Below are 144,179 nucleotides of genomic sequence, written 5' to 3' on the forward strand. Positions count from 1 at the left end.
TTTCTTTTAATTTTAGATATTTATATATGTATTTGTATATATAGACAGACTGATCTAGTCAGTAAAGAAGTTCTAAGCAGGTGTGGTGCTGGGCACCTATAATCCCTGCATGCAGGAGACTGAAGCAAGAGAATTGCTTTGAGTGCAAAACCAGCCTGGACTACATAGTACCAGACCAGCCAGAGCTACGTAAGAATTTTTCTTAGAAAAAAAAAAAAAAAAAGGATTAAAGAATCTGGATAGCATTCTGTATTAATTGTACTTATTTGCAGAAGGAAAGACACCAAATTGTCAAAACAGTGTTTATTCAAAGTGAATTAAGGACATAGAAAACTTTAGACTTCTTAGTTTCCTATAGTTGCGATGAACATATGTAACTGCTCGGGGAACTTCCCTACCAATAAAAAAAAACTGTAATTCTTAAGACTGGTTTATAGGCCACCCACAGACTCTCAACCTCACAGTCCCCAAACCCATAAAGTGCTGGTGGTACACTGGGAATGCAGCTGCCTTCCAAAACCCATAAATCCTAAACAAAACAAAACCACCAAAAAAACCTAAACACGTGTTTGTGTCTGTTACCAATTTATTCCTTCAGCTTGAATATTCACTTCAAAAGAGGCTCTGTGAAAAAAAAAAGTCATGAAACTGTTCTTGTTTAGTGAAAAGTGAGCATGGAGTTAGTTGCGCTTTCTCAGAAAGAGGCTCCCTGCAGTCTCCAGGAAGGCACCGTGGCTGGTTGTACGGTCATCTTAACTATGGAGTGGAGTCAGCTCTGGACACAGGCCCGGAATTTGGTCCTGCTGTGACCGTGAAGGTTTACCCTTTCTTCAACCCCCTGGATTGAGAAACCAGAGCTTGGGGAGGCCTGCATACAGTTGTGGGTGGCCGGGGGGGGGGGGGGGGGGGTGTCACACAGTGACCTTCTCGCCTCTTTCCTCCCTTCCTAGTGCTCTTGTCCTAGGTGCTGTGGGAATCACCCCTACTTCTCAGACTCCACCCTCGTGTACCTTCACAATGTGGTGACTGCCCCCCACACCACCCATCCATAGACACACACACACACACACACACACACACACACACACACACACTCACACCATGTTCTGGGGGTTGCCTGTCTGCCCAGCGACTGCACACCATCCCACACTTGCCATGCCAGCAAACAGATCTGCCTTCTCATAGACAAGAACAGCCCTCCTCAAGGAGACAGATAGGGACCAGTTTCAAGTCTGTACTTCCTTGGGTCCTCTCCTCCAGCCTAGATGCATACAGAGTATGTATGTCTCTCTTTTGTAGTTACTACTGTCCATTCCACATCTGCCTAATCTGTGATTGTCTCCTGATTATTTGGGGCTGTGTGTACAAACGGGGTGCTGAGACAGGGCCTCACATAGCCCACACTGGCTACCACCCGAGCGTTAGAATTACAGGCGTACATCAACATACCTAGATTTTTGAACTGAACTAGCAGGCTCCACCAGTTAATAGGTGTGTGCCCTTGAGCAGTTACTTCTCCACCACCCTATTCCCTGTGCCTCAGTTTCACATCTGTAAAATCAAGTTAACAATGCTATTATCTAAATAGGTCTGCTACAAGGATTGAGTCTGGGTATATAAAGCACTTAGTAATTGTTGGTTACACTGAGTCCTTAGGGCTTAGGTGCCCCTAAAAACAATCCGGACACTCTGATGTTCAGGCCAAATACAACGGCTTTACCAATTTTCCCCGCTATAAGTAGTTACTGGCACATAATCACATAAATCACAGTTATTTGAAGTATAGTCCTCCCATTGAGACTTCAAGACTTAACCATATCCCTTCCTGATGGTTCCATTTCAAAGGAATGGTTCTCGGGTCCTTCAAAGAGAATTCTGAATTGCCAAAGATACACATTGACAATTATAAGATTTTTTTTTTTTTTTTTGGTTCGGGGGCAGGGGGGTGGTTTCAAGACATGGTTTCTCTGTGTAGCTTTGGAGCCTTTCCTGCAACTGGCTCTGTAGACCAGGCTAGCCTCGAACTCACAGGGATCCACCTGCCTCTGCCTCCCAAATGCTGGGATCAAAGGTGTGTGCCACCGCCATCCAGCTTAAGATCTTTTTAGTAGATGTTCTGGTAGGGGGAAGGTCAGGGCCTGTCCTAAGTGTTGCCAAGAACAAACAGTAAAACTTCTTAGCAGTGCTTAGCTTTCCTAAGCCCTCACTTTAATGGGGGGGGGGCGGTTTCGGGGGAGGAGGAAGAAGGGAGGTGTGAATCCATCTTCCTGACACGGCTGTGAGGAACTGTTTATGTTTCCTTAAGTCAATTACAGCTAGAGTTTCTGTGTTGGTACCATGTGACTGAGTACCCTATACAAAGCACTGCATCACTTTGAAATTGTCATCATTCTCATATCTCTCTGAGCAAAGGCTAAGCATTAGGACTGGCATAAATCCTTTTTAATTAGGATGCAGGTGGCGGGAGATGTAGCACTCAAGGGATGGAAAGCAGCAGTGTTATAGATGGGTATCAGGGTCCAACAGATGCCCGCTAGGATTTACAGTTTCTTCTACCTCAGAACAAAGAATTGGGCCAGGGACATGGGGATAACAGTAAAAAGAGAAAACAAAGTGTTTATGAAGAAAGAGAGTGTCACTGGGCCTCAGTGGTGCACGCCTTTAATCCCGGCACCAGGGCTACACAAAGAAGCCAGGTCTTGCAAAGCAAAAAAGAAAAGAAAGAAGAAAAGAAAAGAAAGAGAGTACCTCTAATCAAAATGGGCCAGAGCTGGAAAGGTCAGAAGCTCGATGATATCTGTTCCTATCAAAGTGGGATATTTATACATCACTTGTTTTGAAAGGCTTTTTTTTTAATGCCAAATGGCCTTTCTGTCAATCAAGAATGTCAAAGATTTACTTGCTACCTGGACAGCTATCCTGGGCTACTCCAATGTGATCTTGATGATGCCTTCGTTTGCGGCAGATCCTCGGTCTCTCACCACCCAGAGTGGCAGCGTTAAGTCTTTCAGAGGAATTTTGGGGACCAGAACTACTTTCCCCAGGCAGAGTAGAGCAGTCAACCAGTGTCCACAGTTTGGACATCGGTGCCGGGTGGGGTGAAGCATGGGGCGGGTTTTGCCAGGTGGTCAGAGTAACTACACTTGAAGCAGGTTCGGGTGGAGTCTGTTGCTGCCCATCTTCTTTGGGGAGAGCCTCAGGGCTGCTACCAGAAGCTGGTCTTTTTGTCAGTTGGAGGAAGCATTTTTCATTAAACACCTTAAATGCCATATTCAGCAGATCTCTTTGAGGGCCATTATCTAATCTCTTAAGGATTCCTGATTTTAAAATTAAAACAAAACCTGTTTTCAGTTACTTGCTTTAGGTTTAACCTTGACATATACAGAAGGCTAAAGTTTTGTCTCTTTAGATGAATTACAATGGTACTTAGGCTACAAACATTAAAGAATTCGGTCATTTATAAGGTGACTGACCATTAACTTATATGGCTTATCCTTAACAGTTTACACAAAGTTTTTTTTTTTTTTTTTTTTTTTATAAGATTAGGATTTTACAGTTCTATCCCTGGTATGTACTGTATGACTCCGGCTTATCCCAATAGCTATGGTCAGCACTTTTAACTCTTTAAGGACCCCTAGGTTTTTCTTTCTTTCCGGTAGTTAATTTATTGTCCTTCGTTCATCAACAAAAACCTCTTCAGTCCCAAAGTCAAACCTGTCAAAGGCAAAGTGCTTGAAGCGGTTTAAGGACTTTTTTTGTGTGTGTGCGTTTGAAGCCTGGATGGCGGGAAGCAGCCGGCAGGTGGCCAAAGGGGGCCCCCTCCGCATCACGCGCCAAAATTCCAAACAAGACGCTGCACCGCTCGCTTCCGTCTCCCTCCACTCCAAGGCGGTGAGCCGGAACTATAGAAGGAAGAAAGAAGTCGCAAGTTCCTGTTAGGTCCTCGCCACTCTCCGCTGGCGCCCCAGCTCCCGTCGGCATAGGCTCCCGCGCTCTTCAGAGGGGAGGGAAGAGTCTCCGGTTTGTCGGTCCGGGGTGGCGGCGGGGGCGGGGCCGGCGGGAGCGGGGGCGGGGCCGGCGGCGGAGGGCGGGGCCGGCGGCGGCGGCGGAGGGATCCCGCGCGCGCGCGCGCTGAGGCCGCTGGGCGCGCAGTTTGTGGCGCCAGAATTCAGAGCGCGGCAGCGCCTGCGAGGCAAACCTCCGGGGCTCCGGGCGGCCGTCGCCTCACAACGGGTTCCGGCTCCTGCAGCGCGACACGATGGTGGTTCTCCGCAGCAGCCTGGAGCTGCACAGTCGCTCCACCGACTCTTTGGACCTGTCCAGCGAGTTCCTCAGCCTGCAGGACAGCGGCCGGAGGCGGTCCGGCTCGACCCGAGGCGCGGAGAAATCTCTGGTCCCCACGGCGGCGGCGGCGGCGGGCGTGAGTACCGGCCTGGGCCCGGCACCCTTGGGGGCCCTTGGGGTAGGAGCCGCGCCGAGGGCACCGGCGGCCTGAGACGGGGGGAACCGCGCGCCGCGCAGCGGTGGTGGGGCGTCGCGGACCGGCCGAGGTGCTGGAAGCGGGCTGAGCAGTTAGTCGCCACCTCGGTCTACGCCAGAGGAAGCCGAGGCCCCGGGCGCCAGAGCTGAAGCGCCGCGTCCGGCCGAGCCGAGGTGGTTGGGGGCCGCTCCCCTCCCCATTTCTCCGTCCCCGGGGTCGCGTCCCGGGTCAGGGGAGTGCGGCCCCCCGAGGGTGATGACCGCTCCAGCGCAGGCACGGGGACGTTTTGTGGGGTGTGCGAGCACAGGACGGGAACTCAGCCTCCACTGACCTCCATTGACGGTCCAGGGAGGTTCCATAACAAGACCTCGGCGAAGTACAACATCAGGTTGCATAATGTGGAGGCCCGAACACCAACGTCTCGGGTAGACTTCCCTCCAGTCTCCCGACAAGCCTCCGAGGGTCGGTAGTGAAGACATCCGTGTGACAGATAAAGACATGGGGCCCCAGAAAGAGAAACAGAAAAGGGGTAGAAAAAGTTCTCCTCCCGGGTCTTTTCCTGTTCGGGTACTGCATGCTGTAGTTACAGTATCTACAGGGGATGTTGCAAAGGATAGAGAGCTCGCAACAAATGCTTCTGGCCTAGCTCAAGGACCAGTGCGATTTTTGAAGGACAGTGTCCAGAGGGAAAGACATCTCCCCACTTGGGCAGTGGTGGAAGGGAACAGCGTTCCCCAAGAAGGTTGAGCTTAAGGAAGCCACACTAAAGTTACCCCGCAGGTAGTGATGGCCTGGTTGCTGCGAGGATCGGTATGGGAGTAGGAAAAAGTGGACGGGAGAAGCTGGTCAGGAGCCTGGAAGTCAGAGAGGCTGGGAGGAAGTGCTGGGGGGTCGAGAGTGACACAGAAGTTTCCATTTAGTTGAGACAATGTTAATCTTGCATTCCTGTCCTCGTAGATTTCTGTGATTTCCGTGGGGACTGGGATGAAGCTATAGTCTTTTTTTTTTAAGCTCTGAAATCGTTGCTTCTAAATTGAAAATCTTGACTTCAGGATTTGTTTCTCAGGTGCAGGAATGGGCGGAGATCTGGGTAGGGTCAACATTTCAAAGCAGTACTCCTTACGTGATCTTTTATTCTGTCCCCTGTTCTAGCGATTACAACCTTCTAGGATATCTATCATCTTGCAACTTTTCTTATTTATATTTCTCCCTAAATCAAATGTAACTCCATAGGGGCTTATATATATATTTTTTTCTGTTGGCACTGTATTCTAGGACAGAACATGGCACATAGTAGGTGCAGCATTTGGTTTGGGTTGTCATTATTCATAAAGAAGTTAGCTAGGCATGATGTACATGCCATACATACCATATGGAGGTTGAGCCCTTGAAGTACATACAGCAGCCTGTTGTAGGGGGAGATGATAGTATCTGGGCCAGACTTGACTGTACACATCTTATCTTGTTTTTTTTTGAGACAGGGTTTATTTGTGTAGCTCTGGCTATCTTGGAACTCATGTAGACCAGGCTGTCCTTGAACTCAGAGATATGCCTGTGGAGTGCTGGGATTAAAGGTGTGCACCACCACCACCACCACCACCACCTGGCCACATTTTATCTTTTTGAAGTCAAGTATCCCTTCTGTAAATTACCAAGAATAAAGTAGCTTTGTATTTGAAAAGTTTTCTAATATGGGGGCTTTAAATCCCTCCTTTAAATCAAATGTGTTTCAAAGACTTAACTGGTATTTGAAAATTTCCTAATTCCTGGTCTCATATTTAACAACAGATGGTAGAGATGGTACTTTTTCAGGTGGTTAAATTGATTCATTATAATTCATTAATTTGATTTTTTTCTGTTTTAATATTGGAGACTGACCTTTAAATTCTGAAGGTACTGAGAGTGACCCATAACTACATCATACTTTTTTTTTTTTTTTTTAGGCAGTTCTGTAATTTTATTTAACTTTCAGCAGGTTCTCATCTGCATTGACTGTAGATTTTTTTTTAGTGTGGTAGCAGACATTAAGTTATCAATGTGTAGAGTTTGAGTCCTTACCCTCATTACATTTTCTGGACAAATATGGATATGATATGGAGCTTCCCCCCCCCCCCTTTTTTTTGGTTTTTGGTTTTTGTTTTCTTCGAGACAGGGGTTTCTCTGTGTAGCTTTGGAGCCTGTTCAGGAACTCGCTCTGTAGACCAGGCTGGCCTTGAACTCACAGAGATCCACCTGTCTCTGCCTCCCCAGTGCTGGGACTAAAGGCGTGGGCCAACCCCCTACCCCACCCCACCCCCTGGCACTTCCTTATTTTTGAATCTGTTATCAGTGTGCACATCTGGAGTCCCCATCTCCTTCATGCCAAATTTCCAGATTTCTTTGAGTGCCTGGGGGACACATTTCTTGAGATCCATTCTGCGCAGCCCAAGCTAGAAATAGGTTTGTTTTTGAGATAGCATTACTGCAGCCCTCCATGCCCAGCTACTTTGACATTTTGAATGTTATCTCTGTTAAGATTTGTGTCTTGGTTTTTCTTAACTTGTATGAGTTCACTGAATAGTATGGTACTGTTTAACTGAATTTTTTAAACTTTTATTTTCATGAGTTGGATGCATTTTCTGTGGTTTCCTTTTCCTCTTAGAGTCAGACTAGCCATTATCTATTTCTGAACTTTGACAAGTCTGTAACTCTTTGATTTCTGTAAACTTGGGGTCTTTTATTCTGAAGAGTCAGTTAAGGATGGGTAGTAGAACATGTGTGTATGGGGGTGGTTGTACATGAAGTTTGGGTTGTGTTCACCTACACTTTTGTAGGGTTTTGAGTAAGCTAGGCAAGCACTCCAGCACCAAACTCAATCTCACAGTCCGTATGTTTTGAGACAGGGTCTTACTATGTAGCCTTGTCTAGCTAAGAATTCCCTATGTAGACCAGGCTGGCCTGGAACTCATAGATGTTCACCTGCCCCTGCCACCCTAGTGCTAGGATTAAAGGCATGTGCTACCCACACTCAGCTGTTTGTTTTTTGAGACAGGGTTTTATTGATACTGCAGTATGTAGAGGTGTGTGTGTGTGTGTGCTTTTTTTTTTAATTTTGTTTATTTAAACATCTGGACTATGAACCAAAGGCTGAGGGGCCCCCAGCTGGATCAGGCCCTCTGAATAGGTGAGACAGTTGATTGGCTTGATCAGTTTGGGAGGCAACTAGGCAGTGGGACTGAGTCCTGTGCTCAGTGCATGAGTTAGCTGTTTGAAACCTGGAGCTTATGCAGGGACACTTGGCTCAATCTGGGAGGAGGGGACTGGACCTGCCTGGACTGAGTCTACCAGGTTGATCGCAGTCCTTGGGTGAGGCTTTGCCCTGGAGGAGGTGGGAATGGGGGGTGGGCTGGAGGTAAGAGGAGGGAGTGGGAGGGGGGAGAACAGGGAAACCCGTGGCTGTTATGTAGAACTGAATGGTATTGTAAAATAAAATAAAAGGAAAAAAAAAAACATCTGGGAAAACACTCCATACTCAATACATACGGAAAATTTGTTTTTAATTATATTAAGAGCCTGGTATAGTGGTGTATACCTATGCCTAACAGGTAGAGGCCAGAAGATTAAAAGTTCAAATTCATCCTCTGCTCCATATCAAGGCCAGCTTGGGTTACTTGAGACTTTTTTAGTAAATAAGAGTAAAAAGCATATAGTTTTGATGAGGTGCTAAAAGTGTGAGTAGGGAGATTTTGACATGGAATGGTGAGTGGCACTTTGTGAAGTTGGGTAACATGATACAAGTCTTCATGGAGTTTGAGCCAGAAAGGGCTCTTAATTTTAGGTTTAGAAGTTACAATATTAGGAAGCCCTAAAGAGTTAGAATAGGGATTTCATGAGATTAGTTAGATTATAGTCAGCAAATCCAGAATTTGGATGACGAGTTAAAGGTTATAGTACTAATAGCTTGCTTGTGTATCTGTGTACCACATGTATGCCTGCTGTCTGTTGAAAGAAGAGAGTATCAGATCTCCTGGAACTGTTAACAGTTGTGAGCCACCATATGGATGTTGGGAATCAATCCGGGTCCTGAGGAAGAGTGAACAGTTGCTCTTATTTGTTGAGCCATCTCTCTAAACTTTCATTCCTTTTAAAGGCATGATAATATTCTATTGCATTTTACATTATTTTTTGTTGGGGAGGCAGGTCAGTCACTTTTCATCTTTTACAGTGTGGGCCCTGAGGATTGAACTCAGGTAATCAGGTTTCATGGCAAGTGCCTTCCTAAGCCATCTTGACAGCCCCACACTGTGTTCATCTACTCTTCTGTGAATGGATGGTTGGCTGGACCCCACTTTTTGGCTGTGTTGTGAACATGGATGTGTAGGGTCTGCCTGGGCCCCTGCTTTCATTTCCTTGGATGTCTACCCAGAAGTGGTATCTTTTAAAACCTGGGTTATATAGTAATTCTCTGATTAGTAAGGAGCCACCATACCATTTAGTCTCACAAGCAATGTATATGTTCCTATTTTGATACCATTTTTCAAATTCTTTTTTGTTTGTTTTTCTTGACAGGGTTTTTTGTATACCCCTGGCTGTCCTGGACCAAGCTGACCTTGTACTCAGGGATATGCTTGTTTCTGTCTCCAGTGGGTTGGGATTAAAGATGTGTACCACCACCATACCTAGCTTTGGGGGGGGGGGGGAGGGTTGTGGGAGGAATAAATATTCTTTTTTTTTTTTTTAAAGATTTATTTATTTCTTATGTATACAGTGTTCTGTCTGCATGTACCCCTGCAGGCCAGAAGAGGGCACCAGATCTCATTATAGATGGTTGTGAGCACCATGTGGTTGCTGGGAATTGAACTCAGGACCTTTGGAAGAGCAGTCAGTGCTCTTAACCTCTGAGCCATCTCTCCAGCCCCCAGGAATAAATATTCTAATAAGAGTAAGATGATATATCATCATGGCTTTAATTTAATTCATGTTAACCATATTTCCATATATTGGCTATCTTCTGTATTTCCTTTGGAGAAATATCTACTGCATTCCTTTGCTCATAAAAATTTTATTGTTAGCCGGGCGGTGGTGGTGCACGCCTTTAATCCCAGCATTCGGGAGGCGGAGGCAGGCGGATCTCTGAGTTCGAGGCCAGCCTGGGATACAGAGCAAGTTCCAGGACAGGCTCCAAAGCTACACAGAGAGAAACCCTGTCTCAAAAAAAAAAAAAAAAATTATTGTTGAAATATTAGTAGTTTAGGTCAGCGGTTTAGAGCAGTTGTTGCTCTTGTAGAGGACCTGGGTTAAATTCCCAGCACCCACATGATGGCTCACAACTCTCTGTAAATCTAGTTCCAGGAGAGCTAACCCCCTCTTCTGACCTCCACAGGTACCAGGCACATGCAGGCAAGAATAATAAATTTATTTTATTTATTTTTGGTTTTTCGAGACAGGGTGTCTCTATGTAACAGCCCTGACTGGCATATAGACCAGGCTGGCTTCTGCCTCTCAAGTGCTGGGATTAGAAATGTGTGCCATCACTGCCCAGCCAGCTCAATAAATCTTATAAAAAGAAATATTAGTTGTTTGTGTATAGTAGATGTATTTTCTCCCATTCAATGGGTTGCCTTTTCACTCTATTGGTAGTACCTTTTGATATATACATATACATTTTAATTTAGGTGTGTAGGGGTGTGTGTGTGTGTGTGTGTGTGTGTGTGTGTGTACACATGAGGAAATCAGGACAACTTGCAAGAGTCTGTTCTCTCCTTCCACAATATGGGTCCTAGGATTTTTAATTCAGGTCTTCAGACTTGGAAGCAAATTCCTTTAACACTGCACCATCTAGCTGACCTTATAGATTCTTTTGTATGGGTGTCCCTGCTCAGCCTCACACTCTGTAACTGAGGATGGCTGAACTTGTGAGCCTACTGCCTCCCATCTCCCATCATCCCAAGTCCTGGGATTGCAGGCATTCTCCACCCACCGTGCCTGGCCGTAAATCCTACATTTGCAGTTTCATAGCCTTTACTGTTCCTTGTAATGAAAACATTGTTTATTTTGATTTATTGTTTCTTGGGAAGGTGTAAAAAAATCACCCTGCACTAGAAGCAATCATTATTAACTTGTAATCAGAGAAAATTCTTAGGACTTAAAGTTGGTCTTAACTAAAGTAAAATTTATAACGGCATTCTTACTTTTTCTTAAAGGATGGATCCTCAGTTAAAGGAGTTGAAATCTACCACCATACGCATTCTTTAAGATCTTTGAGGAAAAAAGCACAGATTTCTTCCGATTCTAGTTTTGATAAGAATATGGAAAGAACAGAGAAACATACTAATGGCAGACATTTCACAAGGTAATGCAAGATGTGTGACCACTAATTCAAAATGGCTTTAAAATACTAATTTTTTTTAAAAAGCTTGCTTTATTTTTCACTTTACTTTCTATATGTATTTAGTGCTTTACATGTGTTGTACTTGCATCTGAAAGATCAGATAATCAATGTTGTTGGAAAATGTAGAAAGTTTGAGTAGCCATCCAATAATGGTGGATCTATATATTTCTTTGATCATGATGCTCTTGATTAGGGTCCAGAGTTCACACCAGTGATCTGCAGGGAATACATGAGACTTGTGAAATAATGTTTTAACTTGTATGTGCAATTTTCTAGGCAGAAAAGATTAATGGCTTTACTCAGATTCACAGGAGTTGAAGTCTAGCCACCTGGTTTTACAAATTTCATTGGCACACAACTCTAAACATTCATACTATCTATGGCTGCTTTCATGCTACAGTGTCTAGTAGATTTGATAGGCACAGAATGGCTGATAATAATATATTGGCTATCTAGCAGCTTCACAAAAAAAGTTATTTCTGTAAAATTAAAAGCCCGTCTGGTCCAGTACAATAACAACAAAAAAGAAAATTACTACTTTAATTACTTTATTTGAAGTATTTTACATAGTTTGATGGGTAGAGCTCCTTGAAAAGAAAAAAATGATGAGCCTAAAAACTAACTCTTCAATGAAGTGCTCAAACCTCTTTTTTTCTTTATGCTTATTGATTGAGTGAGGGTGTGTACATGCAGAGGTCAACTGTCAGGAATTTTTCCTTCTGCTATGTTGATTCCAGGGATAAAAATGAGGTCAACAGCCTCGGTGGCAGGTGCTTTTCCCCACTGAGCCATCTTGTTGGCCCTGCTTTAAATTAAAAGCCTTTATTTTCCCTTTGGTTCTTACCTGTGTCCCAAGAAAGGTAAGGAATTGATGCTACTTAACAATCTTCAAAGGACGTATCCGTGAATCATTTTGGAAAGTTTCCTTTTATTTTTTTAACTTTTATGTTTGTGTGGTATGAGTTCAGGTTTGGGTATATGCATATGTGTGTAGGAGTATGCGTACATTTTTGTACGCCCGAGGTACATATCAGGTGTCTTCTTCCGTAACTGTCTACCTTATTTTCAGGTAGGAATTCTCAGTGAGCCTGAAGCTCATCATTTCAGCTAGTCTAGCTGGCCAGTAACCTCTGGAGATCTGCCTGTTTTAGCCCACCTCCACCCACATTTCTTCCCCCCACATCCCATCCCCCGGTGCTGGTATTATTAGAGCTGTGCTGCTATTCCCACTGTTTAGATGGGTACTGGGAATCCAAACTCAGGATGCTCGTGCAGCAGGCACTGTGTCAAATGGAAAAATTTTCTAAATTATTTATTTATTTATTTATATGCTGAAAATAGATCCCAAGATATTAGACACAACTAGGAAGTGCCTTACCACTGAACTGTATTGCTAGTCCTTGTTTCATTTTAAAGAGTAGAGTAATATCTGTTCTTATTGAGAACAGTGTCAATAAATTTAAGTTAATAATATATATGTTTTGAAAGATGATGAAATCCTGTTTTTCAGGCTTGGATTTTTTTTTTTTCTCCAATTCAGTAGATTCTCTGTATCATTTTTGGGTGTGGAGAGGATGTTTAGTTTCAGACAATTCTTTACCTGAGCCTAGTCTTGAATTTTTTGTGCATTCAAAGCTGGCCTTGGACTCATGGTTAGCCCTTTGTATTTATTTGTTTGTTTGTTTACTTATTGAGACAGAGTCTCCTTGTAAAAACCTGGCTGACCTGCAGCTTCGTACATAGACCAGGCTGACCTTGAACCCAGGGATCTGTGTGTCTTTGCTTAGTTTTTGAGCACTCCATGGTGATCCTCTTGGCCCAGTTTCTCAAATGCTGGGATTAGTTTCAAGCAAGCAACTGTTCATAGAAAACAATTAACATATCTTAAGGGCCATTAATTCTCTTTAGAATTCCAAATTCCTCAAGGTTATGAGATTGCTATGTTTCTTTCAACTGTACTTAAAGACTTAGTCCCAGAATTTCACTTCTCACTTCAAGTGAGATACTTTGACATGATTTTTCTGCTTGGCTAAGAGGTAATAGCCGGTGTGATGGTTCACAGCTGTAACCCCAGCACTTAGAATGCTGAGTCGGGACGGGGCTGGAGAGATTGCTCAGCAGCTAACAGTGCTTCCTGCTCTTGGGTGGACCCAGATTTCGTTCCCAGCAGCTCTGTCAGGTGTCACAGTAGTCTGTATCTTCACCTCCAGAGTACCCGACACCTTCTGGACTCCACATGCACAAACACATAATTAAAGAAATAAAAATGAAGGCTAAGGCCGGAGTATTGCCATTATTTCACATCTGGCCTGGGCTACAATGTGAGACCCCGTCTTAAAAAACCAAAAATAAATGGATTAGTCATTGAATTTAAAACAAACTTTTGTTTCATTTTCAAGTGTCTAAGTTTCTTACTTTCTTGACTTCCCACATTAGTTTGTTATATAGAATGTAGGCTTTTAAACGTCTTGTCAATTTTATTTTCAGTTCATTTAATATATTTTTCATATAGGCAATTGGCTCGACAGCAGGCTGATAAAAAAGAAGAGTGCAAAGAAGGTAAGTTGTGCTAATAGTGTTTCAGCTTTTTTTTTAATTTTTAATTTTTTTATTTTATTTTTATTTATTTATTTATTTATTTATTTTTGGTTTTTCAAGAGGGGGTTTCTCTGTGTAGCCCCAGCTATCCTGTAGGCCAGGCTGGCCTCGAACTCACAGAGATCCACCTGCCTCCCAAGTGCTGGGATTAAAAGTGTGCACCACCACACTTTTAATCAGCCCAAGCATCTCAGCTTTTTTTTTTTTTTTTTTTAAAGATTTATTTATTTATTATGTATACAGAAGAGGGCACCAGATCTCATTACAGATGGTTGTGAGCCACAATGTGGTTGCTGGGAATTGAACTCAGGACCTCTGGAAGAGCAGTCGGTGCTCTTAACCTCTGAGCCATCTCTCCAGCCCCGCATCTCAGCTTTTTAAAACATGTGATTCATAATGTTTATAGGTTTATTGAAGCACATATATTACCTGTGCATAAAATGTATACTTTGTTAGATTTGACATAGTATGTAAAAGAAGCCATCATGTACTAATAGAGTAAAAATAACCTTTACCTCTAAAAGTTTCTTCAAAATACTGTGGTGGTTTGAATAAGAGTGGCCCCTATAGGCTCATATCATGCTAAATCAGCAGGGGGTGGAACTCTGATAGGATTAGGAGGTGTGGCCTTAATTGAAGGAGGTGTGACAGGAGGCTTTGAGGTTTCAGAAGTCCAAGCCTGCCTAGTGTCTACCTCTCTCCGCCTACTGAACGGGATGATGCTCTTAGCTACTGCTTCAGCAACTGCCTGCAGGCCATCATGCTGCAGGCCATGATGATAATGGTGTAAGAGTTGCCTTGGTTGTGGTGTCTCATCTCAGCAATAGAACAGTGACTAGGACACTCATGTAATCTGTCTTAGCTCTCCCAGTTTCTGCCTTTCCCTTAGATTCCCAAGTACTCACCAGTCTTCTTCCCACCCCACCCCTAACCCCCAAGACAGGGTTTCTCTGTGTAGTCCTGGCTGTCCTGGTACTCTCTCTGTAGACCAGGCTGGCCTGGAACTCACAGAGATCCACCTTCCTCTGCCTCCTGAGTGCTAGGATTAAAGGTGTGCACCACCACCAGCAGGCTTGTTTTCTGTTGCTGTAGATTAGTTCGCATTATCCAGAGATTTATGTAAGTGAAATCATACAGGATATTTTATATCATTTCTTTCACTCAGCAAAATTACCTTTAAGTATTTGTCCTGTAGCTAGGTAGGATTCTGTTGTATGACTATACCATGATTTATTACCCAGGTTGATCTTTTAAAAACTCAGGACTTCCTGAGTTTCTTGATGGTGGGGATTGCAGGTATGCTCTGCTACACCTGGCTGTACCTCATCCTCTTAATAGATGTGAGTTGTTTTCAGTTTGGAGCTATTACAAACTACTTTAAACTTTCTGATACAAGTCTTTATATGACATCTTCTCTGAAGTGGGGTAGATCATACTATAGGTATATGTTATAACTTAAAATTTTTTCTAGAAGAACAAGTTTAAGATGGTATAATTTTGCTACATGAAAGTAGCTGTCCTGTGCATTTTCAAGTTGTTTTGCTAATACTTATTTGAAATCTTTTCCTGTACATATCTGTGAAGACAAAGCTATTCCAATTACTCACTCATTGAGGAATAGAAACATTGCTCAAAGTACAGAACATTTGCATGAACAGAATGGAGATGTTGAAGTTCGAAGAAGTTGTAGGATTAGAAGTCGTTACAGTACTGTGAACCAGTCTGTGCTGTTTGACAAGCTTATAACGAAGTAAGTGAAAATGCTTAAGATCAAAACTATGTATCTGGAACAAACTCTACTAGAGAAAGATTGTGAATTTTTACTATTACCGCCCCCGCCCCCGCCCCCACACACAACTATGTAGCTGGCTGACCTTGGACTCAGAGATCTGCCTGCCTCTGCCTCCTACTAGGACCAAAGGTGTGTGCCATCTCCATGGCCTCCTCCTCCCTTTCTGTCTCTAGATTTTAGGGATTGAATATCTATTTTGTGTATGCCAGGGAAGTGCACTACCATTGAGCTACACCCCTGACACTATCCTGAACATTGTAATCTATTTGATTTATGTGAAACATACAAGAGAATGGCTATTGGTAACCTTTATTCTCTATGTGTGTGTTTAAATTAATGGAAAGAAGTGTTTGAATATTTTACCAAGTAAGTCAGGGCTTCTTACTGAAATATTTTTTTTTAAGATTTATTTTTATTTATTATGTATACAGTATTCTGCCTGCATGTGTCCCTGCAGGCCAGAAGAGGGCACCAGATCTCATTACAAGTGGTTGTGAGCCACCATGTGGTTGCTGGGAATTGAACTCAGGACCTCTAGAAGAGCAGTTGGTGCTCTTAACCACTGAGCCATCTCTCCAGCCCACTGAAATATTTTTATTAATATTTTTAAAGCACTGCTGAAGCTGTACTTCAAAAGATGGACGACATGAAAAAGATGCGTAGACAGCGAATGAAAAAACTTGAAGGCTTGGGAGTATTTAATGAACCAGAAGAGGTAAAAATATTTTTCATTAGGTGGTGGGTGACTCAGTCTCCCATTTAATGCATTCATTTATGGGTAGTAATTATCATTTTGTCCAGCATTTGTTAGATTTTTTATGTTACTACTAGAATTATAAATCTATAGTTATGTCTTCATTTTAAGAATAATGAGAGGGTTTTAATTTTGGTGTGAACATACACTAAATGTTAATGGCTTTTGTTTAAACATTTGTAGAGCAATCTTAGTATGTACACGAGAGGAAAACGAAAGGCTATTCAACAAGCTGATGAAGAAACAACTGATAACCAAGACGGCAGTGTGGGTTAGTTTGTTTTCAATCTTCTGTTTTCTGGCTTCAAATTTAAGCATTTTTAACTTACTAAGAAATAGCTTTCTTATTCAGTTTCTGTGACATTTATTGTAATTTGCAGTGGTTATAATTTAAGAGAGGTATAGACCAGGAAAAGTTCAAAACAGGATAGTGTGTTTTGTTAGAGAAAGTAACTGAAATCAACAGTGTTAAGGTAAAAAAAAATTGGTTTGCTTGTATAATAAAACTATAGATAGTTTATCATATATCACTATTTTAATTAAAATGACTAAAGTTATTAATTTATTCTTTTTTGTTGTTGTTTGGGTTTGGTTTGGTTTGGTTTTGGTTTTGGCTTTTTGAGACAGGGTTTTTCTCTGTAACCCTGGCTGTCCTGGAACTCACTCTGTAGACCAGACTGGCTTTAGACTCAGAGATCTTCCTGCCTCTGCCTCCAGAGTGCTGAGATTAAACTCACGCACCACCACCATCCAACAATTAAAGTTAATTTTACTACTACATTTGAGATTTAATAACTTATTTTTTTTTCTTGATTTAAAACAGTTTTCAGAAATATATTTTAAAAATTGGTGGAAGCTATCTCACCCTTGTCATAAATGTATTTGTTAGACTTATGTAATTCCCATAGCCAAAGAATTAAGTTTTAAAAGGCAAATCTTTGTTTCTGAGGGTATTAAATAAAACCTATCAGTATTCGACATTAACTTGAAAGTTTTAGGTAAAATTGGCTTATATTGAGATTTCTGAGAGCATTGTAAACTTTAATGTGGTATTTACGAGCAATGTTTTTCAAACTTCTTGTCTTCCTTTTTTTGTTTTTTGTTTTTGAGACAATGTCTCACTTTGTGCCTTGGCTGGCTTGGTACTTGCTGTGTAGACAAGGGTGGAGTGCCTCAAACTCAGACAGAACTGCTGGCCTCTGCCTCCTGAATACTGAATTAAAGGCATGTGCTTCCACACCGAGCTTCTAAGTTTTAATTCTATAATTTTTACTTCAATTTTGAAAAATTCTTAATGTTGAAATTCTTTCTATGAATAATAAAAAAGTAGATAAAGTTTTAAAAGATCCCTTTCTCTACCAACTCCTTGTGTTTAAAAAAAAATGTCAGCCTTTTGGTGAGTGTATTGGATGTATCTCTTTTTTTAAAAATTTTTTATTTATTTATTTTATTTTTATTTTATTTTATTTTTGGTTTTTCGAGACAGGGTTTCTCTTGTGTAGCTTTGCGCCTTTCCTGGAACTCACTTGGTAGCCCAGGCTGGCCTCGAACTCACAGAGATCCGCCTGCCTCTGCCTCCCGAGTGCTGGGATTAAAGGCGTGCGCCGCCGCCGCCGCCACCACCCGGCCTAAAAAATTTTTTATTACGTTTATTTTGGGTGGAGGTGGTGAGTGTGTGTGGAGTGGAGGTCAGAGGACAATTTGCAGGACTCGGTTCTCTGACTTTGTGAGTCCTGGGCATGGAGCTCAGTTTGTTAGTTTGGTGGCAGTTACCCTGACCTATATATTCTTAATTGTAGAGTCATCTGAAGAGGGTGAAGAGCAAGAGGATGATGAGGATGAGGATGGTGAAGATGAAGAAGATGATGAAGATGAAGATGATGAAGATGGAGAAGAAGATAATCAAAAACGATACTATCTTAGGCAGAGAAAAGCAACTGTGTACTACCAAGCACCTTTGGAAAGTAAGTACTACAAATGGTCTTTCAGGAGAAAGATTTGTAGGGGTGTGTGTGTGTGTGTGTGTGTGTGTGTGTGTGTGTGTGTGTGTGTGTGTGTGTATGTGCGCGCGCGCGCGCGCCTGCCCCACATGGCACATGGGGGTGCAATCAGTTATCTCAGCTGTGTGGGTATTGGGGATCATACGTCATCAGTCTTTGTAACAAGTGCCCTTACCTGCTGATTCATTTCACCAGCCCTGGTTTGTTTGTTATTGTTACCGATTCTAAATTAGATGTCAAAGGGTAGTTTATCCCATTGTCATTTATAAAGAGTTAAATGTTGCCTTGAACAAAACAAATAACTGAGCTATTTTGAGACTTTTGTCTTATCTTTTTAAATCTTCTGTTTATAAAGATAGGATGATTTCTGTTAACACCATACCTCAAAAAGCTCAACTTGTGAGCTTTTATGCTCAGGAAGACAATATCTGTTATACATGTATAATCATAATGATTGTATGTAGCTAGTGTGTATTTTAGTTGGTTGTCCTGTACATACTTTATACTTGTTTGTGTGCAGCACCTGCACGGAAGTGTTCATGGAGGCCAAAAAGGGTGTTGGATCCCTGTAATTGAAGTTACAGGTGGTGGTTATAAGTCTCTCAGTGTGGTTCCTGAGAATGGAACTCAGGTCTTCTCAAAGCAAGTGCTCTTTACTGCTGAGCTGTCCCCAGCCCCCATTACATATTTTTAATATCAACCCTATAGATAAATGACATTAGTAAAATACTCTTTAGATGCTTACTAGCACTTTCATGGAAGGCAGCACCTTTGTAAGTATTTAAAGGACAAAATTTTTTTATATATATTTTACATTATGTATGCTCATTTCTTTTTCCAGAACCTCGACACCAAAGAAAGCCCAACATATTTTATAGTGGCCCAGCTTCTCCTGCAAGACCAAGATACCGATTATCTTCTACAGGACCAAGAAGTCCATATTGTAAACGAATGAACAGGTTAGGTTCTGAAATAGTGATTGATCTGTGATAACATAATTGGATATGTTATGACAAGATTCTAGAGTCTTTGGATTGAGTGTATTAGGATGGAATTCTGGAATTCCATACATGGGAGAGCTCTGCTCTGCATTTAGTGCTCTAGTTCCCATTGCCAGTGACTGTTTTTGATTTTGCTTTCATTAATAGAAAGTATTAGTAACTACTTGGTAAGATAGTTTATTCCATTGTACCACATTGAATAATAGATGTACTTTGACTTAGTATATATTGTAGTTTAGGCTCTGTTAAGTATTTTACAAAGATGATTTCATTTAAATTTCACATTTAGATTGTAGCCTTTCTTTATATACTGCCACAAGCATAATCTCCCACCACGTTAAATATTCTAAGTTATATAACTTCTAGGCTTGATCATGATACTGGCCACCTTTTTCTAGATGTTTTATAGTTTGTTTCTCTTATGTTTTAGAGGGAAAAAAAAAGTTATTTTTTTTTTACTAGAGGATTTCTTTCTTTCTATATCCCAACAGTTGTTTTCTTTTAGATTGAAGTTTACAGAGGTAACTTACACTTCTTTTCCCATCCTAGTAGTAATAAGGTTTTCTGATAAATTGGATAACCAAAGTTTGGGCACTATTATGTGACTGGTAAATAGGAAAGACAAGAATGATGTGGGTATGTAAAATAACTTGAAAATATTATTTTTCGGAAATATGACTGAAATCAAAGTTTTTCAGCTATTTAAACAATTCTCAGAGAATCTGTAAAGGATCTGGTCATGTATTGGTCATGGAAAGCAGAAACTTTTAAGTGTTGAAGAGTCGTTTCTTTTAGGAAAAATAAGTATACCTGTGTCCTTAGGCCTTCTTATTTGTCAGAATCAGAAGTAGACATTCTGAGGTTCTTCTTATATCATCCTGATTTTCAGTATTCTCATGAACTCTTTAGAGTGTTGTTAAAAGCTGGACCTAGTGGTTTGGACCTCTAATCTCAGCTCGATACTGACAGTTTAAGACCTGTCTGGGCTACAGAGCAAGTTCAAGGCTAGCCTAGTCAACTTAGCAAGACCATGTTTCTTTCTCTCTCTCTTTTCTTGGTAGGAGGGAGCCTGTCCTGAAACTCTCTCTAGATCAGGTTGGCCTCGAACTCACAGAGATCCACCACCTCCCTCTGCCTCCCAAGTGCTGGGATTAAAGGCATGCTCGACCACCGCCCAGCAAAGACTCTGTTTCCAAAAAAAAAAAAAAAAAAGATACATTCTTCAAAGACATTCCTATTTCCTCAATCTCGGCTCCACCCCCTCCAAAGATTTATTTGTTTATTTTGTGTGCAGCATGTATGACTGCAGGCCAGAAGAGGGTATCAGATCTCATCACAGATGGTTGTGAGCCACCATGTGGTTCCTGGGAATTGAACGTCATTGATTTATTCTGATATTTTGAGCCAATTGAACCTCACTGACCCTGACTGTAAAATGAGCCTATTAATAATGTATGTTGTCCAGAATTTTAGTTAAGAATAAATGAGGGGGCTGGAGAGATGGCTCAGAGGTTAAGAGCACTGCTTGTTCTTTCAAAGGTCCTGAGTTCAATTCCCAGCAACCACATGGTGGCTCACAACCATCTGTAGTGAGATCTGGTGCCCTCTTCTGGCCTGCAGAGGTGTGTGCAGACAGAACACTGTATACATAATAAATAAATAAATCTTTAAAAAAAAAAAAAGAAGAATAAATGAGAGGGCGGTGGTGGTGCACGCCTTTAATCCCAGCACTCGGGAGGCAGAGGCAGGCGTATCTCTGTGAGTTCGAGGCCTGCATGGTCTACAGAGCGAGATCCGGAACAGGCACCAAAACTACAGAGAAACCCTGTCTCGAAAGAAAAAAAAAGAATAAATGAGAAGGCTGGTTGGTGTATCTCAGTGGTAGCACATTTGCTTGACACATGTAAGGCTCTGGGTTCAACACTCACTAGTTGGCAGTAGGTGGTAGGAAATAAATAATATGTCATGTTGGGTATATGGGAAACAGTCAGTAAATATAGACATTTCTTCAAATTGTGAAATGTGTCTTGATTCTATTACTATATAGTAAGTTTACACATAGTGGGAATATTTTAGAGTGTTGATGGTAATACTAAGTATGCAGGCTTGTACTATGTAATTTTGGCTGCACGATGATCATAGAAATGATCTTGGGTATATAGATCAGTAGAGGGTTGTTTTCTCGTTTATTCTGGCTTTACCAACCCTTACTCAAAACCCTAGAAACCATTTGTGTTTGAAATTTCAGATTTTATTTGGAGCTGTTTGCAAGGGATTTTTCATGCAACCATCTCCAGCTACCTGAGCCAGCACTGCGTAGTCCAAGATGTTAGCATTCCTCTTATAAAATCTATGAACAATCATAGTGAGTGGTGTAGAGAACATAAATTGCTCTGTGCTATTTCAGGTCGCGTTTCCTTTGCTGAGTAGTTATAACTAGTTCATAGAGGTTTATTTATTTGATGTGTATGGGTGTTTTGCCTGAACGGATATCTGTTCACCTTTTGTGCAATGCCTGTGGAAAACAGAGGGTGTCGGATCCCCTGGGACTTAGTTTAGACAGTTTTGAACCACTATGTGAGCACTGAGAATTGACCCCAGGTCCTCTGGAAGAGCAACAAGTGCTCTTAACCTCTTAAGGCACTCCAGCCCAAGTTTTTTGTTGTAGTTGGTTGGTTGGTTGGTTGGTTTTTCGAGACAGGGTTTCTCTGTGTAGCTTTGTGCCTTTCCTGGAACTCACTCAGAGAGATCTGCCTGCCTCTGCCTTCCGAGCCAGCCCAAGTTTTTAAAGATAAAGTCTAGATCTGGATTGTATAGATACTTTTTTGGTTTTTCGAGACAGGGTTTCTCTGTGTAGTTTTGGTGCCTGTCCTGGATCTTGCTCTGTAGACCAGGCTGGCCTCTAACTCAGAGATCCGCCTTGCTCTGCCTCCCAAGTTCTGGGACTAAAGGCGTGTGCCCCTGCTGCCCAGCTGTATAGATACTTTTATAAAAGATTGTGAACCTTTTGTGTCTTTGAAAATACGTGCTTAGTGATTATATTCTAACTCAAGAGAACATTGTAGCTCCTAAGCCAATAGACTCTTTAAAGTTTTCTCAGCCAGATTTTCTTTGTTATTGTTTTTCTTTCTGTGAGTTTGTGCAACTGTCCAAAGGCATTCTTCCTGTGTATTTGTAGTCTTGACCCATTGTTATTGACTAAGAACTTAATCACATTCTTAATATTTTGTAAGTAACTGGAGTTTCATACTATGCTTAACAGTTGATAAAGTTGACAATGCACTATAAATAAAAGGTCACCTTAATTCTTTTTTTGTTTTTTATGTTTTGAAGACAGGATCTCACTGTGTGGCTCTGATTGTCCTGGAACTCACTATGTAGACCAGGCTGGCCTTGAACTCACAAATATCAGCCTTCCTCTGTCTCCCAAGTGCCTGGGTTAAAGGTGTGCTCCACTATGCTTGGCACCATCTTATTCTTTTATTTCTCACGGCTTCATGTGAGAAAAGTAAATATCCTACTACTAAGGTATACTCTTAGACCTCACAGCATTTAAAAACATTTAGTATATTTATTTAGTATGTGCCAGTGTATGTTTATGCACATATGAAGGTCAGGACAATTTGAGGAAGTCATTTCTCTCATTTTATGAGTCCCAGGAATTAAAACTCAGGGAGTCAGCCTTGGTGATGGGCACCCTTACACAGTGCGCAATCTTATTTACCTTTCTTTCTTGGTAGCTTTTTCTTTCATTACAGATTATCTTTTCTTAAAAAAAAATTACTTGTCATTTCAAAAACAGGTAATTTCTCATGTAAAACTTTATATAATATTGAATATGCATGTTCAGCCAGGCATGTTGCCACATGCCTTTACTCCCAGCACTTGGGAAACATAGGCAGGTTGATCTCTGCCTTTCTGGCCCACCTGGTCCACATAGTGAGCTTCATCTCAGTCAGGACTACACAGAGACCCTGTCTCAAGACTTAAAAAGTCACTGTCTACATTATCTTTAATCTTAATGAACATTTGACAGTCAGCTCTAACAACTTCTTGTTTTCCTTCCCTTTCTCTTGGCTGTATCTTTTACCTCTTAAAGATTCAACCAACAAAGCTTACTTCATTGTTTTAGAAGAATATGTTGTTTATATGTCTTTTTAGATCATTAGATATTTCTGATCCTTATGTCCTCTTCCCTTTTTCTGTTTCCCTCATCATGATTTCTATCTCTCTGTTTAGGCGAAGGCATGCAATCCACAGTAGTGACTCTACTTCCTCTTCCTCTTCTGAAGATGAGCACTTCGAGAGGAGAAGAAAAAGGAACCGAAATAGAGCTATTAACAGGTGAGCTCTGACCCTGGTGTGGTGGCTCACACCTTTAATTTCAGCACTTTGGGGCTTAAGAGTTCTAGGGCCAGCCTGGGCTATGTGGTAAGCAAACAAAAAATTGGGAGGAGAAGAGGTGTGATAGATGAGTTTTAAAACTACCAAATACATTTTGAAAATAATTTTTCCTTACAATTATGCTTGTATCATTGGCGGGACACCTGCCTGCCCTGGTGTGCCTGTGGAGGTTAAAGGAGTTGATTTAGTTGGTTTCTCCTTCCACTTGTGTGGGTTCCAGAAATTAAACACAAGTTGTCAGGCTTGACATAACTCATAAGCCATGTTGCCAGTCCTCAGACACCTTTTTATGGGTGATGAGAAAGAACAATAAGTTAGGAATAAGTACAGTTTAGCTGATTAAAGGGTTGCACCAGAGATTAACACAAAGCAAACTTTTGCCTTACTAGAAATCTCTGTAGTTGAAACAAATGGTAGGCTAGAACATACGGCTATAGTTTTTTCTGGACCAGTCTATTAGGCTTTTTTATTTTTTTGCCCCAAAAGCACAAATTCACATTTACTTACATACTTTTTATAAGTTTAAATATTAGTTTAAATCTGTGAGGGTACAGCACCACACAAAAGCTGTGTCCACTGGCCTTTGCAAGAAGGTTGCTTCAGAATTTGGCAGGAATCATGCCGCTGTGTTTACATAAGCCCAAGTTACCTTACCCAAGATTTGACTCCAGGACTTGCTGTGTTTTTTGCTTTATACACGTTAGCACATCTCTTGCCTAAGTAGAAATTCAGTTTCATCTCAGGCATAAACACCTTCAATTTTAAAAAGAGCCATGTGTTCTTTTTGGTTCTGGAGCCCTTGCTTACAGCCAACCAAAATGGTCTTGTACCACAGCCCTTTAGAAGTCCTGTTCCTAGCATGCCTCTACAGACACCAAGATGGTAAAAGGGATTGTAATAGACTTTATTTAATGTTGGCTTGGTGAACATTGGCTTGAGGGAATGACTTTTTTTTTTTTTCATTTTAAATGTATTTTTTTAACTTATTGGAAAATTCTACATTGAAATTGAAATATTTGGTTATTTTCAATTGTAGTTTTAGTCCACATGCTAGCCAATTCAAGATTGTTGTTCTCATTTATAGCTAACTGGGTAGGAATGAATACAATATTGGATTCTAATAATAAAGTATTTTCAGAGCAGAAAATAATGTTTGAAACAGGAAGGTTGGGCTAGTTGGTTGATTGATTGGTTGATTATTGTTCTTGAGACAAGGCCTGACATAGCTCAGGCTGGTGTAGAACTTGCTCTGTGTAGTTTAGGATCTTGAACTCCTGGTTTTCCAAGTGCTGGGATTGCAGGCACCTACCACCAAGCCCTGTAGCAACCCCGTGATGGCTCACAAGTGTTCTGTAACTCCAGTTCCTTGTGTTCATTAGAATCCGAAGGTTGACACTGGGTGTGTTGCCTAGTCACTCTCCACTTTGAGGCAGCGTCTCTCACTGAACAGGGGCTCAGTCGTGGGACTAGTCTGGCTAACTAGCCCCAGGATTCCTTATCTCTACTTCTAGGACCCCAAGATTACATTTGTCCTGCTATTTCTACCCAGATTTTATGTATTTGGGAGATTGCTAGCTCTTGTCCTCCACATTGGCAGCAAGAACTTTACCCACTGAGCCATTTCCCCTAACCCCAAACCTGTTAGTTAGTTAGTTAGTTAGTTAGTTAGTTAGTTTGTTTTCGAGACAGGGTTTCTCCGTGTGCTTTTGGTGCCTGTCCTGGAACTTGCTCTGTAGATCAGGCTGGCCTCAAACTCACAGAGATCCACCTGGCTCTGCCTCCCAAGTGCTGGGACTAAAGATGTGGGCCACCAACGCCCGGCCAAACATTTTTTAATAAGAAAAATAATATTGTAATATAGAATTTAGGGAGGAGGGTGATTTGATGTGTGGCTTTATATATTTGTGTGTGTGCGCGCACACATGAGTTTTTTTTTAAATAGGTGCCTTCCACTAAATTTTCGGAAAGATGAAATAAGAGGGATTTATAAAGATCGAATGAAAATTGGAGCAAACCTTGCTGATGTTGATCCAATGCAACTAGATTCTTCAGTGAGTATTTTAAAGATTGTGCTTTACCTGAAGTGTAATTTCGTTCACTTTACTTTTGTTTTAAGTTAAAAGAAAAAAACTGATTTTTTTTTTTTTTTTATCGGAAACTTAAATCTTTGTATACATTTTAAAAACAAAAATCTTTGGGGAGTTGGAGAGATGGCTCAGCCTTCAGAGCATTGTTGCTCTTGCAGAGGACCTGAATTTGATTCCCAGAATCCACATGGTGACTCATAGAAAATAAACATTAAAAAAAATCTTGGGAATACTATAAGTCTTAATCAGTTGATTGTGGGATAATGTTATGAAGATACAGGGCGGTGTTTTAATTTTAACTCAGACCTGTGTCCTGTTTCATTCCAGGTACGATTTGATAGTGTTGGTGGCCTCTCCAGTCATATTGCAGCACTAAAAGAGATGGTAGTCTTTCCCTTACTTTATCCAGAAGTCTTTGAAAAGTTTAAAATTCAACCCCCAAGGTAACCTAAATCTGTCTTTACTGTAATGTGTGCTGTGCTTCTGTTGCCTCTCTGGCTTCTTAGAGCTTTACATTTTTACTTAAATTATGTATGTGTGAGAGATGTGTGTGAGCGAGTGGGTGTGTGGGTGCGGGTGCACGTGCGAGCATGTGGAGGCTGGAGGCAGGTGTCAGGTGTCTGCTGTCATACTTGCCACCTTATTCTCTTGAGACTACCTCTCACTGAATCTGGAGCTAGGAGCTAGGCTGCCAGCCAGAAGCTGCAGCAGTCCTTGTATCCCATCCCCCACAGCGCTGGGATTGCAGGTGTCCACAGAACCACAACCAGCTTTTTGCATGTGTTCTGGGGATTTGAACCAAGATGCTCAAGCTCATGTAGCCAGTGCTTTTACTTGCTAAGCCATTTCCCGTCCTCTTAAACTTTTTGCTGACTAACTCCTTTTAAAGTGCTAGTTGCTGGTTCCTTTATTAACATTATTCTCTGTTTATGTGCATGTGTGAGTGTGTGCCACCTGTGTGGGGTGTCTGTGGAGGCTAGAAGTCATTCAATCACGAGCTGGAGTTACAGACTGCTTGTGATCCACCAGGCTTGGATGCTGGGAACCAAACTCTGGTATTCTGGAAGAGCATCAAGTGCTCTTAATCACAAGCCTGGCAACCTAAGTTTGATCCCTAAAACCATTGTAAAGGTGGAAGGAGAGAACCAGCTCTATAGAGTTATCCTCTTCTCACACATGTAATTACTAGTAATTTTTTAAGCCAATACACACCAGTTTTCTGTAAATTCCTCCTTGAAATACTATCCCCTCCACATAAAAATCAAAAGAGAATTATATGATTGTATTATATGATTACATATGCATGGTAATATATACATATGTGTATGATCTAGTAGTGAAGGACAATGTTTCAAATAAAGGGATTTATTTAGTTTCTGTATTAATTATATTGTATTGGTATTAACTTCCAGAGTTTAAACCTATACTTTGTATAATGAAACTATTTCAGTGGTTTAATATTTTTAATTAACTAATTAAAGTGGTTATGAAATTGGTTCTTAATTTTTGTTTCAGTATCTACCCTTTAATTTAATACTAAAAATGTTTAACATGTTTTACAGAGGTTGTTTGTTTTATGGTCCACCTGGAACTGGAAAAACATTGGTTGCTAGAGCACTTGCCAATGAGTGCAGTCAAGGGGATAAAAGAGTGGCCTTTTTCATGAGGAAAGGTGCTGATTGTCTGAGTAAATGGGTTGGAGAATCTGAAAGGCAGCTACGATTGCTATTTGATCAGGTATGATATTAAAATTTACCTATATAGATTTTAATCTGCAGATTCAAATGTATAAGGATTAATTTAATTTTATTTTTTTAATGGATGAAGGTTTATTTGGGCTTACGGTTCTCAAGGGATAAGAGTCCATCTTGGTGGGGAGGCACAGCAGCAGGTGGCAGGCAAGGTGGCAGAGACAGGAAGCTGGGAGTTCACATCTTGAAAATTCTCTCTTGGACTGATCCCACTCCTTGTATGCAGTACACAGCTCTGATTTTTTTTTAAGTTTGGCATTTTATTGAGTAATATTTTTCTATTTAACACTGTCCTCTATTTGTTTCCATGGTCAATAATGAAATTTTTCTCTGTGTCCAGTAACTATACTACTGGAATATTTTGGATGTTTTCAGTTGAAAATGCAAATAAAATTATGTTAATATAATGAATGTATGTATGTATAGTTCTAAAAACAGTTTTTGGAATTTATATTTGTCTTATAAGTAGTTATAAATGGCAAATTGTGGTAAGCAAGGTTGAATGAAAATAGATTGAAAAGGCATATATTCCAATTTATAAACTATATTCATAACAAATTTGAATGAAAATAGATTAAAATGCTTTGTATTAAATCTATTTGAAGCTCTTTGTGATAACTCAGGACTGCTGAACCCTCTTTCAGGCTTATCAAATGCGCCCAGCAATTATTTTCTTTGATGAAATCGATGGTCTGGCTCCAGTACGATCTAGCAGGCAAGATCAGATTCACAGGTAAAACTTGATTGAGTTGTGTTGATGTTATACAAAGATAAGTATTAAATGGTGAAAGAAACCCAAATACATATATATGTGTTTTAAAAAGTGGACTTGTTCTGAGAATCAGGTTACTATCAGTAGTTTTAAGATCTTGGTTACAGCTGGAGAGATGGCTCAGAGGTTAAGAGCACCGACTGCTCTTCCAGAGGTCCTGAGTTCAATTCCCAGCAACCACATGGTGGCTCACAGCCATCTGTAATGAGATCTGGCGCCCTCTTCTGTATACATAATAAATAAATAAATCTTAAAAAAAAAAAAAAAAAAGATCTTGGTTACAGAAGATTTAACTTATGATCCAAACATATATTCACAGGCCATTGATCAGAACAAGGCTGTGGTATAGAATGTGGCTGACATAACCAGTTATCTGTAGTTCTAGCTTGTCTATAACTGAGACCTAAGAATTAGTTTTTTCTTTCTCAAGTTTTATGCTTGATATTTAAATATATCTTAAATGTTGCCAACTAATTCTTCTAGAGTGATTCTACTGGTTTAAGATAAGAATACCAAACCTCATTTTAAAGATAAGGAAAAAAACTGAGCTGCATATGGTAGTGTACACCTTTAATCCCAGCACTCAAGAGGCACAGACAGGTGGGTCTCTGATTTCGAGGCCAGCCTGGTCTGCAGAGTAAGTTCCAGGACAGCCAGGGCTACTGGGGTCTCGGTATTGGTTTACAAGAGAAGATGAAAAATAAAAGACTAGTTGAAATGACCCCATCAGCAAGCAGTCAGCCCAATCCAGAACATAGGAAGCAAATTTTAGGTCACAAATGACTTCATTTTTCAACAAATAAATGGTGTGGCGGAGGAGAATGTACAATGGGAACTATTATGTATGGATTTGAGGTACAGATGAGGTGTGTGGATCTTACAGATCTTATGTTGAACAAGTCAAGTATGAAATATTCTTTTAGGGGTTTGGGGTATAGCTCAGTGATGTGGAGCTTGCCTAACATTCACAAGGTAAGAGGCTTGATTCTCACTACAGCAAAAGATGTGGGGGAACTGAAAAATATTGAGTATTAGATAATACAGGAGTATTGTTACTTTGGGGTAAAGTGGAAGTTACTTTCATGAAGTACTTAAATGGAATGATGTGTCAGAGGCTGTACTTATTCTGTATTGCCTGCGCTTTTAGGAGACACTACCACTGAGCTACACCAACAGCTTCCTATGCTTTTCAATAATCAATTCCTTGTTAGAACCAAGTCATTATCTGTATTGATAATGCTTTAAACTGTCTTGAATATCAAATTATCTGGATTTTGTTTTTCTTTTGGGGAGGGTTTGAGACCTGGTTTCTCTGTTTAACAGTCCAGGCTGTCCTAGAACTCGCTCTGTAGACCAGGCTGGCCTCAAACTCACAGAGACTGGCCTGCCTCTGCCTCCTGAGTGTTAGAATTAAAGGCATGTGCTACCACCACCCAAATGATTGATGATTATTTTAAATAATTTTCAAGTGTTTCTTGTATATTTGTGTGTATGTGTCTATGTACATGTGTGTATGTATAGTCTACTTGGTTTGCCAATGTACACGTGAGTATGTTTTATAATTTTTAGGTAATTTGTCCTCTATAAAAGTACTAATTTTTTTTCATGTTATAGTGTTTGATTTGGAACTTTCAAGTTTCCTTGTGAAATATGCTATATAAATTACATATATATATATGCTATATAAATCTGGGGTCCATTTGTGGCTCTGAAGATTATTTATATTGTCAGTTGATTTCAGTCCCACCCCGACCCCCACCCCTCCACCCCCCACCCCCGGTCCTGAGGATTGAACACAGCCTTGCACATATTTGGTAAACACTGCACACCCGAACAGCACACACACCATCCCTTGATTTCAGTGTATTTGTTTTTATTTTTAAAATTGGTGTATGTGAGCACATGGGTGCTTGTGTGCACTCATGTTGAGTTATTCCTCCTTCACTTTCCATTTCACAGTTTTTATATTTTGTTTTACGTGTTTGCACGTGTGTGCTCAAGTAAGTGCATGTGTGTAGACAAGCTGTTTGGGGATGCATATGGAAGTTTGAAGTTAATGTTGCAAATCATCTTGAATGCTTTTCCTTTCACCTTATTTATTGAAGCAAGGTCATTTTAACCTAGACCTCACCAGTTTGGCTAGTTACTAACCAATTTGTGGTGATCTCATGTCTTAACCTTATGAGACAGAAATTATAGGCAAGTTTGCTACACTCAGCTTGGCAATTAAAGTGTGTTCTGGGGATCTAAACTCCAACTTTGTTCTTGCAAAGCAAGCACTTTAACTACTGAGCCATCTCCTCACCCATTAGTTTTGAGACAGGTCCTCTCACTGAACCTGAAGCTCACTGCTTGGTTAGGCTGACTGGTGAGCCAGTGAACTTTGGTGATTTATTTGTCTTTTGCTTCACCATGCTGAGGTAGTAAACATACTCAGTGGTACTTGGCTTTTATATGGGTGCTGGAGAATTGGAACTCAGATCCTCTTTCTCAGCAAGGGTTCTTAACCCCTTGAGCCATCTCTCCAGTTTCCCTGTTGTGGTACTTTCTCCCCAGGGTACTCCTGAGGAGTGAGGGATAAGAGATTTAGATAGAAGGATAGAGGGGAGAGAAACAGATAGAAACACAGAAGAGCCTCAGGAGGGCCTGGATCCTTATCCACTGGTCCCTTCTGTCTCTTCCAATGGCTTTTTTTTTTTTTTTTTTTTTTTTTTTTTAATTAAGGAACACCAAGGGGCAGGGCAAAAGACCTCTCCTTGCTAGATCAAAGCATACCACACATCCAAGTGCAGACCCTTCCAAAATACCTGGTAACCCACACATGGTCAAGCAGTCCTCTAGTGCAGCTCTGCTGGGTAAAGCAAGCTCAGATCTCACTAGGAAACCTTTGTGGACCTCCACACCCTGTGTTTTGATTCTTTTTCCATTGAAAAATAGCTAGGTTCTATAAGAAAATTCATTTGCACGTTTATACATTAAATCTTTTCAAAAAATATTACTGAGTGATAGACTCTTTGTTCATAGTACTACTAATTTATTTTCTTATTTTTATGTTTAGTTCTATTGTTTCAACACTGTTAGCTCTTATGGATGGTTTGGACAGCAGAGGAGAAATTGTGGTCATTGGTGCTACGAACAGACTAGATTCCATAGACCCTGCTTTACGAAGGCCTGGTCGATTTGACAGAGAATTCCTTTTCAGTCTACCTGATAAAGATGTAAGGAAATTTTAAATACTTTTTATTTTTAACAGTTTTGTACAATTACATCCCTTTATATGGCAGGGGTAGGGGGATAGGCAGGGAGTGTTTGTGCCACAGTGCAGGTGTAGAGGTCAGAAAACAACTTAGAGTCAGTTTTCTCCCTGTGCTTTGTGGGTCTGGTGGGTAGAACTCAGCTCATCAAGTTTGATTACAAGTGCCTTGATCCACTGAGCTGTTTTCCACTCCCAATAACAAGTTCTGATAGAATAAAAAGTTGAAGACTTTCGTTTTTGTATCACGATTGTTCAAAAGAAGTCAATAGAGGTAATCTATTTAAGCATGTCTCCCTCCCCAACTGCTCTTAAAATTGTTATAAATAATTTTATAATATAATAAAATTGATATTGTATATCCTTGATGTTGTCAGTTAAACTTCAGTAACTTAATGAGTCCCTAGCTAGCCCGTTAGCTTTGTCTTCTTCCTGAACACCATTGTACTGCAGTTAGGCTAAAGGCACTTAATGTAATGCTTTTGAGAAGTATGTAATAAAATATGAATAGAGCTGGCTGGAGGGATGGCTCAGGGTTAAGAATGCTTACTTACATCTTTGTTAGAGGACCCAAGTTAGGTCGGGACCACCTGTAACTCCAGCTGGGGAATCCAACACCCTCTTCTTGAATCCAAAAGCAACTGTACTCAGGTGCACATACCCACTCACAGATATAATTAAATTAAAAAATATGTATTAACAATGAAACTGAATAGAGCTGTCAGTACTCTTAATTCTTTTTTTTTTTTTAAAGATTTATTTATTATGAATACAGAAGAGGGCGCCAGATCTCACTACAGATGGTTGTGAGCCACCATGTGGTTGCTGGGAATTGAACTCAGGACCTCTGGAAGAGCAGTCGGTGCCCTTAACCTCTAAGCCATCTCTCCAGCCCAGTACTCTTAATTCTTAATGTGCTCCAGGATGAACATACTTCTTAATTTTTAAATTTACTTAAAGTGATGAATATAACTTGGGCACATTAAATGGAAATCTGCTTAATTTTGTTAAATGCCTACAGGTGCATCTTTCTCCTCGTTTTCACGGCCTCATACTTCTATTTATATTAAGTTTTGGTTACTTTAAAATTTTAAATAATTAAAAGTAATTTAAATTGAAGCATTTCTTATTGGAGTAACTTGATTATAGATGTAAAAAATTAAAATTGAAGGTTTTATTCCACCACCACCACTCCCCCCACAGGCTCGAAAAGAGATTCTGAAGATTCATACAAGAGATTGGAATCCAAAACCACTGGACATATTCTTAGAAGAACTAGCAGAAAACTGTGTTGGTAAATATTATTTTGAACACAGGTGAAAAATGTTGTGTTCATTTCAAAGATGGAACAAGTTGGGTATTGCCTTAAAGTTTAGATTTAAAAGGCTGGTGAGATGGCCTAGTGGATAAAGTTGCTTGCAGCTCAAGCCTGGTGACCTGGGTTCAGTCCCTGGAGCATACCTGAAGATGGGAGAGAATAACTTGGCTCCACAAAGTTATCCTCTGACCTCTACATATCCATATTCACACGCAACAAAGCAACAGATTTAGCTAGATGCTGGTTCACACACATGCAGTGATAGCAGTGGGAGGTGAAGGTATCCTGCAAGTTTATAGTCATCCTTGACTGCACAGGAAGGAAGGAAGCTGATCTGTAGAGAGCATGGTTCATTTGTTTTTATCTCCTTTGTGGCATGTGTTAACCTCCAAGATCCTAGACATTAAAGTACGGATAGTTGTCCAAGTGTAGCAACATAGCCCTGTATCCCTAGCACTTGGGAGACTGAGGCAAGGTTGGCTTGAGTTTAAGGCCATCTTAAGTATAGTGAGTGTCAGGTCAGCTATGTGTATGTAATGGTACTTTGTCTCAAAAAATTAAAATATAAAGATGAGAAAATTGAGGGCTAGAGAAATAGCTCAGTTGGTACAAGTACATACTACTCTTTCAGAGGTCTCTAGTTTTATTTCCAGAACCTTAGTCAGGTGGCTCACTCTATAGCTCCAGCTCCAAGGACTATAACACCCCTTTCTGGCCTCCATGGGCATCTGCACTCATATAAATGCACACACCTTTCACATAATTAAATAGACATATTAAAATAAATCTTTTTAAAAATGAACAAATTGATCATTGAAGGAATTTGAAAGCAGATTAGACATGAAAATAGTGACAGCCCTGTGAATTAGACAGTATTGTTATTTGACAGATGAAGAATCCCCTGCAGAGCATAAGTGAGTCTTGAAAGATCACACAGTAAATGACAAATTAGAATCTGAGCTTCCTCTGATTTTGGCCAGATGTGGTGGCACACATCTTTAATCCCATCATTCCCGATACAAAGGCAGGTAGATCTCTGTGAGTTTGAGGCCAGCTTGGTCCTACATGGAGAGTTCAGACCAACCAAAACTACAGTGAGATCCTGTCTCAAACAAAGAAAAACAACAGAATTCTTGCTTTTAACCTTTATCCCATATTTAGTGCTTGCATGTTTCATTCACAAGTTACTAATATGGTGAAGCCATTTAAGTTCACTTTATAGAAATTTTAGTTCCTTGTAAATATTTTACTAATATAAGACTTAATTTTTAAATTTTTCTTGAGAGTTTTGCTTTTTTCCCCCCGCTTGGTTGATTGGGATAGGATACTGTGGTGCAGATATTAAGTCAATATGTGCCGAAGCTGCTTTATGTGCCCTGCGTCGACGGTACCCACAGATCTATACCACCAGTGAGAAGCTACAGTTGGACCTCTCTTCAATTAATATCTCAGCTAAGGATTTTGAGACTGCTATGCAGAAGATAATACCAGCTTCCCAGAGAGCTGTGACATCACCTGGACAGGCACTGTCTGCCATTGTGAAACCACTGCTGCAAAATACTGTTCATATGATCTTAGAAGCCTTACAGAAAGTATTTCCCCATGTAGAAGTTGGAACCAGCAAACTTTTAAATTCAGGTATAAAACTTGATTGACCATTGAAAGAAAGAAAGTATGACAAAGAAATATTACTAATGGACTATTATTATTATTATTATTATTATTATTATTATTATTATTATTATTATTTTGTAGATGTTTCTTGCCCTTTGCTAGAAAGTGATTTGGCATACAGTGATGATGATATACCATCGGTGTATGAAAATGGACTTTCTCAAAAACCCTTTAATCAGGCAAAAGAAAATTTAAATTTTCTTCATTTAAATAGGTATGTTTTCCCTGCAAATGAATGTTTTGGTATGTAAATTCCATAAAAATAAGTGAAATTTGTTTGACAAGGTAAAAAATGCTAGCCAATCAGCTTTTTATTTAAGTTAAAATCAGAGCTAGCAAGAGGGTTCAGTTGGTTAAATGCTTGCATTTTGAACATGAAAACCTACTGTAGAGAATGGTGGCGTGTCCTTGTAATTCCAGTACTGGGGAGCCAGGTTCCCTGGGACTCACTAGCCACCTAGGCTAACCTAATTGCTGAACTCCAGACCAGTAAGAGAGAGACTCAGTCTCACTGGAGGTAGTTAGTGTTCCTGAGGATGGCACCTGAGGGTGTCCTCTAGCCTGTACCACGCATGTGCACACATTAAAGAATATCAAATTTTGATAGATGATGAAGAGATGGCTAAGCAGTTAAGAGCACTGGCCGCTCTTCCAGAGGACCTAGGTTCAATTCCCAGCACTCACATAGCAGCTCATAACCATCTGTAATTTCAGTTCCAGGGGACACAACATCTTCTGGCCTCCGCTGTATCCAAGTGGTGCAAACATGCATTCAGTACTCATGCACATAAATTTTTTTAAATAACAAATTTGACTAGGTGTGGTGACATACACCTTTAATCCCACGCTTGGGAGACAGGGTTAGATGGATTTCTTAATAGTTTGAGTCCAGCTTCATCTGTATTATCGAGTTCTAGGACAGCTAGAGCTATATAGTGAAACCCTGTCTTAAAAAAAGAAGAAAATTCAAAATGTGTTGTAGCTGTCGTTATGATGTAAAAGAATTCTTAAATTTGGCACAGTCATTGTGAGAAACCCAGCCATGTTATAATCAGCTAGCCAAATGAGCAAGGCTTCTGAAGACTTGAAATTTTCAATTTAAGGGAAACATTTACATTTTTCCCCAAAATACAGCTTATTAATTTTTTTCAGAAATGCCTGTTACCAACCTATGTCTTTTCGACCAAGATTATTAATAGTGGGAGAACCAGGATTTGGACAGAGTTCTCACTTGGCACCAGCTGTCATCCATGCTTTGGAAAAATTTACTGTATATACATTAGACATTCCTGTTCTTTTTGGCATCAGTACTACATCTCCTGAAGAGACATGTTCCCAGGTAAGTTGTTTTCCAGTCAACAAGTTATAAAGCAGTCATTCAGAGATAAAGTTCAGAGTTGACTCCGGTTTTTAACTTCAACTTAAAAAAAAAAAAACAAAAAAAAAAACTGACTTAAAGCTTACAAAATAGAACTGTATAATTGGTTAGTTATTAAATAGTATATATTTTATTTCTCACATCCTTGGGTGAGTTATTAGATTTCTCTACTTCATTTTTTCCTGTTTGCAAGGTGTGATATAATTTGGCTGTTGTGAGAATTGAAGTTCTTACGACAATGACTGTTCCTTAGTCAGTCCACAAATATTCTATTTGTTTATCAAGTGTTTCTGTTGTTGATATGTTTAATTTAATTGGTAAATTTAAAACTATTTTATATTTGTATACTTGTTTAACCTTGGTTATACAGCAGAATAGTCTTGTAGTTTTCTTGGCCTGTTTCTTAGGTGCTTGAATAAATTGTTTTCCCCGAAATGACCTTTTATTAAACATTTTTAAAGAGTTGTGAGAGCTTTTCGAAAGAAGCATTCGAGAAATTTGAAGGTTTTATGTGAAAATTCTGGGAAGTTGTTTGGGCACTAGTATTACTAATATGCTGACTTTAAAACCAAGTATTTTTTGTTTTATTAGACGATTCGTGAAGCTAAGAGAACAGCACCCAGCATAGTCTATGTCCCACATATCCACTTGTGGTGGGAAGTAGTTGGACCGACACTCAAAGCCACATTTATGACATTATTACAGAATATACCTTCATTTGCTCCAGTGTTACTACTTGCCACTTCTGACAAACCATATTCTGCTTTGCCTGAAGAGGTAATTTATGGGGGGGGGGGGGGGATTTGCTATTCTTTAAGTTTTCTTATGCCAAAATAAAAACACTGTAAAATTTCTAGTGCTACTGAAGTAAATGAAACATAAGAAATAGTCTTATCAGACACACCATTGTTAGCTATTTGTGTTGTGTGCTCACTGTTAAGAATGAACATGTCTGGTAAGGAGATACATATTTTTTCTATTACAGAAATAGTATTATATGACAAACTGTTCTGCTATATTTATGTTCCAACGTGCTTTTTCTTTCTTTTCTTTTTTTTTTTTTTTAAGATTTACTTATTTATTATGTATACAGTGTTCTGTTTGCAATTATTCCTGCAAACCAGAAGCGGGCAACAGATCTCATTACAGATGGTTGTGACCCACCATGTGGTTGCTGGGAATTGAACTTAGGACCTCTGGAAGAGCAGCCAGTGTTCTTAACCACTGAGCCATTTCTCCAGCACCCCCCTACCCCCGCCCCCCCGTGTCTTTTTTTTTTTTTTTTTTTAAGATTTATTATGTATACAATATGCCTGTATGCCAGAAGAGGGCACCAGATCTCATTATTGATGGTTGTGAGCCACCATGTGGTTGCTGAGAATTGAACTTAGGACCTCTGGAAGAGCAGCCAGTGCTCTTAACCTCTGAGTCATCTCTCCAGCCCCTCTGTGTCTTCTTTTTTTGTTATTGTTTTTCAAGATGGTTATTTTGCATAACCCTGGCTGGCTTGGAACTCACAGAGATCCACATGCCTCTGCCTTCCAAGTGTTGAGATTAAAGGCATGTGCCACCACCACTGTCCTTCAATGTGTCTTCTGAATTAAATCAGTATTTAACTAATCTTCCTTTATGAGTTGCATGTTCTTGTTCGTTATCTTGTAATGAGTTATAAGTTCAATCCCTGGTGATAGGTTGGCTATTTTGGTTGTTGTTTTTTTTTCTGTTTTTCTTTCTCTTTCTTTCTTTTCTTTCTTTCTTTTTTTTTTTTTGGGAGACAGTGTCTCCCTTTGTAGTCCTGGCTGTCTTAGAACTGTAGACCAGGCTCGTTTTGAACTCAGAAATCTGCCTGTTTCTGTCTCTTGGTGAGAAGCATTGAAGTTAATGAAATTACACTTTTGGCAACAAGTATGAATTTGGGTTTTGTTTTTTTTTGTTCTTGTTGTTCTGTTTTTTTTCCCTTGCGGGGAGGGTGTGCCAGACATCAAATAGAGTGCCTAGTACATGCTAACCACATACTCTACCACTGAGCTATAGTTCTAGCAAAAAGTTTTTGGGTTTTTTTTTTTTAACTATTTCTTATTCTTTGAAAGTTTCATGCATTTATACAATGTATATTGATGATATCCACCTACTATTACCTGCCACCTACCTCATCTACTTCTCAATTTCATGACTTGACCCTCTAAGCCTAATTATTGCTGTTCATGTATACATGGGTGTGTGACCATCCACTAAGGCATGAGCAGCTTTCCAGTGGCCTTCTTCTCAAAAGAAGATGACCCTCAACAGCCATCCAATGCTAATAGTTTATCCAATAGGGAGAGCCTCAGAGGTACCTCCCTCATTCTTGCTGGAATTTCGATGAGCAGGTGACCACATCTATTTGAGTTGTTGTGTGCAACTGCTATATCATGCCCCAAAATAGCATTTCATAGTTCTCCCCATATGCAGGCTCTTTGCACTTCCTCTTCTTTCCGGTTCCCTGAGCATTGAATGATGACCCATCTGTAGCTGAATACTCAGTTGCTTACACTCAGCACTTGGACTAGGTATGAATCTGTGCATTAAGCTCTACCCACCGTATAAAGCTTCTCTGACTGAAGTTGAGAGCTGTATAAATCTATAGGTATAGACATGAATGTTTAGAATGCAGTTTGACAACATAGCTGTTTAGCAAAACAATAGTAAGTTCCCCACTAAGGCCTATGATCTTTTCAATTCTAGGCTTTTGATCAGGTTTACAATACCAGACACTAAATCTCTTCTGTAGAGCAGATCTTCTCTCCACTCAGATATTATTGGGTTAACCCCATAACCATCATGTCACTATTGTGTCAGTGGGTACATCTTGCTATCAGGTCAGTGTTGTAGTGGGTCCAGTGCTGGATAAGAAGACTATTTATGGTTTTCTCCCTTAGCTGCCTATATAGCACCTTCTGGCACTATGTAAGATAGCCAGTAAGTAGAGTTTCCTAAGAGTGTTCAGGTTGTTGTCTTTTGACATTGATGTCTTATGTTTACTTAATTGAGTGATGTCTTCAGCAGTAGAGTCTTATCATCTAGTTATGGTACACAAACCAAGAGCAATGGCCATGGTTTGTGGGGTTTTGTTTGTTTTGTTTTTGTTCCTTTGAGGCCTCTCTGACCAATAATTTGTAGGGAGATATTGTGTGTCTGGCACTGAGATTTTCATTTTACTGCTTTATCTTCTGGGAGCAGTATTATTGTTCACTCATAGAGGGTACTTCTGTTCAAACTCCCATTTTTGTGTCGTAAATTCAGTGAAATATATTTCAGTACATTTTGTAAGGGTGTGGCACAGAATGAGGAATTGTTTTGTGTTTTTTCTGTTTTTTTCTTTTTTCAAGGCAAGGTTTCTCTTGTGTAGCCCTGGCTGTTCTGGTACTTGCTCTGTAGATCAGGCTGGCCTGGAACTTAAGAGACCACCTGTCTTCTGGGTGCTGGAATTGAAGGCATGTGATGCCACCACCTGGCAAAATTGTTTATTTGTAAATGAATAATTTGTATGGGTATAAATAAATCATTCAGCTTTGAACTTTCTTGTTCATTGATTCATATGATTAGACCATAATGTGTATAAGGATAGTGTTTCATTTTTTACCCTTGGTGGTGTAAGTGCTGGGCTTATCTGTGATAGAGCACTTGAATACAACATACCCAAGTCCCTGGCTTCAATCCCTATGACCTGAAAAAGAGAAAAGTGCTCACAAGTAGGATAGCTATGTCATACATGAACACTATTGGATTCTCATAACTCATCATGGACTGCAAATAATGTCATCAGTGAAATAGAAAATTTTATGAATCCCCAAATGACACTGCAGTGGGATTAGGCTGATAAAGGTAATAATTAAATTTGTACGTGAATTTGAAAGATGGAAATGATGTGCTCTGAATTAGTGCCAAGAAGAACTGGAAGGAACTCTTGGACAATTCTAGAACCATTGGCTTTCTTACTAGGCAGCCCTAGCTGGGCTGGAATTCCTATGTAGACCAAGCTGTTCTTGAGCTGATTCACAGAGTACTAGGATCAAAGACACATACCACCACACCTAGTGACATTTCTATTGTCTACAAATTGGCTTTTGTGAATAATGCTATCAGTTACTGGTGTATAGATATCTTTACATTGTCCCTTTCATTTCTTTTGAATGTATACCTAGAAGTGGAATTGTTTGATCACATAGTAACTTTTTGTAAAACCATGTTGTTTCCCACAATTGTTGAACCATTTTTCATTCCTCCACTTTTCAGCAATACTTGTTTTTGAGTCAGTATTCTTTTAGAACATTGATTCCCTTTTCATGTCTTAACATCTTACTTTAGGTTGTGAGAGTTAATTGAGTAACCTCAGTAAGCCATTTACATAAATTATAACAACAGTTAATATATTCTAGTTGGATTCTTGAATTCTAAAGATGATCTGATGTTTAGTTACTAATCTAGCACATGTATATCCGTACTTAATTCTGTATGTATGCGTGCCCTGCCTGCTTGCATGTTTGTGTGCCACATGTGTGCAGTGCCTATAGAGGCCAGGAGAGGGCATTGGGTCCCTTGGAACTGGAGGTACAGATGGTTGTGAGCTGCCATGGTGATGCTGGGAATCAGACCTGGGTCCTCAGGAAGAGCTGCAATTGCTCTTAACTACTGAGCCATCTCTCGGGCCTCTCTCCTTTAAAAGACTTATATTTCATTTTTTTATTAGAAATATGTGTTTAACATACTGTTGGATTAAGTGTAGTAATGTACATTGTGTGTTTGCATATATGTATATTATGTATGTGTTACATTTTTTTTAAGGTACAAGAATTGTTTACCCATGATTATGGAGAAATTTTTAATGTCCAGTTGCCAGATAAAGAAGAACGGACCAAATTTTTTGAAGACTTAATTTTAAAACAAGCTGCAAAGCCTCCTGTGTCAAAAAAGAAAGCAGGTTAGTTATCTTAGCTAATAGACAATAATTTTAAGAAAATGGAACTAAATAATAGCTAATATAATTGACATCTACTTGATAGCACAAACTCAAACCCTCAGTTATGAGGGTGACATGTTTATTATTTCTTCCTGGTAAAATGGACTAAAACTTAAGGCACATAAGATGTTTCATAGAATAGCCCCAACCTGTCCTTCCAGGCTCATTTTGGGAACTGTTTTCTCTTTTAAAGATTTATTTTTAATTGTCTGGAGGTATACACACATGAGAGCTGGTGCCAGTGAAGGCCAAAATAGGATGGTTGAATCCCTTGGAGCTGGAGTTTTAAGCAGTTTGAGCTGCCTGATTTGAGTTCTAGGAACTGAGTGCAGATCCCCTGTGAGATCAGGATGTGGTCTTAACCACTGAGCCACCTCTCCACCTCTAGTACTGTGTTCTTCCCTGTACTACCACCATCTCTCTGTTAAAACAAAACAAAAACTATCCTTAAAATACACACAGCATTGCAGTTTCACTTCTGGTTCTTGTAAAGCTTCTATCTTTATCCCTCATTGCTGCTTAAAGAGCTACTTAACTTGGGACTAGAGTTACGGATATCAGTGCTGACAGTGAACCCAGTCCTCTGCAGGATCGACAGATGCTCTTAACTGCTGAGCTCTTAAGAAAGGGCTCCCCTCATTTCTCCTCTTCCTCCTCTTCCTCTTTTCTTTTTTGGTTTCTCAAGACAGCCTTTATCTGTGTGGCCTTGACTGTCCTAGAACTCATTCTGTAGACCAGGCTGGCCTCAAACTCATGGAGATCTGCCTGCCTCTGCTCCTGAATGCTAGGATTAAAGCATGGGCTACCACTGCCCGGCTTAATTTATTTTTTATTTGTTTATTGTGTGTGTGCATGCATAGGTCACTCCTGGAACTCAGGTCATGGGGCCACCTCCAGTCCCCTTTCTTATTTCTTTTAATCCTGTGTATTCATTGTCTTACTTCCTTAAAGGAAATTAAAATTTGATATATTTGGAGCATCACATATTTTTTTATTAGTCCATAAACTAAAGACTTTGTAGTTACAATATTCTTGTTTTAGGAATAATTTATTTTCAAGTTTGCAAATTTTTCTGGAGTGCATGTAGGGATAGAGATTGTGGCAGTGTTTTTCTAAATGTTTGGTTTCCTATCAATTGTAAGGAAAATAACCCTCAGGCCTTGTTCTGTTTGCATTGAGTCACTTGTTTCCCCCCATTTTTGGGGAGGCTGTTAACTAAACTCTTCCATCCTTGTGAAGTTTTGCAGGCCTTGGAGGTGCTCCCAGTGGCACCACCACCCGAACCAAGACCGCTGACAGCAGAAGAAGTTAAACAGCTGGAGGAACAAGAAGAAGACACGTTTAGAGAACTCAGGATTTTCTTAAGAAATGTCACACATAGGCTTGCTATTGATAAGCGATTCCGAGTCTTTACCAAGCCTGTTGACCCTGATGAGGTACTAATTTCCTCTTTGGATGAAATATGTTTAAGCCGTAATGATAGAAAAGCAGAAAGTTTGAATAGTTCATGTAGGTGTCCTGCTGTCCTGAACTTGTTTTCTCTATATGGACATATGAACTAATGTCCTGAGTACGTATAGACTTTAAGAACTGTCTAATATATTTCCTTTGTTGCAGAGAATTAACAGTTAGCTTTTATATGCAGCTAGACAAAAGGAATTTGAGAATGTTTTAATTCCACATGGTATTACCATTATTTATAGAATGAAAATTGAGCTTAGAGTCAGGCTTTTTGGTTTTTGAAACAGGGACTTGCTTTGTAGTCCAAGCTGGCCTGGAATTTGCCGTGTAGTCTAGGCTACTGTGGAACTCAACATCCTCCTGTTTTAGTGTCCTGAGTGCTGGAATTACAGGCTTGTGTCACAATAGTTTGCAGAGTTCTTTCTAAGTCAACACTGAAGGACGGGTGACAGTTGCATAAGGAAAGAAATGGTGGATATTAGTGGAGAATATAACTGACCAAGAATAGGAGTAAATATAATGCAGAAATAGGTTAAAATAGAATGAAAGTATTCATATAAATATGGTACCCTTATTTATACTATTTCCTCTGTACTAAGTGATTTGGTCATTTGCTTGAATTTTAGGTGCCTGATTATGTCACTGTAATAAAGCAACCAATGGACCTTTCATCTGTAATCAGTAAAATTGATTTACATAAGTATCTGACTGTGAAAGACTATTTGAGGGATATTGATCTAATCTGTAGTAATGCTTTAGAATACAATCCAGATAGAGATCCTGGAGGTGAGCATTAGTGAATTCCTTTTCAGGGGGTGGTGTGGGGGCTACTAACATTTAATGAGAGTTGATGGTTGGTTGGTTGGTTGGTTGGTTGGTTGGTTTTTAAAGTCAGGTGTTATATTAATATTTTACATTTTAAAAATACCATGTAATTCTCACAGTAGCCTTATCCTATTCTACAACTGAGAAAGGTATGGTTTAGGAAGATTAAAGCTTTGCTTGCAGGCTGGAGAGATGGCTCAGCCGTTAAAGGCTAGGCTCACAACCAAAAATATAAGAGTTCGGTTCCCAGCACCCACGGCTGTCTCTCCAGCCACCAAAAAAAAAAAAAAAAAAAAAAACTGCTTGGGGTCACAGTGCCAGGAAAGGATAATGGTAGAATTGGAATGCCTGTTTTGTTTTGTTTTGTTTTTTCACTGAAGTCCCCAAATATTAACTACATAATATATCCTTTAATACAGTTCCTCATGTTGTGAACCCTAACCATAAAATTATTTCAGGGCTGCTTCATAACTGTAATTTTGCTATTGTTATGAGTTGTAATGTAAATATTTGATATGCAGGATATCTGATATGCAACCCCCTGTGGGTTAGGGGGGGAGGTTGTGACCCACCAGATTGAGAACCACTACTCTAATGAGACAAAATAGCTTGTTTATGCTTTCTGAAAGTGGAAAGATAAACACTAATAGAATGGATTTCAAAGTATTCCCTTTTTAAGATTTAAAAGCTTTTTTTTTAGTTTTCTTTTAATGATTTATTTACCCTTATTTTATGTTCATTGGTGTTTTGCCTACATGTATATCTGTATGAAGGTGTCTAATCCCCTGGAACTGGAGTTACAGACAGTTGTGAACTGCCATGTAGGTTCTGGGAATTGAACCTGGGTCCTTTAGAAGAGCAGTCAGTGCTCTTAACTGAGCCATCTCTCAAGCCTCTCAAAATGTTCTTTTAGTTAAAACACACCTTTTTTGCTGTTTTGGGACAGCCCTGACTGGCCTCAAAGTTAGGGTAATCCTGTCTCTGCCTCTCAAATTCTGGGATTACAGGCATGTGCTATTATGCTTGGATACATTTATATTACATAAATAATAGAGTATAATGCTTGCCTAATAGTAATAGTAATATTAAAAGTGTGTGTCCAAAGATGTGTGTGTGTGTGTGTGTGTGTGTGTGTGTGTGTGTGTGTGTGTGTGTACATAAGTCCCTATATATAGAGAGTTAATTGGACTATCATTAGACCTCTAAAAGGTGATACTTACAAATTAAAATGATTTATGTAGGTAACTATTAAAAGTTCCTTTTGTTCTTTTTGGGGGTAGTTTGTTACAGGGTCTTACAGTGTAGCCTTTGTTGGCCTAAAACTCAGAGATCTACCTACCTCTGCTTTCCCAGGGTTGGGATTAAAGAATGCTAGTCCCATGTTAATATTAATATGGTGTAGCTCAGGTTAACCTTGACCTGGCTGCAGTTAAGAGTGACCTGCTTCCCCTTTTCAGTCTCCTATGCTGGCATTAAAAGTATATTTGAAGAGTTCCTTAAAATAATTGAAAGCACACTGAACTATATATCCCTCTCCCTTTTTCTGATATATTATGGGGGAATCTTTTTTTCGGTTTGGTTTGGTATGGTTTTGGTTTTTTGAGACAGGGTTTCTTCATAGCTTTGGAGCCTTTCCTGGAACTCACTCTATAGCCCAGGCTGGCCTCGAACTCACAGAAATCCACCTGCCTCTGCCTCCTGAGTGCTGGGATTAGGGGTGCGGAATCTTAATAGAGCACAGCAATAAAATGTTTTGGGTGTTGTCTACTATATTGAATCAGATATCCAAATCTTTAAGTTATCACCCAAACCAGAATATAAAAGTTCTAGTAAATTTATTCATTGTATGAAGTTAAGGAATTGTAATGACTACTATCTTTACCCAAAGTATTAAGTCTACTTTTGGAAAAATACTAAGAATTATATTTCCTAATTTCTCAGATCGTCTTATTAGGCATAGAGCCTGTGCTTTAAGAGACACTGCCTATGCAATAATTAAAGAAGAGCTTGATGAAGACTTTGAGCAGCTTTGTGAAGAAATTCAGGAATCTAGGAAGAAAAGAGGTAGGGAAATGCTTGAGCATCTGAAGATGATGCTTTGGATAAATCCTTTCATTCTTTGCATGATTTTGAGTTCTGGAAATAATTTCCAAATCCTGTCTAAGGTTGTAGCTCCTCCAAATATGCACCATCTTATTACCACGTCATGCCAAAGCAAAACTCTACTCCTGCTGGTGAGAAAAGGTCGGATCAAGAGCAGAATGAAAAGCTAAAGGCACCTTGTACTCCTGTGGCTTGCAGCACTCCTGGTAAGGACTCTTGAGTAATCTTCATTTGTGAAGTTCTTCCATCCTCTCCCCGTGTCCTTTGTCTTGCACTTTGCTTTATTAATGCAGTAAATTACATCTATTTCGCTGATATCAAGCAACTAAACTGTAAAATAACCAGATCCTTCTCTTTTCCATATACATTTTGGCAAATACAAAGAGTTGCTCAGCTACAAAGCCTTGGCGTTGTGCTGAAGTTCTGCTCTTACCACCCAAACACTCAGCTATCTTCTGAGGCCTATTAAATCTATTTCTGTAGTAGTCTTTCAGGTTTACCCCGCATTCTCCCATTGTAACTTCTGCTGAGTTTCTTCCCAAGACAGAATAGTGAAATTCTTTGTACAAAAGTGAAATTCCAGTGAATTAGTATGCATAACATGCTTACAAATGTGGACGGTATGTCTTAGCAGTGTGAGTGTAGGTTATTTTAAGTGTTGCCTCTCAGTTATTCAGTTTATATCACATATTGCTGCTTAGCTGTTATGTGGTTGGTTTGGTTTTGGTTTTAGTTTTTTGTTGTTTTGTTTTTCGAGACAGGATTTCTCTGTGTGTCCCTGGCTGGTCTTGAACTCACACTGCCTCTGCTGGGATTAAAGGCATGTGCCCCTGCCACCAGGCCACTTCTCTGTCTTGTCACGGTACTTTACTTTGTCTGTATTCCAACCATATGAAAGTACTGTGGTTCTTGATTTTTTTCTCTTTTTAAACTCTTCCTTAAAATTTAGAAAATTGTTAGATGTTCTTTATCTTTTTTTCTTTTGTTACATTCCTTAAAGCTCAGTTGAAGAGGAAAGTTCGTAATAAGTCAAAGTGGCATGTAGGTAACAGAATAAAGCGAAGGAAACTTTCACAAGCAAAAGACAATAGCCAAACTGCTATGAATAATCAAGTCAGTGATACAGAGGAAAGTCAACATACAAGTGCAGAACCCACTGAGCTTGGAAATATAGGAGAGTCTTCCATGGAAGAAAAGGAGAAGCAACATGCCTCTGAAAGCAACATGGACTTGAAACATAACTCAAGTACCTCTAATACTGAGAATGAACATGAAGAATCTAATCACACTACAGAGTGTACAGAATTGAGAAAAGAAAGAGTTGGTTGCAATGGAGATGATTCTAGCTTTCAGGTTGTAGACATCGCTGATGAAAATGAATCAAAAGGTAAGTCTCACTTAAAACTCAATTCCTAAACAAGTCATACATACCAATTCATTGTTTTTTGATGTCTTTCAGAGGACAAATGTTACCTACGTAGAAAAATAGCATTAACTTACTTACCCTTTCAGCTAGTAAACCAAAACACCCATGTATACATATAATACAAATAAAATCTCAAAAAATTTTATGAAATTGAGTGCAACCACAGTGTTAGAGCAAACTACTGCACAAGAGAAGAGAAGCCGTGCGTAAAGGGAGGGGATGAGGAAAGAGGGAACCAACGATGCATACACTGTTTCTTCCCAGCATTATGCTACAAAAGGAATACTAAATGAGTCAACTGGGTGCTCAAGGTCCTAAAAAAACATTGTTCAAATAAGAGATTATACCACCAGTGCCCAGCTTAATATTAACTTCTTTAGTAATCAGTATCCTGTTAATTGTTGAGAGAGAGTGATGCCATCCAACGCGTTTCACGGTACTTGTTGCAGAATGCCCTGAATATTCAATTTGAAGAATACTTCTTATATTGTTTTGGTTCTGGCGGGATTTATTTGTTTGCTTTAAGACAAAGTTTTACTAAGTAGCTGGCCTAGAACTTATTTTGTAGACCAGAATGGTTTCAAAGATCATCTGCTTCTGCCTCCTGAGTACTGGGATTAAAGGCAGGCACTACCACGCCCAGCTAAATATTTCTTATACCTGTATGCTGTTTGGTGGTTTTTTTTTTTAAATGTAAATGGCATGTCATAATCTTATTTTTTCTTTTTTTTTAAATTATTATTAAGAGATTTTCTATTCATTTTATATACCAACCACAGATTCTCCTCACCTCCCTCCTCCCGGCCCCCCACCCCACCCATTCCCACCTCCTCCAAGGCAAGGTCTCCCATGGGGAGTCAACAGAGCCTGGTACATTCAGTTGAGGCAGGTCCAAGCCCCACACCAAGGCTGTGCAAGGTGCCCCACCATAAGCACGGGGCTCCTAAAAGCCAGCTCTGCACCAGGGACTGGTCTTGATACCAATGCCTGGGGTTTCCCTCAACAGGTCAAGCTAAACAACTATCTTGCCTATCCAGAGGGCCTAGTCCAGTACCATGGGGGCTCCACAGCTATTGACCCACAGTTCGGCATGTCATAATCTTACAACAAAAAGATTAACCCAGAATCAGTGCTTGTGTCCTAAGTACATGTGGGAGGCCAGCTGGGAGACCGACTCCCACATTTTACCCAAGGATACTCTTGAGGAGTGAGGGATAAGAGATTCAGATATCAGGATAGAGGGGGAGAAATAGATAGAAACACTAGATAACTGCAGGAGGGCCTGGATCCCTATCCACCCACCCCTCTGTCTCTTTTAAAGGACTATTTACAGGATGCCAAGGGTGGAGCAAAAGACCTCCCCCAGCTCAGCCTAGTGTAGACCCTTCAATCACCTGGAAACCATGCACTTGGTCAAGCAGTCTTCTAATGCAGCCCAGCTGGGTAAAGCAAGCTCAGATCTCACTAGGAAACCTTTGTGAGCCTCCACAAGTACATATTCTGTTATTAATGTAGTTATTATTTGCCCTAGGCGTTATGGTTGTGAACCAAATAATAATTGTTTGATTTTTCACTTTAGAAATGTGTATTCTGCGAATGACTCGAGCTAGACGTTCCCAGGTGGAACAGCAGCAGCTCATCAGCGTGGAGAAGGCTCTGGCGATTCTCTCTCAGCCTACACCCTCACTTGTTGTGGACCATAAACGGTTAAAAGTATGTTAAGCTGAAATCATAATGCTTTCACTAGGCATTTTTCTCTTCCTCACGCTGGATTGCAGGCTAGTAGTAGATTAGCTACTTACAGATTCCTTGTAGCTTCCTCGTCCTTCAGAAAAAGCTCTTCTGAACTGGAGAGCTGGCTCAGACTTTTAAGAGCTCTGGCTGCTCTTCAGGACCTAGGTTTAATCCCTAGCACCCATATGGTGGCTTAACCAATGCCTTTAACTTCAGTCCCCTGGGATCCAGCGCCCTCTTCTGGCCTCTGGGCAGTAGGCATGCACATAGCATACCATAAATATTTAAGTAAATAGGTTTTTTTATTATTATTATTTGTCTGGAAGAGTTTGTGCATACAGTTGACATGAGCAGCTTATGCTGTAGTTTGGGGATAATATGAATTCCCCGGGGCCAAGGCTGGTGTCACAGAATGAAGGAAATGTCTCAGCAGTGGCTTAGTCTGCCCACATGCTGCCTTTATAACAGTTTGCTAAGCATTCAGAATTAAAAATCTTGTTGCAAGGAATTAATCTGGCACATCTAAATCCTTGTTTTCTTTTAGAATCTTTTGAGGACTGTTGTTAAAAAAAGTCAGGAGTATAATATAGTCCAACTGGAAAACTTGTATGCAGTAATCAGCCAGTGTATCTATGAGCATCGCAGGGACTATGACAAAACAGCACTTGTCCAGGTAAAGTTTTGACTTAAAACTGTTTTTGTTGTTTATTTTGAGACAGGGTCTCTCCATGTAGCACTAATTGTCTGGCACTCAAACTCAAGATCCACCTACTTTTGACTCCCTAGTGCTGGGATTAAAGGTGTGCACCCCCATGCCTGGCTAACTTGAAACGCCATATAATGACTGAAGCCTTTAACTTATAAAAATTTAAAGACCAACCAAGGTGCAGTGACACACTAGTAATCCCAATATCTGGGGTGTAAGCAGAAGGATCATCTGCTCTATAGCATGTTCAAGGCCAGCTTGGCTACAAAAAAAAACTGTCTCAAAGACCATTTTTTATATGAAGATTATGGATTCACAAGCTTCGTGTATCATAAGTCTAGAACTTCACTAGGTTGGCTTTATAATAAGCAATAGCTCCATAGTATCAATAAAACTGAAAAATATTTTGTGTATTTTAATGTAGATATGTAACTTTTTTTTGAGACAGGGTTTCACCATGTAGTTTTGGTGCCTGTCCTGGATCTTGCTCTGTAGACCAGGCTGGCCTCGAATTCACAGATCCACCTAGCTCTGCCTCCCGAGTGCTGAGATCTGCTTCCTGAGTGCTAAAATTAAAGGCATGCACCACCGCTGCCTGGCAGTAATTCCTTTTAAAATAGACTTTTACCCCTAAGATAAATTTTTAAGGTGAGTATGGTGATGCACATCTGGAATCACAATCTGGTGACATAGTAAGACCCTTTCTCAAAAATAAAGAGAGCCAACTTGTCTTTACTTGGTCCTTATAGAAGGTATAGGAATATTAATTTTTAAAAATAAATGTTGGAGGCTACTTATGTTACCAGTCATTTTATATTTCTATAAATTATAAAATGTTAACCTGCCATATACCCACCTAGTATATGGGGAGGGGGTGCGTGTATTTAGTATACTAGGATATGTACATGCTATGTATAGAGTACTATTGTTTACATTGTCTATATGTGTACCAATAACTTACCAGATATTTACATGAATAATTAATATTCTTAAGGGTATTTTTTTAAAAATGAAATTATGTTTTTAGCTTTTTTCAGTATTGAAACTTAACTATTTTTCTTTTCTGCCTTTTACATAGAAAATGGAGCAAGCAGTAGAAAACTTCAGTTGTTCCAAATCGTGATGCCATTGCTTCAAGTATTTTTATATTCAATTCCTATTTAATTATCTTCAGATATGTCTACATAACTAATGCAAGATAAGATGAAATCTTGCATCCTCAAGAAAAGATTAAAATAGTAAAAGTATTTTAAATTTCCTGATATTTATGTACATGTGGTAAGATAACTGATAAGTCTTGGATATTTGTTTGAGCAAAACACTGTAACAATAGTAATATTGTTTCAAGTTTGGCCAGATCTTAAGCTATTTTGGTAATTAATGTTTTGTGGCATTTAGTAATAATTTAGCAGCATTGGATTTGTTGTTGTTAGCTGAAGCACTTTTAACTGGACCGTTCCTAGTAGATTGCTGTGTCAGACCAGAATTATATCTGTTGTAGTTTTGCCATTTCTGTCTTTGTTTCCCTTTAATGCCTTTCTCTCATCTGCCAAAATTCAAATTGTGATCTGCAAGGGGGCCTCAAATACAGTTCTGTACTGAATATAAAAATAAATATTTTCAGATTTTTATAATTCTAATTTGGGTTAATAAAGGTTTAAAACTTACTGTTTACTTTGTAATTACATACAAAACAAATGGATTAGTGACTAGTTTTTGTATTTGACAACTCTTGATCTTTCTACCATTGTATTTAGGTTATATTCTATAAATACTTTTATATGCATATATGACTATAATGTAAATTTTGTATTACTGATACCAAAAATACATTTCTTTCTTAAAGTTGAAACCATTTGCTTCTGTTCACTCACATTTGGTAGGACATGAAAACCTTTACTTGCAGAACAGCATCTGTTGGAAAGCTTGTTTGAGAGGAATAGAAAATGGTAACTAAAGAGAGAGAGGCTATGGTTGTTGGTGAGGTAATGGTAAGGATGGAACCTTGGGCCCAGTGTACACTAAGCACATGCCTAGCTAGTTTAGATTTTAGTATAGTTGTATTAATATGTATATTTAAAAGATTTTAAGATTCAGTAATTTGGATACTTTAATTAATAGATGCTGCCTTATATACCTATTAAAAATGCCAAACACCAATAACATTTGAACATGTCCATATTGCTAAAGATAATATTGTCTGAGTTGAGCGTGATTGTGTACATCTGTGATCTCAGCCCTGAAGGCAGAGACAGGAAGATCAGGAGTTCAGGGTCATCCATTAGCTACATAGTAAGTTTGAGGCCAGGCTGGCTACTTGAGACTATCTGAAAACAAGTAAATAAATAAATAAACAAAAAGGGTTATGCTTAACAGTTTTTATTGAAGTTTATTATAATTTATTTCAGATGTATCCTTTCATTGTGCATCTTGTATAATAAATTTTAAAGTTGAAAACTTAATTTGTTTTTAGTTCTTACTTTAGAAAAACATTGTGTGAGTGTGTATTCATCATAACACACGTGTGGAGGTCAGAGGACAATTCTGTGGAGTCTTTCCTTCCACCTTTACATGAATTCTAGGGATCAAACTAGGTTATTTGACTTTATGGTAAGTGCCTCTATCTACTGGGCCATCTTACTGCCCCTTCTTCAGTTTTTAAAAACTGAATAAAGATAGGACAGCGAAGCATCATGGTTCTTATATAATCCCAGCTCTTAAGGCAGGAAGATTGCCTCATGTTCAAGGCCAACCTGGTCTTCAGTATTTTGGGACAACAAAGGCTGCATAGGCATCAAACAGATAAATAGATGGATGGATGGATGGATGGATGGATGGATGGATGGATGGATGGATGGATGGATGGATGGATGGAAGAACTCAATGTAAAACAAATACGGGTGTTCTTTCATATACTAGTGTATACATTAAAATGCTGTTGGCCTGCTAGATGCAATGGCAAGTGCCTGTGGGCTTGTGCACTCAGGAGGTGGAGGCAAGAGGTTCACTTAAACTGTAGTTTAAGACCAGCCTGATTACCATTGCCATGGGGATGCTTATGTGGTTGCATTCATTCTTTAGAGACTAGAGTATACTTTCTGTGACATTAGATTTTGAAAGTGGTAAGTCTACATTCCTAAGTACATTTCAAAAATCTGTTAAAAATTCCAGGTAGATTAACTTTTTTCTTGCCTAAAAGGTACCAGCTATATTTAGAGCAATTAAGGAAAAGAAAGATAATTCATTCAAATTTGAAAGGAAGAAAAAAAACCCTACAACTTACATAATCTCACTTAGGAAATCATAAATTAAAAGAAACTGGTAGAGCCATTAAGTGAATTAATCACTCTAATAAAAGGTAAAAGTCAGCTGTTTCTACACATTGCTAATATGTAATCCAAAAAGGAAGTTAGAAAGTAATTCAGTTTGATCATTTTTCATGACAAAATACCTGAGAATAAAAAGGAAAGATTTACTTTGGCTCACCCTTTTGAAGGTTATAAACAACGCTTAGTTGGCTTTATTGCTTTAAGGCCTCTAGGAAAGCTGCTCACCCTAGTTAGTCATGAAGTGAAGCAAAAGAACCTCAGATAGTGATGTAAGTCCAGATGTCAAAATACCCAGTAAAATGATTTTAACAAAGAATGGCCAAGTTTATGAGATTGGAAAAAGATGTCCAAATACAAAAGAATGAAACTGAATCCTTGCCTCATGCCATATAGAAACCAGCAGAAAAGAAATGGAGGCCAGAGCTAGAGAGCTGAAACTATAATTCTGTGATGACGGTTCTTACATCAAATCTGAGTTGATTGATCTTGATCACTAATAGGGTGTTTCTTAAGACTTTTACTGAGAAATTAATTATTCTTTTCTCCTTCTTGCTATTCTATGGGAAGGTTATCTTGAGGATGCTTGCTTCTAGTTATTTCTGTCAAGATTCCCAGTAAACACACTGTAGGATTAATTGATCTCATTTCATATTCCTGTTCAATACAACACTCACTGACAGAACATTTTGCCGCTCAAGTGGATACAGCTGGAAGATAGCAACATGCTGGATATGTTCCGGAAGTGAAAGCTCACTTAGATCAGGCTAATCATTAGGAAGAGATTGCCAGTGCCCTGAAACCCTCCCTTCCCTTATCCTGATCTTGATAGCTGCTGTAAGCACAACTGTTTCTTGCAGCAAATGTTAAGTGACAAAATTGCAGCCAGTGAAATACAAAGGGAAGTGCCCAATTTCTAGGAAAGCTCTTATCTGGGTGTGGGTATTATGCCCAGATCACGACCCCAAAGAGACCACTGAAGACTGTTGTAGATGTAACCGTCTTATTAAATAAGAAACACAGAACCAATGTAAAAGAGAAAGCCAAGAGGTCAGAGCTCAGAGCTAAAGCCTTACCCTTCCTCCTGTGGTGGTCCTACTTCTCTGAAAGAGACCCACTTCCTGTGTGTTTGTCTTGATATAGTCTTTCTGTTCTGCCTTCTCATTGGTTGTAAACCCAAATACGTGACTGCCTCGTCACTGCCTGTAAGTACAGCCCTCCAGGTCTTAAAGGCGTGTGTCTCCAATGCTGGCTGTATTCCTGAACACATAGAGACTTACCTAGCTCTGTCTACCAAGTGCTGGGATTAAAGGCGTGTGCCACCACCACCACCACCACCACCACCACCACCACCACCACCACCACCACCACCACCACCACCACGCTCTTGCTATGGCTCTAATAGCTCTGACCCCTGGGCAACTTTATTTATTAACATACAATTAAAATCACATTTCAGTACAAATAAAATACCACCATAGACAGTGGATGTCCAGAATGCAACAGCAAGATTTATTTTATAGATACAAGCCTAGACAGGGAACTCGTTCCTACACCCAATACAGTGAGGCAGGGAGGATTGCTCTTTGTGAGGCTAGCTATTTAAAGGCAAAACCCACAAGCCCTTCAGGGCAGTTGGGAAGGTTGGGGGTTTGGCATGGGTGGTTTATTTTTATTTTTGAAGATCTCTGTTCTCTTAATTGGGTGAGGGTATGTAACCTTTGAATTTACTGGTTGGGGTTTACAATTATCATTTTGGGTGCTGTCCAGGATAAGTCCCACGCTTTGTCCTTGAGCTGCCATGGGGGCTGGTTGGCCTAGCACGTACTGACTGTGGGGGTTGGCTCTGGTCCAGGCTCTGTCCTTGACTCATGCACATAGCTCTAAGTTGGTGAGGGGTCCCAGACAGTAAACAACTGAACTTTGAGCAGTCAGTACGTGCAGAAAGGGAGCTAGAGCAAGGACTATGTCTTTTGTTCATGGCCCTCCCAGAAACTGCTTGCTTAAGTCTTAGGAAACTGAAATTGAGATCTGATCTCTGAGAGAAGACTGAGCAGCCTGTTATGGCATTTGCTTGGTCCTTTCATACCCCCCTTGAGTTGTATATCATCTCCAATCTTGGAGATATTTCTTTTTGGTAAAAGACTTTATCACCAGGGTAGTAGATCATATCAGAGACTAATTGGACCAAAACGTAAGAATTTTCCCATTATCAATGGCAAAGTGAGCTTCCCCTTATTCAGTTTTTGCCATCTGCAAGTGTGTCATGGGTGCAGGGGTGGATACTGGTATTCTCTCCTCAGTTTAGTGGTACCCAGACAGGAATCATTTAGTTAAGACATCAGTGATATAAGAGCCAAAAGTAATTAGCAGAAGCACAAGGGCCAAAAGCCCTGTGATGGCTAACAGAGTTCCTTATCCTGAAGGAACTCAGAAATGAGAATGGGGACCAGTTATTACTTTATCTCAGGTTCCCTATGACAAGAAATTCCCTTTTGATCTAACACTCCAGGGGGGGAAACAAGGATGATGTTTTCTCTTTTGTAATTATTCCCTGCTGACATTGGGACGTTGTTGTCAGGGCCCTGGAAAGCCAGAATGTTAGTCAAAGACAAGAGGGAACGTTTTATTGACCAGCTGAAGAGACGGTATGTATATGGGCTGAATTGGTCCATATCAGGGTTTATGAAAGTCAAACTGGACCCTCACTCATAATGACTTGATCTCACTGTTCAAATTCTTAACTTCGTCTAGACTTCTTCAAAGAGTGGACTTCCTTTATAATTCTCCAGTGGGTCTGGATCAGTAGGGAAGTTAATTCTCAATCAGTAAAGGCATATAAGGAACTAAGTTGAGAACTTTGTGTTCTATGATTTTTAAGTCAAGGCCTCACATTCTAAGTGAGCACTCTACCACCGAACTGAGCACACAGCCCGGAGACCATAATTTGGATGCTCAGTCTCTGAAAGCATGACTCATCATCTGCTGCTTTCAGGAAGTAAAAGTTGGAAAGGTTCAGAGTCACTGAGTCCTTGAGTGTGAAGGATGAAGCGTGGTCAGATGGACTGGACAAAAGCTGTCCTGGCAGAGTAACAGGCAGCACCACATGAGCTGCATGGAAGCAAGCAATCTCTTTTTCTAAAGGAAACCTTGGGAACCATGCGCGGTGAAGGTTGTTCCAGAGTTGTAAAGGTAGGTGGTGCCTAAGGATTGGTAGATGTGTTAACAGTGATGGAATGGCCGCTGGTTTCAGGTCTCATGTGAACACTGGGGACATCTGAACTTTCCATTCCCGGGAGGCATCGGTGAATGGTCTCGTGGTTCCCAGTTCATGCTTATTTCCAGTCACCTCAAAACGCCCCCTCCCCACCATCTTTGTCCTAATCCCTAGGACCTTGAGTGCTGCATTCTTTGTCCAAAAGAAAACCCTTATGACCTGAGCACCAGGGGAAGTCCAGCAAGCGCTGGGTCACTAGGAAGTGTGTTTTGAAGAATACCCATGGGCTGAGAACAGTTCTTCCGCTGAGCTGCCATTGGACCTTGGCAGAAGCTAGTTTAGATTCTGTTTCTGGACTCTGTTGTATTCTGTTGATCTACTTGGCTGCTGTATCACTGTATTGATTGCCGTGGCTCTCTATATGAGAGCTATAGCATTAGTTCTACTGGTGGTGGTGGTGGTGTGTGTGTGTGTTATTTTGATCATTCTATAGCCTTTGGATTTCTATAGGAATTTTAAGATCAGCATGCCAAATTTCTTTCCCCAACAAAGGCCTACTAAGAACATGGAGGACTGAGCTGATAACTCAGAACATAAAGGTGCTTGGCAAGAAAGCATGACTGAGGACCTGGGTTTGACCTAACGTCAGTTGATTTTTATCAAGGTATTCTGTCAGAGCCACAGGAATGAAACTAGAGCACCTCCCTCTTCATGCCCCAGCCCCTGACCACTGCGGTCTTGCTTTCTGCCTGTGGGTTTTAACTACTCTACCCACTATAATTGAAAGCATACAGTATTTGTCTTTTTGTGATGGCATATTTCACTTTAGAATAATGTCCTAAGGGCTGATTCTTCTTATAGCCTAAATCAGAATTTCCTCCCTTTAAAGGAAGAATATCCTACTAGGCAGCACATTTACTGATCCTTTCATTATGATTTAGATATCCTGTCCCCCAAGGGTTCACGTGCTAGAAGCCTGGCCCCCAGTGAAAGGCATGGTATTGAGAGGCATTAGAACTTTGAGGAGTGCCTACTTGGGTTTCAAGAGTGGGTTAAATCTTGCTAGACTAAGGAGTTTCAGAAGAGCAGGTTGTCATTGAAGCCACATTATGTGTTTAACCTGTTGGGCACAAGCTGCTCTTATTTCCCGTGCCCCCACTAAATGCTGTCATCTGCCATGCAGGCACAGCTGCCTGAACTTTGGATTTTTTAGCCTCCAGAACCATGAGCTAAAGTAAACATTTCCTCTATGAAATACCAGTTTCAGATGTTTTGTGTTTATTTATTACGTGTGTGTGGACACTTTGCCACCGCATGTGTGGAGTGGAGATCAGGGGACAACTTAAAAGGGCGGTGGTGGGCACGCCTTTAATCCCAGCACTCGGGAGGCAGAGGCAGGTGGATCTCTGAGTTCATCACAGCCAGCCTGGTCTACAGAGCGAGTTCCAGGACAGCCAAGGCTACACGGAGAAACCTTGTTCTGGGGGGTGGGGGGGGGGAGAGTTAGTGGTATTCTGTCAGGTTTGGGAGCAAGTGACTTTACCCTCTAAGTCATCATCTCAGTGGCCCAAGTGTCGGGTGTTTTATTAAAGCAACACAAAACCAAAATTGATCCATCGATAAATACCTGGGTTACCTCCACATTTTTGTGTAAATCATGTCACATGAATGGGGTGAATAAGTATCTAGGAGCCTGCTTTCAGTTTTACACATATACCTAGCAGAACTGCTGCATTACATCGTACTCCAATTGTTTTCTGAGGAACTGCCTTGCTGTTCTCTCAGTGGGCATATCATTTTACATTCTCAAGATGCACATGATTCCAAAATACAAATAACCCAATTTCAGTCTCGGTCTTAAGCTTTGTTTTGCTTTAACCTGGGGTCATATGTGATATTAATTACTGTATTAGTGTATTGGCATAGAACAGTACCAGTGGTGAGCACTTCAAAATGTATGTGCAAGTTGCTAGCTACTACCCCTAAGCCCAGAAGAACAGAGAGTCATTACTGAAAGAGCAAAAACAGCCACTGTGATTTGGCTACCGTCACAGAATCAGTAGCCCTCACATGAGGGGTTTGGCCTGTGCAAGGAAAGCGTGGAGGGAATGAAGATAAACACCCTAACCTCACTCTCTGTGCCCTCTTGGTGATTCCCAGTAGCTCACCCAGAAAAAGAAAATTCCATCTGTAATAAATAATAGACTGTGTGCATGCACAGCCTCCACCATGAGGTCTTGTCATACTTTTAGCAGTTCGTGGAATGGTGTGATGTATCTTCTCATTGTGGGCTGCATTTCCACTGGCCAGCAGTAATTTTGTATCTGTCTTATGAGGTGTAGTTCCTATTTATTTTCTGGCTGTACCTTGCCCCTATCACAGAGCATTGTAACAGTTCCCTCCAAAGTTATACACTCCCCAAAGAATTTGAACAAAAGTGCACAATAAATATTGGCTAACTGAATTAATACTGGCATCGTACTAGCAGAATACTGGAGGAATTTTGACTGGAAGTAACGATGGTAAAAGGACAAACATTTTAAGCCCATCTTAAAGTGGGTCTTTCTCAAGATGGGAAGACTGTCTTATGACTTTAAGATGAGAAACAAGATGAAATGGGTTTTTCCATTAGTTTTTCTGAAGGAGTATTGCCCGCTTTGGGATAGGAGTGCTACAAATTTCAAAGAAAAATGAAAAGACTTAAAAGTGTGTGTGTGTGTGTGTGTGTGTGTGTGTGTGTGTGTGTGTGTGTGTGTGTGTGTGTGTGTTTGAGTGGCCCTAGAGACCAAACCTTGGAGCTGGAGGTGTTGGTGAGCTACCCAATGTGAGTGCTGGGATTCAAACTCCAATCTTCATTACTGGGTGAGCAGTAGGTGCTCTGAGCTGCTATCTCCCCAGCCCCAAGAGGATGGTTTCGGTTTTGATGTTGGCTGTTGGCTTTTAGAAAGAAAAGCATCAGGACTGGAGCAGGACAGGGCAGCTTTCAAAGTTCTTTCTTCAAGCTGGTATTACGGGGGGGGGGGGAGGGGGGGGGGAGGTGATGCCCAGGGTGTTTCAGGCTGTTGCTGCTGCTGCTGCTCCTCCTCCTTCTCATCTCCTTCTCCTCTTCTCCGATTTGTTATTTTTTATGTGCATAGGTGTTTTGCCTGCCTGTATATCTGTAAAGCAAGTACACACCATGCCTTTGAAGGCAGGGAGAGGTGGTTGGATTCTCTGTAACAGGATGGACAGACAGTTGTGAGCCTCCATATGGGTACTGGAAACCTGGGTCCTGGGTCCTCTACAAGAGCAGCAAGTGCTCTTAACCACTGAGCCATCTCTCCATTCTCCTCCCCCCTCCTGCCTCTTGACTTTTTCTGCTCTGTCATTGAGCTTCCCTGCACACCACCCAGCCCATGGATTGCTTGAAAACCATGTTCTCTCTCCCACTTGTTGATACTACAGTCATTGCAATTTCCTGCAATCCTCCGGTCTCAGCCTTCCAAGTGTTGAAACTGAAGGCATAGGGAGCCACGAGCTGGCTCAGGTCATGGGTCCTTTAAGGTCAGCAGCCTTGTTTGTTTTGTTTGGGTTTTTGATTATAGATCCAGCATCCACCACAATGGGTCCTAGTTGACACTAAGAAGTATCAGATAAGGAGAGGGCATTACAAATGAGGGACAGGAAGGTAGGGGTTAGTAGGAAATAAAAGCACATGGGTATGGGGGCGGGGCTCCGTGAGGAATCTCAGACATTGGAGGAGGAGGAGAGCTGGGTGGTCATGATCACTGCCAATCCCAACATGCAGGAGTCAGGGACAAGAGAATTATGAGCCTGAGGCCAGCCTAGGTGACACAAGATTTTGATTCAAAACACATCCGAGTAGGGGGCCAGTAAGACGGTAGGTAAGGGGACTTGCCATCAGGCTGAATGAGCTGAGCCTGAGGACCTGAGTTCAAGTCCCTGAACCCACATGGTGGAAGGCGAGAACTGAGTGTTGACTCCTGGAAGTTATCTTCTGACCTCCCCATGCACACCTTAGCATGCACGTGTGCATGTACACACACACACACACACACACACACACACACACACACACACACACACACCACACACATACATGCCACACCACACACATACATAAACATACGCACACACACCCCCCACACAAAAGTGAAAAAAATTAAAAATCAGAGTAAGAGAGGATGAAGGGATGGTTCAGTAGTTAAGAGTAATTTGTTGCTCTTCCAGAGGACCTGGGTTCCGTTTCCAGTACCCACATGGCGGCTCACAGCCAACCATAATTCCAGTTCCAGGGAATCCATCTGTCTGTCTCCCTGACCTCCAAGAGTACCAGGTGAACATGTGGTACACGTTCATACATGCAAGGCACAACACTCATACAATAAAAAAAAAATTTCAATTGTATTTGTTTAAGCCAAGTAGGATCTAGCTAACAGTCTTTCAAAAAGATACCAGATGATTTTTTAAAATATTTATTTTAGGTGTACATTTGTCTGTTTGAGGGTGTCAGGTCCCCTGGAACTGGATCACAGACAGTGGTGAGCTGCCATGTGGGTGCTGGGAATTGAATCTTGGTCCTCTGCAAGAGTAGTCAGTGCTCTTAACCACTGAGCCGTTTCTCCAGCCCTGATACCAAATCATTTTTACTACACTTCCAGAAACTGCTTCTACGAAAGCTGTTGGCACACACCTATAATTTCAGCATTTGGGAGGTAGAAACAGGAATAGGATTGCAAGGTCATCCTCTGAGTCCTGAGGTCAGCTGGGATTCATGAGATCCTGTCTCAATCAATCAATCAATCAATAGCTCCCCCACCCTTCAACCCCCCAAAATGCCCATGTTCACTTAACCTCTGGAGAGGCCAGTGTTGCATAATTCAGTCTGTTCTGTGTGAAACCCAGATTATAAGAAAGTGTGAGCCCAGAAGCCAACCCAGGCTTTCTGCCTCAGATAACAAAGCCACCGTTAACCAACACAACCTCTAGTGTAAATTTGTGTCATTTCCGTGATATGCACAGTGAAGTCTCAATTCTGTGGCCTGCACCCCATCGCCTGATGCTCACAAAAGGCCTCACAAGGACCAGTGGGTAGGCTCTAATACCATTTTCACGTTACAAATAAGGAAACAGGCTTAGCTGAAGCCATTTAGGCGTTGTCACACAAAAGAGGAAGAGGAAGGACTCCCAGCTAGGCCTGTGTGACTTGGAACCCACTTTCTTCCTCTTCTTCTTCCTCTTCCTCTTCTCCTCCTCTTTTCTTTCTAAAATTATTGTGTGTATTTGGATGTTTCGCCTGCACACCACATGTGCACAGTGCTCCCCAGAGGCCAGAAAGAGGGTGTCAGATTCCCTGGCACTCGAGTTACCGATGGCTGAGGGCCACCCTGTGGGTGCTGAGGATGGAACCCAGGTCCTCTGAAAGAGTAGCCAGTGCTGTTAACTGCTGTCATAGCTCCAGCCCTTTAGAAAAAAAATGTTTTACTTTGAAGCCATGCTGGGGTTTGAACATTCCAAGTAAGTGCTCTACCACTGAGCCACATCATCCCCAGCAAAACCTACCTTTTTAATGGCACCTCTCAAATAGATACTGTAGATTGCTCCCCTCCACCCACACCATCGCCCTTTGGCATTCAGCATCCCAGGATGGGTCAGTAGCAACCTCCTCACGCACTGGGACCCTGCCACCTGAGGTAGGCTGGGTGACAGGAGCTGCCATCACTGTAAATACATGCCACAGAGAAAGAGAAGCCTCTCCTCCAGCTTTGGCTAGGTCCAAGATGTCTTCTTCTTTCCCGGAGCTTCTCCATCCCAGTTCAGACCCTACTGGAAGCTGTTTCCTCATCTGATTCCCCACTTCCTTTTCCTGTGTCCCCTTAGAAGGACTGCATGGTGTCACCTACCTAAGAAACCGCTTGCTTTTACAATCCTTTGCTTAGGGGCTGTTTTAGGAAGAGTCTGACCTAGGCCACTCCATTCATAAAAGTTGAAAGCTACTAAGTACCTAATAAGAGCTACAGTGTTTTGTTTTTTGTTTATATACTTTAGGTTTTGGTGTATTAGCTACTTTTGTGTGTCTATGACCAAAATACCTCACAGAAACAACTTAGGAAAGATTTATCTTGACCCGGGGTTTCAAAGGGTTCAGTACGTGGTGGCTGAGTCCCGTGCCTTGGAGAGGAGTATCAGAGTGGAAGAGGGTGGCTATTCATGTCACAGCAAAGGGCAAGCAGATAGAGGGATCCAGGAAGTGGCCAGGGATGACATGCCTCAAGAACCTACTTCTAGTGACTACCTCCAGCTAGACCCAATTTCCCAAAGCTGCCAGAACCTCCAGATTCAAACCATAACACTTAGCGGTTGGGCTTCACCAACCAGCGTTGATCTCTTCCATATTTCATTGTGGTGACATGATTTTATTTTCAAATTTCTTCTCATTGTAAAATTTGTTTTACTTTATAATCGCACAGTGTTTGTAGCCTGAAATATATATAAAAAAGGAATGTATTTAAGATATGTAATTTTAGCGTGCAAAGGTTGGAAATGAAACTGCTTACATTTGAGTAACAGGCTTTGCCAGCATCAGAGGTCTGGCTGGGAATCAGAGAACAACACTTAACATGCAGCGAGAGGGTCCTTGGAAGACTTCTGTCTTCAGAGCTCATGACGAATCAAAATGATTTTAAAAAGATGGGATGAAAATGCTTCAGGGATCAAAGTGAGCTGGATATGGATACCCTGGACGTGTGGACATTGTGAGCTACAAGACAGGCTTAAAAAGCCCATTGTGGGACGAGGGGGAGAAAAAAGGGGACCGTAACACTAGCTAATGTATTCATGAAATAATTTGGAAACTGATTACGTGTGATGAATCCTAATTATAGCTATTTACTGGGGTGAATATTTAGGAAAATCAGAGTCTTGAAAAAAGACAAGCTTTTGCTTTAATTATTTAGGAAGAAAAATAAGTTCCCCCTCAATCTTGTGTTCTGTGATTTTTTTTTACTCAGTTTAATATGCTTTAATATGCTTTATATTTAGGACCACAGCATATGTGTCTTTTTGGTTTCTTCCTTCAAATTTTCCAGTCTCCCACCTCACTAGGAAAAATGTAAATTACTACTCTCACATGAATTCTCTGGTTTCATCTGAACTTTCACCTCCCAGCTGTGGTATGAAATATAATCACTAAGATGCTATTCTATCCAAAAAGACACTTTCCTTATCTTCTTAGTCCAGATAGCCTTGCAGGAGAAGAAACAGATAATCTAGCACTTTCTTTCATTGAAAAGGAGTCAGTCTGGAAAGATAATTAAATGCTAGTAGTTTCAGAAAAAGGGAAAACAAACGAATCCTCTGCTCTGTGTTTCATTGGTTTTTTTTTTAAATTAATTTATTTTTATTTCATGTGAGCTCATTTACCTGCCTGTACATCTGTGAGGGTGTCAGATAACCTGAAACTGGAGTTACAGGCAGTTGTGAGCTGCCACATGGATGCTGGGGGTTGAACCCAGGACCTCTGGAAAAACAGCCAATGCTCTTAACCCCTGAGTCATCTCTCCAGGCCTTGCTCTGGGTTTTAAAGTTTCTATAATGATTATTTGCTTTGTTAATAAAGACATAGAAATTTTAAGTTACTTTTAGTGACTTTAGCAGGTAAAAAGTTTGAAATATCTAAAGGATGGTAAAAAAGAAATCAGAAAATAATCCTTGTATATCCAAACTGAAAAATTATATATTTCTTATATTTTATCCTCTTCCTCAACTATCTCTGGGTAGGAATTTTCCAAGAAAGTTATGAAAGCCTGGTGTGGTAGTGCATGTTAGCAATCCCAGCATTCAGGAAGCTAAGGCTGGAGGATCATGAGTTCAAGATCAATCTGAGATACATAGGAAGACCCTGTCTCAAAAAAACAAACAGGAGAAGTTTAACCAAATGCTTAACAGTGTGTGTGTGTGTGTGTGTGTGTGTGTGTGTGTGTGTGTGTGTGTGTGCAATTGAGTGCTTGAGCACGCTTGATCTGGAAGACAACTTGTGGGAGCTGGTTTTCTCCTTCCACCACGTGGGTCCCAGAGGTTGAGTGCAGGTCGACAGGCTTGGTGGCAAGTGCCTTTACCCACTGAGCCATCTTCTAGTCCCATAGCATAGTTTTACAATACCCTGCTTGTTAACAAACTGTCCACTTCTTATCCAGATCTGTAATGTATAAGTAGATTACAAACTGAGAATTTTACTTAATGAGAGGTCCAAGCTAATATTTTCAATCTGTAATATTCATATGAAAGCTGAGATCATGGTAGCTACATCAATTTACAAATGACAAGACAAGACATTAACATAGTTATTTTTTAGGTTTTTTGTTTGTTTGTTGTTTTGTTTTGTTTTGTTTTGTTGTTGTTGTTTGTCAAGACAGAGTTTCTCTGTATAGTTTTGGTGCCTGTCCTGGATCTCACTCTGTAGACCAGGCTGGCCTCAAGCTCACGGAGATCCACCTGCCTCTGCCTCCCAAGTGCTGGGATTAAAGGTGTGTGCCACCACAGCCTGACTTTTTTTTAGGTGTTTTAAATAATTTTAAGGATTATAAAGGGAAAAGGGAAATGATATGTGTCTCTACCTCCCTGATTAATCAGGGTTCTCTAGAGTAACAACTTATAGAATGAATAGATGTGATTTATTAGAAAGATTTACACACTGTGGTCCAGCTAATCCAACAATGGCTGGCTATGGACAGAAAATTCAGGAATCTACTAGTTTCCCAGTCCTTGAGGCTAGATGTCTCAGCTGGTCTTCAGTAGACACTGGAAACCCAAAGAAGTAGGCTCTAATATCAGTGAAGGAATGAATGTGCCAGCAAAGAGCAAAAGCTTCCTTCTTCCATGTCCTTATATAGGCTTCCAGCAGAAGGCATGGCCCCAATTAAAAGTGTGTCTTCCTGCCTCAAGATCTGGATTAAAGGCATCTGTCTTCCTACCTCAAAGATCTGATTAGAAATGGATCTACCTACTTCAAATTAAGCAAAAATTCCTCACAGGTGTGCTCTCCATTTTTGGATTTTAATAATTTCAGATGTAGTCAAGGTGACAACCAAGAACAGCCATCACACCACTGAGGAGTTTGTAATACAGGAAAATAAATCAAATTGCATCCAAATCTAAGTTTAAACAAATGTCTACCCATCTGATTGTCTTGCACCTCACTAGAGTTTCAGTTGCCTTTGCTTTCTTTGTCTTTCGAGACCGTCTAATGAAGCCTGTTAGTTACTCCATGGTGGGTTGCATGGGGAGGCCTATGGTGTTAAACACAAGTTTCATTCTTCTTGGACACAGTCTCCAAAAAAGACTCCCTTTGGCAAGGTAGCAGACAGACATTTAGTCCTCATCCAGATGCCCATCTGTCCCCTACCCGTATTATGACTTTTCTGTTGCCATGATAAAACACCACGTCCAAGGCAACTTACAGAAGCTAAGTGTTTATTTGGCTTACAGTTCCAGAGGGCTAAGAGTCCATCATGACGGGGAAGCTGGCAGCAAGCAGCATGCACGGCAGCTGGAGCAGAAGCTGAGAGCTTCACATCTTGAACCGAAAGCACTGAGCTGAGAGAGCCAACCGGCAGCAGGCCAGGCTTTGACATACTTCATCCGGCAAGGCCGCGCCTCCTCAACCTACCCAAACAGCGCCAACCACATGGGGACTAAGTATCCACTGTCGGACCACGAGGGCCATTTGTCATTCACGTCACCACACCATCTTGTCTGTATATGGACAAAAAGGAGCAGCAGCCCGGATGCCTGGGTTATGCTTGGAAGGGAGCTGAACTGGAGTTCCTTGCTGCTCTACGAATCCTTGACAACTAAGACGTAGCTGATCTGCTAAGGCTTGTGGATTCGGGGCTTGTTGCTGAAGAGCGGTCCGCACTGTTGTAACCGAGGAGGTAACACAGTCACATCATTTTCATTGACCCAAAGACAGAAATTCGCATCGAGACATGGTAGGCTTACGTAAGATTAACTTTTAAAAGTTGTCGAAAGCTGGTTGGGGTGGTGCACGCCAGTAGGATTTGCTGAAGGAGGCAGAAGCAGGAGGATCACAAGTTTGAGGCCAGCCTGGGCTACATATTTTGTAGCCGGGTATATGGTGCATGCCTTTAATCTCAGCACTGATGAGGCAGAGGCAGGTGGATCTCTGTGGGTCTGAGACAAGCTTGGTCTACAGAGTGAGTTCTAGGACAGCCAGAGCTACATAGTGAGACTCTATCTCGAAAAAACCAACCAACCAAACAAACAAACAAACAAACAAACAAACAAAAAACCTAAACAACAAAAAAGAAAAAAAAGTTGTCAGAAATTGATGTGTCAAGCTGGTCATGATGCCACACACTTTTGATCTCAGTACGTGGGAGGTAGAGGCAGGCAGACCTCTATTAGTTCAAGGTCTACATGGTGAGCTGATGCTAAATAGTGGGACCTTGTCTCCAAACAAACAAAAGAAATACTAATGTGTCTTGTGTGTGTGTGTGTGTGTGTGTGTGTGTGTGTGTGTGTGTGTGTGTGTTGGCTCCATCACAAACAACAGAAATGTCCTGACAGACCCCCTAGCCTCACAGAGGTGCTTACTCCCCAAGAAGTCTTCCTCTTCTTCTTCTTCTTCTTCTCCTCCTCCTCCTCCTCCTCCTCCTCCTCCTCCTCCTCCTCCTTCTTGTTTTTAGAGACAGGGTTTCTCTGTGTAGCTTTGGCACCTGTCCTGGAATTCACTCTGTAGACCAGGCTGGCCTTGAACTCACAGAGATCCACCTGCCTCTGCCTCCCGAGTGCCGGGATTAAAGGCGTGCACCACCATCACCTGGCCAATTTGTCCTTCTTCATGATTCTCTGAAACATCGGAGCATGTATGTAGCTAGAGTTTTCCTGCCTTGCCCACAGTCAGGACAAATCTTTGTCACCCACCAGTCCCACAGCCGCTCAGACCCAACCAAGTAAACACAGAGATTTATATTGCTTACAAACTGTATGGCCATGGCAGGCTTCTTGCTAACTGTTCTTGAAGCTTAAATTAATCCATTTCCATAAATCTATACCTTGCCATGCGGCTTGTGGCTTAGCGGTGTCTTCACATGCGGCTTGTCATGGCAGCGGCTGGCAGTGTCTCTCTCTGCCTTCCTGTTCTTTCTTTTCTCCTCTCTGTTAGTCCTGCCTATACTTCCTGCCTAGCCACTGGCCAATCAGTGTTTTATTTATTGACCAATCAGAGCAACAGATTTGACATACAGACCATCCCACAGCACATGTAGTCTATTACCCACAGGGCTATTTGGGGGGAAGCTTCACCTCTCCATAGCTAAGCCTGGCCCCAGAACCTTTGAGGTAGAGTTGGTCCTTAAGAGTGGGTTGTCAGAGCCAGCCGGCAAACACCTTTAATCCCAGCACTCGAGAGGCAGAGGCAGGCTCTGTGAGTTCGAGGCCAGCCTGGGTGTTAGGACAGCCAGGACTGTTACATAGAGAAATCTTGTCTTAATTACTGACTGTATTTTAAATCATTTTTGGAAGCTTCAAAATAAGACACAGCATCTGTATTCCTCTTTACACCAAATAAATCAGAATCATTGGCTGGAAGTGGGGATGGGGTACAGATTTTTGTTTTTTAAGCATCAGGTGTTTTTATTGTCTAAGTGGGGTTGAAAAACACTGTCAAAAGCAATCAAATGCAATTTAATTTTATGTAATTTAAGACAGAGGCATGATGTTGGTACGTGCCTCTAACTTCAACATTTGGTAGGCAGAAGCTGAGGAAAGAGGATTGTGAGTTCAAGGTTAGCCTAGACTTATACAAGAAGACCTTGCCTCCAAATGAGGTGGGAGGTGGGGGCGGGGCCGGGGGAGATTTTATAATGTAAAAAGTCTTGAAAAGTATCCAGTGTCACCAGCTATTCATCGACTTGAATTGCTACAAAAGTCTCATTCATATATAGCAGACACGGAAACTTGATCAGTCCTTATGGAACACTTCTCAGGAACTGAGACAGACCCGTGTCCCTCCTGACACAGAGCTAGAGATAAACACCTTGATGCTGGAATGTCAAGAACAGACACACCGCCTCCTCCCTTTGTGTGATGGTGACTGTTTTCTGATGTTACCCGCTGAATTCTGTCTCCTCCAGAACTCACAGGTTACCTCCTAACCCCCAGTGCCCCAGGATGCACTCATGTTTAGGGACAGGCTCTTTTGCAGAGATGAATTAAAATGAGATTATTAAGACAGATCCTAATCCTATGTGAGTGATGTTCTTAGAAAAGGAGAAAATGCAAACAGATGTATTCAGAAGGAAGACGATATGAAGGCACAGAGAAGAGGGAGAGGAGCCTGTTACAGATCTGCCTTCAGCCCCATAAATCAACCAATCCTACCAGCACCTCCATCCTGGCCTTTAACCTCCCCAACTGGGAGAAACCTGATTGTGGTTGAAGCCCCTCAGCCTATGGTGCTTTTAAAATGATGGCCCTGACACCTGGGGAGAGCTCAGTGGGAGGTGGGCGTTTGGTGAAAGAAATAGACTCTCTGTCTCGCTTTATCAAGAAATTCAGATGGAAAGTGGATCTAAGATCCTTGAAGCTGCTGGGGGGAGGGACTAGGAGGGGAGGCTGTGGCCGGGATGGAAAATAAATAGATGGGGGAAAAAGATTGCTGAAGCTTTGTTTTGTTTTGTTTTGTTTTGTTTTGTTTTGTTTACTATTCGACAGTAAGGCGATCTCCAATCTGAGAGGAGGCTGTGTATGTCCAGGAGAGGTGAGCTGCGGCGTTAGCTGGCTTTGTGACCATCTTCCAAAGGAGCCTCCCTTGCTTGTGGGCAGCCTCTGATGCCCACACAAACCTACCTTTTCTCCCCAGGACTGCCCATTCCCCTTGTTGTGGTTGCTTGGGCCAACTTTTTTTTTTTTTTTTCTCATTGCTAGGGGCCACACTTAGGGTTTCATTCCTGCTAAGCAAGCATCCTATCACTGAACTGCATTCCTAGACTATAAAGGCCAACCAACACAGACTACCCTCTTCATAAAAATCAACTCAAAACAGATTGCACGTACAAAGGTAAAACATAAAATCCCTAGGTTTTATGAAAATGGAATAGGGGGAACTCTAGATATGTTTGTTTGTTTGTTTTCTAATGATCTTTGAAGAAAAGATGTACTGGAATGTACAGGTTCTCTCCTTAGGATTTGGAATTGGGGAACATACTATTTAGCATGGCCCTCTGTTTATTGTTGCTAAATAGTATGTGTCCCGATTCCAAAATCTATTTTATTTCCTAAGAATTTTATGGTTCAGTCCCCTAGACTGTGCAAGTCACTTTTTTTTTTTCTGTTGTGACAAATACCGGAATCAATGTGAAAGAAGAAAGATTGACTTTGGTTTAGTCCATGCTCAGCTGGCTCCGCTGTCTTTGGGTCTGTGGTAAGGCCTCAAATCATGAGCATATTATGGTGTAAGGAGTAGAGAGAATGTAGCAGAGGAGGCTGTTTACTTCATGACAGCTGGGAAGCCAGGGAGAGACAGCAGGGAGACATGACCTTGGAAGACAGGTCCTAGTGACTGACTGGACTCCTTCTGCTAGCCCATTCAGCTTTGAATTCATCAATGGATTAATCCATCAATGAATTTAATGCTTTCCCGATCCAGTTGCCTCTCAATAGCACCACCAAGTGGGCATCCAAGCTTTTTAGGGGGAAAGGAAATTTCATAACCAAGCCATAACACTGGGCTGTGCTCTAGAGGGTTTTTGTTTTGTTTATCGTGCACATGAAGGTCAGAGGTCAACAATTCGTGCATTCTATTGCACTGCACCTTATTTTGTGAGACAGTCTCTCATTGAGTCCAGAGCTGTCTAATTTGGCTAGACATGCTAGCCCGGGGGCCAGTCTGTATCTACTGTGCCCTCCCCAAGTGCTAGAGTTACAGATGTGTGTAAGGCTTTTATTTGAGGGTTATGAATCTGAACTCAGGTCCTCAGGCTAGCTCAGTAAATACTTTACTGACTGAGCTATCCAAGCCATCTAGAGGAGTCTTTTATTTGTTTGTAGTATTTGTTTGTTTGTTTGTTTTTTGAGACAGGGTTTCTCTGTGTATCCCTGGCGGTCCTGTCACTTGCTTTGTAGACCAGGCTGGTCACCAACTCAATGATCTACTTGTCTCTGCCTCCCGAGCACTGGCATTAAAGGTGTGTGCCACCGTGCCAGGCTTGTAGAGGAGTCTTAAAAGGGATGAAGAGAGGTGAGATTAGAGAGGGCATGCAGAGACCTCTGGACCATGAATTGAACTAGCTCATATGGATGTTCATCTCTCACATCTACAGGACTGTCAACTGAAGTAAACCAAGAGCAAGGGAACGAGGATCAGCATCCTTCCCAAGGGGAGACGTACATGCCTTCCTTTCTCTTGTCCTGGCAGATCCTCAAGACCGTCCAGCTTGAGAGGCCTTAGAGCACATGAGCATCAGCAGGGCTAATGTTTTCCGAGATGCTAGGATAAACCAGGCCTCTTGCACAAGCCATCAATCATTCAAGACAGAATAGATGCATCAGTTGTATCATTATCGTAATTTTACACAAGAGTGAAAACAAAAAAAGACAAGAAGTCTGACTTGATCCCAGAGTGTGGTAAATTTAATGACAAAAATGGATATAACTAGACCTTCATTCTTGCAATGAAACTATGCAGCTGTTCTCACTAAGAGGTAAAATCTGGGCTGGCCTATGACTAGGAATGATGGCCAGTAGAATATGGCATAAATGATATTCAAGAGACTCTGAACCTTGCTTCTTGCTTTTTGTTTGTTTGTCTGTTGTGGTTATTTATTTATTTTTTTGTTGTTGTTGTTTTGTTTTTTCAAGACAGGATTTCTCTGTGTAGCCCTGGCTGTCCTAGAACTCATTCTATAGACCAGGCTGGCCTTGAATTCACAGAGTTCTGTCTGCTTCTTCCTCCCAAGAACTGGAATTAAAGGCATGCACCACCACTGCCCAGCTTCTTCTTGCTTATTTGGGCTTCTATGGCTGCATGGGAATGAGTCTAAGCTATGCTATTAGAAGAGGAGATACATGGCTAGTTATACCTGTGACCACTGATAGTGTGACTGAGGCCATTCTAGATGTACCTCCAAGTCACATGAATGCAGTTTTCTTAAACAGTCCCTCAGACAACCTACCTGCTAACTACAGAGACAGGAGCAAGTCCAACAGAGATCACCCTAACCCAGTCCAGGTAAGCAGAACCACTCCGCTGTCCCACAGTCTATTGAGTTAAAGAACTTCTTGCTATTCTTTGTGCATGCTGGAATCACACTTAGGGTCTTGTGTATTCTAGACAAGCCCTCCGCCCCTAAGCTGTCTCCCTACCTGGTCTTTTCAGCAGCTTGATTTGGTGAGTTTGTTATGCAACAACAGTTGGATATAGTTAGCAAGCAGCAGAGGATTTGGGGACTTGTACAGTAACCATTTTGACTTTAATGACCTGTGAGTACTGCACTTGAATAATGCAACTGCTACTTTCTAAAGACCTGTGCATACAATGTTAGGCTGTAGGACTGGTCAGGATGTATCCAAATCCTAGTTTATTTACCTTGGGCATGTTAACTTCTCCAAACATCAGCTCCTCATATACTGACTGCAAAAAGCACCATCTACTTCATAGACATCCGGATCTTACAGTGAGATAAAACTGCAAATCAAAAACATGCAGAATTTATTAAGCTGTGAGATTTCATGGGAAATTCAAGCCTTTAACTTTCTGAAAGTTCTTGGTAACAAGAAGAGTTGACCTCCAAGTCACTGAGAGTTTTAGGAATGGGTTTTTCTACTTAGAAATAGTGACTTTTTGTATCTTGTATTTTTCAGATGTTTCTACAAGAATACAGTAACTGTTCTGTTAATCATGAACATTTAGAGCAATATTTCTTTTATTATTATTCTTTTATGTATATGAGTGTTTTGCATGCATGTATTTGCACCATGTATATGCCTGATACCTGTGGAGGCCAGAAGAAGGTATCAAATTCCCCTGGATCTGGAATCACAGATAGTCTTGAGCTACCATATGGGTGCAGTCTCCAGTCCCACCCGGGCCCCACAGCCACTCAGACCCAAGTAAACACATAGAGACTTATATTACTTATAAACTGTATGGCCATGGCAAGCTTCTTGCTATCTAGTTCTTATATCTTTTTTTAAAAATATCTATTCATTATGCATACAATGTTCTGCCTGCATCTCTGCATACCAGAAGAGGGCACCAGATTTCATTAGAGATGGTTGTAAACCATCATGTGGTTGCTGGGAACTGAACTCAGGACCTTTGGAAAAACAGCCAGTGCTCATAACCTCTGATCCATCTCTCCAGCCCTACTTCTTATATCTTAAATTAAACCATTTCTATTAATCTATAAGTTGCCACATGGCTTGTGGCTTACCAGTACTTTACATCTTGCTTCCTCTGTATCTGGCTGGCGACTCCTGACCCAGTCTTCCATTTTCCAGAATTCTCTTCTCTGTTTGTCCTGCCTATACTATACTTCCTTTCTGGCTACTGGCCAATCAGCATTTTACTTATCAACCAAATCAGAGCACCACATTCACAGCATACAAAGCCATATCCACAGCATATGGGTGCTGAGAATTGAGCTCAGGTCCTCTGGAAGAGCATAAGTGCTCTTAACCACCGAGTTATCTCTCTAGGCCCTCGGTCAATATTTATTAACATAAAGTCTTAGTTCAATTATACAAAGGTTACTACAGCTGCATGTCAAAAGCAAATTTACAACCTCATCTGAGATCCACTAAATTTGCATTTCGTACCAGGAGTGGGGTGGGTCTGACCACCTATTTTTATATAAAGTGCTCTAGTCATATTCATGCACACACTTTCAAAGTCAGTTTCAGGCCAAGTCCAAGTCCTTTCCTGTTCTGCTAACTGCGTGTTCCAGGTAAGCAATAGGCCTATGGTAATGGCAGTAGACATGAGCACTGTGCTCCTGACCATCATAAAGATGCCGTCGTCACTTCATCCTTTTGTTCCTTCACCTAGCATAGATGCACAGCCAGAAGCCGGACGAGAAAACCTGGCTTCCCAACATGGAGTCAAAGAGTAACACAGTGTTAGACTTTATAACTTAATCGTGGAGCTACATGCTTACCTGGAACACGCAGTTAGCGGAACAGGAAAGGACTTGGCCTGAAACTGACTTTGAAAGTGTGTTGGGGTGGGGTCATTTCTGTTCACCTTCTGAACTAGCCAACCGAGAAGTGTAGGTCCGATGGCAAAATTCTCAAGTTCCCCTAACTATAGTCAAATGTTTTAAGTGTCTTAGTTTGATGTCTTTTTGGTCTGTTTCGTGGTATCGTGTTTTAAAACCGGCTTTTTCACAAAGGGTGGAAAGAAGGAAGCTGAACAACAGAAGGGCGCATCTACAAACAGAGCTGCTGGAAGCCTGTCCTCCACCCTCAGCCTGGTACTTACCACTTTTTATTCAAAGCGCTTTATTTCCTATGAACACTTTTTTTCACTCTTCCAAAGGTGGCATAGGCTCTGAACAGCAAAAGCGCTGTGCTTTTTAAAACCTACTGAATGACTTCTCATCTCTAACAGCACTGAAGTTTTGTCATGCCAGTCTGTGTATGACAACCCGCCAGGCTTATGCATAAAAACTCGAGACTTCTCACGATGCCAATCCACGGATAAAACTTACTTCTGGAGCTGCGCAGCTGTTAAAATCAGTCATATTTACAATCTTTATAAATGAGTTTATTTTAATAAAAACAAGTTACTCTGTAAGCGTGGTCTCTAGACAGATTTATGTGGGCTGGCACAATCTGCTATGGAAACATATATGCATATTGCTTAAGTCTGCAACCTTCTCTCTCACTCTCTCTCTCTCTCTTTCTCTCTCTTTTTCAAATGCTGGTAACAGTCTTGCTTTGTGCAAGGATGCCAGATAATTGGCAGAACTTCAGCCAGGGATACTGTTCCCAGCACTGCGCTATTGAAATTGTTTTCCTGGACAGAAATGCCCTGTTGGAGTGACCTGAAATTGGGAGGCTTCTGGGCTGTTGGCTTTAGGGAGTGAAGCAGGCTGACGGCTTTAGAGAGAGAAGGGTGGAGACTATAAACTGGTGCTAAAAAGGAGGAATAAGAAAAGGCAGAACCAGAGGGAGGGTTGGGGAGGAGAGGTGAAGACCATATGCCTAGCCGCTTCTGTCTCTCTCTCTCTTCTCGCTTTCCAGTTTGATGTGTTCCATGAGCATGTTTTTTGCTTAGCATCTAGTCTGTAAGCTCCTGGAAACCAGAACACAGCCTTCCGGATCCATGGTTTCCATATCTACAATTCAACCAACTGTGGATCCAAAATATTCCGGGGTGGGAGGGAAGTGCTGCATCTCTGCTGAACGCGTCAGCCTTTTTCCCTGTCACAGTATGCTAACCTGTTACGGTACAGCAGCTCTTTGCCTGGCATCTTCATCATGCTAGTAGAGACGATGTAAACGACATGGGGGCATGTGCACAGATGATATGCAAACACCAGAGCAATTTACTGAAGGGACTTGAACAACCCTCGATTTTGGTATCCTGGAAGGTTCCAGAACAGTCCCTTTTAGATACCAGGGAACAACTGGATGGCCTAACTCAGCTTTACATCTCCTGCAGTGCCTGGCACGCGGGGTGCTCAAAAAGCTAATGGCTGAATGTATGAACAAAAGAATGAACTTCTGTATTTGAAATATTTCTTTGCTCAGAGTTAGATCCTAAGATGGGATTCTCAGTGGACCTGAGACTGTCTCTGGGTGATCATAAACTGTGTAGGGGTGTGTGCGTCACTTTTGTCCTGTATTTTTCTTACGACAGACAAGAGCATTTAAATACATTGTAGAGTGTATTGTTTTATTATTTTTACTGATGTTAGTGCAGCATTATAGACTACTTCCTATTTTTTGTTCTTATTAAAAAATTATATTGACTTCTTAAATCATTTGTGTAAGTAGTTTACATTCTGAATTTAGTTTCAAGAAACTAAAGTGCTGTTAAATTTTTGTTTCAAGAACGGAGTGAGAGTGGGACCGGGTTGAGTACCACTGCTGGTTAGATCACTACGCCTCAGCGTACACAAGTTTTAGAGTTTTAGGATACAACTCAATATTGCGCACGTCGATTTCAGCAGCCAGGCCTTCCCTTCAAGCAACTGCAGATTGCAGATTTTAGGACTGGTGTGGCTTGGTGGAGCCCTGCTATAGTATCAAAGCACCAAGGGTCCACGATTGGGCTGGGGGTGGAGACTGAACATCCAGGCGCCAAAGAGTTCCCTTCTGTCCGGGACTGTGAAAACACTTTTGAGCGAGTCGTTTCTTTTTTGCCTCCGTTCGTATATCCAGTTTAACCATGAAGAGAGGGCGGAAGAGACGAGGAGGCGGGGAAGATGATGCGGTCCTTCCTCAGCGGGCCACGCTGTAGGGCCGGCGCCCACGGAGAGCTGGGTGGGCATCAGTGCGTGGCTCGCAGGGGGACGGGGGACGGCGGCGGGAGGCAGAGGCCGGAGGCTCCAAGTGGGGCCACCCTCAACTTTCCCTGTCCGAAAGCCAAGCCGGAGCTGCGGCTCCCGCGGGACTCGGGCTAGAAGAGGCGGAGCCGCCGCTGACAGGAGCGCGGGACTGTTGACAGCCGGAGGGGGCGGGGCCGGAATCCAGAGGGCACGCCCAAGGCGGAGCTGAGACGGGCAGTGGGCGTGGCTCGCAGAGGGGCGGGGCCTTGGGAGTGCGGTTCCAGGGAAGACGGGGTTTCTGGAGACCAAAGCCGGTTTCAATGGGAGAAAGGGACAAGAAGTCGCGGGGGGCGGGAGCCAGCTTCGGACGAGGGCGGGCGGGCGGAGCAAGGGCCTGAGAGGGGCGGGGCCGGAGGGGAGGGGCTTCTCGCGAGCGGGCGTGTCCTCCAGGGCAGAGGCGTGGCCCCTCCTGACAGGGGGCGTGGCTCTCCCTGACAGAGGGCGGGGCGGCGCACACCTCCCGCAGCGCTGGGAACGGGGGAGCGGCCTGGGTCGCATCCCAGTGGAGCGGCGGAGACCTCGAGTGGGGCGCCGGCCCGCCCCGCCTTGGCTGGCTCCTCCTGGCGGCCCCCGGGAGGCTCCGGGACGAGAGTATCCCTCGCAGCCTGGGCTCAGCGTCTTGCTCCTGCCGGGCGGGCGCGGAGCTCCGTGGGCCCCCCGCGCGAGGGCCCCCTCCGAGTGGTTCCGGGGTTAGGGTTCACGGGTCAGAGTTGACTCCCTGAAAAGTGCAGTCGCTCTGAAATGCAAGATGGCGGCGGCGAGGCGCTGAGGCGCGGCGGCCCCTGCAGGTGAGCGGCGCGAGCCGGCTGGGTGCCCCGGGGGCTGCTGCGGGCCGCGGGGCTGCGGGTGGAAGCCGAGAAGGAGCTCGTGGCCGGTGGGGAAGCCGCGAGGCGCGCGGGGGGGCGGGGGGGCCGACGCTGGCGCGGCACGGGACGGGCAGCCCCGGGGCAGAGATACACCGCCTCCCCCCCCACCCCGCCCCGCCAGACCCAACCCAGCCCACAGCTTTGGGGCGCGCAGCATCGGACCCCGGAGGGACCCGGCCTGGGAGGCGCCGGCGGCGGCCGACAGCTTCGCAACTCCCGGGAGCGCTTGGGGGGGCGCGGGGGTGGGGGGTGGGGGGTGTCAGAGCGAGGACGGAGCTCGGGGCCGGGGGTTTGGGAGAGCAGTGAGTAACTTGGGGGTGCTGAGGGGGTGGGGAGCGGGCCGCCTCTGGGACAGCGGACCCCTAACTGCAGTTTTCGGGTCCTGGGGCGGGGGGGGGGGATCGCGAGCGATGGCCTCCGGAGGCGTGGGGGCCACCTCGTGGGGACGCGGCGCAGCCCTTCTGAAGAGTCCAGCCAAGGGTCTCCTGCTGGCCGGGAGTGTGCTGGCGTCGGGGTCGGAGCCAGCGGGCAAACCTCAGCCGGCAGGACTCAGAGTTGCATCCCTGAGAAGTACGGTGCGATTGCGAAGACGACCAGGATTTTAGGGGAGAAGTTAATCAAAAAGGGTGGAAACCCACTTGTCTCTTTTTGCTGTAGAGGTACCGGGAGTGCATGAACTGGGGCGGGGAGAGAGGGGGGTGATGGCCCGGAGGAATCTCCAAGCCTTGGGGCTTAAAGGGAACGATCTACTGATTCCTTGAGGGGGGATGAATGGCTAGGAAGATGAAATAAAAAGAATTGGGGTCTGATGGCAGGAAAGCTGAGCCCTGACAGAAGCTCTTCCCGGTGTATTTACACTGAAGTTCCAAGTGAAGGGACTTGAAATTCTTTGTTTCGGTACACCAAGGGTACCAGTAAGAAATGAGCAAAACCAAAGAAAAAGATTCTCTTTGCTATCCTTAGTTTAGGGATCAAGGCTCTGGGAAAAGCAGCCGGGAAGAAGCGTGGATAGAGTAGAATGCCACAGTACTTTTCTGTCACCAGCCCTTCTTTAAAAGACAAAAACAAACAAACAAAAACCGAGAAGGGATACTAATTAGGAGAAAATTATAAGAAAGGCTGATTGAGCATTTGTGATGTGATTAGGGTGGGAGTCCATGTAACTTGAAGAAGCAATTCTGTCAGGTTAATGTGATAGCAAATGAAAGTCCATAAGAACCCCTCCTCCCCCGGGAAGAGAGAGAGAGGGAGGGGGGGGTATAAATGCACCTTTTTGTTTGTGGTGCTCGTCATCGTATCTCCGTCTTTGTCCTAAAGTTTTAATTTGTGCAGTGGCAATTATCTGTTTCTTTTAAAAATGCCCTGAAAAAGTCATTATTTTAGACTGGTAACGGGGATCACTAAAAGTTTGTTCTAACAGGGTTGTTGGCACATAGATTATTTCAGTTTGTAAAGAAGCGTTTCTGATTCCAGATTTCGTGAAGGGAAGGTTGAGAGCTGCCAGTAACAGTAGTTTGGTAACGGCATATAAGGAAAAGGACATCCGTGAATAGATTTTCTCCTGGCTTCTCTTCCTTCCCTCCAAGCATTGTAAGGGTATATAGACTAATTTTGGGCAAGGTAAAATGTACAATCTTAGATTTAGCACTACTTTTCAAAACATAGCCTAGGCTGGCCTGGAAGTCACGACAGACCTCTTGCCTCTGCCTCCTCAGTGTTGGGATTGCAAGTGTGTACCACCATTTCAGCTCATCTTAGATACTAATTTTTACATTTATTATTTATTGTCTGTGTTTATTGTGCGCACATCCTACTGTATGCATGTGGAGGTCAAAGGACAACTTTCAGGAGTCGCTTCTCCACCCACTATGTAGGTTCTGAGGACCAGACTCAGGCTGGATGGCAAATGCTTTTACCTACTGAGCCACCTCACTGGCCCTTAGAGGTTTTTTTTTTTTTTTAATATATAGAATTTACAGTATTTCATTCATCAAAAAATTTTTTTTTGTAGAATTACCTCTTGACATGTTTCATTTGACTGCTTAGATTAAAACAAGGGAGAAAAAAAAAAAACAACCATAGTGACTTGGATAACTGATGACAGTTATGATTCATACAGATGTCCTGAGCCATTCTTGTATTCTCAAACGAGCTTAATGTTTTCGGTGGGAATGTTTTAAAGATACAGGTCAAGTATAACTAGCTTATGGCTCAGCATTTGGAACACTCCTCTAAATATGTGCTGTTCTCGGTTTCCCCACAATGCATACAGCTCTAGCGTTAAACTCAATTCTGAACAGATTAGTCTGGCAAACCGGAGAGGCATAGATGCCAGATGGTTTGAAAATATGCTAAGGCTGAAAACATAAATGTGTCTGCATAGAAGATGCTCATCAGTAGTTTCATCTCCCTCACGGCTGAGCTTGCTTTTCACTAGGTTTGAGGGTAGGACATGAAAGATGTCACAGTGGTTTCACCTTTCATCATTCTTGTTTTTGGTTAAAAGGAGCAGAGTTTTGCTTTTTACTAAAGTAGTTAATAGTATAGATGCAGAGGCTTGTTTTGAACTTTTTCTGTTTTGTTTAATTCACATTCGGATGGAAAGGTAATGTAATGAAGTATTTTCTTTTTTTTAATTGTATTATTTGTGTTTGGGTGTTTGCCTCCATGTATGTCTGTGCACCATGGTGTGCAGTGCCCTCAGAGGCCAGAAGAGGGCGTTGGCTCTCCTGGAACTGGAGTTACAGACAGACATGAACCACCATGTGGGTCCTGGGGATCCTTTGAAAAAGTAGCCAGTGCTCCTAACTGCTGAGCCCTTGCTCCAGCCCAAATATTCTTTTTTACTTTGCTTCTTAGTAAAAAATGTACTTAATCCTCACATCGTATTTTTTACATTGAACAGAAGATGTAATAGTTGATTGAAACTTAGTTTACTGTAAGTTATGGTTTACTACTTAAATAAAAAATGCTATTAAAATAATTAAATTGATCACAAATATAGTTGAGGAAATTGCTTTTTTGTTTATGTTTTACCATTGTAGATTTGGGTTCAAAAGAGCCTACTTACTTGAATTTTAAATGTGTTGAAAGTTAGTACTAAGCTAGTTTTAATTAAGCATTGTAGTCAATGCAGTTATTCAGGAGGATGCTTGGATTGTTGTATTGTTTAGGATAATAGCCAATACTACCCATGTCTGTGTGTGTGCATGCATGCATGCATGTGCAGGTGCTTGTAGAAGCCACAGGTCAACATTGGATGTCTTTCTCAGTCACTCTCTACCTTGTGTTTTGAGATAGAGTATTGCATTGAACCTGGAGCTTGCTGAACTGGCTAGGCTGGCGGGCCAACCAATGACAGGGACAGATCCCTTGTTGTCCCTCCATCTCTGAGACTGTGGTCTATGTACCTTATAGTGCCTGGCTTTCTACGCAGTGCTGGGGATGGAAGGTGGCTGCTCTTGCTTGTGCAAGAAGCACTTTACCAGCTCAGCCATCCTGCCAGCTCTATTATACATTAAAAAAAAATCACTATGACTGTTTGCATTATGGTAAGCATATTTACTTTTAATTCTTTTCAGAAATAAGGTTCTTTAAAATTATCTTATGTAATCTTAAAGTAATTTAAATTATATTTACTTTAGAGTTTTGATACTGGCTCTTGAATAACACCTAGTGTTGTTGCAGTATCATTGTAATATTTATTGTATCCTTGTTGCTCTGATATATTTATAGTCATAAGGGCCAGATTTGCCTGAATAAAGTTGGTGACTTAGATACTAATCATAATGTACATTTGAGTTAACATTTTGGAAATCTGCATTTTATAATAATTTTATATTTTATAAATTAATTTTATATAATAAATACACAAAAATTTTATGTACTTACCAGGTTTTGTTGATTAAATTTTTTTTAACTTTTTCATTTTTTTTCTATTTTTTGGTTTTGGTTTTTTTGAGACAGGGTTTCTCTGTATAGCTTTGGAGCCTGTTCTGGAACTCGCTCTGTAGACCAGGCTGGCCTTGAACTCACAGAGATCTGCCTGGCTCTGCCTCCTGAGTGCTGGGATTAAAGTCATGTGCCACCACTGCCCAGCAACTTTCTCACTTTTTGAGTGGTCTCATTGTGTTAATTCCAGAGGGCTTTAGAATTACAGTGTAGGGGCTGGAAAAAGGGCTCAGCAGTTAAGAGCACTGACTGCTCTTCCAGAGGATCTGGGTTCAATTCCCAGCACCCACATGGCAGCTCACAACTCTCTGTAACTCCAGTTCCAGGGAACCCAACAGCCATGGCAAAATACCAATGCATATAATATGAAAAATAAGTAAATTAAAAAAATTACAATGTAACCCAAGCTTGTCTCCAACTCTCCTCAACAAGTGCTGGGATTCCATATGTGCACTATTATGCCTCGCTCAGGTTTTGTTCTTAAAGGGTACTTAATCTTGGCATTTTATATAATCAGTATTCTTTTTTAAAAATAATTTATTTAACTTAATTTTTTGTGCATTAGTGTGAAGGTGTCAGATCTCCTGGAATTGGAGTTACAGACAGCTATGAGCTGCCACGTGGGTGCTGGGAACCAAACCTGGGCCCTCTGGAAGAGCAGCCAGTGCTCCCAACTGCCGAGCCTTCTCTTCAGCCCCAAATCATCAATATTCCTTAATATATTTAAGAGTCATGAAGATACACACACACACACACACACACACACACACACACACACACACACAGATGTGTAATTGATATATACCTTTGAACTAAACAAGTACAATGATAAATTTTAGAAAACAAGTATATATGGGTAATTTCAGAATGACATTTGTTCAAGGAAGTCGGCTTAAATAAATGTTTCTGTGTGTTTTTAAGACATAGTCTTGCAATGTATCACAGGTTGGCCTAGGACTTCCAGTCCTCCTGCTTCCTGTTGGAATTACAGACATGTGGCTAAGTTTGAATACCTTTTTTTCCTTTTTTTTTTTTTTGAGAGGTTGTCATTTAGCCCAGGCTGGCCTCAAGCTCTATATGTAGCCAAGGAGGACATTAAACTGATCTTCCTGATCCTACTTTCTAAAAATTCTAGGGTTACAGTTGTGTATTATGAGGCTCAGTTTATGTTGTACTGGGGATTGAATCCAAGGCTTTGTGCATGCTGTGTAAATGCTCTACTAACTGTATCCCTGCATAGATTATTTATTTGTAATGTTTTAATCTCAGGTTTAGATTTAGAATTTAAAAAATGTATATCAGAGCTTATTTTTTTAAAAATACAGCATCAAATGGTACCTGTAGATATATATTTGTCATTTAGAATAAAAGCTGTAAGATGGCCGAGTGGGTAAAGACACTTGCTGTTAAGGCAAACCAAAACCTGCATGGTAGAAGGGGATGGACTCCCAAAAGTTGTCCTCTGCACCATGGCACATCGCCATCCTTCCAAGGAAATAAGCAATAAATAAGATAGCATTAATTCTGGGTGATTTAATATTTATTATGTGATTTAATTCCCCTTCTTCCTCTTCCTAAATATGTATTTCTTTCTCCTTTTTGGTTGTTATGAAAGGAATTAGGAAGCTTTGATATTTGTAGATATTCACTCATAATTATGCCTTCCAGCTATACTAAAATCTATTTCCTTTAACAGCTTGATTTTCGTGAAAAAAGAAGGTTGTTAAAACTTAACTGGCTAGGTGGTAGCGGTGCATACCTTTAATTCCAGCACTGGGGAGGCAGAGGCAGGCAGATCTCTGTGAGTTCCAAGAAAGCCTGGTCTACAGAATGAGTTCTAGGTCAGCCTGGTCTACAGAATGAGTTCCAAGACAGCCAGGGCTACACAGAGAAACCCTGTCTTGAAAAATCAATAACAATACTCCCCCTCCACCCCCGCCAACAAACCCCAAACCACTTCAGTGGGCATGGACTGTATTTGGGAGTGTAAAGGTTAGTACAGACAATTTTCCCTCATTACTGTAAGATTATTTGTATGTGCATGTATAGGGAGTTGAGTTATGACATATTGTTTGTCTACCAACTTGTATTAATATATCAGGATTATAAATGGGGAATACAACATACTAGTTGACTGTTACCCATAGTTTAAAAAATATTTTATAATTTGTTAACACTTACCCAATTTTAAACAAGGACTTCATTTGTTATATAACTTGACAGAAATACCTAAATAAAATCCAAACAAAATTCATTGTGTTCTTATTAAGTACCAGAAAATAGTCTAAACTAAACATATTACTTTCCCAATCCTCACAGCAGCCCGGTTATTAAAGCACTTTCATTTGCTCCACCTTATGAATGAGGAGGCCGAGGCACAGACATGCAGTAGTGAGCGGCCTTGCTGGGATTTGAATCCAGCTGGTTCCAGAGCCCAGGCTTTCAGGTCTTTAGATCTACTGCCAGAACAGCTTGTTCTTTTTTATTATATAACATACATGGTTGAGCTCTTGATTTTCTGAAATACACTCACCCTAAATTTAAAAACATACTCAGAATTAGAGAGAAATGTTCTCAAGGAATCTCTGTATGGGAACTGGAATAGCATCAGACAAGCTCAGTTTTCATTCACAAGAATCAAAGGGGCTCATCTATTGTGCCTGTGTTGCTTTGTGCCCTCATGTGTCTTGGCAGCTCATCTCACGACACTCTGGTTCAGGAAAACATCTACCCTTCCAGTGTGATTTAAGATGACCTGCAGTTGGTCCCAATTTCCTACTGTAGTAATAATCCACTTTTGAAGATGACCTCCCTCTTTGGCAGCGATTTTCTATTTTCTAGTCCCGTCCTGTAGGTGGATGCTAGGGAGTGACTGAATATGGTGATACTAGAAAACAAAATTGTAGAGTCCTAAACTATAGAGAGAATGCAATGCTTCCCTGGGTCTGCCAGGAAAATGCTCTGTGACTTTTCATGAAAGTCATGAAATTATTTGGCCTAAGCTTTTACTCAAATTAGAAGTTTTACAAGTAGATGTTTTAGCAGGTGGTGGTGGTGGTGGTGGTGGTGGTGGTGGTGGTGGTGCATGCCTTTGATTCCAGCACTCAGGAGGCAGAGGCAAGCAGATCTCTATGATTTCAAGACATTGAAATTTCAAGACATCTCTGGTCTACAGAGTGAGATCCAGGACAGCTAGGGCTACACAGAGAAACCCTGCCCTGAAAAACAAAAACAAAACAACCAACCAAAACAAAACAAGTGGATGCTTTAGTATATTTACATTATTTATTAAGTGGACTCTTTATAAGCTTGTACTTAACATTAGCAGAAATAAGAAGATAAGGTATTTGAGAAAATAAAAGATGATTTTCTGTTTTCTTTGTGTTTTAGAGTGTCTGCTTTAAGAACAGCAAAAAATATTTCCACCTTTAAAAGTAATGCTGTTATTCTAATAAAAGAAGCAGGTGTAGTTTTTGTTAAAATTTCCAAGTGGATTAGAGACTCTTGGAAATATACTAAACATTTTTAGAGATTAGTTTGAATTTTCAAAGAATGAATAATTAAAATTTTTATTTGCATATTACAGGGTGTCTCACTATGTAACTCTGGATAGCCTGGAAATTGTTATATAGACCAGGCTGCCCTTGGACTCGTAGAGATCCATCTGCTTCTGCTTCCCAAGTGCACTGTCATGAGGAGCAATTCTAATTTTTTGATTACACAATACTAATACTTGACCACACACTGAAATGTTATTTTATAGCAACTTTCTAATGAAAAAGTCTTATGACTTAAATGTGAAATATCCCAGTAGGCTCCTGAATGTGAACGCTTGGGGTGGTGCTATTTTGAGAGGTTATGGAACCTTTAGTAGGTAGGGCCTAGCTGGAGGAAGTGGGTCTCTGGCTTCTATGTAGCCCAGCCAGCCTTCCTGACCCTTTCTGGGTTCATGGATGCGTGAGCAAGTCTCTTCATGAGCCTGTAACCATGAATGCTGAAATGCCTTCTCCACATAAAACTGAGCCAAAATAAGTCCTTTTTCCTTTAAGCTGCTTCTCACACTTATTCTGTCACAATAGAATTTTGGAAATTTAGCCAGGCATTGGCAGCGCATGCCTTTAATCCCAGCACTCGGGAGGCAGAGGTAGGCAGATCTCTGTGAGTTCAAGGCCAGCCTTGTCTACAAAGTGAGTTCCAGGACAAGCTCCAAAAGCTACATGGAGAAACCCTGTCTCGAAAAAAAAAAAAAAAAAAAAAAACAACCAAAAACAACAACAACACACACACACACACACACACACACACACACACACACACACACACACACACAAAGCCTAGACCTAAACTGTAATAAGCCTAAGTAATATCTAGAATAATAAAATAATAGTATTTTTTTCTTTGTAGGAGAAGACTGCTAGCTACTTTGGGACTATCTGTGATGATGGCCTGAGCCAAGTACCTCATTTGAAGGGATAACCTTCTGCTTTAATGAACAAAATGCTGGAGAAGCTATGGCAGGTATGTATTCATTATTCAGGGATGGTGAAGCCTCAATACAGATGTACTCACTTAGGAATCCATAATACTGTGTTTGCTAATGTTAGAAAGTTGCCTCTACTCCAGATTCCAGGGGATCTAATGCTTTCTTTTTGCCTCTGGTGTTACACACACACACACACACACACACACACACACACACACACACACACAAATAAATAAATAAAAAGGGAGTCATTCTCTTTATTAAAAAAAAAAGCTTTCCTTGAAATAGCAGCTGAGGGCTGGAGAGGGAGTGGCTCAGTGGTGGCTGAGAGCACTGCCTGTAGCCAGGTGTGGTGGCACTTGTCTTTAATCCCAGTACTTGGGAGCTAGAGGCAGGCGGATCTTTGTGAGTGAGTTCTAGGACAGCCAGGACTCCATAGTGAGACTCTGTCTCAAACTCTCCCCACCAAAAAAAAAAAAAAAAAAAAAAAAAAAGAGCATTTATTGCTCTTTTAGAGGACCTGAGTTCAGTTCCCAGCACCCATCCAGTGGCTTACAGCTACCTGTAACTCCTGCTCCAGGAAATCAGATGCCACCTTCTGGCTTCCATGTGGAACTTGCACATGTGGCATACATTCACACTGAGACACACATACACATACACATGAATAAAAAATAAAAATTATAATAAAAAGCAACTGTAAGCTTAATACTTTTTAAAAAACACCTTTCCTCTCAAACTTTAACAACTATATGAATTTTGACTGCTTTAATTTCAAAGGCAAAAGCAAATTTCATCATAAGTTATTTTTTTAAAGATTAACTTTTTGTATGTGTACATGCCTGAATATATATGTGCACCATGTGGGTGCAGGTGCCTGTGCAGGCCAGGAGAGGGTGTCAGATCCCCCGGAAGTGGAATTATAGGTGGTTGTGAGCTGCCTGCCATGAGTTCCAAGAACCACACCTAAGGCTTCTGCAAGAACAGCAAGCTCTTAACTGCTGAGCCATCTCTCTAGTTCCTCAACACATCTTACTTAGGGTGTTTATAATTTATTTCTCAAATAATGTTTTCCAACATCTGCCCTGTGTCAGGCACTACACAGATGCTCTAATAATGTAGACAAAGGAACATCATCAGTGAAGGACCTTTAATGTGGGGAAATCAATCTAAACATTTTATTACTCTTTTCACTATATTTAAAAATGTAACCAGGCATGGGAATTATAGCACATGCCTTTAATCCCAGACCTTGGGAGGCACAGACAAGGGGAATCTCTTGAGTTTGAGACCAGCCTGTTCGATAGAGCAAATTCCAGGCCTTACAGTGAGACCTGTCTTAAAACAAAACAAAACCAACAAAAACATTCAAGGCCAGTGAAATGGCTTAGTCATTTGTCAAGCCTGATGACCTAAGTTTGATCTCTGAGACCCACACTGTAGAAGGAAAAACTAACTCCTGCAAGTTGTCCTTTGACATTCACACATTTTCTGTGGTACACATGCTCACAAACTGAAAATAAAGAAATGTAATTAAAGACTAGAGAGATGGCTAGGCAATTAAGAGCAATGGCAGGCCGGGCGTTGGTGGCGCACGCCTTTAATCCCAGCACTCGGGAGGCAGAGCCAGGCGGATCTCTGTGAGTTCGAGGCCAGCCTGGGCTACCAAGTGAGCTCCAGGAAAGGCGCAAAGCTACACAGAGAAACCCTGTCTCGAAAAAACCAAAACCAAAACCAAAAACAAAAAAAAAAAAAAAAAAAAAAAAAAAAAGAGCAATGGCTCTCTTCCAGAGGACCTGGGTTCAATTCCCAGCATCCACATGGCAGCTCTCAACTGTTTGTAACTCCAGTTCCAGAGGATCTAACACCCTCATACAGATATACACAAAGGCAAAACTCCAATGCATATAAAATAAATAAATCTTCAAAAAAAAGAAATGTAATTAAAAAAACCTTCATGACATAAATACTTGAAAATATATTGTAAATATACAGGCCACTGATAGTAGTGAATTATAATTATGCAAATTAGGGTGTTATACTTTTATTTATATTAACCATACCAATTTTTAAATATTTGTATTTAAATTCTCATATATTTTATCTAATTTTGGCTTTTATAGGAAACATTAGGTTATATATTATATGCTTGGAATAGTTAAGTACAGTTGTTTTAAATTTTTTTTTTTTCTTTTTTTTGGTATTTTGAGACAGGGTTTCTCTGTGTAGCTTTGTGCCTTTCCTGGAACTCACTCTGTTGCCTAGGCTGGCCTCAAACTCACAGAGATCCACCTGTCTCTGCCTCCCGAGTGCTGGGATTAAAGGCTTGTGCCATCACCGCCCGGCCCATTTTTTTAAGTCAAATAAACATATCCTTGGTGAAATAGGTAATAATTGCCTTATTTTATAAACAGGGACTATAATGGACAGATGAATGATTTTCCAGCTTCTCAAGGATAGCTCTCCTCAGTCTAAGAACAACATTGTTGTGTGAAAGACACAGCACACCATGCAAACATCAGGGAAAACTGTCTGCACAGACAAGAACTTCTGGGTCACATGTGCACACTATCAACAAGTCAGTTTTCATGGGAGAACCAGTGTATGTCACTCGGTGTAGCACACCTCCCTCCCTCCCAGCGGGTAGATGCAAACTGGCCTGTTCATGTCCAAGAGACATTCTCCTCCTCACATCTGGGATCAGCTTTCTAGCAGGAACCTCTCCAGCTTGAACTCTTCAATCTTCAGTGTCCGTAAGATCCATTCTCTGGTGTGAACAAAAACAGGTAGCAGCGAGTTTCTTACCTTTCTGCCTTCAGTAGCATTAGCAAAGGGGTCCTCTGAAATTAGCCTTCACTTTGTCATATCCATCTCGTCTTTCTAGTTACTTTAATGCTGGACTTCTTTTCATTTGGACATTTTCTGGAGATTTACCTTTTAGGTAAGGATTCTAAGTAATATTTAGAGAAACATTTGGATTGTGTCTTAGGTAGGGTTTCTATTTCTGTGAAGAGACACCATGACCATGGCAACTTTTTTTTTCTTGTTTTTTTTTTTTTTATTTAAGAATTTTTTTATTCATTTTACATACCAACCACAGATTTCCCCCCAGCCTCCCCCTCCCAAACACACCCCTCCTCCCCTCCTCGAAAAGGGTAAGGCCTCTCATGGGGAGTCAGCAAACCCTGGTACATTCAGGACCAAGCTCCTCCCCACTATGTTCAAGGCTGAATAAGGAGTTTCACCATAGGTAATGGGCTCCAAAAAGCCGGCTCATGCACCAGAGATATATCCTGATCCCACTGCCCGGGCCCCCACAAACAGACCAAGCTACACAACTGTCTCCTGTATGCAGAGGGCCTAGTCCGGTCCCATGCAGGCTCCACAGCTGTCAGTCTATAGTTTGTGAGTTCCCACGAACTTGGTTCTGTTGTCTCTGTAGCTTTCCCCATCATGATCCTGACCCCCCCCTTGCTCATACAATCCCTCCTCCCTCTCCTCGACTGGACTTCCAGAGCTCGGCCTGGCGCCCGGCTGTGGATCTCTGAATCTGCTTCCATCAGTTACTAGATGAAGGCTCCATGATGACAGTTAGGGTATGCACCAATCCGATTACCGGTATAGGCCAGTTCAGACACCTTCTCCACTATTGCTAGTAGTCTAAGTTGGGGTCATCCTTGTGGATTCCTGGGAATTTCCCTAACACCAGGTTTCTCCATATCCCCATGATGTCTCCCTCTATAAAGATATGTCTTCCATTGCTCTCCTACTCCATCCCTCCCCCAGCCCCACCATCCTGTTCCCTCATGTTCTCATCCCCCATCCCTTATCCTCTTTTGCCCCACTCCATCACCCCCACTTTACTCTGGAGATCTCATCTATTTCCCTTTCCTAGGGCGATCCATGCATTCCTCTTAGAGTCCTCCTTGTTAGCTAGCTGCTCTGGAGCAGTGGATTGTAGTCTGGTTATCCTTTGCTTTACATCTAGTATCCACTTATGAGTGAGTACACACCATGTTTGTCTTTCTGAGTCTGGATTACCTCACTCAGGATATTTCTAGTTCCATCCATTTGCCTGCAAATTTCATGATGTCATTGTTTTTTCCAGCTGAGTAGTACTCCATTGTGTATATGTACCATATTTTCTTTATCCATTCTTTGGTTGAAGGGCATCTAGGTTGTTTCCAGGTTCTGGCTATTACAAACAATGCTGATATGAACAAAGTTGAACAAGTGTCCTTGTGGTATGATTGAGCATGCCTTATGTATATGCCCAAGAGTGGTATCATTGGGTCTTGAGGTAGATCGATTCCCAGTTTTCTGAGAAGTTGCCATACTGATTTCCATAGTGGTTGTATAAGTTTGCACTCGCACCAACAGTGGTGGAGTATTCCCCTTGCTCCACATCCTCTCTAACATAAGCTGTCTTCAGTGTTTTTGATCTTAGCCATTGTGACAGGTATAAGATGGTATCTCAGAGTCATTTTGATTTGCTTTTCCCTGTTGACTAAGGATGTTGAACAAACCCTTAAATGTTTTTTGGCCATTTGAGATTCTTCTATTGAGAATTCTCTGTTTAGAGCTGTAGCCCATTTTTTAAATTGGATTGTTTGATATTTTTTTTTGTTTGTTTGTTAAATATTTATTTATTTATTATGTTTACAGTGTTCTGCTTGCACATATTCCTGCAAGCCAGACGAGGGCACCAGATCTCATTACAGATGATTGTAAACCATCATGTGGTTGCTGGGAATTGAATTCAGGACCTCTGGAAGAACAGTCAATGCTCTTAACCTCTGAGCCATCTCTCCAGCCCTGTTTGGTATTTTGATGTCTAGTTTCTTGAGTTCTTTATATATTTTGGAGATCAACCCTTTGTCAGATGTGGGGTCTGTGAAGATCTTTTCCCATTCTGTAGGCTGTCATTTTGTTTTATTTACTGTGTCCTTTGCCTTACAGAAGCTTTTCAGTTTAGGAGGTCCCATTTATTAATTGTTGCTCTCAGTGTCTGTGCTACTGGTGTTATATTTAGGAAATGGTCTCCTGTGCATGGCAACTCTTTTAAAGGAAAAACATTTAATTGAGGTGGTGGCTTACAGTTTCAGAGGTTCAGTCCATTAGCATCATGGCGGGAAGCATGGCAGTCTGCAGGCAGACATGGTGCTGGCTACATATTGATCAGAAGGAAACAAGGACTGTGACACTGAGTGAAGCTTAAGCGTAGGAAACCTTAAAGCTTGCCCCACAGTGACACACTTCCTCCAACAAGGCCATACCTACTCCAACAAAGCCACACCTCCTCATAGTGCCACTTCCTATGATCTTATGGGGCTCAGTTATATTTAAACCACCACAGATTGGTACACATTTGTGTTATCAAATTATAATTTAATATTTTTAAGAACCGACTATTTAAATGTTTACATTTTAAATGTGAAAATGCCTTAAATATATGAAGGCCACTGTACCTCCGCATGTGTGTTTTTTCTGTCTTTCTTGTTTAAGTACAATGGGTACCTTTTGTTTTAATTGGATCCCATTATTCTTTATGTACTATTTTAAGCATTTTTTGCTCTTACTGAATTTGTAATTTTTACTTTGAATGTGAAAGTAAATATTTTCAGCTAGCCAAATAGAGTTCTGACTCAGAGAAAAAGTGAAACTAAATGGAACATAGAATCCCAAGAATTCTCAGGAAATCTATATGAATGAAGATTCCCAAGGATTCCTCATGCACATAATTTTGCTTCTTAAGAACAGTTTTATTGGGCTGGAGAGATGGCTCAACAGTTAAGAGCATTGACTGCTCTTCCAGAGGACCGAGGTTCAGTTCCCAGCAACCACATGGCAGCTCACAACTGTCTGCAGCTCCAGTGCCAGTGAATTCGGCACCCTCACACTGACATACATGTGGGCAAAATACCAATGCATGTAAAAATAAATAAAATCTTGAAAAGAAAGTTTAAAAAAACTTATTTATTATTTAGTTGTAAATAATAAATAATAAATTTAAATATTTATTATACAAAAATAAATAAAATAATAAAACTTAATACAAATAAACTTATTATTTAGTTATTTGTTTATTTAATTGATGCTAGATAAAAATTAATATAAACCATAGCATCTTCTAAAACATTTTTATTTGACCCAAATTTGATATAAAAATATTATTTTTATTCATATACAATCTTGCCAAAATAACATCTTTTGTGGCTAAGTAGACCATAATACTTTTATCTGTTAATCATTTAATTTGAAATACAAGATAGCCAAAAAGAATTGGGAATTCAGTACAGCTATGACTCTGTCTAATTTATAAACATTTTAAGAACATTTAACATTTTTATTAGAAGCACAAAATCCAGTAACTTTAATTTTTTAACATTTATTTTTATTTTTGAATATGGGTATTTTTCCTGCATGTATGTTTTTGCATCATGTGTTCATCTGGTGCCTGTGGAAGCCAGAGGAGGGCATCGCATCCCCTGGAACTGAAGAATGGATGTTTGTGAGTTTCCATGTGGGTTCTGGGAACCAAACATGGGTTCTCTAGCAGAGCAACCAGAGCTTTTAAACACTGAGCCATCTCTCCATCCCTGTTCACTTTCTATGTGAAAAAAATCCTTACTTTTTAATATTTTGAAACTGTGTTGTGTCATTATAATTTTTAACAGAGCAGAAGTCATGATTCTAAGTACAAATCAGATTTGCTGTCGTTGCAAGAACTATGCTCTTTTCACTTGAATTTCACTGCAGAAATAGTCCTTTGAATATTTTTTCCTCTCTTGTTTAACTCTTAGTCTGTAAATTAGATATAGACTATTCACACATAAAACTTATTTATTACTAGTAAATTTAGATGTTAGCAAATGTTTATTGAATGTTAACGTTTGTTTTCATAAATGGCATGCTTTAAATTGGAGAGTATTTCCACAGTCTGATGACTAAGGTGACCTTTGTCAGTATGGATGCATTACAAGTTATCTGTAAAGCAAACAGGGTTTTCAATAGTTCTCCCATAGATGAGCATTTGAAGAAGTGAACGGTTTTTAAAATTGTTTGTGTGTATGATTGTCTCGCCTGTATGTATGTATGTATGTATGTCTGTTCACAACTTGGATGCCTGGTGCCCACAGAAGCTAGAAGAGGGCACCAGATCCCCTAGAACTGGAGTTATAGATGCATGTGAGCCACCATGTGGGTGCAAGAATAAAACTTAGGACCTTTGGAAGAGCACCAGTATTGGAGAAATTATTTTGGCCACTCCACGTAGTTAAAAGGATATTTATTTAATGGCGTAACTCACAAATTAAGTAATGGGTAGGTCGCAGGGTCTGGGGAAGGTGTAATGCAGTCCAGCGGTGTTCTCCGGAGCTCTGCACAATCAACCTCCACCGTTCAGCGTCCCGGCACCGAGAGAGCGCTCGCCCATCCAGCTCTCGGTCCCCCTGCGCCTCCCCTGGCCCCGCCTCGTAGGCGTGACAGTTGCCAGAGTCTCAATGGAGGTTGGGACTTCCAGATCCAAGCTGGAATGGCTACCCACTACACACCAGTGCTCTTAACTGCTGAGCCATCTCTCCAGACACCTCTCCAAACATGAGACAGGGTCTTATGTATCCTAGGCTCCTTCTGTGGGCAGGGGTGACCTTGAATTTATAATCCTTACCTTCTACTTCCAGAGTGTTGGGGTTATAGGTGTGTGCCAGTGTGCCTGTCTGGGAAGCCAGTTCAGGATTTGACGCATGCTGGGCAAGCATTCTACCAACTGAGCTACTTCTCTAGCACCTTAAAAACTTTTTTTTTAAAGTAAGTTTTTAAACATTTCTGGGCCCTTAATATTCTCTTTGTTGGATTCTAGAGATATAGTGGAAAGCTAGACGCATTCTTTCTGACCAGAAAAGAAGAACTTGTATAAGAACTCCCAACGTTGTTATGCTGTGATGTAACACATTTTGCTTTCATTGAGTCTTTCTGTAGAGAAACTTTTTTTGTAATTGTTTCAGTGAGTTCGGAATCATGAGCTGGTTGAAAAGCATCTTATCCTCAGAAGAGCCAGGATGTAGATAGAACTTGCTTGGCCAGATTTACACCCTAGAGAATATGGGTGATTTTGAGGACTCTTAGAACTAGATCCAAAAAAAGTCCTAAAATACACCTGAATATACATGCTGGGGGTTGATTCCTGATACCCATTGAAAGCATTTGTGTAACATTTTTTTTTTTTTGCCTTAAAAATAAAAATAAAACTTGTTTCCAGCTTGAGCTGTGTTTATGTCCTACAATCCTAGTGCTCAGAGTGAAATAAGGTCACGTGGCTAAGGCAGGAGGATTTTACATTTGATACCAGTCTGGGCTTTTGTAGCAATGCCCTGCTTCAACAAACAAAAAACTTGCTTATTTAGTTGATCCTAGGTTAGAACTAACACAAACATAAAATTTAAGACCTTAAAACTATTATTTGTTAAATTTTATAGAAAAACAGTATCGGCCAGGCTGTGGTGGCGTACGCCTTTAATCCCAGCACTCGAGAGGCAGAGGCAGGCAAATCTCCATGAGTTTGAGGCCAGCCTGGGCTACAGAGTGAGTTCCAGGACAGGCTCCAAAGCTACACAGAGAAACCCTGTCTTGGAAAAAAGCAAACAAACAAAAACAAAAACCTCCCAAAACCAAGAAAAACAGTATCAAATAATATTAAAGAAAATATATAAATATCATAAACATTCCACCTATAACATATGAAACCGTCCATTTTAATTTTTAAAATATTTTCATATAGTCTTTGTTCAAACGTATGTATATATACATATATTTTCTTAATTATTAATATAACTCAAATTTTATTCACATTTAAAAAACTTACCATTTGGATAAAATTCTTTCCATGTTCCTTGCTGTTATCTTTTTTTTTCCTTCGAGACAGTTTCTCTGTGTCACAGCTCTGGCTGTCCTGGAACTCACTCTGTAGATCAGGCTGGTCTCGAACTCACAGAGATCCATCTGCCACTAGGATTAAAGGCGTGTGCCACCATTGCCCAGCTGAGTGTTATCATTTTTAATATCAGTGTAACAACTGATTTAATCAGCTTTTAAAAACATAATTTCTCTATGGATCTTTGAACTAGAAAGAGTTTCCAAAAGTAATTATACACACAGTGCTCGATGTATTTAGATCCTTTTTACAGTGTATTAGGGCCCAGTGCGGCAGGGCCCAGTGAAGCTGACCGCTAACTACTTTCTGTAGTACAAGGCCATGAGATTGGTTTGGAGCCACGTTTAGCTGGACTCCAAGTAGAGGAGGAGGTGTTTCACCAATAGTGATTTCTCTACAGCAGTTTTCCTGTGACAGTGTCATTGTCTTTAATGACAAGGGAGATTAATTGGGACCATACTATTGTAATACCATTTTTTGTATATATGTGTGATGCTGTGATTTCAGTTGGGCCACCTTGCCTCCCCAGCTTTTGGGGGTTTCCGGTGATCCGAACTCTGGTCTTCATGCTCCTGTGGCAGGTGCTTTATCCACTGACCCATCTCTCCACCTATTTAATAATTTGTTTTTAATTGATATAGGGTTGTGTCTTAGTTAGGGTTTCTATTGCTGTGAAGAGACACCACGACCACAGCAATTCTTATAAAGGAAAACATTTAATTGTAGTGGCTTACTTATAGTTCAGAGGTTCAGTCCATTGTCATCATGGTGTGAGACATGGCAGCATGCAGGTAGACATGATGCAGGAGAGGTAGCTGAGATTTCTACATCTTGCAGGCAACAGGAAGTGAACTGTCTCACTGGGCATGGCTTGAGCATATATGAGACTCAAAGTCTGCCTCCACAGTGACACATTCCTCCAATGAGACCACACTTACTCCAACAAGGCCACACCTCCTAAAGGTGCCACTCCATTCAGGGGCCATTTTCTTTTAAACCACCACAGGTCACATGCTACCAACTGTGTAGCAGAAGATGACAGTGAACTCCAGATTCTCCTCTCAGGTGCATGCACCTGGTCCATAGTAGTGATTTTTATTCCTGCCTTTTAATTCAATTTGTGTCTTGTCAGCTAAGTTACTTTCAAAAAGAAAAAAACTTATAATATGCAAATGCTATCTCTTATTCTCCCAAAAGAATTTTTTGAAAATGGAAGATAGCATCAGTTAAACTCCTGCCGCATCTGAGCTGTGAAGAAAACACTGACTGTTTGCCTTTGAGGGAGGCTATTCCCTTTTCCCTAGAGAAGTCTTCTCTGCTGCTCCTTTCGGGAAGGCTCCTGTGCCGGGCTTTTATATAGTTCCTGCTGGTTCTCTTGCTGTTGGCAGAGCTGCTCCCAGTAATGTCTGACTGCCAGTTCCCTTGCTCACTGTTGGTGGCTGTACTAGCAGAGGCAGTCTGTATCGGCTCTGTCCGCATCCCTGGTGCATGACACAGTACCTGGCACATGGCTGACATTCCACACGTTGGGAAGTCCAGTTTTTGAAGAATCCTGGTTTTATAGGTGAGAAGGCTTAGGATGAAGTTGAATATCTTTTCCAGATACCTTACTGAGAGAACAACTCTAAATCCCGTGGTTTTATGCTGCTCCACACAGCTTTATGAATTAATCTATGTCTGACTTTCTTCTTCCATGAAATAGGTCAGTATACTAAAATTCTTATTTCCTACAAAATTATAACTTTATATTAATAGTCCTGAAGATTCTTTTTGTTGTTGTAGTGTGTGTGTGTGTGTGTGTGTGTGTGTGTGTGTGTGTGTGTGTGTAGGTTGCATGTATGTGTGTGCCAGTGGAAAACAGGATAATCAGCTGTCATTTCTTTGGCGCTGTCCATTTTGGTTTTTGAGGCAGGATCTCTCATTGGCTCTCTCATTGGCCTGGAACTTGTTGCCAAGTACACTAGGCTGGATAGGGAGCTCCAGGGTTCTGTCTCTGTCTCCCCAGTGCTAGAACTCAAAGTGCCCTACCATGTCCATGTCTGGCTTTGTTGTTGTTGTGTGTATTGGAGATTGAACTCAGTTCTTATACTTGCTCAACAATCACTTAACTGTCTCCATATTCTGCCTTTTTGTGCTTTGATCTAGTTTTAGGCTGAATTCAGGTGCAGAATTGAGCCATTTGGTCAAATCTTGAAGCTTTGAGGGGAGTGGAGATTCTCATATTTTCTTAAGAACTGTCTTAGTTATTTTTCTGTTGTTATGACAAAACACTGTGACCAAGGCAACTTATAAAATAAAGTTTTTAGTTTGTAAGTTTGTGCCAGCATGCTGAGCTTAATCTTTATTCAGTTCCAAAGGGTGAGAATCCATGACCATCATGGCAGGAGTCGGGTGGGTGCAATAAGGAGGCAAGCATGGCTTTAGAGCAGTAGCTTACATCTGCTCTACGATCACGAGATGGAGAGTGTGAACTTGGAATGATGTGGACTTTCCCTCATTTTTACTTTTGAGATTATGATATAATTGCATCATTTCTCCCCTCTCTCTGCTCCCTCCAAACCATTCCATGTGCTCCTTTTGCTCTCTTTCAAATTCATGGTCTCTTTTAATTATTGCTGCTACATGCTTCTAAGTCTATGTGTATATACATGTATTCCTGAACATAACCTTGGTAGTCGGAAGAACGCCGTTTGGTATCAGAGTGTCTCTCACTCTCAGCGTTCCTTAGTTGCCTCAGTTCTTTATGTCGGGTTGAGGCCTGGTGGGCTTCCCTGTTATGGAACTTTGAGGAGAACCTACAACCACCACTTCACTAAATCAACATAATCCCTAACTACATTCTGAACATTTGTCCTTTTACCCACAGATTAAGGGTAGTCCTTACCTGTCATCAAGGCATAGGCTTTGATTCCTCAAAGGCCACCCACAGTGACATACCTCCTCTAACAAGGTCTCACCTAAAGCTTCCCCAATGGTTCCACCAGCTGAGGGTATATGAGCTTATGATAGGGTGCCATTTTCATTCAGATCACAAGAAGAACTATTTAATATCTAGATTCCATTTTTGTTAGCAAAAGCAAAGAGAACTTGAAGGCAAGTTGTAGTAAGAAGTTTAGGAAAGAGTCTCTTAGGTCTATATAGTTAGAAACAGAAACAGAAGTAACCTGAGTTGAAGCAATCTGAAATATCTTGAGTGTTTTTTAAACCAAAGCCTTAAAAAAACAAAACAAAAAACCTGTGGTGTGGGCAGTTTCCATATGTAGCCCAGTCTGGCTTTGTGTTCACTGTATAGACCAGGTAGGCCTGGAACTAACTGGTGATTCTCTTACCTCAGCTTCTTTAAGTGCTGGGTTTATAGGTTTGTGCCATATGCTGAGCTTAATCCTTAGTTTTTCCTTCTTAAAGATTTATCTTTATGGGCTGGAGAGATGGCTCAGAGGTAAAGAGCACTGACTGCTCTTCCAGAGGTCCTGAGTTCAATTCCCAGCAACCACATGGTGTCTCACAACCATCTGTAATGAGATCTGGTGCCCTCTTCTGGCCTGCAGGGATATGTGCAGACAGAATACTGTATACATAATAAATAAATAAATCTTAAAGATTCATCTTTATGTGTATGTGTCTATGATAGTGTATGCTACACTTGGGGTCAGGAGTACAAGTGGAGGCCAGAAGAGGGGGTCAGATCTCCTGGAGTTGAAGTTACAGGTTGTTGTGAGCCACCTAACATGGGTGTTGGGAACCAAAGTGAGGTCCTCTGGAAGAGCAGCAAGCGGTATTAAGACCAACTCTCCAGCCTTTCTCTCTCTCTTTTTAAAGCTCTCTTTTCAGTAACTTGAATTAAATTATGTATGTTTCTAAGGCCAATGTTTTCAGAGGAAAAATAACAACTTTGATATAGATTATAGTATAGCATAAACATTTTTCATGACTTTAGTAAAAATACTTAAGCTTATAAAATTTGTTTAGATCTAGGGCTGGCAAGATGACTCAGTGGGTAAAGGTGCTTGCTGCCAAGCCCAGTGATCTGCACTGGGTCCCTGAATCTCACGTGGTGAGAGGAGAGCATCAACTCCTGCAGGTTGTTTCCTGATGTCTGCGAGTGCACATAGAATAAATGTAAGGATAAAGTAAAATTTGTTTAGATCTGCTTACATTTTTACTTACCAATCTGAATTAGTGAGCTAGTAGAAAAAAGTAAAAGTAATAATTTGATAGCATATTCTTATAATGTGCTATATAAGATTAAAAAAATAAGAACTTGGGGGATGAAGAGATGGCTCAGTGGTTAAGAGCACTGGCTGCTCTTCCAGAGGACCCTGGTTCCTTTCCAGCACCCACATGGCTGCTTAGAACTGTCAATAATTCCAGTTTTAGAGGATCCGACACGACACTCTCACACGGATATATACCAACACACCTACAAATAAACAAATCTTAAAAAAAATAAGAGATTAACCCAAAAATTCAATCTGTTTTTCAAGAGCCAGAAAGGCAAAGGGGCCTGGGCTGCTCAGCCTCTCCTCTGTGGCCTTTGTGACTAACTGCTGCTTTGCTCTACCCCTGGGTTCCCTGGGTTCTGCCTCTCCCTTCCCATATTGGGGCTTGAATCCAGGACCCTCCTGAGTGCTCTTACCACTAAGAGCAAGTCTTAGCCACCTTCACTTTGTTTAATTTACACTTAATTTTTAATCAGTTTTGCTGAATTGCTCAGGCTAGCCTCGAACTTTTGGCTTTTCTATGTCAGCCTCCATTTGGTCTGCCTTCTTCAGCTGACTGAATGTCACACCACATTCAGTCTAGATTGGTTTCAGATAACATGGCACAGTGGTGGCATAGTCAGATGATTTGGATGAAATTGATACATTGTTTTGAAAGTGTCTTAAGTTTGTAAGACACAGTTTTTCAAACACTTCTTAGAACCCCTCAGAGGTAGAAGTGGGGTCCTGGGATCCTGGGATCCTGGACTATTTATTGTCAGAGAGTAGTTACCCCTCTCTCCTTCAGTCAGCTGGCTCCTCTGTCTCCTTTTAAAAAGTGTACTTAGTGACATATACTCATTGTACATGGCAATGAGCTTCAAAAGACATTCAAGTGCTTTGGCCATACTCACCCTCCTGGTCTTTCTCTGTCCCACCTCCTGTGATTCCCATTCATTCTCCCAGTTGGTTTCCCTTCTGTTCCATGTCCTACTTAAATACATGATTTTATGTGTCTGTATAAAACTTAGCATCCACAAAAGCGATAAAACATGGCTATTTGTCTTTCTGAGACTGATTATTTTATTTAATATGATGATCTTTAGTTATGTACATTAATAAGCAGAATTTGACTTACATTTCAGCTTCTCAGAGGAATTTTGTTTGAAGAAAGGGCACCTTGCCTTAAAACATCAATTTTGAAAACTACGACTTTCAGAAAACAAGCCTCTTTGTCTTTGATTTCAAGTTCACCCCAGTTAAAGGCAGCCTCTTTCTGAGCCAGGAGAATGAAGTCACAAGGTGGCTGACTTCCTGCCCCTCCACATGTCCTCATGTTCCCGCACTGCTCTTCACTTAGTGGAGCCATTGGGAATTCTCTGCTGTTGCTTCTCTTCTGTGGTGCTGGAGGTTGAATGCTGAGTCTCATTGCTACCACTCACCTCTGAGAATCCCTTGTTTTTAATGATAAACAGCTATCAAATAGCTGTGTGATTGATAGTTTGAAATACCAATGATTCCTATTTGATTAGGAGATACTCGTTTATAACAGCTAAATGGTTTTGAATTTTGGAGATTTCTTTATAATCTCTTACAAATAAAGAGTTTTGTAGGAACACATTTTAAAATGGTCCTTTCATGCGTACATGTTGTTCTACTTTGTTTTTATTCATAACCCCCCTCACGGTACTGCCCCATCTCCCCCTCCAAAGAGTCTTCCCATATGCTTCCCTGCTACACATATCCCACTACCTCCTCTTTCCTCCTTTCCCTTAAGAATCCTTTCTTCCGGCCGGGCGGTGGTGGCGCACGCCTTTAATCCCAGCACTCGGGAGGCAGAGCCAGGCGGATCTCTGTGAGTTCGAGGCCAGCCTGGGCTACCAAGTGAGCTCCAGGAAAGGCGCAAAGCTACACAGAGAAACCCTGTCTCGAAAAACCAAAAAAAGAAAAAAAAAAAAGAATCCTTTCTTCCTACTCATGCTTCCCTTTATACTTTCATGACACACCAACACCCTATCCTCTCTATATGTGTATGCTATGTGTTTGTATATGTGTATATATATACAGACACTCGTGTACACACAAAACATGACACACCAACACCCTACCCTCTCCATATGTGTATGCTATGTGTTTGTATACGTGTATATATATATATGTGTGTGTATATATACATATATATATATACAGACACTCGTGTACACACAAAACATGACACACCAACACCCTACACTCTCTATATGTGTATGCTATGTGTTTGTATATGTGTATATATATATATATATGTGTGTGTGTGTGTGTGTGTGTATACATATATCTATACAGACACACCAACACCCCTACCCTCTCTATATGTGTATGGTATGTGTTTGTATATGTGTATATATACATATATGTGTGTGTGTATATATATACACATATGTACATATATACACATACAGAGACACGTACACACAAAACTTTAAATCTTGATTCTACATATGAGAGAAAATATGCAGTATTTGTAAATCTGGCTTATTTAACATGACCTCCATATCTGTACAATTTCTTGCAAATGTCATGATTTCATGTTTTTCAGATTTATTTATATTTTATATGTATTGGTGTTTTGCCTACATGGATATCTGTGCTAGATCCTCTGGAACTGAACAGAAGGTCTTGAGCCACCATGTGGGTGCTGGGAATTGAACTTGAGTCCACTGAAAGAGCAGTCAGTACTCTTCGCCACTGAGCCATCTCCAGCCCATGATTTATTTATTTATGATGTATACAGTGTTCTGCCTGCATGTATGCCAGGTCTCATTACAGATGGTTGTGAGGCACCATGTGGTTGCTGGGAATTGAACTCAGGACCTCTGAAAGAGCAGCCAGTGCTCTTAACCTCTGAGCCATCTCTCCAGCCCCCATGATTTAATTTTTAAGAGTGGAGATTTGGACTGTTAATGCCATGTATAACTAAGCTGATGCTCTTTGTTAGTTTGTATCTGAGTGATCAGATGTAGACGGTCTTACCACCTTCAAATTAGGGCATATAGCTCTGTTTCCTGAAAATTGCTGTCAGCACACCTTCTTGTAAGACCTTTGAAGTGGACTCCTTTTCCTTCAGCTATGACAGGGGTGGTGCTAGAATATGCAGATCACTTGAAATTCTGGTGGCAGATAAGTGTAACCGCTAATTGTATTTACTTGAATTGGGTTTAGATTTCAGAAACACGTACACACCTTTAATCCCAGTACTCGGGAAGCAGAGGCGGGCAGATCTCTTAGAATTCAAGGACAGTTTGGTCTACAGAGCAAGTTCTAGGACAGCCAGGGCTATGTAGAGAAACTCTGTCTTGAAAAACAAAAATAAAATAAGATAAAATAAAATAAAAAATTTAAAAGTTTATTGAACTGTAATTCACATACCATGAGATCCACCATTTCAAATATAAAATTCAATGATTTTCAAGAGTTTACATGTTGATGATTCAGTATCAGTATTGTGAGTTGCAGCAATTATTGACTATAGTGATATGCTCTGACCCAGTAGTTCTGGAACTACTTTCCTATTCCTGGCAATTCAAGTTAATTGATAGTGATTACCTGCTTCCATACTGACTTCTTGTTTGGACTGTCAATCAAACATGAATGAGAGGTCAGCCAGAGCAGCTTAGCTGAGAAATGTTAGATTGAAGACACTGAGGACTTTGCCTTGTCTAGAGTTTTGGAGACTTTTTTCATAATGAAGTTGTTACTGGGGGGGGGGGAACAGGACCCAGTATTGCTAGTAAGGAGACCACAGGTATGCAGGTATAGGTAGGGTGCAGGAACAGAAATGTTAGCAGGGGTCTGATACAAAATGGTTAACACTAGACTGGGAAATAAATAGAAGAGGTGATTTATAATGCAGAATGATATTACATCACGTGTACAAGCCGGTGTCCTGGGATCCAGAACAGCCTGAGTAAAATCGTGACAGTACATCAGGTGTTCCTGGACCGACTGTCATTTCCTAAGGATGGGGAGAAGGGAGAAGATGGCAGGAGATGAAGCAGGAAGGGAGGTTGGGCCGGAGAATGAAGGGAACTGCATAGGTCTTAAGGGCTTCAGCTCTGTTCTTTGAGCATTTGAGCCCAGACAGGCGACCTAGTTGATGGGTTGAATTTCGTATACATGCCACTGTGGCTGCCGTTACAGTTCCTTCCATGTTAGCAGACTGTTACTTTACACTGGCAATAGTGCTTCCATAGCAGTTTTCTTCTCGATTCCTTCTACCGTCTAGCTGACGGAAAGATTCAAACGAACACACTTGGATTTGACCCCTAAGTATCACATAGTATTCAACATGTTTGCTTGGAGACAGACATTTATTTAGATTCTTAGAACCTTCCTGATTCACAGTGTAAATCTGTATAACTGACCTATGCCACAGCTTAATGTAAGTACATATAATAACATCATTTTGTTAAAACCGTAGTCACTCATTTTAAATTTATTCCAATGTAGGTGGTTGGAGTTGTGCTTCACACATTTCAGCCGTTCAGCAGCGTTTTATCTGCCAGCTAAGCTTGTACTTGATTGCACCATGGAAATGCTACTAAAGAGACTTGTTGAGCACAAAAGTGGACTTGAAGAGCCAGAAGCCACTGTTTTCCAATGAAGGATTCCAGTTTTAAGCCTCAGTGCTTTTAAATCACCACTGAGATACACCCTCCCCCCCCCCAATCAAAATGGCAAGCAGACGAAAATCAACAACACCTTGCATGGTCCTTGCCAGTGAGCAGGATCCAGATCTTGAGTTGATATCAGATTTGGATGAAGGTCCTCCTGTCCTTACACCGGTAGAGAATGCTAGAGCAGAGAGTATCTCCAGTGATGAAGAAGTTCACGAATCTGTGGATTCTGACAATCAGCAAAATAAAAAAGTGGAAGGGGGCTATGAATGTAAATACTGTACTTTTCAAACTCCAGATCTAAATATGTTTACTTTCCATGTAGATTCAGAACATCCTAATGTTGTACTGAATTCATCCTATGTTTGTGTTGAATGCAACTTTCTTACCAAAAGGTATGATGCACTTTCTGAGCATAATCTGAAATACCACCCAGGAGAAGAAAATTTCAAGCTGACTATGGTGAAACGAAATAACCAGACAATCTTTGAACAAACAATAAATGATCTGACTTTTGATGGTAGTTTTGTTAAAGAGGAGAATACAGAACAAGGAGAATCCATAGATGTTTCTTCTTCGGGAATCTCCATCAGTAAAACTCCCATCATGAAAATGATGAAAAATAAGGTAGAAAACAAACGGATTACAGTCCACCATAACTCAGCCGAGGACACTCCCGAAGAGAAAGAGAATGGAGTAAAAGTAAGCCGGGAAGAAAATGTAGAAAGTGCGAGTACTTCAGCCTCAGAATCCAATACAAGTACTTCCACCGTTAGCAGAGTGCACCCCAATCCTGGCAGCACAGTAGTGACGCCCTCAGCTGTTCTTCCTGGATTAGCCCAGGTGATCACTGCAGTGTCTGCTCAGCAGAACTCCAACTTGGTCCCTAAAGTCTTAATCCCTGTTAACAGCATTCCTACCTACAATGCTGCCTTGGATAACAATCCCCTTCTACTCAGTACCTACAACAAATTCCCTTATCCTACAATGTCAGAAATTACAGTTCTTTCTGCTCAAGCAAAATATACAGAGGAACAGATCAAGATCTGGTTTTCAGCCCAACGTTTAAAGCATGGTGTTAGTTGGACTCCTGAAGAAGTGGAGGAGGCAAGGAGGAAACAATTCAATGGAACAGTACATACTGTACCTCAGACCATAACTGTAATTCCTACACACATTTCCACGGGGAATAATGGGTTACCGTCTATTTTACAGACATGCCAAATAGTTGGTCAGCCAGGTCTGGTCCTTACCCAAGTAGCTGGAACAAACACCTTGCCAGTAACGGCACCTATTGCCCTGACAGTGGCAGGTGTTCCAAATCAAACAAATGTACAGAAGAGCCAAGTACCTGCTGCTCAGCCTGCTACAGAGACAAAAGCAGCCACGGCAGCAGTTCCATCATCGCCAAGTGTCAGACCTGAAGCTGCACTAGTGAACCCAGATTCATTTGGTATTCGGGCCAAAAAGACGAAAGAACAGCTGGCAGAACTGAAAGTTAGCTATCTTAAAAACCAGTTTCCCCATGACTCAGAAATCATCAGGCTTATGAAAATCACAGGCCTTACCAAAGGCGAGATTAAAAAGTGGTTTAGTGATACAAGGTACAACCAGAGAAATTCAAAGAGTAATCAGTGCTTACATCTCAGTAACGACTCCTCTGCCACTATCATCATAGACTCCAGCGATGAAACCCCAGAGCCCCCAGCCGCAGTCACTTCACAGCAGAAACAATCCTGGAACGCCTTTCCTGACTTTGCTCCCCAGAAGTTTAAAGAGAAAACCGCAGAGCAACTTCGTGTCCTTCAGGCAAGTTTTCTCAACAGTTCTGTGCTTACGGATGAAGAATTAAATAGGTTAAGAGCACAAACCAAACTTACTAGAAGAGAAATTGATGCTTGGTTTACAGAGAAGAATAAAACAAAAGCTTTAAAGGAGGAGAAAAAAGAAATAGATGAAAGTAATGTCAGTAGTTCCAAAGAAGAACCTGGAGAAAGTTCTCCTGGAGATGAAGCAGTTGCACCTAAGTCAGGAGGTACAGGCAAGGTATGTAAGAAAACCCCGGAGCAGCTGCACATGCTTAAAAGTGCATTTGTCCGAACCCAGTGGCCATCAGCAGAAGAGTATGACAAATTGGCTGAAGAAAGTGGTCTTGCCAGAACAGACATAGTTAGTTGGTTTGGGGACACCCGTTATGCTTGGAAGAATGGAAACTTAAAATGGTACTACTACTATCAAAGCTCCAATTCAAGTAGTTTGAATGGTCTGTCTTCCCTTAGGAAAAGAGGGAGAGGCAGGCCGAAAGGACGGGGCAGAGGCAGACCACGTGGGAGGCCTAGAGGAGGCAAAAGAATGAACACCTGGGACAGGGTACCATCACTCATAAAGTTTAAAACTGGAACGGCAATACTTAAGGATTATTACCTGAAGCACAAATTTCTTAATGAGCAAGACCTTGATGAACTTGTCAACAGATCACACATGGGCTATGAGCAGGTCAGAGAGTGGTTTGCAGAAAGACAGAGAAGATCTGAGTTAGGTATAGAATTATTTGAGGAAAATGAAGAGGAAGAGGAAGTTATTGATGATCAGGAAGAAGATGAAGAAGAAACAGATGATAGTGACACTTGGGAACCCCCACGACATGTGAAACGGAAACTTTCTAAATCGGATGACTGAAATGTAAGTGTTTAGCCTTTGTATTCATCATCAGTCATGTGCATGTTTTAACAGCCACCTTATTGGTTCAGTCATCTTCACCTGTGTGTGTGGTGTACGTGTGTGTGTGTGTGTGTGTGTGTGTGTGTGTGTGTGTGTGTGTGTGTGTAGACCAGAGTCTTCCTCTTGCTCTCCACCATATATTTTTGGACAGCATCTCTCTCTGAACCTGGAGCTCACTGACTTAGCAATACTGTGTGGCCAGGGAGCTCTAAAAGCTCCAAGGTTCCACCTCTGTCTACATCTGCACCAGGAATACAGGTGTGCACTGCTGGCCATGGCTCTTACTAGGGTTCTCAGATCTGAACTCAGGTTCTGATGTTTTCATAAAAGTACTCTAGTGACCCAAGCCAAATCCCTATCCCTCATCTTCACTTTTACTAATTTTTTTCTAAAACTTCTTTTTCCTAATAAGAGGACCAGGTGCCACTAGTCATGACATGTATATTGTGATATGTAGCTTGACAATTGTAATACTCAGGTTTTAATGTCTTAATGTCCCTTTAATTATTTATTTTTCATACAGAATGCTTTAGTTTGTTTTAAAGGAAAGTAAAAAGGGGATGGGAAACAAACACTAAAGATAATAAAAGTATTTCTTATAACCTTCTCTCTACTAATGCTTCATTTTTGCCCGTGTAAGAAAACAGTTCAGAAACAAAGTTAAAAAGGACAGGTATGCTGAAGGGAGAGATTAGAAGCACAAGGACAGATGGGTTCTAGAAAACCTAAATCAAAGGAGATACCTTTTTTTTTTTTTTTTAAAGATTTATTTTATTTATTATGGATACAGAAGAGGGCACCAGATCTCATTACAGAGGGTTGTGAGCCACCATGTGGTTGCTGGGAATTGAACTGAGGACCTCTGGAAGAGCAGTCAGTGCTCTTAACCTCTGAGCCATCTCTCCAGCCCCAAAGGAGATACTTTTTTCTCCATTGTTGTTCCCCAAAACGTTATCAGACTTTCAGCTAGAGTTTTAAGATTCATTATGCACTCAGTATCTCTTTCTGCTAAAAGACAAAGGCCTTTTCTAGGTCCTGTGTAAACTCCTGTGGGCTTAGGTGGCATCTGTTTTTGAGCAGCCACAATATAAATTCTTCGGTATAAAGATTGAAAGTCAGATAACAGATCTGATATTTGATATAAATTAACTCAGTCCCAAAATATCTATAAGTGCTATGTTTGGTTAGAAAAATTAAATTTCCTGCGGGATGTAGCTCCATATTCCTATAATCCTAACATTAAGAAACTGAGTCAGGAGGAGTTCAAGTTTGAGGCTAGCCTGGGCTTATAGCAAGACCCTCTCTTAAAGCGATATAAAATCTCTGTAGTGTTTCTTAAAAGTGCAAACAAATATAACTTAAATTTGAAAAGTTTTGGCATGTTCCTTCATAGATTATAGATTAAATTAAAAATGTACTGTAGCTGCAAGCAGTTACCTGAAGTTAGGTCTTCAATTCTTTCATTTAAGTTTCCCATACTGGAGGTTGAACTAGGGGACTGTTCATCCTAGGCCAGCACTCTACAACTAAGCTACATTCTCAGCCAGGGACTTCAGTTCTTTATTCTTGTGGAATTCAAGAACATCGTTTTATTCTTTTCTGTTCTTTGTTTTGGGAGTATTCCAGAATAAAAGCACACTGTTTTGAAAACAATGTAGTTGTCATGAAATGCTTGTGTTTGTCTCTCTGTAGCTCAAATAGCGTCTTGTCAGAAATTACTGTAGCATTCTCAAACACTGAGGGAGGAAAGGAAGCACAGACTTCATTTTGTACATGAGCATAGTTACTTACTTCCTCTCTAACACACTTGTATGCTCTCTTATTCTACACAGTATTTCCTTAGTCCTCGAGTGGCATCTTCCTGGTTTGTTTATTTTAGCAATTATTTATAGAGACCTTAATAAAGGCTGCACACTAGTCTTACTCATTAACAGTTCTTTCTCCAGCTTTCTTCTCACTAACATTAAGACAGAAAGTCAGATGAGCTGAAGCCCCACTGACTTACATCAGCAGTGTAAGTCTCATTGCTGGCCCTAGAGTATGGTGTCATCATTTTAAGTCACAAGAAGCTCCAGAGTTTTGTAGCATTATCCTGAAATCCAGCCCTCCGCATCTTCGTGTCAAAAGACTTCAGGACAGGCTTTGTTCTGACCCAGATACATAAAATATTTGTAACAGGCTTTATTTTTTTTATTGCTAAACACAAAAATGTGTACTCAGCCAAGATTAAATCAGCAAATTTGTTGCTGCAGTGAATTGTTGTTGCAGACTTTGCAGTCATTTTCTGGGGAGTTGTAATTTTCTAAAAATAGGTGAACTTTTCCATACAGTTTACTTCAGTGATATAATAACATGGTTACAGATACTGATTATGGTCATACAAGTCCCATGAAACCTTTTTTTCAAAAGTTTACATTGTATGTGGCCTATGTATCCTTTGCTCCTAAATACAAAGAGAGCAGGGCTGGGAAAGTGGGTGGGTCAGTGGGTAAAGTGTTTTCCTGAGTTCAGACTCCCAGCACCCACCCATCTCCAGGTGCAGTCCCTGGCCCTTGTAACTCCAGCACTTAGGTGAGAGGGTGCAGAAAGGAGTCAATGGAGCTCACTGGCCAGCCGGGGTGGCTGAATCAGAGCTCTGCTGGCTTTCCTGAGAGAGCTTCTCTCTGAAACTAAGGTGAAAAGCAGCTGAGGAACACCCGACACCTACCAATGGCTGGCACGTGTGTGTGAGGCATGTGCACGGCCCCCCACATGAACATGTGCACAGCATACATCCTATATACACAACTTAAGAAATACTTGGAAATCTAAAATTATAAAACACATTAATTAGCATGTTACAATATTTAACAAAATAATTTTCACTTACCAAAGTATTCAGCATAGGTTTCCTCTTAAAAATTATATTTAAATATAGTTCAACTTATGAAAATACTTGCCTGAACCTTCCCAAAATAGGGAAAGCCACAGAAGACAGGTACAAAAATAATTCCTCTTTTACAATCCAGAACTCATTGTTCAATATGAACTTTGATAAACACACAAAGGAATATGATAAAAAAGATACTGCAGAACATGAAATATATATATAATCACATGCTAGTCTTGTGTACAAGTGGAAATACTATAGGTCTTTAGATTTCATGTTGCAAATACTGACAATAAAATATCTTCCTACTAATAATTTTATAAGTGATTACAGAAAGGCGTCTGTCTAACAGCAAATGTGGCACATGAAGAACACACACATGGTTTACACACACTGCACTGTGAGGTGTGTGTGGTAGGTGATCTCACTGGGAAAGAGAATGCAGAATGTATTTGTGGCTAACTGGCTATTTTTATTCTAAAGGCAAAAATTAAAATACGGCTATCTTTAAAGTTTCAGGGTTTTGTTTTTTGTTGTTGTTGTTTTTCTTTTATAGCTACTTAAATTCTGAAGGAGAATAAGTTCTTCAACTCAAGATGTCTGAATTACTGTGAATGGGCCCAATCCTTGATGACACTGAAAATGCTTTGGGGCATACATACTCTCAAAACCGGATCCAATGTCCAAAAGAAATGGAACTTGATGTTGTGCCAAAGTCAACCTGCTGCAGTTGGGGGAAGTTCTGCAATGTAAATAGAGCGCTAATTAAAAACAACTTGTAAAAAGTGAAACTTTAATACAGTACATTTTTATTCTGGTAGGATGGAAACTTTGTGAATCTTTGACTTTCTAAGGGGTTAATGACCACTAGAGCTTGTCCTCAATTTCAGGCCAGCCTACAGCTGTGTAAGGTAAGGCCGCATTGCCTGTTTTCTTTGACATGTGAATAAGCTTCCAGCTTTGAGTGACCAAACAGTTTTCAGAGTAAAAGTTCTTAGAAATGGGAGGGGAACCAAACCCTAATTTACTTCTGTGTCTTATTTATCAGGTCCTACACCAAAATTAAAAGTGTACACAGGCTTACACAGTTTGTAGTGTAAAAGCAGCCTGTGTGTATTATGTTGGAACAGGAAGACTTGCTGGCCTTCATGACTGGACCCTCCACTAAACACTCAGATAAACCACTGTTGCCACTGCAGTCCTTGTGTGACTGACTGCTCTTTGTCAGAATCTGCCTGAAGATAGTACCCCACAGGGAAAAAAAGTTTACTGGGGAGAAACTCCAAACACTGTTCCAAACATGTGGAACAGTCCCACAGTAAATACATGCAGTGCATTCTCACAGGCATGGGGATCAAATGGGGAGAAACTCCAAACACTGTTCCAAGCATGTGGAACAGCCCCACAGTAAATACATGCAGTGTGTTCTCACAGGCGTTGGAATCAGGAACATCAGACAGACTCAGGTCAGATTCTGCAAGGTTATCTTTTCATGGAATTCTACCTTGTGTAACAGTTCCAGTGAACAGAGAAAAACAATTCTGAACTGATCCTAATGAGTTAAAAATGAGCTTTTCATGTAAGAATCGGAGGCAGGGGGTGTTAACAGTGACTGCTGTATACAAGACTCGGTTCCTACTGACTTGTGATTAAAGACTGGTGCTGCCATTCGTGTTGGAAAGGACCCTTTCTTTTGTAATCATAGGACCACTTTTCAAAATGTGCTTTCCTCACAGAACAAATTTTCAGTTTAATTAGATTTGGACTTAAATTCTTTTTTTCAATGATCATGTGTAGTAGGTTTGGCCAGTTTGTTTTCTAATTTAATGAATAATAAATACTAAGCTCTTGGTTAAATGTTCATCAGTTAATGAAACTGTTATGAAAAAGCCTTGAATATGCATGCTGCTTTCATTTTTATAAGCTTTTTATTTTTTAACTATAGCTTTATTAGCAATTCCCAAATGCTGCAATTTGCTGATTTCTTCACTCAGACAGCTGGCTTTGTGGGTGGCTTTTTTCATACTACTGTTAACTTTTTTAAAAAAGAAGTGATGTAAAGACTGTAACAATTGAATGCACTAAGCTGTTTTTCTTTTACATATCTAAAATCTTCTTTAAATACTCTGTATTATAATGATTAAATTGCTCCCTTTTTAAAACCATTGCTAATGTGGTCTGAGTTTTATTTGACAGTAATTTCTATGTTCTCAAAATCCAGTCCTTAAACTGTCAAGGATTGAAGATGAAGGATTTGAATATATTTACATCATGTTTCCTTTGTGCTATGCTAACTTTGTATAGCTGCAAGTAACTCCGTGGTTTCCCATCTCTTTGGCAGGCTGGATGAGAGTCTGCTCTGATGTCTGCTAGCTTTTAAATACACTTATTTGACAGTGCAAAAGAACCTTTCTTTCCTGGTTGACTATGTTCTTGCATACAAAATAAAAGTTAGCAGTAATAAGCAAATTTGAGTGATTTTTTTCTATTTTATTAACCCAGCTTTTTAAAAATGGTGAATTTACATAGAATTTGCTATTATAATTTTAAGTGTACAGTTTAATGGCACTAAATTATATTCACAATATTACACAACCATCACTGTTATTTCCAAAACCTTTTCATCACCCCATACAGAGATTTGTAACCATTAAGCAATAACTCCACATCCTCAGCTCCTGGTAACCTCTGCTCTACTTCCTGCTCTATGAATTTGCCTACGCTTGATATTTCAAGTGAGTAGAAATACACAGGTTTTCTTTCTGTGTCTGGCTTATTCCCCTTGGCATAATATTTTCAAGGCCAGCCATGTTGTGACATATATCATAACATTCCCTTTTGATGGCTGAATAATAAATAGTTCATTGTGCACTAATTTTTGGCTATCCTCTCATCTATTGATGGGCACTTGGGTTGTTTCTGCCTTCAGGTTATTATGAATAATGTTGCAATGAACTCTGGCTTGTGAGTTTCTGTTTGAGTCCCTGTTTTCAGTTCTTTAGGTATACAGTTTGGAGTAGTACTCTGAATTGTATGATAAATTCTGTACTTAATTTTTTTTAAGAAAAAAATTAAGTTCATTCCAGACTGGTCTCCAACTCATTGCATTGCTCAGGCTGGCTTGGAACCCACAATCCTATTGTTTCCTCATTTTGAGTGCTGGGGTTACAGGAGTGTGCCACCACACCTAGCATTATATCTGCTTAACTTTTAAGGTATCACCAAGTCATTTACACAGGGTCAAAATGTTTTTCCCAGCATCTTAAGCATTTCACATATCACCAGCAATGTAGACGGGGTCTACTTTCTCACATCTTTTCCAACACCTTTTACTTTCAGTCGTTAAAAGTATTATTATGTAGTCAACATGAGGTAGGGAACAAAATGATAGTCATCTTGGATGTGAAGTGTATCATTGTGATTTTGATGGGCATTTCCATAGTGACACCATCTTTTCATGTGGTGACAACCACTTGTATACCTTTTTTGGTAAATGTCTGTTCAAGTCCTTTGCTCAATTTTTAATTGGGTTACCCTTTTGTTGTTGAGTTCTAGAAATACTTTGTATAATCTGGATGTTACAGTCTTACCTGAGATAGTTTGCAAATATAGCCAATCCTCATTAATTGTGGATTCTGTATACGAAAATACTCCTACTTATTAAAATTTATTTGCAAACCCCAACTCAAAACTCAGTGCACATGTGTGGCTCTTCTTCTATGTGCATAGAAATAGCAAAACATTTGAGTTGTCTATGAGCACATTCCCAGCTGAGGTCAGCTAGGTGGCATTCAACTCTCCTAATGCAAAGGAACAGCCTGTTTTGCAATGTAGTGTTATGTTTAGTATTTTTGTGCTTTTTGCCGGTGATTTCATGGTTTAAAGTAATTCCCAAATGTAATGCTGGAGTGCTGCCTAGTAAATGCAGTGAGTCTGCCTTGTGCCACGTGGAGTAATGCGTGCTAGCTGAGCTTCATTTCAGTGGAAGCTCAATGCTGCTAGCCGTTAATTCAGTGTTAATTAATTGATAGTGTATGTTAACTAGGGTGCCTTTAAACAGAAACACCTACAGCAAGTTTAGGAATTGATTGATGAAAATCTGGAAGGGCCAGAAGCTTGTATTTTGTTTTTCTGGTTTTTTTTTTTTTTTTTTGAAACAGTGTCTCCTGTAGCCCAGGCTGGCTTTCAACTTACTGCATAGCTAAGGATGATTTGAATTTTTGATCTTCCTTGCCCCCACTTTTCAAGTTCTGGATTCAAGGCATGTATCACCACATCTTGTTCAGTATTTTCTTTTAAGATTTATTTTTATGAATTTTTTATTATGTGTACGTATGTCTGTGTGGGTGTGCACACACTAGTGCAGGTGCTCTAGGAGGTCAGAGGCATTAGATTTCCTGGAGGTGGAGTTACAGGCAGTTGTGGGTACTGGGAATTGAACTCAAGTTGTCTGAAGAGCAGTACATGCTGTTAACTGCTGGGCCATCTCTCCCCTATTCAGTAATTCTAATGTGCTTTTGTGGAACATAACCATTGAAAATAATGAGAATTGGTTGTAATTTTCCCATTGTGTTGGGTTTTATTTTCATTTTATTGGTAATGCACAAATTTTAAATTTTTATGAGTCTCATTTTCAATTTCTTATTATTGCTTATGCTTTTAGTGTCATGTTTAAAAGCCAGTGTTAATCCATATATTTTTTCTTAAGTGTTTTGTTTATTTAGGTTCTTAAACTATTTCTAGTTAGTTTTGTGTATGGTATGGAGTAATGTGTCCAACTCCACTTTTTTCCTTAAAAAATTAAAACATATAAAACAAATGGCTTTTATTATGACACTCTCTTATTCATTTATTTGTTTGTCCAGTGCACACATTGGTGCGTGTATAGAGGTCAGAGGACACCTCTCAGGATCCAGTTCTCTCCTTGCACTCTGTGGGTCCCGAAGGCTGAACTCCAGCAGTCAGCCTTGGCAGCAAGCGCCTTTTTCAGTAGAACCATCTCGCCTGCCCCATTGTGACATTTCCATATACATCTGTCATTATACCTTGCTCCTATTTGTCCACCACTCATACTTCTCCACTACTTTCAGGACCTCCCCCCGCCCCACAATCCCTTTTCTCTTTCCGTGTCACATAGATATTTAAATCTACATTTCACATCAGAGACAAAAATGGTATTTGTGTTTTCCCCATATCCTCTCTTGTTCTCTTTCCTCTCCCTTTAGATCTCCTCCTTCCCACTGGAGGCCCCTCCCACTTTCATACCTTATATGGATTTGTATTTAAAGCTAGATTCTGCTTCTGAGAGAGACATGGAATATTTGTTTGAGCCTAACTTGTTTTGCCTAACGTGAAGATCTCCAGTTCTACCTATTTTCCTGAAAAATGACGGAATTTTGTTCTCTACAGCTGAGTAGATATGTCACAGTTTTAATGGTTCATCTATCCATGGCCATCCAGGCTGGTTGTGTAACTTGGCTACTGTGAATGGAGCAGCAATAAACATTGGTGTTGTGTGGTATGTTAACTTAGAGTTCTCTAGGTATATACCCAGGAATGGTTTGTGGCAGTTAATATATTTTTAAAAACCAATCTCTCTCCCTGTATCTCTCACTCTCCCCCCTCCGTGTGTGTGTGTGTGTGTGTGTGTGTGTGTGTGTGTGTGTGTGTGTGTAAGTGAAGTTGTGCACATGCCATGGCATTCATGTGCCGAGGTAAGAGGACAACACTTCAGAGTTGTTCCTTGCAGGATTTGTGGAGTCCAGGGACCAAGCGTGGGTTGTCAGTCTGTGCATAGCAAGCACATCTACCATTGAGTCATCTAGCAGACCGTACAATGCAGTGTTTTTTTGTTTTGTTTTTGTTTTTGTTTTTCGAGACAGGGTTTCTCTGTGTAGCTTTGAGCCTTTCCTGGAACTCACTTGGTAGTCCAGGCTGGCCTCGGACTCACAGAGATCCACCTGCCTCTGCCTCCCTAGTGCTGGGATTAAAGGCGTGCACTGCCGCCGCCGCGGCCGCCGCCGCCGCCGCCGCCGCCCGGCCACAATTCAGTGTTTTAAGGAACTTCCCTAATGGTTTCTTTCCCCACCAGCAATATAAAAAAGGGATTCGGGTTGGGGATTTAGCTCAGTGCTTGCCTAGCAAGCGCAAGGCCCTGGGTTCGGTCCTCAGCTCAAAAAAAAAAAAAAAAAAAAAGAAAAGAAAAGAAAAAGAAAAGGGTCTTTTTCCCTAATCTTCACAAGTGTGTTGTTTTTTCTTTCTTTCAATGAAAATTATTTACATGTGTGTATACCTCAGGCATCTTCCTCAATTGTTCTTCCTTCCTTCCTCTCTCTCCTCCTTCCTTCCTCCCTCCCTCCCTCCCTCCCTCTCTCCCTCCCTCCCTCCTTCCTTCCTTCCTTCCTTTCTTTTTTTTAAACTATGTATGGGTGCCTGGGCTTGGTAGCACACACATTAAATCCTAGCACTCAGAAGCAGAGGCAGGCGAATCTTTGAGTTGGAGGCCTGCCTGGTCTATAAATCAAGCTCCAGGACAGTAAGGGCTATGCAGAGAAACCCTGTCATAAAAAACAAAACAAAATAAATCAATATGTGTGTTTTGCCTGCATCTGTGTAAATGCATCATGTCAATGCTTAGTGGCCCTGGAGGCCAGTGGCCTGGAACTGGAATTATGGACAGTTGTCTTCTGTCATGGGTGCTGGGAATCAAAACCAGGTTCTCTGTAAGAGTAGCCAATGATCCTGATCACGGAACCATCTCTCTAGTCCCTGTACTTTTATTGATAATAGCCTTTTTGGCAGAGATGAAATGGAATCTTAATGTTTTTATTTACATTTATCTGATAAGTAAAGATGTTTAGTTTTTGAAATCTTTATAGATTCTAAGTATTAATTCTCTATCAGATATATGGTGTGCAAAGATTTTCTCCCATTCTGTAGGCTGTCTCATTCTGCTGATGGTTTTCTTGTGCCATGCAGAACTTTTTATCTTTGTGCAATCCCATCTGTCAATTCTTGAGAATTACGTCCTTTGATACTGGAGTTCTTTTGTTTGTTTGTTTTTCAAGATAGGACTTCTCAGTAACAGCCCTGGCTGTCCCAGAACTCACTTTGTATACCAGGCTGGCCTTGAACTCACAGAGATCTACTTGCTTCTGCCCCCCTATTGTTGGCATTAAAGGTGTGCGCCACCACCCCTGGCTGCTACTGGAATGCTTTGCAGAAAGTTTGTGCCTATTTGTCTATCTTGAAGTTTTCTCTCTACAGTCTCAGAGTTTTAGATCTTTTGTGTGTATGTGTGTATTTGTTCATGTGTTGTATGTGTTTGTGTGTGTGTGGGGGTGTCTTCCACAGTCACTCTCCACATTAAATTTTTTTTATTTTGTTTTTTTCTGCATATTTAAATCATGCATGGGGGCTGGAGAGATGGCTCAGAGGTTAAGAGCACTGACTGCTTTTCCAGAGGTCCTCAGTTCAATTCCCAGCAACCACATGGTGGCTCACAACCATCTGTAATGAGATCTGGTGCCCTCTTCTGGCCTGCAGACATATGTGCAGGCAGAATACTGTATACATAATACATAAATAAAATTTTTTTATTTAAAAATTTAAAAAATTTCTTTTTAAAAAATCATGCATGCATAAGCTGCAGAGCACATGTGGAGGTCAAAGGACAACTTGCAGGCACCGATTCTCTTCTTCCACCATGTGGGTCCTGGGGATTGAACTCATGTCGGGTTTGGTAGCAAATGCCGTACTTGTTTGTGCCTTCTTGCCAGCCTTCTACCTTAATTTTTGAGAAGGGTCTCAGTCAACTTCAAGTTCAGTCCTTGGTCTCGATTGGCTGGCCAGCAAGCCCATGGACTCCTAGTTCTGCCTCCCCCATGCTGCGATACCAAGCCAGTGTCACTGTACCCAGTTATTTTTTCAGTTAATTCAATAAAAATATTTAACCTGGTGCTGGAGGTCAAACTTAGGTACTCATGCTTCAAAAGCATCTTACCAACTGAGCCATCTCCCCTGCCACACATTTGAATTTGTGTGTGTGTGTGTGTGTGTGTGTGTCTGTCTGTCTGTCTGTGTTTGTGGGTGTGTACGACTGCAGAGTGAGAGAGAGGAATTTAATTCTTGTACATGTAGACATCTAGTTTTCTTTGCTATTTCTAGCTTCTTTCTTTCTTAACTGATAATCTAGTTGTCTCAGAACCATTTGTCAAAGCAACTATTTTCCCCTTTAAATGAACTTTGCACCCTTGTCAAAAATTAATTGGTTATATTCTTGAAGGCTTATTTTCTGGACTTTCAACTCTATCTTGTTAGTATATATTTCTGTCATTATGCTAGCCCTGCAACCACTTAGATTCTTGTAGATTTGTAATAAGTTTTGACATCAGGAGTGTGAATCTAGCAACTGTCTTTTTTATGATTTTGTTTAGGGGCTTGTAATATGGCCCAGTGAATAAAGGTGCTTGCTGCTAGTCCTGACTACCTAAGTTGGATCCCCAGAACCACACAGTGGAAAGAGAACCAACTCTTAGAAGTTGTTCTTTGACATCTATATATGCCCCCCAACACACACAAATTAATAAATAAATTTAAATTGTTTTCCTTGTGAGTTGGGGTTCTGTTTGGTTCCCTTTGCAATTCCATGTAAATTTGAGGATTGGCTTTTCCATTTTAAAGCAGATGGTTGAACATTTGATCAGATGATGTTGATTCTGTAGATTTCTTTGGGTGGCAGTAACATGCTAATGATGTTGGCTTCCTGTCTGCAAACAGAATATTTGCCATTCTATGTATTTGGTCTTACTAAATTTCTTTCAGTAATGTTTTATAGTTTTTAAAAAGTGTAAAAGTCTTTCACTTTTTTGATTAAATTTATTCCTATATATTTTATTCTGTTAGATCTTGATATTAATGGGATTGCTTTCCTTTTTTAATTTAATTATTTTTATTTATGTGTGTGTGTAAATGTACCTGTGAGACTGGGTGTCTGCTGAACTACCCAGTGTGGGTGCTGGTAATTGAACTTGGATCCTTTGCAGCAGCAGTACATGATTATAACTGGTAAGTCATCTCTCCAGTCCCTAGAATTCCATAACTTATTTTTGTTTGATGATATGGTTAAGTTGCAACTTATCCAGTTCATTTATTAGATCTCCCAGCTTTCATGTGGGTTCCTTAGATTTTTTTCTATACATAGGATCTCGTCATCTGTGAACAGATGTTTGTTTCAGTTTGGTGCCTTTTTTATTTTCCTTGCCTCGCTACGTTTGCTGTAACCTCTAATACTGTGTTTGAAAACAGAACATAGAGGTGTTGTAGACTATCATTTTCAGATGTGTTATGTTTGTTTATGCTGTGAAACATTTGTTTAGTGATGCAAAGGTGTGTTGCATTCTTTTATGTTGCATTTGTTTAGCTCTGTGAGGTTGTGTTACTGTGCCTGTCTAAAACACCTGATTGGTCTAATAAAGAGCTGAGCAGCCAATAGCTAGGCAGGAGAGGGATAAGCAGGGCTGCCAGGCAGAGAGAATAAATAGAAGTCTGAGGAAAAAAAGATAGAGGAGCGAAAAAGAAGGAGCGAGAAAAGAAGGGGCCAACCACCCAACCACACAGCCAGACGTGGAATAAGGAGGAAAGAAAAGATACACAGAAATAGAGAAAGGTAAAAGTCCAGAGGCAAAAGGGGATGGGAAATTTTAAGTTAATAAAAGCCAGAAAGAAACAAGCCAAGCTAAGGCCAGGCATTCATAAATAATAATAAGTCTCCGTGTGTATTAATTTGGGAGCTGGTGGCGGGCCCCCCAAAGAGTAAAAGTGAAAGAGTGAAAAACAACAGCGAGGTGTTCTGTTTACAGCAGGCTGTGCTTAAACCAGCACTTAGGGGTGGAAGCAAGAGGATGAGGTCAGATTGAACCCAGACCAAGTTCCAGGCATGCCTCGGTTACGGAAAGAAACACTGACTCTACAAAAACAAGGGAGGAGAAAGAACAGAGAGAAGGGGGAGTTTCTTGCAATGTGTTTTTACACAATAATGTTTAAAATAAAATTTATTTTTAAATTAAGAAAGAAGAAATGAAGGGGAAAATAAAAGGCCAAAAATATCTCGGTCTTTGAGCATGTTGGAGCACTTTGACAAGTAGCCAGGCTTGGACGAAGCTAGGGGCCACCCAGACTAAGAGCTTAGTGTCCTGCTGTGTCTTTTCTGTGCACACATCTTGCTCTGAGCATATGCAGAGCTTTCTAAAGTCTCCCAAATGCACAAGAACTTTTCAATTTGCAAAGAATCTCCTCCATTCTTTTCTCTTAGGCCTTTGTGATGTTTTGTCTTGACTAGTTATCTGCCCCAAGATTTTAGAAGTTGGTAGTTTTTTTTAACACTTTCAAACAACACCCACTGCTTTTTAGTCAGAATTCCAGGATATATAAACTAAGTGGATGCTTTGTAAGTCCTTCAGCATCCCCCTGACAGAACAGACATATCTAATAATTTGTAATGGGGGCTTTTCTGCATTTTCTGGATCTAGGAGGTAGGGCTGCACACTGAGAACACAGACGAATTATTATTTGTCTCCTCCTAAAATAGAACTTACACTAGAGCAAGAATCTTTATATATATATATATATATATATATATATATATATATATATATATATATATATATATAATGGATATATTCACAATATATGAATAATATGTAAATATATGTATATATGAGCAATATATATTATATGTATAAAAAATTTGTCAATATGCATACCTCTGTGCAGGTACCTATGGAGGTACACCATGGAGGTACCAGAAGAGGGCATCAGATACCCTGGAGCTGGAGTTAACAGGCAGCTGTGAGCTGCCTGGTGTGGGCGCTGGGAAGGGAACTCTGGTCCCCTCCAAGGACAGCAAGTGCTCTTCAGGGATGAGCCATCTCTCCAGCCCTGAGTGTATGGATCTTATCTGTCTTATTTACCACTGTACGTTCCATTCTGAAAACAGTACTTTTCTTACAGTATATAAACGCAGATTTTAGTTGAATCAATGAGTGTACTACTATACAAATTCTTCAGAATATGAGAAATGTGTGTTGGTAGATTATTCATGAGAATTAGTGGGATAGCATTCATGTCAGAAATAGAAGGAACAGTTTTTAGGAAAAGAAACAAACAGAAAGATCAGCAAGATGGCTCATTGGATTAAGGCATTGGCCTCCAAACCTGATGACCTGAGTTTGACTCCTGGGAGCCACATGGCAGAGGGAGGAACTAACTCATGTAAGCTGTCTTCTGACTACTACATGGGCACTGTGGCATTTGCCCCCACCCAAATAAATAGATAAATGTAATTTTAAAAAAATTAAAGAAAAAAATGGAAAAGTGGAAAAAGAAATATTTACCATCTTCATAGAGCCAAAGGGGTAGCTCAAAGGAAAACTTCTTGGGTCAGAAAGGCAAAGAGATAGGTCTATCATGGAAGGCCCCTTTCTACGGTAAGTCCAGAAAGGCTCTGCTTCAGTCACTCTGCTCACGGTGACAGGAACAAGGGAGGAATGGGTTGTTCGGGCTCACGGTCTCAGAGGGGTTTCAGTTTGGTATGGCAAGGGCAGCATTTTAGCACAAGTGTCTGAGTTGAGGGCTGCAGTGTGTGGGGAAGCTTTGCACATCTTGACAGACCAGGAGTGTGGACAAATTGCTAAATGATCTTATTAAATAAAAACCCAGAGCCAGATATAGGGGTGAAAACCTGAGAGATCAGAGAACTAGGAAAAGCCACAAGTTAACTTCGCTTCACCGACACCTCAGGCTCCAAAGAGGCCTACTTTTTTTTTTCGAGACAGAGTTTCTCTGCATAGTTTTGGTGCCTGTCCTGCATCTTGCTCTGTAGACCAGGCTAGGCTCGAACTCACAGAGATCCACCTGGCTCTGGCCCCCTCCCCACCACTGCCCGGCTCAGAGAGAGAGACCTACTTCTTATATACCCACGCCTGTATGCCTTTCTGTTCTGCCATCTGATTTGCTCTCTCCGTCCAGCTACATCACTTCCTCTTTCTGCTCAGCTCTGTCACTTCCTGTCTGTCTGTACAGACCTCCAGACCTCTATGGTTAGTGTTGGAATTTAAGGCATGTGCCACCATGCCTGGCTCTGTTCCCAGTGTGGCTTTGAATTCACAGAGCTCCAGACAGATCCCTGCCTTCTGAATGATAGGATTAAAGGCGTGTGCTACCATTGCCCGACTTCTGTGTTTAATATAGTGGCTGGCTTTTTCCTTTGATCCTCAGATAAACTTTATTGGGTTGCACAAATAAAATATCACCACACAGGAGGCCTTGCCAGGAACGAAAAGCAGATAGAACCTTCAGGGGCCTGCCCCCAGTGACCTATTTCCCATCAGGCCCCACTTCTACAGGCAGCCTTTCACACAAGCTGGGGATGAAATATTTAAAGTGTGAGCTGTGAGACACACTTCACATCCAAACCTCGATCCCAGCACAATATCAAATTATGTAACTAAATAACCTGCTTGTGTCCATGTTTATCATCTGTCCTCCCATGTTAGTATGGTCTCTACATGAGCACAGAGCTACACACATAGGCCCCCAGACACATGGAATGATGCAGAGAGTCCATACATGAATACGCTGTGGCAAGTGTAGTTTGGATTGATCCCCTCAACAGGAGTCAGGGATGACTGGGTGCCAGACACTGCTCACATAGAGGTGAGTGACCTAGTCAAGGCCTAAATGAGCTCATGGTCTACTGTGGGTGACTGACAAATGAACATTAGATTAAAAAACAAAAAAAGCCTCAACCCCAAACTTTGGAAATGCCAAGTGCCCTTGGACATGGTGTGTGAACCTAGACTGGGGCAATGGGAGCCAGGCTGAGGGGAGGGGAGGTCAGGAAAGGATTCTGGGAATCGGTCACATAGATAAAGGGCACTGGGGTTGGGGTGGCCTCCTGATCAAAAGGAGTGGTGAGTTGTTACCTGGTTAGGACAAGAGGGTTGCAAGAGGAGGGGCAGACTGAGGGCCGACTGTGGCAGGCCTGTTGAGAACAGCAGCTGGGGAGCAGGGCTCCCTTGAGATCGGGGTGCAACGAGGGTAGGCTCACGGTCTAGGCTGGGGAGACGCTTCCGCAGGGAAACATTGGCTCTCCTCTCCAGATCACAGGCAGGACACCAACATGTGGCCACAGCTGAGAGGTACCTCTCCTGCCTTCCTCGGTGCCCCTCCTTTACATCACCCCTCCATTCAGCAGGCATTGATTAAGAGCTGCTTTGGCCAAGGCCTGTCTGGGAGCGGAGTTTACAAGAGTGAAAAAGACAGCGTCTAACCTTCCCACTGTCTACGGTTTGTGGAATGCCACAGTGAGGGAAATAAGTGAGCAGAGTGTTGCCTGAAAAGGTGGCAGCTGCCTTGTGATGGGCAACTCAAACAGGCACCTCAATCAAAAATACGACTTTCATAGCTATTAAGCTGTAGAAACAGGTTTTTAAAAATCATAACCACTCAGTTTGATAGTTGTAGAAATCCCATTTACTCTCTAACATAGTGATTCAACCTGTGGCTCATGACACCGTTGACAAACAAGTATCTCCAAAAGTATTTACATTACGATTCATAACAGCAAAATTACAGTTCTGAAGTATCAATGAAAATAATTTTATGGTTGGGAGTCACCGCAACATGAGCAACTGTATTAAAGGGTCAACTGTATTAAAGGGTCAACTGTATTAAAGGGTCGCAGCGTTAGGAGGGTTGAGAACACTGCTCCACCACCAAACACCTGCATTTTCTAAGTATACATAGATTTAACTGTTACAGTGTCCAATGCCCTCTTGTTTTATTGGCTTACTGTCTTGGGCTTATCAAATGCCTCCAGACCTTGGCTCCTCAACTGCAATGGGGAATTCAAACTGTAGTATTGGCAAAGTCCTAATTCTAACTAGTTTGCTGTCCATCAGGCTTCCCAGTGTCCTAACAGCTACATTCTCACTTTCAGCTCGAATCCTATCACTGAACGAGGCAATGCTGGTGGACTCAAACTGGGTAGAAGCTTGGATTGGCTGTTATATAGGATTTGGGTTCAGCTTTTCAGAGGAAAGAGAAGCAATCATTAGTCAATAAATACAGCTTTATTTGGTACACAAATCTGCCATGGTGGCAGGAGTAAAGTAATCAAGGAGGTTCTTAGTGGCAAAAGGTTGGAAACTACTAAGCCCAGGAATCTTGAGCCCTAAGAGCAGTGAACCATCACTTACCCACATGCAGACCTAAAGCAACTGGCTGCCTTCTCAGCACAAGCTCTAGCTCAGTTAGTTGTTGGGCAGGAGTCTAGAGCCAGCTGGCTTCAAAGCAGGGGGGGAAGACATTCCAGAACCAAATAACTTTCATAAAGAAAAGGCTAGAAGAAATCCCCGACGCCTGCCTTTGCTCTGCTCTTATGCTGCTCCTGGGGCAGGGATTTTAAATGAACCCATGTCACCCTCTGGCCATCTCACAAGCTTTATAAGCCTTACTTTAGTCAATACCCATTTCACACACTGGCTTGAACAGCTAGTAAAGCAGGGATCTTGAAGCCAGACACGCGTGGCTCTTGCAGTTATCCAGTACTGTGCTTCTAAGACGACATACCAGAATTAGGGCAAATATCTCTTCCTTTTTAGGACCTCATTTTTTTTCTTGGTGATGGTATTATGTATTGTTTTCTTATATTTTTCTATAATATCCAAATTTTTCTTAATATGGAGTATTGCATTTCTGATGGGAAAACAAAACAACCTCACTATTAAACATGGATTTCCCCGGGAAGAATCCATCAGTAGTTACCGCCTGGCCTAAGTGGAGTCTTCAGATGAGTCTGTTCCACATTTTGTGAGTCATGAGCAGATGGGAGGTGGCTTAAGTTGCCCATAGAGTCTGGAGAGTAGAAAATAGAGCTGAAGAAAGAACCCTGAAAAGACAAACGGTGGAAGGGGAGCAAGTGAGAGGAAAAACAAAAAAGCTTTATTATTAGCTCTGCATTCCTTTCCAGAGTCAAGACACTTCTGGAAAGTCTTAGAGTTCTGCTAGTCAGATAAATTTCTGAGTAGTTCTGGTCTCTTCTCTAGAGACGCGGGGCTTTTTCAGCTAGTTTACCTGACCTCTTCAAGCCCAATATTTTCGTTTACAAAACAGGAATTACTTACTGCCTTTCTCACAGTTGCTATTGGGAGAAGACGGGAAATGCAAAATAAAGTGGGGGAGGGGTAACACAATGAGAACGCTGCCCGTGTTTAAAACCGGTACCTAAGTTAGCCGGCTCCCCACGGACCCCGATTTTTCGAGGTAGGCAGGGAAAGAGTACTCTATTCAGCTCCTGACACGGAGAAGTCAAACTCTTTGTGGTGAGGTTTAAGAAGCCCGAGAGTCAGGTAATAATTTCTGCTCCACCACGACCCCCAACTTGGGTAATAGCCCCTACATGCGCGGCCGCTGAAAGACTACCACTCCCAGAATGCTACGCTCCGGCCGACAGCCCACCGCTTCCGGGTGGGCTGCGCGCCGGCGCCGCTCTAGGCACTACCTCGTCTCGGTGGCTGGCTGCAGCCGCGCGTCTCGGATGCTGGGGGCTGGGAGCCGCTGCAAGTGTTAGCTCGGTTTGGGTCCTCGCGCGCGATGGAGGCCGGGTGCTGGGTGCTCGGCGGCGAATTTGAGGACTCAGTGTTCGAGCAGAGGCCGGAGCGGCGGCCCGAGCCGCCCGCGCCCTACGGCGCCAAGCTGTGCGAGCCACAGGTGAGACGGCTGCTGGCTCCTGCCGCTCCGCACCGGAGCCGGCCTGCGGCGAGGCCAGCCCCCGCCCCTGTCCCGCAGCCCTGGAGTCGGGGCTTGTGAGCACGGCCGCCTCCCTCTTCCAGCCTCCTGTTGTCTGTCCCCACCCTCCCACAGGTCCCGCAGGCCGGCCCGGGCCAGCGTCACACCACACCTTCCTGCCCCCAGCTCGGCCCGGATGGTCAGCAGCGCATTCTTGCAGGACCCCCCTGACAGTCTGGGAGAATAAAATAGTTTCAAGCCAATTTAGTTTCATCGTTTTCTAATAGGATAATGAAAATGGGGTGGAGGTTTATATATTATTGTTAAGAAGTGGGGAATGGCTAGTTAAAAAAGTGTGACTAGATAGCAGCAGAGGGCCGAAGCTAACCGTGGCTCAAATATCTAGTCTTGAGTGACATAGTGTTTGAAGAATAGAAGGAAGTTTTCCCTACCGTGGTGGCTCAGGAGGAGAGAAACTAATTTAGCAAGCTTGTGATGAGCGGTGATACAGAGGGAAGTATTTTAGAAATACAGCCAAGCCATCAGAATGTGCTAACTACATTCGAGTCAACTTAGAATTTAGAGACAGACTTTCTTTGGCCTCAGCAGGTTTTATTGTAAAAGGGAGTAGATGCTTCTTTGGCCATACAAAATGCTTTTCATCCTTTTTTGTGTCTTTTTGTCGGGAGTTAAATCTCAATCTCACTTTGTATCCAGGGGGTTTAAATCAGAAGAGGGAAGTGTTCTTAGAGATACCCAGAACCTCCTTTCAGTTGTAATTTCCTTTGCTCGGTTCTGTGTGCCTGTGTGACATTTTCACAATAGCACCGTTGCGTGGTAATCACAGCCTCCTGTGTCTTGTGCGTAGGATTGTCAATCCCTTTCACTCCATTGCTCTAAAAGAAAACAGATACTGCTTTAAAGAGTCCTTGGTACCGTACAGGATGCGGTTGAAAATACGTGGGTTTTTTTTTCTTGTTTTTGCTTTTTTTTTTTTTTTTTTACAAACATGTTATTGACATGTTTATACTAGTGGTCATTAAAGAATTTATTTTTAACCACATTCATTTATTTGTGTGTGTGTGTGTGTGTGTGTGTGTGTGTGTGTGTGTGTGAGAGAGAGAGAGAGAGAGAGAGCGAGAGAGAGCGCGAGCGAGCGCCATCGCACTGTGGCAGTCCGGACAAACTGCAGGTATTGGTTGTTCCTTCTACCACAGGGGTCCGTGATCTCGGACTTGGTGACAAGTGCTTTTACCCACAGAGTCTTCTCACTGACTCTGTATTTGTGATCATTTTAACAAAAACCTGGGCTGTTAGTGAGATGACGCAGCAGATGAAGTCACCTGCAGCCAGGTCTTGATGACCTGAGCTCTGTCACCAGAACCTACACAGTAGAAGGAGAGAACGGACTCCAGCAGAGCGTGCTCGGACTTCCACATGTTCACAGTGGCTTGGATGTGACCTCACACATATAATCTATTGAAAAAATGATTTTTAAAAATCAGGCCACCATTGAGATTGTCATTGGTGGCTCAGTGGGTAAGTGCTTAATACCAAGCATGCGGATCCGCGTACCCTTATAAAAAACTGGGCATGGCAACCAGCACTGGGAGGTGGAGACAGGAGCACCCTGGGGCTTGCTGTAGCCAGGCTAGCCACAGTCACAGGCCTACACACACCTGTACATACATGTACTACACATATGTATCATTTGGTCTGTGCGGTTATCTCAGCACTTGGGGGGCATAATGAGACCCTGTTTCAAAAAACAACGAAAATGTAGCCATTTTTTTGTCCACTGTTTTCGCTTGAGTCTCATCCTGAAGAAGTGTGTCCTTGGCGGTTAAATGGTTGTATTATGGGAACCTGCTTTTGATGGTGATGTGGAAAAGCATGGCTTCACTCTTCCTCATAAATGCTGTCTTCTTGATTTCTAGTGGTTTTATGGAGAGACGGAAAGTACTGAGGATACTGAAGTTCTCACTCTCAAGAAATTCAGAGGGGACTTGGCCTACCGACGACAGGAATACGAGGTGGGAGTCGGCCCGTGACAGACTAGGGTACTTGAAGTGGGCTCTTGTTTTATCAAAATAGCCCATGTAAAGAGCAGTGTGTGCCAAGTTAGGAGTGTGCTTTGTGGAGATGTAGTTAGTCTTCAGTGATGCCTATAGATAATCTTAGAATCCTAAGTCCTGGTCTTTTCTTTAGGGTCCATATTATGTTCTGTTTTTTCATAATTCCAACCAAAGACTATTTTGGGAGTCCTTGTGGTCTGTTTGCCTAGGCTCTATATCAACTCACCTGTGACTCTCCAGCATGTCATAGGGACAAATTCCCCAAAATATGCCAGAAAAGGGAAGGATGAACAATCAGATGCCAGATTGCTTCACATATATGTCCCCTCTCATCTTTGTGCAAATATTAATAAGGTATAATAGCTGGGCCTCATGGCATATGCCTTCAATCAGCACTTGCAAGGTGGAGGCAGAGGCGGGTGGATCCCTGTGAGTTCAAGTCCAGCCTAATTAATCTACATAGCAAATTCCAGGCCAGCTGGAGTTATATATGTCTCAACACACACACACACACACACACACACACACACACACACACACACACACGCCCCAGTAAATCTAGGACTCAAAGCCTATTCTTTTTGCGTCTAGAATGTTCTGTCTCTAATGCTGTGATATTTACCATAGTTGTAGACATTATGACCTGCAGCCATCTGTCTCTACCCTTTAGAAAAACATTAATAGTACTGTTTGAAGCACTTAGGTCTCCCATAGGTCATTGGAGAGGTCAGTTATACTACTTTCTGCGTAGGCAATGGTCATCTCTGCACTGGATCCTTTCCCCATCCTCCTTATGCCTTCCCCCCTCCCTTTAATAATTGTCAGAAAGCGCTGCGGGAATACTCCGGGATCTCTGAACAGTTGCCGTCTACCAATGTTGCCATGAAAAGGGATGTCCAAGAAGGCCAGGCCCGGTGTCTGGCTCACCTGGGGAGACACGAGGAAGCCCTGGAGATTGCAGCAGACTTGGTGAGTGGCTCCATCTTGTTCTCACACTCTCCTGTACCAAGGACATCAGGGTCATTCACTCCCTGAAAAACAGACCTCCAGTGGAATCGGGATTGGTGGGCTGGGATTACGGCGGGAAACTATCAGCGGTGCAGTTATTGAGCTGAAGCTCGGTGCACCAGATGTGATTATTTTCTTGGAATATTTTTCCTGTGCTAAGATGAGAATTAGCGCTTAGAAATCTCATTTTCAGAAGTTTTATTTTTATGAGGAATATATACTCAGAGTGGTAGGATGATGAGTGATTATTTTTTGGATTTTTCAATGATATATTTTAAATTTTAATTATGTATGTGTGTGTGTGTGTGTGTGTGTGTGTGTATGTGTATGTGTGTGTGTGTTGGCATCCAAGTGTAGGTATGGACGTGGAGTGCAGGTGCCCAGGAGCCTAGAGACATTGGATCCCCTGGAGCTGGAGAACAACTGGCTGTGAGCTACCCAGTGTGGGTGCTGGGAACCAAACCTAGGTCCTTTGCAAGAGCAAACTGTGCTCTTAACCACCGAATCATCTCTAGTCCCATTGTTTTATTATTGCAGCCCTGGGAAAATCCCTGAAACACATTTAAATGGAATTTAAGGTCCAAAGAGGGGCATACCAACCATGCCATCAAACCCTCCTTTATTAATTTAGCGTACCAGTCATCTTAGTTAGGGTTTCTATTGCTGTGAAGAGACACCATGACCATGGCAACTCTTGTAAAGGAAAACATTTCATTGGGTGGTTCACTTACAGTTCAGAGGGTCAGTCCAGTATTATCATGGCTGGGAGCATGGCAGCGTGCAGGCAGACATGATGCTGGAGAAGTAGCTGAGAGTCCTGCATTTTGCAGGCAACAGGAGGTAGTCTGATTGTCACACTGAGCAAAGCTTGAGCAAAAGAGACCTCAAAGCCCACTTCTGCAGTGACACACTTCCTCCAACAAGGCCACACTTCCTGATAGTGCCTAGTGCCACTCCCTTTGGGATTATGGGGGCCAATTACATTCAAACTACCACACCAGTAAACTCACCTTATTAATCATATTATCAGGACCATAGTCTAGAGCCCAGCATACCGGTGCATGCCTGTAATTCCAGCACTCGGGAGGCTGCGGTAAGAGCATCACAAGTTCAAGACCAGTCAGTCTAGTCTGTATATATATATGGGTATATACGCGTACCCTGTTTTTTAAAAAAAAGCAGGAGTCAGGGAGGGATCACGGTCTGTGTGTGGCACCTACTTCACACTGACATATACCTGCCTTCCCAGTGGGAACGTGTTTTTGAGTAGTAGAATGCATTATAGATCATAGCAGAAGTGGAGCATTTGCTAGAGATAATCTAGACATGTTCTTATTAGAAAAAAAAAAGGCATAATTAAAATACTGTTTTTAACATGTTGTCTATTTACTTAGAGGTAGTGGGGGTTCATACGCCACAGCCTGTGTGGAGGTCCAAAGACAATCGGTGGGAGTTAGTCTCCTTCCACCGTGTGGTTTCCAGGGCTTGAACCCAGGTCCTCAGGCTTGGCAGCAAGCACCTTTACACACTGAGCCAGCTCAGAAAGGCACAGCCTGGCTTTAGACAATTCATTGTTCAGCAGTTAGGTCACATCTGCGATACACAGGGCACTGTGCTTTGTCTGTGTACTACAATTCAGAATCGAACCCAGGGCTCTTATTATTGCCGTAAGCAATAGAAACAGTTAAAGCAAGGCGTGCCCAGTGCTTGGGTAGATACAGTGTCACCAAATAAGTTATGTGTGTCTGTTTCATGTTTTTCCTCTCGGCATGGGAATGCTCCAAGAACTCAGCAGGCTTTCACTGCCTGCTGTACTGGTTCCTGTACACTGCATCCTGGGTGGTTTACTGGTTCCTGTACACTGCATCCTGGGTGATTTACTGGTTCCTGTACACTGCTTCCTGGGTGGTTTACTGGTTCCTGCAGGCTGCATCCTGGGTGGTTTACTGGTTCCTGTACACTGCATCCTGGGTGGTTTACTGGTTCCTGTATACTGCATCCTGGGTGGTTTACTGGTCCTGTAGACTGCACCCTGGGTGGTTTACTGGTTCCTGTACACTGCATCCTGGGTGGTTTACTGGTCCTGTAGACTGCACCCTGGGTGATTTACTGGTTCCTGTACACTGCATCCTGGGTGGTTTACTGGTTCCTGCAGGCTGCATCCTGGGTAGTTTGGCCTCTGTTTGACACTCGGTTTTGTTCTGTGCAGGCATGTGACCTAGACAGGCTGGGCTTCCCTTAGATTTCACATCGGGTTGAAGGTAATTTCACTCTGCCATCTGCTCTCTGCAGACTAATTTGGAAAAAGTGGACCCTTTTCTCTAACCCACAGGGCATCTGCCATATGGCAGGTTAGGTGAGAGATGGTGGCTCTTAAGGAGACTTCAAAAGGGTTTTCTGATCAGAAGGACACAGAGCAACCTCCTGTGGCCAGGGACAGCAGGGAAGGCATTTGGGTGCAGTACCAAGCTGAGAGCTTCAGGCTTGTCCTGAGTAAGAATCTAAGCCAAGTCAAAGATGCAGATGGGATTCCTGCAAATCCTCAAGGAAATCACCTCGGGGTTTAGTAACTCTGAAATATTAAAAAGAAACCATTAGGTCAGCACCTAATAAGAAAATGCACACAGACCTCACCACGGTGACAGACAGGACCCGGGGAGAGATGTGCTCGTTGCTTCAGAGTCCACACTCCGGGGTCACTGGGCTTGTGTTTCTGGGCTGCAGTGAGGTGGTGTGACATGATGGAGGGTGTAACTGAGACAGCAGCCTCTCCTGGCAGCAGGGTGATGTGGGGCAGAGGCACTGGCAGGCTCTCTCTTTCTCCTTGTTATTCTGTCTAGGAAGCCAGCTTATGGGGTCTACCCTATTTAACTAGTATGTTCTAGAACTGTTCTTAGATGCTCCCCTGGGTGCTTCTCAGACCATCAGGTTGTTAGTTGAGACTGGGCATTACAGGTTCACGCCTCGCCAGCATGACACCAGATGACCATAACAGGACTGTGGTAAAGTTGAACAATCCATGGCATTATGTTTTTGGTGTTGAATTTTGTCAGGCCACTTATACATGAGCTGCTGCATTATGGCATTGGGGTGTTGTGGTGGTTTGAAAGAAAATGGCCCCCAGAGGGAGTGGCACTATTAGGAGGTGTGGCCTTGTTGGAGGAAGTGTGTCACTGTGGGGGCGGGCTCTGAGGTCTCCTATGCTCAAGCTATGCTCAGTGTGACACAGAAGTTCCTTCTGTTGCCTGTGGATCAAGATATAGAACTCTCAGCTCCTTCTCCAGCACCATGTCTGCCTGCATGCCGCCATGCCACCCACCATGAGGACAATGGACTAAACCTCTGAACTGTAAGGCAGCCCTAATTAAATGTTTTCCTTTATAAGAGTTCCCATGGTCATAGTATCTCTTCACAGCAATAGAAACCCTAACAAAGGTGTCTAAGAGTTGCTGAGGACCATTTGCTGAATCATTTTCTAGGTTTTTGGTTTCATATTTGTGTGTGTGTGTGTGTGTGTGTGTGTGTGTGTGTGTGTGTGTGTGTGAGTGTGCGCATGCTCCATCCAGCCACAGCTTTCACTGGCCCTAGGTTATGGTTTGAAACACAAAAGCTGTGGAAATATTAAGTTCACTTGATCCATATAGCACCTAAAAATACTTCTGGTTTATAACATACACAACTTGGGCTTTTAGGTGCTTCCATTTTTATATGAAAACATTTTGTAGCTAAGATTCTTTTGTTCCTTCTCCTCAGGAGAATAAAGCAACCAACACGGACCATCTAACCACGGTGCTCTACCTCTACTTGGCTATTTTTTCAAGTTTTCAGAGCTTGGAGAAGACAATTCTGTGCTTGCAAAAACTGATTTCCCTTCATCCTCTGAACCCTTGGAGCTGGTGGAAATTGGCAGAGGCATACCTGAGTCCAGGGCCAGGCCTGTGTACGTCATCTCGGGGACAGACGAGTGTCACCTCAAGAAACCAAGCTGTCAGTTCCTCAGGTGTGCACTCTGGCACAGGCCGCCTTCTGTATTTCCCAGCAACCTTGCCTGAGAGTGCAGTGCTTTCCATGGAGGCAAGTGGTTGTAACATCCAGAAGGCTGAGGAGGCTCCACAGAAGATGCAGAACTGTCTAGCAGAATGGAGAGAAGCCCCAGGGCTGGAGGCTCGGATGAAGGCATGTGCCTCTCTGGTTCGCACCAGGTAAGCCAAGAGGGCATGTCAGCACCCGGGGTGAGCTTGGAGAAAGGCTGCTTCTTCGTTTTAAGGAGGAAAGATTTGTTTCTTTAAGTTAATTTTTAAAGTTAGCATCCATGGTATGCAGGGAATGAGGAATCCCATACAAGGCTGGTAGGAATATAGACTAGTACAGCCACTTAGATATAGGAATCCAGAAATAAAATGAGTGAAACTAAGCTAGGGCCTGGAATGCAAGCCTTTAATCCCAGCACCTGGGAAGCAGAAGCAGGAAGATCTCTGTGAATTTGAGGTCAGCCTGGTCTACATAGAGAGTTTCAGGGCAGTCAGAGCTATGTAGAGAGACGCTGTCTCAAACAAATAAACAAAAAACCCACCCCAAAAGAAAAGCCAAAAATAAGAGTACCGTATGACCCAGCTGTGCCGTATACCTGAAGCACTCTGAGCTAACATGCCCCAAAGATACTTGTGCACCCATGGTTATCACTGTGGTTATCACTATTCACAGTGACTAAGAAGTGGACAAGATGGTTCCCGATGTCTGTTAGTACAAGAAAGCCCAGCCATCTGGGAAATGAATATAAACCACAACGGGACACAAAAAAATAAAACATTTCATATTGCTATTGGTATTCCAAGACCTGGAATTCCAGCACTTGGGAGCCTGAGCCAGAAGGATCATGAGTTCAAAGCCAGCCTGAACTATGTAGTGAGACTCTGACTCAAATGAACAAGACAAAGTCTCATAGTTGGGGGCGTGAAGGAGAATGGGTCAGGCCTCTGAGGAACTCAGGCGGCATTCTCTGAATAAACATTCCCTTGCACCTGTAGATCAGAAACCCAAGCTGGATGGTGGTGGCAGCGCACGCCTTTAATCCCAGCACTTGGGAGGCAGAGGCAGGTGGATCTCTGTGAGTTTGAGGCCAGCCTGGGCTACAGAGTGAGTTCCAGGAAAGGCACAAAGCTACACAGAGGAACCCTGTCTTGGAAAAGAAAAGAAAAGATCAGAAACTCACAGTCCCATGTGATGTGAGGAGGATGTGGGGCCATCTGTAGGAGTCAGCTCAGTGAAAACAGCAAATGCCCACCCCAGGAGTTTGGGGAGATGGTGCAGGAGGCAGAAACTGCCCAGTGGTCATTACCCTGTTTGGAAAAAAAAAAAATGCAAATAAAAAAAGACAGCTCTTGTTATTACTCAAGATAGAGTGTTAAGATTGGAACCAACAAAAAGTCTATGATGAGCAATTAAAATGTATATACATTTAAAAGGAAAAGTGTCATTTCTACAGAAATGGCTTTCTTGTTTGTGTCTGGCAGAAATCTGAAGAGAGCCTCCTGCTCTTGTACTCAGTGCTACTAGTGAGCACCCAGTGCTTGGTGCACAGTACATAGTGCTTAGTGCTTAGTTCATGCGGCAGAGCCTCCCGTGCTGGCTTCCGGGGACTCCAAGCACTTTGGATCCTTAAAATATGTGGATTTGGGGGAAGCGGGAAGGAGGAATGCCTTTGACCAGTTCTGTGACTGGTCAGTGAAGAAACAAACTGGTGGGAACGGAGGTTCTGTTTTCATATAATAATTCTGGAGAATCTATTGAAATTTACTAAGAATTAAAAAGAGATTAGCAGATGCCCAGTTATCCCTGACCGCGTCACTTTTTTATGTTGTGGTTGGTAGGTTGGTTTTGTGCACAGTTCTCACTCCTGTAGCCGTGGCTGGCCTGGAACTCACAGGGTAGACCAGGCTGGCCTCAGACTCATAGAGACGCACTTGCCTCTGCCGCCTAAGGGCTAAGAGCAAAGGCGTGTGCCTCCATGCCCAGTGACTCTGTCACTTGCATCCCAAAGCATGTGTGCCAGGCACATCATAAAGATAGTTAAAAAAAAAAAAAAAAAAACCAAAACCAAACCAAACCAAGAGGCTCTTTCCTTGCGACAGTCACCGCGCTGAGGACAATATACATGGAGCCAGTGACTGGCACACCGCTGCTGAGGGCTGTGTCCTGGTGTGAGCGGAATACCATGGAGACCAACCAGAGGGGAGAACCAGCCTTTTCCAGGCCTGGGCACCTCTGGATGCTCCTCGGGAGGAGTGCTTAGCAGCTGCTGGCCACCAAGTACTGGGTGCTCTGTACAAATCCTTTCATGTTACTCCTCATGGTTTTCTGGGCTGCATATTGGGGTCATTTTATAGCCCCAAAGCCCTGTGTCTACGCAGGGCTTAGTTCTTTGTGTTGTCTTGCTCACCCGTGTACTGTTCCTCAGGTGAGGAAGGTGTGTTCTTATGTTTGGTGAGATAGAGAAAGAAAGCTCGGCTAGAAGGCATAGAGGAGCAGTTACACAATCTGGAGCCGTCTTTGGGTTCCTATTGCTGTCAAGAGATACCATGACCATGGCAACCTTCATAAGAAAAACATTTAACTGGAGTGCCTTACAGGTTCAGAGGTTTAGTCCATTATCATCATAGTAGCACACAGGCAAACAGGGTGCTGGAGAGGTGGCTCAGAGTTCTTCATCTTGGGCAGGCAGGAGGAAAAGAGAGAGAGAGACACTGGGCCTGGCTTAGATTTCTAAAACCTCAGAGCCCACCCCCCCCAGTGACACACTTCCTCCAGTAAAGCCACATCTACTCCGACAAGACCCCAAGTCCTAATCCTTTCAAATAGTGCCACTCCCTGCGAACCTGTAGCATTCATGCAGACTGCTGCGGGTAGCTAGAGCAGCAATGTGGAGAAGCTCAAGGAGGCCTGGAAACCACAATACCGGGGCAAGGGGAGGAGGAGGCTGGACTCAGAGTCAGACCTGGTTCAGGACTTTGCCTGCTGTCGACCACGTGAGCCTGGACGGTTTGCTGGCCAGCTGTGTGGCCTTGCACAGATTCCATAGACTCCGGGCTCGAGACTCCTCATCCGGACAGATGGAGGAATGGGGACATGCCTGCTGCCTGAGGGTGTGGAGTGCAAGTTCTCTAACGCGCCTACTGCATGCAAGGGCTGCTGTAAGCAGCTGGGAAATGCTGAGCTGTTGAGCACTTTCATTGTGTTTGGGTTTTTCATTAGCTTAAGACTTTACCCTCTTTGCTTATTGGCTGATTTTGAGGCAGTGCTCACTGTGTAGCCACGGTTTGCCTGGAACTTGTATGCCACCGTGATCTTCAGCCTTTCCGGTGCTAGGACTGGAGCCGTGGGCTGCCACCCCTGGCTTAGGTGCCATACAGAACTGGTCCTTTCCTTGAAGGCCTAGAGAGTATTCAGAGGCTTGAATTGGAGTGTGATCAGAGCTGTGATTCAGGTGTGTGTGCGTGGCGGGGGGTGGCGTGGGTGGGTGGGTTAGCAGACGAGGTCATTTGGAACTTTGGACAGCAGTGGCGAGGCAGTGATCATCAGTGATAGGATCTGACCTAGAGTAGTGCAGTAGTAATAGAAGTAGAAAACAGTGTCATTACGGAACAGATGGGACTCGGCTGGGTGTATGGGTGGGACGGGAGTGAGGAGAAGGAGACTCCGAGGAGTGCCCTGGGTGCAGAGGTGGGCGGGACGGGAGTGAGGAGAAGGAGGCTCCGAGGAGTGCCCTGGGTGCAGACGTGGCTTGGGTGCTTTTTGCTGAGATGGAGCATGCAAAAGGATGGGAAGGACAGATCAGGGTCCAAGGAAGAATGATGTCAGCTTGATGTACGGAAACCCAGGTGCCTGTGGGACATCCCGCCCGAGCTCCTCATTAGGAAAGGGGAGGTGAGCTCCGAAGACGGGTGAGTGACTCAAGAGACCAGGGTAGGATCACTGGGCACGTTCATGGTAAGGCAGCTGTGAAGCGGTCGTCAGAGGTCTGGCCCGGGTTTGGTACTCACGTGTGCCAGCAAAGGTGAGTGGTCCTTGGGGTCCAGTCTCTGTGGAGTCAGCAGATGCCGGCAACCAGGAACAGACCCAGGACACTCTGTGGCTGGGGCTGACTGAAAGCTTTTCTCAGTGAATTGTTTTTGCTTTCAACAGCCTGCCCACCTGTCTTATTGTTTTTAGACAAAGACTCCATGCAACCTTTGCTACCCTCGAGAGCTGCCTGAACCCCTGAGTCCTGGTCCTTTCTTTTAGAAGAAGATGTGAAGGGAGGCAGCTTATTCGGGAGGGCAGGACTCCCGGCTGCTGAGGGCCTGGCTGCTGAGGGCCTGGCTCTGTGGGAGCTCCTGCGTGCTCTCTGCTGCCCTGTGGTGGAGCCTCTCACACTGAGACTTTCTGGCTTTTCAGGCTTTTGCTTCAGCTCACCCAGCCTCAGCAAACCTCATTTGCCTTGGAGAGGAACTTGAGGACTCAGCAGGAAGTTGGGGAGCGTGTGAAGGAGCTGCGCTTCCCTGAAGGTGCCGTGCTGTTGATGGAGGAGGTGGGTACCCCTCAGGTTGGCGCAGCGCCAAGCATCCCACCAACTTGTGCTGCTCCATACCAGAGCCGGGCCAGAGCTCTTCTCATCCTGAAGGACTTATCTCATCCTGAAGGACTTCTGTCCCCCTTCACTGTGTGCCTTTGGGTCACCCCAGTCGCCGGAGTGCTGCTTCCTCATCGTTCTCCTGCTGTGTTCCTCTTCCTTGTTCTCATCAGCCGTCCTTAGCGCCTGCCCCCTTGAGCATCCCAAGTGACATGCCCTTCTCAGCTGTTTCAATGTGGAATTCACTGACTGATGAGTTTTTGGGAGATTGAACCCAGGACCTCGTATGTGCTAGGCAATCTCTATGCTGCCGAGTCACCCTGGTGCTGAACTAATAGTCAAGTGTCTGTACCTGTGCAGCAGTCTTACACCCCCCACCCCCTCCACCCATCCTACCAGCCAGTGAAGACAGGCAGATCCGAAATGGAGGCTCAGAGAGGTTGTGGCGCCACGAGGTTAGAAGGCCAGTGGCAGATTGTCTAGAGCAGATGTGAGAAGTGTTCTCTGTCTGCCCTGACACTCTCTTGATGTTCACAGAGAAATGAAAACGCCATGTTTAAGCCTCCGTCAGCCTCTTCGGAGCTGGCTTTTTGTAAAGAACACGGTTGAAGGATGGCATCGGGAGATGATGGGTCAAGCTCTTCCGCTTCCTTTCTGCACACACCAGAGTTGACAGTGTCACGTCCCCAAGAAACCCAGACAGACAGATGGCTAACTGTGGTGCCTGTCAGCACACCGAAGTGTCTGCTCGGCCGCTAGGTTCAGCGGCCATGCTTTTCCCATGAGAACGACTGTGTGTGTGTGTGTGCGCGCGCCCTGATGCCATTGCTTTAGGAAACTGTGCGTTTGTTATCACTGCCAGGTATCGCTTACTTTCCGTTTCCTGTGTGAAGTCAGCTGGCAGCCTGTGTTGTCCAGGCTGGTCTTAGACTGTTGGGTTCAGGGGATCTTCCTGCCTCAGTCTCTGCACTAGTCAGCTCTGTAGATGTGGTCAGCGAAGATGGCTTTCTTTTCTCCTTCCTTCCTTCCTTCCTTCCTTCCTTCCTTCCTTCCTTCCTTCCTTCCTTCCTTCCTTCCTCCCTCCCTCCCTCCCTCCCTCCCTCCCTCCCCCCCTCCCTTCCTTCCTGGTTTGCATTCTTCCTGTTTCATCCCCAGAATACATACACATTAAAAAAATAGTGCTGGGACTGGGAGGCAGAGGCAGGCGGAGCCTTGGGGCATGCTGAGCTTGCCGACCGGCATCCCCTGATGTGGCTTCTAGGCCAAGTGAGAGACTAAAAACAAGGCAGAGGCGCCCGATGAATGACACTCAAGGTTGCCTTCTCTTTTCCACATGTACACATGTGCACCACAGATGCTCACACGTGAACACACGCAAAGTTAAATGGAAGCTTGTGTTATGTGCTTCTATAGGTAGGAAAGAAATATCACTTCCCATGGTAGATGATAACTATCAACCCAAGTTCAAATTTAGTAAAAGCACTGTCATTGAAGTCTAAGTGGATGTGATTACCTGGATTGTCTGTATTTGAAGAGAATTATTTAAGCAAGATTTAGAGAGTATCTTAGTTAGGGTGACTATTGCTGCAACAAAACACCATGACCAAAGCAAGTTGGGGAGGAAAGGGTTTATTGGTTTACACTTCTTTATCACTGTTCCTCATCGAAGGAAGTCAGGACAGGAACTCAAACAGGGTGGGAACCTGGAGGCAGAAACTGATGCAGAGGCCATGGAGGGGTGCTGCTTACTGGCTTGTTCAGCCTGCTCTTACAGAACCCAGAACCACCAGTCCAGGGAGAGAACCACCCACAATAGGCTGGGCCCTCCCCCATGATCACTAATTAAGACCATCCCTACAGGCTTGCCAGTCTTTTTTTTTTTTTTTTTTCTTTTTTTTTCTTTTTTTTTTTTTTTTTTTGGTTTTTTGAGACAGGGTTTCTCTGTGTAGCTTTGCGCCTTTCCTGGAGCTCATTTGGTAGCCCAGGTTGGCCTCGAACTCACAGAGATCCGCCTGGCTCTGCCTCCCGAGTGCTGGGATTAAAGGCGTGTGCCACCAACGCCTGGCTAGGCTTGCCAGTCTTATGGAGGCCTTTCTCAGTTGAGGTTCCTTTATCTCAGATGACTTTTATCTTGTATCAAGTTGACATAAAACTATCCAGTACAAAGAGGTATGAAAGTCACATTAGTACCATTTCAGTCATTATCCTGAATTTATTTATTCCAAAAAGTAGAATTAAAATAGGATGTATTTCCCACGTTGCAATTCAATACTTAATCTTAGTTTCACGCAGCACCCAAAATCGGATTATGTGCCATTGCTGGCGACCTCCATTTCTAATCCAGTGTGTATATATCATGGATTGTATTCTTCTCCGTTATTTCATCATGCATCCATGTTCAAAGATTCCCCTCCTCATTCTCCCTTTTATCGTATGTTGGTATGGGTGAATGCTTGGATGCAGGTGTGGGCATACATGGCATGTATATGGAGGTCAAGGAGAGGTAGGCTCTCTCATTGGCCTTGAATTTGCTATGGGAGCTAGAGCCAGGCGGATCTCTGTGAGTTCGAGGCCAGCCTGGGCTACCAAGTGAGTTCCAGGAAAGGCGCAAAGCTACACAGAGAAACCCTGTCTCGAAAAACCAAAAAAAAAAAAAAAAAAAACAAAAAAAACCAAAAAAACCAAAAAAAAACCAAAAAAAAAAAAAAAAACAAAAAAAACCAAACTGATTTGGTGGTTTTTTTGTTTTGTTTTGTTTGTTTTTTTCTTGTTTTTGGTTTTTTGAGACAGTTGCTTCTCTGTGTAGACCTGGCTATCCTGGAACTCACTCTGTAGACCAGGCTGACCTCAAACTCACAGAGATCCACTTGTCTCTGCCTCCAGAATGCTGAGATTAAAGGTGTGTGCCACTACACCTGACTAAAATAATTGATTTTAAGACTAGACCTGGTTTTACATTCCTTTAATCCCAGCAGGTGTATCTCTGTGAGTTCAAGACCAGTCTGGTCTACATAATGAGTTTGAGGCCAGCCAGGACAACGTAGAGAAACCCTGTCTCTAAATAAATAAAAACTGATTTTCATTGAATCCAAGAAGTCGTCACTTGTGAGACATATCATTATATGATAAGCCCCTGAAAGAGAAAGATCGTGCCATTTACAATATGATGTATCAGTTCATGATTTCAGAGACATTGAAATAATAAAAAAGCCCTCAGAATGATGAATTAGTAATGTTTAATAATTAAACACAGCATCTCATTGGCATTTACCTCAAAAAATGTGTTATTTGGGGCTAGGAAGGTAGTTTGGTGGGATAGAGCTTGTATGCTGTAAGCAAGAGGACCTGAGTGTGAATCCCCACATCAGCCAGGCATGGTTCCAAATGCTGTAACCCTGGCACTGGGAGACAGAGAAGGTGGCCTGTGAGCTGGCTCCCAGCCTAGCCAGAACAGCCAGGTTAAGGTTCAGTGAGAGTAACGCCAAGTGACGGCAGAATTCTTCTTTGGATTTGGCATGCACAAGCAAGGGTACATATGCCACCACACACGTGCACACACATGCACACACCACACATGTGCATACACATGTACATACCACACATGTGCACACACATGCACACGCCACACACACGCACACACATGCACACACCACACACGTGCACACACAAACATACACCACACATGTGCACACACAAGCATACACCACACACGTTCACGAAGCATACACCACACACATGCACATACATGCACACACCACACATGTGCACACACAAGCATACACCACACATGTGCACACACAAGCATACGCCACACATATGCACACACACAAACATGTGGTTTCTTTTTTTTTTTTTTTTTTTTTTTTTTTTGGATTTTCCGAGACAGGGTTTCTCTGTGTAGCTTTGTGCCTTTCCTGGAACTCACTTGGTAGACCAGGCTGGCCTCGAACTCACAGAGATCCGCCTGGCTCTGCCTCCCGAGTGCTGGGATTAAAGGCGTGCGCCACCACCGCCCGGCAAACATGTGGTTTCTGAAGGGCCATTCTTTGTTTGCATTTCTGGTTTTTGTGGCCACATGAGATCTCTAGGTTGGAGGAGCCTTAGGTTAGTGTCTCCAGTTCCCTGCACAGCAGCCCTGCTGGATGGTTGTGTACACTCTCATGCTGGTGAGTCTGAACCTTGTCAGAACTCCGTTTTGCTCACTGTCACTACCAAAGAATCACTTAGTGAGGTTACATAAGGGCTTTCTAGAATCTAATTTTGAGTTGTCCAGAATCCAGGGTTTGAGTCTGTCCCTGCAGTTTGGTTGTGACCAGGAGGGAGCAGCATTGTGCCTTTAATGGGGATGTGCTAAGGCCCTAGAGAGCCTTGGCTGTGGAGGGTTGGAGTCTCCAAGTCAGTGAGAGCTGGACACAGCGACTTGTTGCTTGATTCTTTGCTGCCTTTGGCTTCTTTGGGGGAACATGGAGGAGACATATCTGTATCCCACGTCATACCCTAGGCTGTACCCCTACCCTTTAAGCCCCAGCCTCTGGCCAGGAGGGAGAAGCGCTCAGGTGCACTGTAATATAACAGGCTGACATAGAAAGGTTGACTCAGTGTCCCAGGAGCCCAGGAGGCACAGCTGCCACCTTAGGACTTAGGAGTTCCTTTACTGGGGAGAGGGAGAGTGGAAACCGTGCAGCTGCGTGTGTGATGATAGTTTTGGACCAGGCCTTCTCGGTAGATCAGAGTGTCTCCCCGAGTGTTCTGTGTGGAAGGCTTTACAGCTGGTAAATAACCTTTCTTTCTGTGTCTGCTGCTGCTAACTGGGCTAGTCTTTCCCTCTCTTCTCCTGATACAGGCTATGGGGGAAGACATTGTCCCAGAGAAAATCAAAGATGAAGTGCATTCAGAGGTGAAGTGTGTTGGCCCCGCAGCCCTGGCCGCCTTGGTGATCGCATCCTCCGAAGAATTTGAAGACAAGTGGTTCAGAAAGATCAAAGACCATTTCTGTTCCTTGGAAAATCAGTTCCACGTGGAGATACAGATCACAGCTTAGAAAAGCACGTCAAGACCCAAACATCTTGTGCTGTGTTGTCCTTGTTTACTTTAGGCAAGGTCTGTGTAATCATGGAAAACTGAAATGAAGATGATTCTTTATACTGTTTATAAAAACTTCTCTCCCAGGTTATTTCATCTGTTTTCAGTTTTGCTATTTATTTTTGTGTTTTTAGGCCCTCATGTACTGTCTTGTAGGTCTCTGCCAACCTAGCAGGCAGCTCTTGGGAAAACGATAAAGGGGCTGACCTAGCTTTTGTGAGGGTTGATTGTGACTGACGTTCCAGATGTTTCTGTCCATCACAGTGAGGACAAGGATCAGTCACAGTGGCCAGGAAGCAGAGGGAGACAGAGAAGGGACTAGAACAATACAGCCCTCAGGGACATGCCCACAGGGACCCACTTCCTCCAGCTAAGACCTGCCACCTAAAGTTTCTACTGCCTCCTTGTGTGACCTCAGCAGTGACTCTGTGAGGATAGTTCATATTCAAGCCCTGGATGTTGGCAGAAGACAGGATTCCTGAGTCAGAGACCGGATTCCATCACTCAGGGCCAGCAAGCAGGATGAGCCTGGGCATATTTACGTCAGCTACTTTTGCCTCCAGGTCCTAAGGAGGCTGGCTGTACACGTGAGCACACAGGAATGCTTCCTGTCACACTGTGAATGTGCATTACTGTAATTCACATAGCCAACATGCCCTGCAGGAGAAGAACCCTGGGCTGAGGAAGTCCAGATTGTTAGGATGCTGGGTAGCCCAGATCTTTGTCCTATCCTTTAGCCACATGTACCACGGTGCCTAAAATTGTCAGCATTTACAAAGGGCTATTTTCTTACTCAAGGAATTATCCAGGATGGATTTGCTTTTTTCTAGTGGAAGTGATAAGGTAACAGACAGACAAGGGGCTGATTGTGCTCAGTCTGATGACTCTGAATTGGTCAGCGTGACCAGCAAGTGCAAGGTTAGTTTCTCAATGGGAAACAAAAGACTGTACAATTAACAGGCGTTGCAGTTATAGAAACCGTTAACAATGGAGCGCCCGTTCAGCCATCGTTAATTGAGTTCATATCATGTGTCAGTCACTGAATGATTCTGGGGAGACGTGGGCTGGAGTTTGTGGGCTAGCGGTGGATCACCCTCAGGGACATACCCTGGCATGGCCTCCCATGCCCCTCCGAGTGCAGCTGTGGGCACCTGGAGCTCTCCTGTCCACAGTTCCTTAGCTTTCTGAAGGACCCTCCTCCGTCTTCAGTGGGTAGCCAATTCACAGGTTTGGTTTCCTAGAAGTCATCCTGACCCCCAAATGATGCTAGGATCCCCTCTTTTTTGGCCTCCCTTGCCAGTCCCTTACTCTTTGTTATTTTCGTGGCTGTTTCCTGTGATAGAATCAACGTTCTGTAAAGCCGAGGACTGCCTAGTTTATGCTTCTATCTCCAGGGAAAATTATCAGGCATTTTACTAAAAATTCACTTTTAAGAATGGCTGATGTTTTGGGTTTGCATAAAAGCTAACATGCCTTAGATCTGATACGGGGCTGAGGCAATCCCGGTACCTGCCCATTTCTCTTTCTGTAGGCGAACCCTTTTGTCCTGTATGCCTAGATTTCCTGGAAAGGCTTCCTCTCCTCCCCCAGCCCTGGGTTCCAGCCCCACCCCAACCCCAGTCAGCTTCACCTGTGCTTCATGCTCTCAGTTCTCTGGTTCCCCTCCCAGACTCCCCACCTACACCTGGTGGCCTACTGGTTTCCATGACATCTTGGCACAGCTTACCACCTCACCTTCCTGGCAGGGGGTGACCAGTGAGGACCAGGCTCATCTAGCTCCAAAGCCTCAGCTGCCACTGAGCGTGGGAGAGGCATCAGGAGGCCAGGGTAGCTGGGTTTCATCATCCAGTTCTTCCAGTCATTTCCAGCACAGACAGGGAAGGTAATGAGTTGGGCGATGACTCTGCCGCTGTCTGTTCACACAGCTCCACCCTCTTGCCAATGAGTGAATCACTCCATGTGAGCACATGGCCGCCACAGGGATTACTGCCTGCTCTCCAGCTAGGGCGGGACATTGAATTGGTTACTTCTCTCTCGGACCAAATACCCAACCAGAAACCTTTAAAGAGGGAAAGGTTCCTGTGGGCTCTGAGTTGGAGAACACAGTCCATCATGGAAGGGAAAGGCCTGGGGCTGGAGCTGGGGCTGAGCTCATGTGGGATCTACAGTCAGGAAGCAGAGAGATGGATGTGTGTGTATGTGTGCTCAGCTCGCTCTCCCCTCCCTATTGTCTAGGACCTCCGCCCGCCCGTGGGATGGTGCAGAACAGTTACCACGAGTTTCCCTCCGCAGTTCAACTTCTCGGGAAAAGCCAGCCCCCTCGGACACTCCCCCCCCAGGAGCCTAGGTGATTCCAATCCCGCCCCACTGACAATGAAGATTAGCTGCCACAGACCCCTTGCACTCTTAGAGGTCCTCACTGCGGTCCTCTCGCCCAGACAGGACTCTGTAGCAGTTGAGGGACACGCGCAGGTCCGAGCACCCCGAACCTCGTGTTGCCGACGGGTCTTGCCTTTTACTCCTCCTCCTCTTGCTAAGAATCGTTAGGTTACCTTCCGAAAGCCAGTCCCCAAGGTCCACTCCCTTATGTGGCCACTGACTCATCCTTGAGACAAAACACCAGGGGCCAACAATCAAAATTCATTATTTGGGGCGGGAGAGAGGGCTCAGTGGTTAAGAGCCCTGGCTGCTCTTCCAGAGGACCTGGGTTCAATTCCCAGCACCCATGTGTCAGCTCACAACTGTTTGTAACTCCAGTTCCAGGGAATCTGACATCCTCACACAGACACACATGCAGACGAGAACCAATGCACATAAGCAAAAATATGTCTTAAAAAAATTAAATAAAATTCATCATTTGGCTATCATGTCCAATCAGGATTTACCAACTCACCCCAGCACAGACTTCCCCCTTTTTCTCCTTAAAAACCCACTCCTATAACAAACAAACAAACAAACAAACGCCTATTCGATGCTGCTGCTGCTGCTGCTTGTCTGCCTTTGGAGCCTCCTCTGACCCCCCCACCCCCATCCTGGGTAATAAGTCTCCTTTGTGCTGAGATTTTGGTGTCTGGATGTATCCTGTTCTGACCCCAAGGGGCCCGACCTCCCTGACACTGGGTTTTTGAGCTGGTAAATGTCTTCTATCTTTTACAATCTTAAGCATCTACAAGCTTCAAACTGGAGCTAGGATCTGACCAAGGTCATTCTTTAGGTTGTCAGGAAGGCCGTGAAGTCTACAGGGTGGCCTCCCTGCCCAATGCAGCCCAGCTCACTCTCTCCTCTTGGTACCAGCTCTGGCTCTTGTTCACATCCCTGGGCTCTCTAACACACACACACACACACACACACAGATACACACCGCCCATCCCTAGCTCTCTGCCCGCCCAGTTGTCTCTACTGGGAACATTCTCCCCTGTGATCCTCTACACATCCCTTGTTTCCTTTCTAAAGCTCTCCTGAACCCTACATTTGTCAGGTTCCGGGTCAAATGTTACAGTGCCCTGTGCTTTTCCCAGTGTCTATGGGAGCTAGAATTAATAATGCACTTGGAATTACTCCTAGGCAGAGCAGAAGCCCCGACCATCTCTTTTGTTTGCCCTTCATGGTGGAGCCCAGCTTCTCCACTGCCGCCTTTCTAGAGTGCCAGTCTCTGGAAGAGGCCACCTGAGGTACAGTGGGATTGAAGCCAGCCCCTGTGGAGTCAGGCCACCAGTGTCAAAGACGTTTCCAACATCTGTGCAGTATGACATTTTTATAAAAGCTGCGCTTCGCTTTGGGGAAACCGTGGGTCATCACAGCTCCAGCAAATGAATACAAGCTCGTATTTCCAGAAAGTTGGCTTTAAACGGGAGCCTTCTCCAAACATTTAATCTATGAAAGGTTTCTATTTACCCCCAGGAGCTTTTCAGGGCCTCGGGGGTTGATGGGAAGCAAGC

The 144,179-nt window shown here is 42.2% G+C and overlaps 3 protein-coding genes and 1 non-coding gene across 8 annotated transcripts; all 4 read left to right on the forward strand.

The window, feature by feature from the left end:
• Positions 1-3,880: 3,880 nt before the first annotated feature.
• On the forward strand, positions 3,881-51,348 carry Atad2 (ATPase family AAA domain containing 2). 5 transcript variants are annotated; one of them, XM_076555747.1, is made up of 29 exons: positions 3,881-4,020; positions 4,250-4,420; positions 10,663-10,811; positions 13,363-13,409; positions 15,033-15,198; positions 15,853-15,955; positions 16,178-16,265; positions 17,794-17,958; positions 18,836-18,953; positions 23,235-23,339; positions 25,342-25,450; positions 25,814-25,929; positions 27,049-27,223; positions 27,882-27,970; positions 31,068-31,227; positions 32,466-32,556; positions 33,904-34,218; positions 34,336-34,468; positions 35,407-35,593; positions 36,224-36,409; positions 40,457-40,592; positions 41,871-42,067; positions 42,719-42,878; positions 44,859-44,981; positions 45,083-45,226; positions 46,021-46,407; positions 48,026-48,159; positions 48,725-48,853; positions 49,965-51,348. In XM_076555747.1, the coding sequence occupies exons 2-29, from the start codon at positions 4,259-4,261 to the stop codon at positions 50,007-50,009; spliced, it is 4,119 nt and encodes a 1,372-aa protein (XP_076411862.1). In that variant the 5' UTR covers positions 3,881-4,020; positions 4,250-4,258; the 3' UTR covers positions 50,010-51,348. The 5 variants fall into 5 exon arrangements, with proteins under 5 accessions (XP_076411862.1, XP_006990735.1, XP_076411865.1 ...); XM_006990673.3 differs by lacking the exon at positions 3,881-4,020 and having other exon boundaries at positions 4,093-4,420; XM_076555750.1 differs by lacking the exons at positions 3,881-4,020; positions 4,250-4,420 and adding an exon at positions 4,497-4,653.
• A 24,303-nt stretch (positions 51,349-75,651) lies between these two features.
• Positions 75,652-109,846, forward strand: Zhx1 (zinc fingers and homeoboxes 1). The gene is made up of 4 exons (XM_006990676.4): positions 75,652-75,791; positions 84,225-84,338; positions 101,923-104,771; positions 108,236-109,846. Exon 3 carries the CDS (start codon positions 102,147-102,149, stop codon positions 104,766-104,768), a length of 2,622 nt encoding a protein of 873 aa, XP_006990738.1. The 5' UTR covers positions 75,652-75,791; positions 84,225-84,338; positions 101,923-102,146; the 3' UTR covers positions 104,769-104,771; positions 108,236-109,846.
• LOC121824543 (small nucleolar RNA SNORA40) lies at positions 107,741-107,864 on the forward strand. Its single transcript, XR_006066483.1, has one exon. It is a non-coding gene; the product is annotated as a small nucleolar RNA SNORA40 (small nucleolar RNA).
• Positions 109,847-123,237: 13,391 nt separating the features above from the next.
• C20H8orf76 (chromosome 20 C8orf76 homolog) lies at positions 123,238-140,332 on the forward strand. Its single transcript, XM_006990674.4, has 6 exons — positions 123,238-123,450; positions 125,406-125,501; positions 126,369-126,512; positions 130,305-130,753; positions 134,985-135,117; positions 140,003-140,332. The coding sequence occupies exons 1-6, from the start codon at positions 123,334-123,336 to the stop codon at positions 140,198-140,200; spliced, it is 1,137 nt and encodes a 378-aa protein (XP_006990736.1). The 5' UTR covers positions 123,238-123,333; the 3' UTR covers positions 140,201-140,332.
• The last annotated feature ends 3,847 nt before the right edge of the window (positions 140,333-144,179 follow it).

The sequence above is a fragment of the Peromyscus maniculatus genome, chromosome 20 (genome assembly GCF_049852395.1).
Source record: "Peromyscus maniculatus bairdii isolate BWxNUB_F1_BW_parent chromosome 20, HU_Pman_BW_mat_3.1, whole genome shotgun sequence".
Taxonomy (NCBI): domain Eukaryota; kingdom Metazoa; phylum Chordata; class Mammalia; order Rodentia; family Cricetidae; genus Peromyscus; species Peromyscus maniculatus.

Coding starts and splice junctions, on each gene's coding strand:
- C20H8orf76 (XM_006990674.4), top strand. CDS start 123,334: ATGGAGGCCGGGTGCTGGGTGCTCGGCGGCGAATTTGAGGACTCAGTG. Junction 125,502..126,368: donor ACCGACGACAGGAATACGAG/GTGGGAGTCGGC, acceptor AATAATTGTCAG/AAAGCGCTGCGGGAATACTC. Junction 135,118..140,002: donor CCGTGCTGTTGATGGAGGAG/GTGGGTACCCCT, acceptor CTCCTGATACAG/GCTATGGGGGAAGACATTGT.
- Zhx1 (XM_006990676.4), top strand. CDS start 102,147: ATGGCAAGCAGACGAAAATCAACAACACCTTGCATGGTCCTTGCCAGT.
- Atad2 (XM_076555747.1), top strand. CDS start 4,259: ATGGTGGTTCTCCGCAGCAGCCTGGAGCTGCACAGTCGCTCCACCGAC. Junction 13,410..15,032: donor AAAAGAAGAGTGCAAAGAAG/GTAAGTTGTGCT, acceptor ATATCTGTGAAG/ACAAAGCTATTCCAATTACT. Junction 34,219..34,335: donor CAGCAAACTTTTAAATTCAG/GTATAAAACTTG, acceptor ATTATTTTGTAG/ATGTTTCTTGCCCTTTGCTA.